Source organism: Dipodomys spectabilis, unplaced genomic scaffold (genome assembly GCF_019054845.1).
Source record: "Dipodomys spectabilis isolate Male_0828 unplaced genomic scaffold, ASM1905484v1 ptg000115l, whole genome shotgun sequence".
NCBI classification, from domain to species: Eukaryota; Metazoa; Chordata; class Mammalia; order Rodentia; family Heteromyidae; genus Dipodomys; species Dipodomys spectabilis.
In genome coordinates, this window is record NW_024870792.1 from 12,210,801 (window position 1) to 12,354,979 (window position 144,179).

The window sequence follows — 144,179 nt, forward strand, 5'->3', positions numbered from 1 at the left end:
TGTCTGCAGAGCGAGCGGGCAGTTTTCAAGGTGGAGTTACCCTCCCCCCTCCACCACAGTTAAAATGCCCACTAGTGAGGCAATGAACTGCAGCTGGGATCATGTCCTCGTGAAGGACCAGGGAACTGTGCGAAATTAGGTAAACTATAGAAGGACGCTGGGAGACTGCAGGGCTTTAACTCCTGGCTACTTACTAAAAGCAAGCAGGCAGACTGCATAGGCCTACAACTTTGGGCAAAGCAAATTCTCCCAATTGGTCTAAATGCTTCATATGTTCAGAGTGATTGTAAGGATGAATTTGATTTTTGTATAGTAGGGCCAGGCATAGAGATACAGTCACTTCACAATCAGATTCTGTAATTGATGGAAGTCTTAACATTTGGGCTTATGTGCATCACTGTGGACAAGCAAAGGGCACCAGTGAGGAGCAGAGGCTCTGATGCTGGGGGCAGGCAATGGCAGAAGGCTCCGTGCTGACAGCATTACGTGTAATGAAGAGTGTGAGCTCTAGTTCGGGAATACAATTATCCTTGCTCCCAAAATGAACTGAATATGGACTGAGAAAGGAAAGCCCCACCTGTCACCTAAGTGTGGTCAGGCCTGCTTTGTGTGGCTGTGTTAAAACAGGGGAGGACATTGTTGTGCATTAAGTTGAGCTAGACTCCAATAGATTAGACTGAACCATAATAGACATTAGACATTCACATAATACAATTGAACCTTTAGAATGCAGATCAGATTTTCCTGAGAACAGGTCTAATCCATTTAAGTCAGCTTAAAATAAGCGTCCTAGTGTATATTAGGAAAAAGAAGATTGCCGCATGGATGAATGAGAAAGCATGTACAAATTTCAAATTAGTGCACTGGGGCCTAAAACTCAAGCCTTCTGTCTCTATGGCTCTTCACTGACTCAACAATGAAGCTGGATATGAGGCTAAGATACAAGATGGAAGTTGTAAGGTCCTATGGTCCTGCTAGAGACTGACCACAAATTTGCCTCTAAGATTTTGGCAAACAAAACTGAGGAGGAAAAGTGATCAGTGACATGATTCATAGTGTTTAGGAGATAAAAAAACAAACTATTTGCTCCAGAGGAGCATAATTATTTGTGGTTGGGAGGCCAGGAAGAAATTTCTCTTGTAAATTCTCATAAAGAAGTCATTATGTGATAAAGAAGACTCTATTCTCCAGTAAGGTTTTCATAAGACCATTTCTTATGACATCCCACACTGTGTCATGATGCATAATGAACCTCAAAGCCAAAGTCAGTAAAAAAGTGACTCAGTAAGGATGGAGATTTCAGAAGACGTGGCCAGGTCTGTGGATCTTTGCAGGGCTAGCTTAATTTAAGAAAAGATTTCAGGTTATTTAGAAGAAACAATGAACTGTAGATCTAAAAGGCACAATCTATAAATTTCCCTCTTAAGTGTGTTATTGTAAAAATAGAAATTCCGGTAAATCTGAGGTTGCTTGCAGAGATTATTTGGAGGAAGGCTCCCCTATGTTAAGAATGAAGCTTTAGGTTTAATAGTGGTAACATTGAGATGGAAAAATGGCTAATTTCCTTCTTTCCTTTTTTAAAAAATTTTTATTTTGTACCTGTCCTGGGGCTTGAACTCAGGGCCTAGGCACTGTCCTTGAGCTTCTTCTTCTGCTCAAGGACAGAGCTCTAACACAAGCCACAGTTCCACTTCTGGCTTTTTTGGTAGTTTATTGGAGATTAAGTCTCATAGACTTTCCTGCCTGGGCTGGCTTCAAGCAGTGGTCCTCAGATATGTTTCCTGAGTAGTAAGGATTACAGTCATAAACCACCAGCTCTTAGATTCATTTATTTTGTAATTGAGAAATATTATTTGTATATCTGTAGAGAGTATTTTTTCTGTGCAGTCCTGGGGCTTCCACTCAGGGCCTGGATACTGTCCCTGAGCTTGTTTGCTCGAGGCTAGTGCTCTTCTGGCTTTTTGCTGGTTAAATGGAGGTAAGAGTCTCACAGGCTTTCATGCCTGGGCTGGCTTTGAACAACGATCCTCAGAACTCATCCTCCCGAGTTGTTTGGATTACAGGCATGAACCACTGGTGTCCAGCTCTTTAAGGAGTATTTTATGATAATTTAACGCATATATACAATGGATATTAATCAAAGCAGAGTAAAAATATTCCCATCTTGTTAAAGATGAATCTTTATGTGTTGTGAATCATACTCTCAAAATGAATGTATTCATTTTGAAAGATAGTATAGATTATTTTAACCTTACTGTGCTTTACAAAACCAACTACATGCACACACACACAAACACACACACACACACACATACACACACACACACACACACCCTCCTTAGAATTTTTCAGGATGTTCTTTCTATATCTGATTTATTAAGAGCTTTTAATCATGAAAGTATTAAGTCTTATCAAACAATTTTTCAGCATCTATTGAGATGATTGAGATGATTATAAAGTTTTTGCCCTTCATTATTTTGAAATTTTGTGTCACTCTTATTTTGATTTATTTATTTCCAGTACCAGGCCTAGAACAGTACTAGGCTAGAACTCAGGGCCTCAAGATCTGCTTTCTTGCTCATGGCTGGCACTCTACCATTTGAGCTATGCCTCCAGTCTGGCATTTTTTCTAGTTAATTTGAATTAGAGTTTCATAGACTTTTCTGTCTGGGCTATTTTCAAGCCAAGATCATTCAGCCACCTGAATAGCTAGGATTTTGGGTATGAGCCACCAGCTCCTGGCCTGTGTCACACTTACTGGTTGCATGTGTAAATTGTATTTGCATGCATGGGTTCAATCCCACTTGATCATGGTGTTTGATCATTTTGAAATGCTGTTGAATTTGGTTTGCTAGTATTTTATTGAGAATTGTTACATCTATATTCATCAGAGTTACAGTTCTATACTTTTCATTTTTGTTGTATCTTTTGTTCTTGACTTGTAATTCTATTTCTTTTTTTTTGCTGGGGCTTGAACTTAGGGCCTTGGAGCTGTCCTTGACCTTTTTGCTCAAGTCTAGTTCTCTTGGTTTTTTGGTGCATAATTGGAGATAAGTCTCTGGACTTTGTACCTGTGTCTGGCATCCCCAGTTTGTGGGAAGGTAGATGTGTTCCAAGGATGGTAGTAAGCATCTAGAACATTCACATGCTTGTAAGAGAAGGGTAAGCTGGTGTTTTTGCACCAGGAGCAACAGTCTCAAGGCTCTGGGCTTGGGAGGAAATGTTCTCTTTCTTCTACAAGGCATGACTTCTTTTTCTTTCTTCTCCAAGGACTTTAACTTGCTATGACCATAGCAACTGCTGGTCCTGAAGCTGTAGAATGTAAAGAGAGTAGTTCTCCACCCTTGTGAATTGTGCCTTGACCCAAGGCTTCTGGCAGCATCAGGAAGCTAGCTTCTAGTCCTTAAGTTAGATGACGTCTAGCAGAGAAGATTGTAGCAGCAGAGTTCCAGAGGCCACTCAAATATGAGTTCCTTCCTTGAAGCAAAGCAGTAGCCTGTTCTCAAATTGTATTTAAAGCATTTGAGGACTGTGGAATTCTCCTGCAGTTAGGAATGCGGGTCTGTTGTTACAATGAGGGTTGCTGGCACTTTCCTGTTTACATTTCTTCCCCAGAGTTTGGGTAGAACACCACCCCATGCCCCCATACTCAGGGAGTCTGGGCTTAGTGGAAGATCCAGTACAGGATCTTTCAAATAGGACATTTAATTGTTACTTTTTAAAATTTCCTTTGTTCTGGATAACTTTCTAGCCTTTTATCTTTCACAATGCTAGTACTTTTTTTTTTTCATTTAGCATTATGGGGAATGAATTCAGGCCTTGTGCCTGCTAGGCACTATTTGACCTATGACCCATGCTTTATTTTTCCCTTTAAAATCAAGGCTAATATTTACTATTGCGCCACATCTCTGGCTTTTTGTGGTTAATTGGAGATAAGAGTCTCACGAGTTTGATTCCCAGGCTTGCTTTGAACCCTAATCCTCAGATCTTAGACTCCTAAATAGCTAGAATTACAGGTGTGAGCCATTGGCACCTGGTAAAATCAAGATTTATTGAGATAAAATTTCCATATAATAATCTATATATAATTGTATCATTTTATAAGTTTTAAATGTGTTTAAATCTGTGACACAATCAGCAAAATTAAGACAGTGAATCTGTTCTTCATCACCAAATGCTTCCCGGTAAATATTTTCATCTTACTGTTGAGATGATAGGTTTCTTAGGTCTGACTGTGTAAAAGGCCTAGGAGCTTGGAATGCAGTTCATCTCAGTAGTAATAAGCACCTTAATGTCCAGGTTTTAACTTTTAATTTCCATTCTCTACCTGGAAAAATGACTACTTTCAGTGCAGCTGCAGGAAAGGTAGCACAGTTTGTAATAAAAAGTAAAAATGTGCTTTAAAAATGTTAAAGGCATGTCCTAAAGATATGCAAGACAAACTTCAAGGAATATCTTCAATCCAAACCCAGTATGACAATGAAAGGGGAAAGTACTAAATAGTAAAGACTACCCTGATCGCTCCATTTCTCTCTCTTTCTCTGTCTCTGTCTTTCTGCTCTCTCTCTTACACACACACAGAATTACATTTCACTTCTAATTTTCTAAAAAAAAGTCACAACACACTTCAAATCCTATCAACAGCAAATAATTTTATTCTTCTATAGGTTTAATGCTATGGTTACTCAAAGAACAGAATCCAAACAGATTCTTCATTACTGTATACTCCCAGTTGTTTCATCGTCAAATTTTCTCTAAGTCACAGATACAGATCTCACCTACCACTTCTTTCTTCCTTATCAGGTACTTAGTAGTTTCTCACCTGTCTGCTCTCTGGCTCGAGTCATCTTTAGACCTACTGGTCTATTGCCTGGTGACTTGTCTTCTTGGTTGGAACCATCGTTTCTTGGATCCCAGGCAGTTTTGTTTATGACTTCATTTAGCAGAGGCATTTCATCAACTAAGCACTGAAGAAGAGTATGTTATTTGCCTGATGCTTGTCAGCCTGGAAATGTAGAGCTGTAGAAGGCTTTCCTCCATAGTCTTCTGATAGATTTAAAATTCTAATTATGATTTGATTCGTACTCCTTTGTAGGCAACATGTGGATGTGGGTATGAGTTTCTCTGGAAAGTTTTAGGATTGCTAAATTCAGTAATCAGGTCATTGGCCTGAGATTGACTCTGGATCTTGAGTTCCTATGTAACAAACTGCCTCCGAACTTAGTACATAAACAAGCTAACTTAGTATGTTTTTGTAAGGGATAGCTTGATTTCAGCCATCACAAACAGATTATATCCAAGAAAGACAATGTCTGGTTGTAATCAATGAAGCTATCTGTTTTTGGCTCTCTGTCTGTAAATTTTGCCTGACTTCATTGCAAAGTGGGGCTCTCTGAATTTCTCTGGTTCCCACTGATGCCTGATTTATGAATTGTTGTTTGTTAAATAAACTGTGTTAAATTTGTTTTGTCTATTAGGGTCTGGAATCCTGGAATTTCACTTTGAATAAAAGTTAAAGTCCATAAAGTGATCCCCAAAGCCCTAACTGTCTGCCTACCAATTTCTCTCTGTATATTGCTTTCACCTCTTTGACTTTCACTTAGTGGTCCAGTCATATAAGACAACCTAGCTTGGAGCCTGTCCACCCATGAGTTCTACCTTACAATAACCCTATGGCCATGATTTCCACCTCTAATGACTTTCTCCAGTGGCCCTCCTCTGTTCACACTATTTGATATTACTGCACTCACATTCACAATCCCACTCATCCTGTTTTACTTTTTCCTTCATTACTTAGTGTTCCTTTTAACATGTTATAACATTTGCTGATGCTAATTATTTATTGTCTCTCTCTTCCCTGGCTGGACTCAAATGCTGATGAGGTCAAGAAATGTGTGGAATTTATTATCTTAAATGCTTAAAATGAAGCCTAATGCGTTGTAATGCTCAACAAATATTTACTCAATGATGTGATGTTTGAGTTGAGCTCATGCAGCCAGGTCATAAATTATTTCTATTTGGGAAGCCAAAGGAAAAATTAGAAAGAAGATAAACATTTTCCACTAATGGAAAGGTTGAGTCCAACCTATCTATCTATTTCTCTTGTAGGTGAACTAGACATTACAGCCTTAAAATTGATTAAGCAGCTAGCATATATTTTAGGCCATTAGGTTTGTAATTTGTGAATAGAAAACAATAAATCTATCAACAGTAATTAGTTTTTGGACATTAACATAAGATACAAAGGAGGAAATTGAAAATGAAATGAATCAGTACTCCTAAAATAATGTAGAGCTTCATTTAAATACATCTTTTACATTGTTCTTGGAATTCAAAATATCTTCCTATTCTACATACTCCAGAATTCCTCAGAGTGATAATCTTAATTAATTAAATAAAGCATACGTCAGTGAACACATTTAATTCAAAAAATAAAGTAATAACACTTAATAACCTATAGGTAAAAAAGCAATTGTTCATTGATAGTTTACTTGCATTTCTGGAGATTAATAACGAGTTGACTTGTGTACTTTAAAAAAAAATTGTGATGGGACTAAGGCTTGAACTCAGGACTTTATGATCTCATTTGAATCCTTTTAGTCTAGAATGATGATCCACCACTTGAGCCACATTTCTGCTTCCAGCTTTTTGGTGGTTAATTGGAGATGGCCTTTTCTGTCCAAACTGGCTTTGAACCAAAATCCTCAGAGTTTAGCCTCCTGACTATTTAGGGTTACAGGTACGAGCCAACAGTGCCTGCCTTTGTACCTGGCATATATTTGAAGCACTGGGACCATAGTCTAATCAGTGACCCAAGGGGAGTATCCCAGCTCTCAAAGTTTATGCAGCCTAGGACAGAAAAACAGATGAGTAAATAGGCCTGAACTTAGAAGGTAAGTTTTAGAATCTAATTTTCTGATTCTCTCAAATGTTAACATTTTAGAGTTCAAGTTAAAATTTTTATCTTTAACACTTTTTAAAATATAAAACATAGTGAGTGCTGGTGGCTCATGTCTGTAATACTTCCTACTCAGAAGGCTAAGATCTGAGGATTGAAGTTTGTAGCCAGCCCAGGCAAGAAAGTTCATGACCTGGGGCTTAAACTCAGGGCCTGAGTTTCTTTTGCTCAAGGCTAGCACTCTACCACTTGAGCCACAATGCCACTTCTGGTTTTTCCTGTTTATATGGTACTGAGGAATTGAACTCAGGGCTTCATACATGCTAGGCAAGACTCAACCAATGAGCCATATCCCAGCCCCAGTCCATGACTTTTATCTGCAATTAACTATAGAAAAGCTGGAAGTGGAGCTGTGGCTCAAGTGGCAGAGTGCTAGCTTTGAATATAAAAGCTCAGGGACAGTGCTCAGGCCCTGAGTTCAAGCCCTAGAACTAATTCTCTCTCTCTCTCTCTCTAAAACATAATTTACAAACATTTTAAACATCCATTGTTGACATGCAGTTTTCACTTATGCAATTTGAAGATAAAGTTGATGCTCTTTTTTAAAAAAACATAACTACTAATTTTAACAAGAAATCTTTTTATTTTATTTTTATTGTAAAGATTATGTACAGAGGGGTTACAGGTACATGTGTCCAGTAGTGAATACAGTTCTTTTTCAACGGTGTCACCTCTTCCCTCATTTTCTCCCAGTTTTGTCCCTCCCACTTCTCTCCCCCACAAGTTGTATAGTTCATCAACAGTGTCTAGTGAGTATCACTGCTGTATTTGTTCACGCTGCTCCACCATTTCTGTACTTCCTCTTCCCTTCCCTAAATCAGATAAACTTACGTACAAGACAGAAGGTACAGAAATAAACAACCTCAAAAGAGGAAAATACAGTAAAAAAAAATCCCCACAAAAAGTAAAATATAAAACCTATTGTTTCCATTTCTTGGAGTTCATTCCAATAAACATTATTTTATATGATCATATGCACATAGCTATTGAGCCTTTGTGATCCTCTCCTAAGAATATCTTCCTTTGGTCTTACTGTGTGAATGTTGAGAGTCCTGTTTAGTTTATCATGTTCAAGTGTAATTTTCTGTCTTTTACTATCCATTGGGTTTACTTAGAGATTTATAGGCACATTCTAATTATTACAAAGGAGGGAAACCATGCAACCTATGTTTCTTTGGATTTGGCTTAATATAATTTTTCCCATGTTTTCTATTTCCTTATGAATGAGACAATGTCATTTTTTTCTGATAGAAGAATAGAATTCCATAGTATATATACAACATTTTCTTGAGTAATTCAGCCACTGAGGGGCATCTGGGTTGACTCTATATCTTGGCTATGGTAAGCAATGCTGCAAATGAACACGGTTGTGCTAGTTGTTTTAGTGTGGCCTGTTAACAAGAAATCTTAATGCATGTTAGAGATCACTAAACTCTCATTTTTAAATTTATATTTAAAAATTATCTTTAATTAGTTGTCTAAAGAGGTTTCAACTCAACATACGACTTTATAAGTACATCTTAAAAATTTAAATTTTTATTATAAAGGTGATGTACAGAGGGGTTACATTACATAAGTCAGGTAAAGAGAATATTTCTTTTTGGACAATACCGCCCCTTCCCTTTCACTCTCCTAGTTTTCCCTCCCATCCCACTCACAGTTGTATAGTTCATTTTAACATAGGGTACAGTGAGCACCATTGCCTCATGTGTTCACCCTTTGTCCCCCTATTAGTACAATGCATCTTGATCAATTTCATTATCTCCCACCTAGTTTCACCTCACCTATTCCAGCTCCACCCATTCCCTCCTTTCCTAGTTCAATTTTCACATTGGGTGTTATGACTATTTTTACCAGCAATTCATCACTCCATTCATTTGGGCCCCCTCTTGACTTAAACCTCTCCTCAGATAAGACATGTTTCAACATACTGATATTCATTTTTAAACTCTTGCTTTTGAGATGTCTCATATGCATTACTTTTTAGTGTATTGAAAAGATTGTTTGTTAAATTGTATGCCTGAACGCTAGATTGTTTCAAACATGTGAGAGGCAGAATAGACATTGCTGGAATTGTTTTTCACTGGTCAAAAATGTGCATAGAGAAGACCAGCTGGAAGAATATCTTGAAATGAAATCTCAGAGGGTTTAGCCAGTGTTTCTCTAACAGCAGTGTAACCATCGTGGATGCATCTAATCTCCCCAGCCTAGAGTCAGATCACACAGTGACTGCAGGCTGAACTGAGTTGTTAATGTTCAAGATGTTTATGTGTTTTTTTTCTTCCAAATTTCACTTTACAGTAACTCATTTGATACTAATTTGGCCAAAATGGTATGAAAAAAATTCTGTGTATAAATGACTACCTGAATACATTTCTCTTTTAGTTTCTAACTCTTGAGACCAAGTGAGGAATTTTTATGTTAAGGCTTATTCACACCATGGCAGGATAGCTTTTGTTGCCAAGTAGTTATGATTCAGGAGAACTGAAAAACTAGACTCTAGAATTTCTTTACTTGGAGACTTACTGCTTGGATCCAAATTTTATGGCTCAACCCCATAGTAGATGAATTGCTCTACTTCTTAGGGAATATATTTCAGGTAGGATAGATCTGTGTGGGGCATTTATCCACTGAGTTTATGTAGAGTATGTTTTATCCCAAATGAAGACTTCTTAAAATATTTACTTGAGAGTTTAAATATTAGACTAGTGAACAAGAGAGAAAGATTAGAAATAGTTGAACAGGAAGGGAGTGTGGTCACTTAGAAAAAATAAGGAAGGATAAAGCAAAAGAAATGTCAGAAAACAAGTCAGCTTAGCAGGTAGCATAACTGAGAAGTAGTCATTCAAGTCATTTGATTTGGTATTAGAAGACTTGGTGTAATGCTAGCATATTTTTTAAGAAAAGAGACAAGATGCTTTATTAGATCATAGCTTTTAATTCTGACATTGTATATAGAAGTTTCAACAATATCTAAGTATTATTCAAGTCATAAGACTGAAGTGAAAGACTCGAAAAATGCAAAAAACAAGATATTTCTTCACACTCAGAGGATAACTACTACCAAAAACCTCAAACTCACAAATGTGAGAATGTAAAAAAATTGGAAAAAAAAATTTTCAGTCATGGGGATTGAACTCTGGGACTGTGGGATGTCTCTGAGCTCTTCAACTCAAAGCTAGTACTCCACCACCTAAGCCACAGCACCACTTCTGGTTTTCTGGTGGTTAATTGGAGATAAGTCTTATGGACTTTTCTGCCTGGGCTGGCTTTGAACCATGATCCTCAGATCTTAGCCTCCTGAGTAGCTAAGATTACAGGTGTGAGCCACCAGTGCCTGGCTTTGGAAAAATTTGAACACTGTTATTGGGAATCTGAAATAATGCAGTTACTGTGGAAAACAGCAATAAAAAGAGCATTATAGCTGGCCACTGGTAGCTCATGCTTGTAATCCTAGCTACTTAGGAGGCTGAGATTTGAGGATCTCAGTTTAAATCTAGCCCAGGCAGAAAAATCCCTGTGAGACTTTTAACTCCAATTAACTAATCAAAAATCAGAAGTGGGAGCTGAGGCTCAAAGTGGTAGGAAGCTATTTTTCAGCAAAAAGAGCTCAGTGACAGCAACCAGGCCCAGAATTCAAGCCCCAAGACCAACAAAAAAAATCATTACACTATGATATAACTATTCTACTTCCCGATATCTAGCTAAAAGAGTTGTAAGCAGGGCCTCATCTAATGGCCAAAAGATGAAAGCCATCTAGGTACCCACATTACCCATCAACAGATGAATCAATAAACCAAATGTGGAAGAAAGGAAACTCAGATATAAGCTACAGTGTGGATGAGCCTTAGAGATAATATACTGAGAAATAAGCCAGGGACAAAGAGACAAATCCTTTATGATTTCATTTCTATGACATCTCTAGAGTAATCAAAATCTTAGAAAATAGGACGCTGCTTGCTAGGGGCTGGAGGCAAAGAGAAGGCAGTTGTTTAATGGATACACATTTTATTTTGCAAAATGAGACAGCTCTGGGGATTGGAGGCAGACAGACAGATTCGAAGTCTCAAATGTTTGATAGTAGTCAAGTCTGCGTTCAATGGGAAGAATAATTAAGTGTTAAGTGGTCTCAACGTCTTAGAAATTGTCCATTTTCAAAGATGTCAAAATATTCTGTCTTTCCATTGTCTTATGAAGAAACTTGAAGGCTACCAGGTCCTTGGAATTTTCTGACTTTCCTCTGAAATAAACAGAAGCTGCATGTGATGTGGGAAAAGCCCCTTTCCTTTGTTTTCTGGAACTAAGAACACAAACATGACCACCAGATACTGAAGGACTTATTACCCAGTGCTGACGTGGGTCTCTCCTTTGGAGAGATGTATTTCAATTCTTTATCCTTCCTTCCTAGACATCTTCAAATTTTATTACTTTTTATTGCTACTTTTGGTATTCTTTGACTTTATGTGTTCATTTAGCATACAGTGCTAGAGTCATAGACTTTCACTCTCAAATCTATACCAAGAAGTTCATAAGTTCATAATCTTTAAAATGGATTGTTTTCCATGGGAGACTTAAGTATAGCATTAACAATAATGATAATTATTATTGTTATTATTGATACTATTATCGGAGTCAAGGGAGTCAAGATTTTTCATCTGAATAGTAAAATAATGGCCTAATCATGAGAGGAAAGAATTTCAAGAGCAGTTTTTTCTTCTGTCAATTTTTTTTTTCAGGAAAGACTTTTCACATTAGTCCTTTGATTATAACAGAATGAGTAGAGAAACTCCTCAGGAATACCACAGGAGTTGCCATCAGAGATAATGTCCAAATATACAAATTTCTCCTGTAGGTTTCCATTCAGGTATCTCTGATGTGGTCAGAGATGGCTTTTAGTTCAGATGTTGCACAGGATATAGCTTCTGATACATGATGACAGCAGAGCACTCAAAGTAAAGGCAATTTGAGATGTAGCTCCATTGTGATCCGTGAGAGTCAAGCTACTGAAGTTCTTGAGGTGGATGGAGCTGACCTGGAGGTTGACAGGTGGTTGGTATTTGCTGACTCACCCAGAATGATGGTCTTATTTGATTTCTTGGCATCTTCCTTTTCATATTTTTTTTTCAGCATTCTTCTGCCATATGCCCTTAGTGATTTTTTTTTAAAAATAGCAAATAAGACATTCTGGTATTTCTTTATCTGCTTTGTGTGAAACCATGGTGTAAAACATATCTGGCTGTTTTTTATTGCTGTATAGTCTTGAGAGTTGATTGTAATCCAATTCCAAAAAAACAATAAAGAAAACAGTCATTGCAATAAAAAAACCTCTCTCATATTTGCTTTCAGTAAATGTTCCCCCTCCCTCGCCCCCATAATTCTCTTCTTAACATGGACCCAAGACAATAACATTGTGTCTTCAATGGTAACTCTTTTATCCACCGTGAGGATATCTTTCTGGAGGGGACAGGCATGGTCTTGCAATTCTGTTAGGATAATATTGAGGAACTCTTATCTTGGGAGTGATAGTCAATGACACAGAATGATAGGCTGGTCTTTACCAAAGATGGATCCCTTTCTGATACTGCGCAGCAGTGAATATGCAGGTTGACTTGCTGCTGTAGTCACAGACGCTGCCTCAGGCGTGATGGAGAACCACAAAAACATCTTCACCTAGGAAACAAGTGCAGAGGAGGCAGGCCACCGTGATTAAATCATTGGCTCTTACGCTGTTTGGATTTGAATTTTCTTACTTTAAATAACATTTCTTCAAATTTAGTTATACCTATCACTGAGATCAGAGTAAAAGAGAAGGTTTTAAATTTTATTTTATTTTTAAAAACAGCCTCTTTCTCAGTAGCACAAGCTAACCTCAACCTTGTAATCCTCTTGTTTCAACTCTCCCAGTACAGGGATTTCAGATAGGTACCACCATGCTCATTTTGGTCTTTGTTTGCTTGTTTTTTAAATTTTTAATATGCTTTTTATTGTAAAAAATACTGTACAGAGGGGTTACAGTCATATGAATAAGGTAATGAGTAGATTTCCTATCGAGCATTGTTACCTCCTCCTTTGTTTGTTTTCTTGTTCTTTTTCCCCCCTAAAATGATCACTTCAATATAGAGGCACTTAACTCAAATATGTCTTCATTCCTATTCCTCTTTTGACTAATAGATCTCTTTGATCCACTCAGTTGCTTTGAAGTTGAGACCACAGACCATGGGAGCTGTCAGTAGTGGTGTGGCACAAAAAGACCTAAACCTAGAGTCAGTGCTTTGGCAGGCACATTTTCAGTCTAGATAGGTAGGAGACTAGAGGCTATGCTTCTTGAAGAGCACACCTTTCGAACTCTTTAGGATCAAACCACCAGGTAAATAGAGAAAGAAATTAGGCCTGCACTTGTTCTTCTACAATTTCCAGGATGTTAAGAATTGTGTAGCTGGGTACTAGTGGTTCATGCCTCACTGAGGTTCAAAGGCAGCCTAGGCAAGAAAGTCCATGAGACTCTTATCTCCAATTAACCACTAGAAAACTGGAAGTGGTGCTATGGCTCAAAATGGTAGAGTACTAGCCTTGAGTGGAAAAAGCTTAGAGATAGCACCCAGGCCCTGAGTTCAAGCCCCATGATTAAAAAAAAATGTGAAGCATGTGAACCTAACTTGAGCCTGATGGAATGCAAAGAGCTTGTCCAGCCAGAGTAGTATCTAAAAGAAGGGTGTCTGTGGGTCATCTCTTGACTTCACATGACCAGCAAGGCAGCTGCTACTGGTCTGGATGTAAGACTTGGAAAGAAACACTGGGGGTTGGGTGAGGATTGGGGCTTAGGTGAATCTGGTTCTTAGCCAATTCAAGAGAGTATTTCTTTCAGTAGATGAAAGGTTTTTCAGGATACTTTTGTTTGTACCATATGTGTAAAATTCAATTTACATGTATCACATGCATACATATGTTGGGTGAAAGCTGTATCTGTGCAATATCAATATTTGTCAATAAAATGACAGTGATTGCAAATTGTGACATGGTCTTTACCAAATATTCCATAAGAATATATGTGAACATGTAAGTCCTTCTGTCTAGAGAAATGGGAATGGAGGGGAGATAGCTGTTTCCTGGTTAAGGAGATACCATATGTGTTTCTCTGGTCAGTCTTCCCCTGCACATGAGACTGTGGTTTGGCTTAATAGCATCCTAATGACATGTGACATATATGACATATGACATCCTAATGACACAGTAGACATGTAGTGTGAACCAAAAACAAAGTTTTATTTTGTTAAGCTATTAGGATTTTAGGATTAATTTGCTCTGGTAACATATATAATCCACTGTGCCTAATATTTCAGGGAAATGGATATAGGGGAGGGGAGAGAAGGAGAGAGGAGGGAAGAAGAGGATGGTGTTAAGTGAGATAAGTCAGGCTAAGAGGGGCAAAGGATGCATGGTTTCTCTTATATGTGAAAATTAGATCTAAATTATATATATGTAAACCCATATAGGGTCATATGCATATGTACATAACCATAGTACCTGAAGTATGGCACATGGGGGGAGGATTCTAATGGTATAGCTCCTTTGAACAACGATCTTACAGTTTAACAAAATGAATACAAACAAGCTGGAAGTTGGGGTGTCAAGGGGGTGATGAGAGGGGTAAATGAGTGGAGAGAGGAAGGGTGAGAAAATACAGCCATAAGAATCAATGTTTAAATGTGAAAATGAAACTAGGAAAATTGAGGGGATAGGTAGAGTTTAACAAGATGGGGAGAATGATACAAGGGGTGACACTGATCAAGATGCACATACTCATAAACTGACATGCTGAAATGAAACCCCTCTGTGTACCTACGTAAAGGTAATCCAAAATGGGGGAAGGATGTAAGTATGTTCCTCACAGTGAAAGGAGTAGAAAAGATCAATAAAAAAAAAAACAGATGGGCAAATTAAAGAACAATGAGATGTTCTCTGAGCAGTATATTGGCATACATGACCACATGGACATGGTGTACAACACCAACTGAAGAAATAGGTGTGGCTCACACATGGTAGTTCAAGGCTAGTGCTCTATCACTTGAGCCATAGCTCCACTTCAAGCTTGTTGGTAGTTAATCAGACATAGCATCTCATGGACTTTTCTGCCTAGGCTGGCTTGGAACCATGACCCTCAAGTCTTAAGGTCCTGTGTAGCTAGGATTTCAGGCATGAGTCATCAGCCCCTGGCTTAGATTCTACTTTTATGTAATTAGCTACTATATGCATTTGAGAAATGTGTGTTTACCAGATATTCATAAAAACTCTGTAATGGAAAATAAAAGAGAAGGTAAATGTCCAGTAATACATATTTTGACAAATCATAGTAGCCTCATATTATAAAATATTACTAGAATATTACAAAGCAGTTAAAATCTATTTGTACAGTTGTTTCTAAGCCACTAATCTCTAAAATCTCTAAGCTATCTTGTTAGATTAAATTGAATTTACAAAATAATATATTTATGTAGTATGATTTCGAGGCTATTAATATTGATAGTTGCATATGTAAGGATTCATTTCTATATTTGTAGTGAGAATCGAGAGAGATTCTCAGGTTTTACTTTGGAGCTTCTGTCTGAATTTTACAAGTAGTCTGTGTTCATGTGTGGACTTAGAAACTTAAAAACTGGGGAAGAGGAATGTGTGAGACCAGAAAAATTCAATTTTTTAAAACATAAACCTGCCCTCACCAATAATTGGACCGTACCATGTATACCAACTACACTCCAGTTCTGTGTTTTGTACCTCTAACTTGGGGCATTAATGGCTTATCTAAGGATTTTTCTATATAATGTTTATAAATCTTTATATAACTCTTTCTACATCTTTTTTCTAAATCTTTATACCTTATATCTGGGGCATGACAAGAATTTTGAGTTATTTCTAGCTTCCCTACATACATAACCCCCAAGAGAAAACATTAAGAGGAGTGATGGAAGCCAGGAATGATGGACCTATAATCTCAGCTACAAGGAAGGTGATACAAAAGGAACTCAAGTTCCAGGCCAGACTGGGCCACACAGAGACCCCACTGCAAAAAGCAAACACAAATAAACAAACAAAAGCAATACTGGATTCTACCACATAATACAGCGTCAGAGTAAAAAAAGACTACACAATAAAGAATATGGAAGTTAAGTGAAATTCTGGGCAGTAGCTTAGGACTCAAAAGAATATGTGTTCCAGGCACTGGTGGCTCACGCCTTGAGGCTGAGATTTGAGGATAGCGATTCAAAGCTAGCCTGGGTAGGAAAATCCGTGAGACTCTTCAATAAACCACCAGAAAACCAGAAGTGGTGCAGTGGCTCAAGCGGTAGAGAACTGGCCTTGAGTTGAAGAGCTGAGGGACAGTGCCCAGGCCCAGAGTTCAAGTCCCACGACTGACAAAAAATAAAAGTGTGTGTGTGTGTGTGTGTGTGTGTGTGCACACGCGCACATGGGGGTGCAGACTAGAATCCATGTGGATCAATCATATTAATTATATGATTATTTACTGTTGTGTCTACAGTGACATTCATGCTATGTAGACCATGAATGCTTGCTCAATAAGCAGTATTCAAAATTCTAAAAATTACCTTACATGTTGAATAATGTACAAAATACCCTTAAAGAGCTTTTGTGGGAGGATACTGTCTAGTTTCTATAAGTACAAGTTTTTATGCAGAAATACTACTAAGTGAACAACACTGAGATCTTGAGCCAGAGAGGGAGAGCGTGTGTTTAGTACAGAAAAGATTTCTCTCACATCCTCCTCACAAAGCTGGGACAACTGGTCATTTAAGGCCACTTTCTTGGGAACAGCAGAGGTGGCATTAGGAAGGTGCTGTGCCCTGATCTTCAGGCAGATTCAGTTGATCTCCCCTGCTGAAGACAGTGGAACAGTTTAGTTTGACTTTGATGGTCTGTAGTCAACTCTTTCTGCTTGAGAATTCAGTTATTATTTCCTGCAGGAATAAGACACTAATTTACATCACTTTCCAGGCTTGAGAAGTGACTTGGCTCTTAGATTCCAAGGTTAGTGGAAGCAATGACAGGAAAATGAATTATTCCTGCTTTCTTCCTAGTGCCAGACAGCTCCATCTCCATCCTGTAACGTTCCTACCTCTCAGTAACCTAGTTTATGGAAAAACAGATGATAATCAGCTTTTCACTTGGGATTGTGTATAAATGTTAATATTATCTTATTAGAAAGTTATTTTGATTTTTTAAACTAAGGGTTACTAGAACAACTTTATTATGCAACACTCCAAACAGAGAACAGTGTTGTGAATCCCCAGGCCGGTGTTTCTCAGCTTCAGTAGTTGGTCTGCCAGAGCTTTACTCACAACACTGCCTGCTCCTGGACTTGCTCCACCCTGCCCTCTTCCCTTTCTCCATATTCTGGTCACTGGATTATTTAGAAGCAAATCCCAGATATTGTTAATATTAAAACACTTTCATTGGCACATTTAAAAACAGATTCTCCCCTCCCCCCCAATACTTGGTTAATATCCAGTGCTAGTTTCTAATTCTTTTGTTTGACCAAATCAAAATCCAGAGACCACATTTGGCTGATAGGACACAGTATTATTTTTCATTAATTTCTTTTCTAATCTATAGGTTACCTTTTTTCCTCTTGGTGTTCTGTAACATTCCCCCAATTATTTATGTAATGAATCTACATGACTATCTGGAAAAGTAGGTAGAAAAGACATTCCCCCTCCTCCTCTCCCCCCCCCCCACCCCCTCCTTAACACATTAATCAACATAGAGCACAGAGCAAGGAAGTAAGGATTTTTTCCCCTGAATTCAGGAAGTAGTTGGGTCATGGGACTAGAACAGAAAATCTAATTTTTTATACTTTTTGTTTTTACACAAAGACCGGAGTCTTATCTTATAAATTAATGCAATACTAAATGTAACAGACAATTCTGAGAATAAGCAATTTAACAGTACTATTTTTATAAAAAATTTTTTTTGTCAGTCCTAGGGCTTGAACTCTGGGCCTGAGCACTGTCTCTGAGCTCTTCAGCTCAAGGTCAGTGCTCTGCCACTTGAGCCACAGCACCACTTCCCATTCTCTGGTGAGTAATTGGAAATAAAAGTCTCATGGACTTTCCTTCCCCGGGCTGGTTTTGAACTGTAATCCTCAGATCTCACCTTCCTGAGTAGCTAGAATTACAGGTGTGAGCCACCGGTGCCCGGCTAAATGTTTAATTTCTTAATCCACAAAAACAATTTATGAAGGCACAGTTCCTCATGAACAGAAACTCTACTGAGCCCCAATGTACCCATCAGGCTTCTTTCTTCTTTTTTCTTTTTATTGTGAAGGTGATATACAGAAGGATTACAGATACATAAGTTAATGCAATGTTTCTTTTTGAACAGTGTCACCTCTACTCTCATTTTCTCCATTTTCCCCTCCTGGGCCTTCCTCCCACAAGTTGTGTAGTTCATTTTCAACGTGGTGTCTAGTGAGTATCACTACTGCAGTGTTCACCCTTTGTCCCACCATTTCTGTGCTCCCTCTTACTCTCTCAAATCAGATAAATTCATATGTAAGACAAAAGGTATAGAAATAAAAAACTGGGACAAGCTGGGCGCTGGTGGCTCATGCCTGTAATCCTAGCTACTCAGGAGGCTGAGATCTGAGGATCACGGTTCAAAGCCAGCCCGGGCAGGAAAGACTGTGAAACTCCTATCTCCAATAAACCACTAGAAAACCGGAAGTGGCGCTGTGGCTCAAGTGGTAGAGTGCTCGCCTTGAGCTGAAGAGCTGAGGGACAGCGCCCAGGCCCAGAGTTCAAGCCCCACAACTGACAAAAAAAAAAAAAAAAAAAACTGGGACAAAGGAGAGAAAGAAAAAAAAAGGAAAAAAACTCATTTCCATTTCTTGGAGTTCCTTTGATAAAAATGATTTTTTATGATCATGTGCATATAGCTATTGAGTCTTTGTGATCCTCTCCTAAGAACATCCTTCTTTGATCTCACTGTGTGAATGTTCAGAGTCTTGTATAATTTATTATGTCCAAGCATAACTTTTGTCTTTTACCATCCAGTGTGTTTATCTGTAGATTTATAGGGAAATCAAGTTTGAACAAATGATGGAAGTCATGTAACCTATTATGTTTCTTTGGGTCTGGCTTACTTCACTAGTTACAAATTTTCCCAGTCTTTTATTTCCTTATGAATTGTGCAATGTCATTCTTTCTGATGGAACTGTAGCATTCCACCATGTATATATACCACATCTTCTTGATCCATTTGTCCACTGAGGGGCTTCTTGCTTGATTTCATATCTTGGCTACGGTAAACAATGTTGCAATGAACACGGTTGTGCTGGTGGCTTTAGTGTGGCCTTGTTCTTGGTCTATTGGATAAATGCCTGAGAATGGAATTATTGAGTCATAGGGAAGCTCTGTGCTTAGTCTTTTGAGGAACCTCCATACTGCTTTCCAGAGTGGTTGAACAAGTTTACATTCCCAACAACCATGTAGTAGTATCCCCTTTTGGCCACGTTCCTGCCAGCATCTGCTATTATTAGTTTTCTTGATAATGGACATTCTAACTGGGATGAGGTAGAATCTCAATGTTGTTTTGATTTGCATTTCTTTTCTTTTTATTTTTGGGGGTCCAGTCGTGGGGCCTGATCTCTGGGCCTGGGTGCTGTCCCTCAGCTCTTCAGCTCAAGGCTAGCACTCTACCACTTGAGCCACAGCACCACTTCTGGCTTTTTTCTTTTGCTTATATGGTGCTGAGGAATCGAACCCAGGGCCTCAGGCATGCAAGGTAAGCGCTCTACCACCTTCCCAGCCCTTGATTTGCATTTCTTTTATGGCCAGAGATTGACCATTATTTCCTGTGTCTAGTGGCCATTCTTACTTCTTCAGAGAAGTCTCTTTTTAAGTCTTTAGACCATTTATTAATTGAGTTGTTTTTTCTTTGAGGCTTTATTTTTGGGGGATTTCATTTTTTTGAGCTCTAAGAGTTTTTTGTTTTAATTAATATTATTATTATTACTTTTTTTTAGATATAAGGCCCTTGTCTGATGCATAGTTAGTAAAGATCTCTCATTTGGTGTGTTTTCTATTTATCTTTTTAGCTATGTCCTCTGCCATGCAGCAACTCTTCAGTTTGATGCAATCCCATTTAGCCAGTCTTTTTTGATTTGCTGTGATTCTGGATCTTTACTTAGGAAGTTTTGACCCCTGCCTAGGAGCCCTAGTATTTCCCCTCCCTTCCTGTAATATTTTTCATGATATCTGATCAGACTGCTTTCTTTACAAGTCTAAAGAACTCTATGTGCCTCTGTGGTTTTCTTTTTTTAAAAATATATATTTTTTATTGTAAAGATACTGAACAGAGGGGTTACAGTTACATGAGCAAGGTAATGAGTCCATTTCCTATTGAGTATTGTTACTCCCTCCTTTGATTTTCCCCTACCATCCCTTTCCTCCCCACCTCCCCAACTCCTCCCTCTCCCTTCCCCCTGCAAAGTTGTAAAGTTCGTTTTCAACATAGTGTCTTGAACATCTCATTGTTACAATGGGTCATCCTGTATCCTTATTTCAGCAATTTTGTTATTTCCCTTCCTCTTATTCTTTTTTTAATTTATTTTTTGTTGTCAAGGTGATGTACCAAGGGAGGGTTTACAGTTACATAAGTAAGGTAATAAGTACATTTCTTGTCAAGCCCCTTCCCTCATTTTTCTTCTACGCCCCCCATACCCCCCACACGTTGTACAGATCATTTCCAATATATTGTCTTTGTGAATATCTCTGTTACATTGGTTCCCTCTTGTCCTTTGTCTCACCATTCTGTTGTTCACCTTTCCTTCCCTAATTCAGATAAACGCATATCCAATACCAGGGTACCAAATTTTGCATGGTAGGGCTGGGAAGTTGGCTCAGTGGTAGAGCACTTGCCTCTCATGCATGAAGCCCTGGGTTCAATTCTTCAGCACCATATAAGCAAAAAAAAAAAAAAAAAAAAAATCACGCAACCCCAAGTTCTGCATGTCAAAGGACATAGCTAGCAAGATCAATAGAAAGCCCCCACAGATTGGGAGAAGATTTTTCACTAACCATACAATAGACAAGGGCCTCATATCTAAAATATACTTAGAACTCAAAAAATTAATTCCTCAAAAACAAATCCTCAAAGAAACAACTGCCCCACTAATAAGTGGACTAAAGACTTAAAGGGAAATTTCTCTGAAGAGGAAATAAGAGTGGCCAATAGACACATGAAGAAATGCTCAACGTCTCTGGCCATAAAAGAAATACAAATCAAAACAATATTGAGATTCCACCTCACCCCAGTTAGAATGGCTATAATCAAGAAATCTAATAATGTTGGGCACTGGTGGCTCACACCTGTAATCCTAGCTATTCAGGAGCCTGAGATCTGAGGATCAAGGTCCACAGCCAGCCGGGGCAGGAAGGTCTGTGAGACTCTCATCTCCATTAAACCACCAGAAAACCGAAAGTGGCACAATGGCTCAATTGGTAGAGCGCTAGCCTTTAGCTGAAGAGCTGAGGGACAGTGCCTAGGCGCAGAGTTCAAACCCCACCACCGACAAAAAAAAAAATCTATTAACAACAGATACTGGAGGGGATGTGGCCAAAAGGGAACGCTACTACACTGTTGGTGGGAGGATAAACTTGTTCAAATACTCTGGAAAGCAGTATGGAGATTCCTCAAAAGACTCTATGACCCAGCAATCCCATTTCTGAGCATTTATCCAAATGACCATACTAACAGTTACCAGCCATAAAAAGGCCATACTAAAGTTACCAGCACTACTATGTCTATCACAACATTATTCACAATAGCTAAGATATGGAATCAATCCAGATTCGCTTGAGTAGATGAATGGATCAAGAAAATGTGGTATATACACACACACAATTTGTAATTCTATGTTTCCATCAGAAAGAATGATACTGCCCCATTTGTAAGGATATGGAAAGACTTGGACAAAAATCATATTAAGTGAAGTAAGCCAGACCCAAAGAATCATAGTATATGTCTAGGATAGTCCTAGCAGATGAGCAGAGTAGCTCAATAGCTATGTACATATGATCATATAAGATGATGTTAAGCGAAATGAACTCCAAGATATGGACACAAGAAGTTCTTCTTCATTGTTTTTAATGTACCATGTGATTTCTTATTTCGTGTGCTTTTCCCCCTATGGCATATACCCTGTTGTCACTGTATTTAATTTCAGTACCCTAGTATTGTTATTCTTTAATATTATTTATGCATCTGAGCATTTCTTATCCCATTAAATTGCAAATTTTAGAGACAAAGTAGCTATAATTTCTTTATAATATCTCAGTGATTACTATTCAGGATTATTTTAGTGCAAAAACAAAGGCAAACCAGGCCCGCTGATTCTTGGGCAGTAAGTAGTGAGGTAGAAGGGGCAATTTCCAGTGGAAATGAAATGTCTGCTTATTTTTCACTGCCACCTACTGGTGACTAATATTTCGAATTAAAATCCGAGACAAGCTTTTCAGAAAAAAAAACTAATAGAAGGGAAAAAAGTCTGAAGCTATGGAAGCTCCAAGTAAGTCCCTTTTGAAAAATGTGGTTGTTATCTTGGAAGGCAGAAAGATTGAATTTTACAATAGAAATAACATCCTGAAATGTTAACTATAATATCCATTACAATACATGAACATTTCAAAGGCTGCTAATTAAACTCACAGATCATCAGCTGATATTTTTGTTACTAGTTTTATGGGCCACATTATGGTAATTCAATGTTTAATGTGCAATAATTATAGAAATAAGCAAACCTCACTAGATACTATATTTTATGTGTTGGGTATTTTCTGCTCTTTCAGTTATTTTCAAATATTTAGTAGACTGTTGTTACCCTACTGTACTAAGGAAAAGCCCAAATTGACCCCTCACCGAGCTCTTTTTTGCTACCTCTTATCTTTCTTTCCGTCTTTCTTCTTCCTTGCTCTGGTGATCATACTTCGCTCCCTTCTGTGGGACTGCCTTACTAAGTTTCTACAAATGAGTGAAAAGATGTGTTATTTGTGTTTCTGTGTCTGGCCTATCTCAACACAATGAACTCCAATTCCAAGCATGTTGCTATAAATGACGATTCCATTCCTTTCTACAGTCAAAAAATATTCCCTTGTGTATGTACACACCAAATTTTCTTTATCCATTTATTCATTGATTGACAACTGGGTTAATGGTTAGCTGTTGTGAAGTATGTTACAATATGGGAATACAAATACCCATTATGATTTCATCATCCTTGAATGAAATTTTCCACTAGTGGAATTGCAGGTAAATTTTTTTAGATTTTTTTTTGAGCAATCTCTCATTTCCCAACATGCCTGCTCTAATTTAATTCCAAGTGGAAATACTTGCCAGTATTTGTTACTTCCTGTCTTTGAGATGATATTCTAACTGGGATGTATATTACATTGTAGCTTTGATTTACATGTCCTTATTAGTGAGATGGAAGATCTTAAATTTTTTGTACACTAGTTGGCAATCTATATGATTTAAGGAGGGTCTATTGTGATCTCTAACCCATTGTTTAATAGAATTTTGGTTCTTTATATTCTGGCTATGGAGGTCTACAAAGTGAAGCTTGCAAATATTACTCCTGTATGTTTTCTCCTTTGCTGTGAAAGCTTCTTTAATATAGTACTATGTGCCTATATTATTATTATTATTATTACATGTATCTTTCAGGTTTTGAAGTCGTTGCCTTTATCAGTATCTTGAATTATTTTGCTTTTGGCAATGTCATAGTCAAGTTTTGCATGTAGGTTTTAATGCATTTTTAGATAACTTTTGTGTATGGTGAGAGGAAGTGACTGATGTCTTTTGCATGTGCCTACATAATCTTGCTAGCACTGCTTATTAATGAGACTGTTTTCTATGTTCATGGCACCTTTCAAGTGGCTATGTGGGTATGGATTGATTGCAGTGTTTTTTCTTCTATTCTTTCAATCTATGCGTTGGGTTTAGTACTATAGTATTTAAATTATTAAATCTTATAGTTTATTTCTTTTTAAATATATATTTTATATTGTAAAGATACTGTACAGAGGGGTTACAGTTACATGAGCAAGGTAATGAGTCCATTTCCTATTGAGTATTGTTACCTCTTCCTTTGTTTTCCCCTACCATCCCTTTCCTCCCCAACTCCTTCTTTTCCTCTCTCCCCCCAAAGTTGTAAAGTTCATTTTCAACACAGTGTCTTGTATATCTCATTATTACAATGGGTCATCCTGTATCCTTATTTCAGCATTTTGTTATTTGCAGTTTATTTCAAAGTCAAGTATTGTGATTCTTCTAGCTCCCCTCCCATCCTCATCTCATGTCACTCGGGGTATTCTGGACTGGCTTTTTTTTCCTATTTGTGTGAAAAATGTATTGGTACTTTGATAAGACAGCTACACAATTTTAAGGCATAAAATAAGGAAGTTAGAATTGCCATAGATACATAGATACATTACCATAGATACATTAAAAGCAAATTATTTGAATAATCTAAAATTTAAATGTTCTTCTAGGTAATTACAAGACACATTGTTCACATGCTCTTAACCATGTGCTAAGTTTTGAACACAGTGGGCCTCTTGCTTCAAAGATAAGTTCAAATATTACATTTCTAATTTATGTAGAACTTACCAATACTATGAATTCTGACATTTACTTAATCTTTCTAGTAAAATAGTATTTCTTTCTTATATGTTGTATTTAAGTTGAGACAGACTAAATTAACTTTACAAAGTCCTAATATGGTGTCTTATATGATAGGTCTGTTGCTATACCAAGTTACTGAGTTTTGAGTTCTTTGATGAGTTGATAGAATGATTTATGAAGATATTAAAAAAATCACACCAGAACTCATCAAATACTGTTCTCAGTTTCTACAGTAAACAAAATAATACATTGATGTAAAACAAATATCACCTTTATAAATTATTAAAAACAACTTCCACTCCCATAAGAAAATACAGAGGAAAAGTTAAACAATAGGAAGCTGGGTCCTCAAAAGAAGAAAATGGCATCAACTTTACTTTACCCTCATAATTTTCACAACTAAAGGAGGGAAGATTTATAAATTAACTTTCTTCCTAAACACTTTAAATAATCAGTGAGTTGTTTTACCACTGTCTATTTTCAGTGGCTCCTGGAGTAGATGTACCTATGCATCAATGTATACACGATTATTTATTGCCTTGGCATGGTATGGTTTTTCTAATAATTTGAAACAGACACTGAGATAGATAGGGATCTTTGCTGGCCAATTGGCTTTAGTATTTTATTTATTTATTTATTTTACTTATTTATTGGGTCAGGTCATGGGGCCTGAACTCTGGGCCTGGGCGCTGTCCCTCAGCTCTTCAGCTCAAGGCTAGCGCTCTACCACTTGAGCCACAGTGCCACTTCCAGCTTTTTTCTTTTTGCTTATGTGGTGCTGAGGAATCAAACCCAGGGCTTCGTGCATACAAGGCAAGCGCTCTACCACTGAGCCACCTTCCCAGCCCCCGGCTTTAGTATTTTAATCATTTGGTAATGCAGCACTAAATTTAAATTTTGTAAGTTTTTTATTTCCTCTTTTTACTTTCCTTTTTTTATTATACAAATGTTTTTTTTAAAATAGATGTTTTCTAAGTTCATCCCTCCCTCAAATCAACACCTGCAATTCTTTAAAAAAGTTATTTTAACCTCCCAATGAAATATTCAGAATAGCTGCTGTTTAATGAAGAGTTCTGTATTAATGGTTAATTAACTAGTTGTTGACTTTCAGGATCATGGGCTACTTGGCAACGCATGACTAGTTCATGCAATGAAGGGGCTGCAACACAGATTTCCTGAATTCAGCACTGATGTGGGGCAGCTCACCATCAGCATTTGGACACAGTTCTGGTAAGTTGTGTTTCACAAAATATAACAAGCTATACAAAAGGGGACTGATAATACAAAAGAATCTAAGGGCAAATACAGTCCTAAGTACAAATAAGTTTTATGATCAACAACATGTTTATACACAGTATCCTAAGTTTTTGTTCCAATTTTTAGTATATGTGCTGCTGAAGCAAGCACCAGTAGCCTAAATTTTACTATGCTTACTAAACCTAAGCGTATTTACTTGGCTGTGTTTAAGAATTTTCAGTTTAGGTGTACAGAATGTCCATTAGACAGTCTATTTATCTTCAGAATTTTAACATTTATAGGTGTCATTTTAGATTCATTTAATCGTATTGTCATTTAATTGTATTGTCATGATGGAATGAGTACCCTTATTTGTTTGGTTTTGTTGGCAGATTTAAAAGATTAAACTAAATGTTATACAAAAATTTGTTAAAACATTTGGTTTAAAACTGCTATCTTCTCAGTGTGAAACAACATAGGGCATTTTTGGAAACTACTTCTAAGAAAGTTCTCACTTTGAGCAATAAGAACTATTTAGAATATGAACATTATTACTATTATTATTTTTGTCAGTCATGGAGCTTGAACTCCGGGCTTGGGTGCTGTCCCTGCACTCTTCAGCTCAAGGTGAGCGCTCTACCCCTTGAGCCACAGGGCACTTTTGGTTTTCTAGTGGTTTACTGGTGACAAGAGTCTCACGAACTTTCCTGCCTGGGCTGGCTTTGAACCGTGATCCTCAGGTCTCAGCCTCCTGAGTAGCTATGATTAGAGGTGTGAGCTACTGTGCCCGGCGAAAATTATTTTTAATTAATTTACTTTATTATAAAGGTGATGCACAGAGGTATTACAATTACATGAGTCAGGTAATGAGTACATTTCCTTTTGTACAGTGTCTTCCCTTCCCTCACTCTCTCCTAGTCCCTCCCTCCCATCTCCACCCATGAGTTGCATAGTTCACTTGCTTCTGTGTCCAGTGAGTTCCACTGTTACCTTTTCACCCTTCTTCCCTTGAGGGTTTTTTTTTTTTTTTTTTGGGTCCAGTCGTGGGGCTTGAACTCTGGGCCTGGGCGCTGTCCCTCAGCTCTTCAGCTCAAGGCTAGCGCTCTACCACTTGAGCCACAGCGCCACTTTGGCTTTTTTCTTTTTGCTTATGTGGTGCTGAGCAATCGAACCCAGGGCCTTATGCATGCAAGGCAAGCACTCTACCACTGAACCACCTTCCCAGCCCTTCCCCTTGAGTTCCGTACCTCTCCCATCTTCCTGTACACACTTGAATACACCATAAATTAAGAAGACAGAATCATCCTTTTAAGGAGTTTCCATATCTTGGAGTTTGTTTCCATTTACACATGTATATATAATTTAAATATGAAGAGGCACATACACACTGCACAATTGTGTCTCTCCTGAGTATGCTCTTTTGATTTCACTGTATATATCTAGAATCCTGTATAAATATCCCAGTGTCTTTTAGATCTAATTTCCATGTATCAGAGAGAACATGTGCCGTTTGTCTTTGAGCTTGGTGTAAGTCACTCATGATTTGTTTTAGTTTCACCCATCTCCCTGCAAATGACACTATTTTATTCTTTTTAATGGCTGTGTAAAATTCTACTCTGTACAGGTATGACTTTTTGGATCCACTCATCTACTGTGGGGCATCTGGGTTGTTTCTGTATCTTGGCTATTGGGAATAGTGCGGCAATGAACATGGATTTGCAGGTGACTTTATCATATCCTCATAATATTCAGGGTAGATGCTCAGGAATGGTATGGCTGGGTCATAGGGAAGGCCTATGCTTATTTTTCTGAGGAACCTCCAGACTGCTGTCCAGGGTAGTTGTACTAGTTTACTTTCCCACCAACAGTGCAGTGGGGTTCCTTTCCCATGTCCCCACCGACATTTGTTGTTTGAGTTCACAATGTTGACCAATCGAAATGGGGTGAAATGGAATCTCAGGGTTATTTTGATTTGCATTTCCTCATGTTTGTCATTTTTACCTCTTCTTAAGAGACCTCTCTCCTTAGCTCTTTTGCCCATTTAGTAATTGGTTAGCTTTGAGAAGGGTTAGTTTCTTGAGCTTCTTGTATATACTGGATATTAGGCCTTTGTCTGATGAATTACTTCTCCCACTCTGTTGTCTTTCTAGTTTAATAACAGAAACTTATTTTGATATAGTTCCTCTTGTCAAACCTCTCTCCTAACTGGTGTGCCTCTGGGACTTTTTTCAAGAAGTTTCTACCTATCAGTTCTAATGTTTCTCAAGTCTGAGGTTGAAGTCTTTGATCCACTTTGAATTAATGTTAGTGCCTGCTGACAAGTGGAAATTCACTTTCAGTTGTCTGCATATGGATGCTGTTTTTCCACCACCAACTACTGAAGAAGCTAATCCTCTCCCCACCTCCCCCCGCCGTATGTCTTTGGCTCCCTTGTCAAATGTCAGTTATCTGTAAATGTATGGTTTTATTTCTAGGTTTTCTAACTGTTCCATGGATCTTTGGGTCTATTTTTGTGCCAATACCAAGCTGTTTGTGTTATTTACATATAGCTCTGTAGTAGAGTTTGAGATCTGGTATTATTTTTTTGTTGCCTAGAATTGCTTTGGCAATTCTAGGTCTTTTGTTGTTCTACATGGATTTTTTGATCCTGTATCTTGGTAAAGAGTATCACTGGGGTTTTGATAGGGATTGCACTGAAGTTGTCTATTCATTTAAAAAAAAAAAATCAGTATGGTCATTTTCACATTCTATATACCCATGAACATGAAAGGCCTATTTCCTGGTGTCCTTTTTCTTTCTTCAGATTTTTATAGTTTTCACTATAAAGGTCTTCCTATGTTTTTGGGTAGGATTATTCTATTTTTTTTTCCCTGAGGCTATTGCATGATTTCCCTTTCTGCTTGCTTGTTGCTGGAGTACAGAAAGGCTACTGATTTTTGTGGGTTAATTTTGTATCCTGCTACTTTGCCAAAGTGGTCGATCAGCTCTAGGAGCTTCGGCCTGGAGGCTTTCGGGCCCGTTAGGTATAAGATGTCATCTGCACATAGGAATAGCATTACTTCTTCCCCTATGTGAACCCCTTTTATGTCCTTTACTTGCCTTTTCTTCTGGCTAGTAATTCCAGAACTACAGAATGTGAAAATTATTACATGACAATAATTTCATTTTTTTTAACCTCATACTTAAAGCTTTTTTTTTTTTTTTTTGGTGTGGGTACTAAGGCCTGAACTCAGGTCAGGGCCTGGGCACTGTTCTTGACCGTTTCTTTTGCTCAAGGCTAGCACTGTACCACTTGAGTGGTTAGGAGATGAGAATCTCATGGACTTTCCTATCTAGACCAACTTCAAACTGTAACCCTCAGATCTCAGCCTCTTGAGAAGCTAGGATTACAAGTATGAGCTACCCTGATATTTTTCAACCAATAAAAAGATATGAAAAGTTAAAAGATATGGGAAGTTAAACATCATTACTCAAAACACAAGCTCCAAATGGTTTTGTATAACTATACACTTTAAATCTACCAATATTTCAAGGTTGATGGCCTCATAGACTTTGGTTATTAGGACTGGTGCCATGTTAGATCAGCTTGTGTAACATGGTATTAGTGAACCAGACTTTAACCCTGGTGCTTCTTAGAGGAGCTAAACTGAACCAACACAGCCAGTAAAAGTCTCAAGCTGCTAGCCACTTTAGAAAGACCTTGATGTATGTAATTTTACGATACAGTCACCGAACCTGATTCCAAGGTGGCTTCATGGTTGATTCTGAGGATGCCTAAGTCAAGCTGTTTAAGATGCTACTTACTGCCTAAAATGTTTCTCAGCTAGCATAGGAAGAAACATTATAGGTAGTACAAGTACCTGTACTTTTGAGTTCAGTGATAGAGCCATGAATGACAGGTATTTGAGCAATGGAGGCCATGCCTTAGATTCCTGTGCACATGTCTCAGTGTACAGTACTGTGGTGTGTATGTTATCAGTATATTAACTCAGAGCACGCTTACTCAACAAGACTTCTTTAGGCATTCCATTTGGGGTTTTTTGTACACACAAGCCAATTATAAAGGAATTCTAGGCTTATTCTTAGACTTTAAAATTTTAATAAATAAAAAGTTCTTGTCATTATGAATCATAATTCAAGCAATTGGTTACATTAAGGTTAGAAGATGTGACTACTCCATATATATATATATATATAAAGTAGATAAGGGAGTTAAAGATTTAGAGAAAAATATGGGAAAGAATTTCTACAGCTAGAGCTGAAAATGAGAAGTCTATTATTTTTTGTATAGCTTATAGCTATAAATACTTTGTGAGGAAATATGAGGGAGCAGGTTAAGTGATAAGCAAAACTCTTCCAGAAACAATAAACCATGATCTTAGATTTTTGAAAAATTGAGTTTTTTTTATTCTTTTAACTCATTTGATCAACTGCAATTTTATCACTCTGAATTATAACTGAACTCCAAGCTACTCAGTTTTCTTAAAATGAAAGGAAAAATTTATGATTTGAGTCAGAAATCAGAAACTAAAAGATCCCATTCTAGATTTATATACTTAATTTTCTTATAAAAATAACTTTAATTATGTGTCAACATTTATCTGAAAAAGGCAGTCTTTGACAGTAAACGAATAACTGGAATAATTAACAGTATCATTTTCAGCAACATTAAAATGAATCTAAAATATTTTTCCTACTTGAATAATGAATAGATTGCACAGGATTGATAAACCATACAATTCAATGTAAATAAATGATTCAAATCAAAGAGAAAACTCAGAAGACAATTATGTAAGTAACAGAAAGGAAATCAACCATCACTGCAAAAAGAAAAGAACACATTTTTTTAACATACTTAACAGAAGAGGGATACTACTCAATGCTAACTTAACTGCTTTAAAGGCTTTCCCTGGATGATATAGTAGTCTATAGAAATTTTACACTTACTGTTAAAAAAAATTCTAGAAAAATTAAGGTTATCTCTTCAACTTTTAAAAGAAAATGAAGGTCAGGCACTGGTGGCTCATGCCTGTAAGCCTAGTTACTCAGGAAGCTGAGATCTGAGGATTGTGGTTCAAAGGTTGCCAGGGTAGACAAATTGGAGACCCCAGCAAAAAGCTGGAAGTGGAACTGTGGCTCAAATGCTCACGTGGTAGAGCACTGGGTCTTGAGCAAAAAGCTAAGTGATAGTGTCCAAGCCTCAGTACTGCAAACACACACACACACAACACACACACACACACACCAACAATAATAATGAAGAATCTCTTTACTATATTATAGTATGAAAACAGAGTTTTGCCACATTGTGAGTGTATTTCAATAAGGTAGATGGTCAAAGATAGAATTCTTATGCCAATAGGTGGCTGAACCAGGTCAGTCACAAAACTAGAAGTTAAAAAAAAAAAAAAAAGAAGAGCAGAGCAGACCACATTTTTTTTGTAGGGCTAGAAGACACACAGACACTCATTCCAGGGCTCAGCAATGTAGGCCCATCTACTGAATCTGGCCTGTGTGGAACACTTTTGATGGCCCTGAGCTAAGAATGCCTGTAATGATTTTATTAACGTTAAAAAAAAACTAAAGCCTAAAATATTCGGGATCTTGTCTTCACACAATACATTTGCTGATTCTTCATTTATACCAATATTGTATGGAGTAGTTTGAACAGTGCAATTACAATCCAAAATATGTTCATTTATTTTCACCACAAATGTACTTAGCATTCTCAAAAGGTATCTTTTCTGGTGTTACTGTTTGGATTTTTTTCTTTCCAACTTTCTTCTTCAATGCCATCAAAGTTCATCCTATATTTGTAATGTAAAGGTAATTGAAAGAAAAAAGAAAGATGACTTTACATTGATTAAAAATGGAATAAAACATAAACTAGACAATGTTTTATCATTTCAAAATACTCAATGTTCTTATTTAATGGACTAGGACATAAAACACACCTTGGCTCATTGTAACAATGGGAAAGAATGAAAAACCTCTGCCCACAGAAGATATTATGAATTATAGGTTTACATGTTTTCTAAATCACATTTGTACATACTTAATTCAATATGATATTCTGGGCTATGCCTATTTAAAAATTATATATATGTCTATATATCTGTGGTCATGAGGCTTGAAGTCAGGGCCAGGGCATTGTCCCTGAGCTTTATTTGCTCAAGGCTAGCACTCTACTACTCTGAGCCACAGCCCCACATCTGGTTTTCTGATGGTTAATTGGAGGTAAGAGTCTCATGGACTTTCCTGCCCCGGCTGGCTTTTGAACCATGATCTCAGCCTCCTGAGTAGCCAGGATTACAGGCATGAGCCATGGTGGGCACCTGGTTAATTTCAAATATATATATCTCTATATATCTATCTATAAATATATGTATACTATATATACACACAAATAAATACATATACATATTTATTTATTTTGTCAGTTGTGGGGCTTGAACTCAGGGTCTAGGTGCTGTCCCTGAGTTATTTTTTCTCAAGACTAGTGCTCTACCCCTTTTGAGCCACAGCACCAGAATCTCACAGATGTTCCTGCCCAGGGTGGCTTTGAACCACAATCTTCAGATCTCATCCTCCTAAGTAACTAGGATTACAGGTGTGAACCACGAGCAATCAGCTCAAATATTTATCTTGAGAGAAATATCATATATTTAATATTAGAAAAACATGTTTGTTTAGTAAATCAAGATATACAACTCATAGTATTTCTTATCTTTTAGATTTAGTTAAAATATTCAAGAAGCAGTCTGTAGGGCTTTCTCTATTGGGATCTGCAGTTCTGAGCTGGATTATAGCAGAACTTGTATTCTGAAGTGATTCTATCAAGTCAGATTTCTCCAGCTAACTCCCCATAGGTTGTCATGTTCTTTTCTTCCTTTGCCTTAGCAGGAAAGAAGCCAAGACTGCATCAAATTCCACTCAAAAAGCACTCCAACTTTCATGGACTTTTTTTTTTTTTTTTTGGTCTGGTCATGGGGCCTGAACTCTGAGTTTGGGCGCTGCCCCTCAGCTCTTCAGCTCAAGGCTAGTGCTCTACCACTTGAGCCACAGCGCCACTTCCAGCTTTTCCTTTTTGCTTATGTGGTACTGAGGAATCAAACCCAGGGTCTCATGCATGCAAGGCGAGTGCTCTACCACTGAGCCACCTTCCCAGCCCTCATGGACTCTTTTGACTTTTTTTTTTGTTGGTCGTGGGGCTTGAACTCTGGGCTTCAGCTGCTCAAAGCGAGCGCTCTACTGCTTGAGCTACAGTGTCACTTCTGGTTTTCTAGTGGTTTGCTGGAGATAAGAGTCTCCCGGACTTTCCTGCCTGGACAGGCTTTTAACCGTGATCCTCAGATCTCAGCCTCCTTAGTAGCTAGGATTACAGGCGTGAGCCACCAGTGCCCAGCTTCTTTTGACTATTTTTAAGTATGTCCTAGAGTGACACTGATTTAATAGAGAAAAAAAAAGAATTGCTTGTTGAAGAGTAACAAGAGGCTGAATTGTTGCTTAATAGATGTAAAATTTCAAGGAGGCTCCAAATGATTATGGATTTAATTATGGGTTCTGACTATATCAAGAACAAAAGAAAGATTTTCTGTCTGCACAGGCTTAAGTTCTAGAATAGCTATTTGTATTAATTCAATGTTCTTTCTATACACATCTGAACATTTTAATAGTTAATGGCCATAAATCATCACTTTAAATAGCTTTATTATACATTTCACATGCTACAAAAAATCTCCATAATATAGTGGGGTTTGGTAGAGTTGTATAGCTATCATCAAAACTTTTTTCCCCCATGTTCCAAAGAATTCTTTTTTTTCCTAACAGCAAAACATTCATATTTCTCCTCTTTTCCACCTTACCCAAGGGAACCACTCTAAATTTTCTGTCTCTATGGATTAGTCTATTCAGAATATTCCACACAAATAAACCCTCAAATATGTGGCAATTTGTGAGTGGCTTCATTTACTCCAAGGCTCATCACGACCTAGCATATTCATCCTCTTTGGGGGGCTGGAAAATATGCCAGTGTATAGCTGTATCACATTTTGTTTATTCATCTAGTGATTGGAGGACATTGCGTTTTGACTTTTTGCTATTAAATTAAACCATTATGGACATTTGTATATCAGTTTGTTTTTTGTTTTTGTTTTTTTTTGGGTCTGGTCGTGGGGCCTGAACTCTGGGCCTGGGCGCTGTCCCTCAGCTCTTCAGCTCAAGGATAGAGCTCTACCACTTGAGCCACAGTGTCACTTCCGGCTTTTTTCTTTTTGCTTATGTGGTGCTAAGGAATTGAACCCAGGGCCTCAGGCATGCAAGGCAAGCGCTCTACCACTGAGCCACCTTCCCAGCCCCTTGTATATAATTTTTTGTAGGTACCTTATCATTACTATTTGCTAAATGATTTTACTTGTACAAATTTCTCAGCATTTTATTGTCTAGAGGCCAGTATCTTGTCAAATTTCCCATAAGAGAAATTTCTCTATTTTCTGAATCTTCATTTTACATGCATGGAACACACGCTATAAGAATTTTGTTAACTTTTGACAAAAGTATTTCTAGGTTTAACTCTCACCTTATTTCTCTTTCCTTGACTCTGGAGAGATTCCAATTTTCCATCAATGAAGGAAGCAATTGTTTTTGCATCTCTGGCATTTATCTGCTCTTCTCTAATACTTTTCTAGATGGAAACAATGTTGTTTTTAAAGTACTCATTAGGACATGACACTTCCATAAAACTGGTTAAACTTCTGTTTCAAAATTCTAAGTATTTGAAATCCACTTTTTTTTTTCAAGGAAAAAATTCTACAGAAGCACCGTTAACCAGTATCTGAAGCAAATACTCTTTAAGAGTGTTATGAGAACATAAAATAATTTTTGAGAAAAATTTATAAATTGTACATGAAGAGATGTCTGAAATAATCATTCTAATCTAATACAACCATAAGCACTGACAGAATCTCACTCAGCCAGATGGAAAGCAATGCAATCTTCCAGTGTTCATCTGCTCACAGCAGAAGGTAAAAAAGCAGAAGCAGGTCAATGTGTCTAGTTTTGCTGATCTTCTAAATGGAGCTACTGGTTCCCTTTCCTTTTATGAACCCCAAAGTTTAGATTGTGTGCAAAGATTTTGTTCTTGTGTGCAATAACCCACTTTATTTGCACTTCTGTTTATTCTAACCTTTATTTTGCTTTGGCCAGCCTGTCTGGCATGGTCTTCTGGATCACTTGTCTTCCAACTGGGGCAGACACTTAACTCTGTCTGTCCTATGGACCCCTCTGGAAACAATAACGTAATCTTTTTAAAAGGTTCCATGTATGGACTGATGAACTTTGTGAAGGCTCATTATATTAATACTTTCAGATTTTCATTTCACATGAATGTTAGCCATTTCTCAGTTATTTTGAAAACTGAAAACAGCCCCCCTCCTTTTTTTTGTTAAACACAGGATCTTTGCTGTGTATCTGACAATCAATGGCTGCCTCAGCCTCCCAAGTGCAGGGATTACAGACATGTGTCATTTTGACCAGTAAAATAGAGCTGTAGTAATCAAAGGGACTGAAGATGAACTTCACACTGTTCTGTAAGCTTCAGACTGTTAAGATAGAGATAACTTATTGACAAATCAGAAACCTTCACTGAAAAACCTAGAAAAATTCTAGAGTTTTGAAATTCATCACTTAATTTCTTTAGCTATATCAAAATGTATTAGAGCTACCAATAAATATCAGGTTAAGGCCTGATACTCTCCCTCAAGAAGGAAAAAAGTTCAGAATTACTTTCAATATTTAACCATAAAGTGTGAACATATGACAATTACTTGTTAGCTTATCACAGGTGTTCCCTTAAAGAAACAAGCTCATCTTTTTCAGTAGCAGAGTTCTGAATAAAAATGCTCAAAGGCAATATTACTCTAGATTCTAGCATATTATTAGAAGGCATTCTTAGTATCCTAACAATTTTCTATCGTTCCTACTCTGTGTGTGTGTGTGTGTGTGTGTGTGTGTGGGTGTGTGTGTGTGTGTGTGGGTGGGTGTGTGGGTGTGTTGGTACTATGGCTTGAACTCAAGGCCTTGTGTCTTACTTGGCTTTTCCACTCAAGGCTGGTGCTCTTCCACTTGAGCTATACTTTCATTTCTGGCTTTCTGCAGGTTAACTGGAGGTAAGAGTGTTTTGGATTATATTATCTGCCTGGGCAGGCTTTGAACTAAGATCCTCAGAGCTCAGCCTCCTGAATAGCTAGGATTTCAGGTATAAGCTACAGGTACCTGGTGTTCTGTTCATATACATAGTTCAACTGGCAATATTAAGATTTAAGAGGTAAATATGTCATTAGCCTCAGTCCAGGAAGAATAATACCATTTATTTAAGAAGACTATTGAATTATGCCTTCTTGGCTAGACAAGTATTCTACCACTGAGCTATATCCTCATTCATTTATTTCTTACAAACAAATTTTAAGAAATTGAGTCTTTGATCCTGTCTCAAAATTCTTGTTGAACTGATGCTATATTTTGTTAAAACATTTTAATTCTTTTGCTTGAGAAGCCAGCAAAAGTCATGAGTTTTTTTCAGGTACTAATTATATATGCTAAGAGATAGCTTTTGTATCAAATATCTGAGGTTGCTACTTGCATTTTTTGAAGACGATTGGTAGATTTTCCCTTTGGTAAAGTCTCCATTACATCAAGTGACTTTTAACTTTTATTTTGTAACCTTAAACCCCTGGTAAACATTCTTTAAGATAAATGCTAAGTTACTGAGACTATTTTAAAAGCATTATAAAAATATTTTCTTAAAATTTTCCTTTATGGGAAGGGGTATTTAAAACATAATATATATTCATTCTATAAAAAGTAGGAAATATAAACTAAACAGAATACTATTATCTTGGATTCTACTACACGATAATTGCCTGCCTACAAATATTTTGTTATGCCTCTTTCTATTCAAGAGTCCAAACACGAAAGCAACTGAAATCTCAACCATGAGACACAAAACTTTTTTTTGGCACAACTGGAGCCTGTGTTTGCCAGGTGGGTGGTTCTACCAGTGAGCCATGCCTCTAACCAGAAAACCTTTTGAAGATCACTTAGTATATACACAAATAGTTTGCTTTAATAATGTTCAGCAATACAAGAAAAGAACAAAAAGAGATGAAACTAGCAAAAGAGACTGGAAACAAATTTCCTGGGTTTGACTGGCTAAAGGAAAGAATGGAGAGAAAACACGTACATACCTTTGTTCTGTCATACTGATAAAGCTTAACCGTTGGATAAGCTCTGATGCCAGCTTTCTGGCATGTTTGGGCATAAGCCTGACAGTCTACTTTCCCAGCTTTCACTTTTCCTTTAGTCATCTGAAAAAAGAAAAATGTTTTGCCATTTTCTTTTTGTATAAATTTGACAACTGTAAAAAATTAATACAAAATACTTCAAAATTTTTGTTTCAGGACTTGTATTTTTGCAGTTTTAATACTTCCCATTCAAGAAAAGTAACTGCAAATCTGTGCCTACCTTCATGATCCTTGAAGATTCCCACTACCACTTTTCTAACAGCAAACAAAATTTCCTTTTCCTTATCAAGAAAACTAAGAAACCTGCCTGACCCAGAACTATCTTGCCTTCTCCCTTCAGTTCCCATCTGTTTCTGCCTTTATTCCTTTTCCTTCCTTCCCTCCCTCGCCCTTTTCCTGTCCAGTCTCATGTACTGAGGCAGTATTCTTTGTCTAGTGCCAGGCTGATCACTCTCTCAATGACTCCTTTAGCTACCAGTATGCACACAATGCAGTCTCATCCCTCATGTTGTTCTTTTTTTTTTTTTAAGATTTTTTTTTCTTTTTTTTTATTGTGAAAATACTGTACAGAGGGGTTACAATTACATGGGCAAGATAATGAGTACATTTCTTATCAAGCATTATAGCCTTCTCCTTTGTTTCCCCTTCCCATGTTGTTTTAAGACAGTCTTAGAAGATTTTGTCATCATCTACCTATGTGACATTTTTGTCTGGTTTCTGTTCTAACTGTTTTAAGTTCATTAGTGATCTCTAGTTGACAAAAGTGAATGGACATATTTTGGTTTTCTTGGCACCTGATACTGCTGCTGTCCATGCTTGTCTCTCTCTTCATTATTCCCTCTTACTGTTTTCTAGCATGGAGATGCAACATGGGGACCTACTTTCTTTTCCTTTCTCTTCTTCCTCCTCCTCCCCCTCCTCTTCCTTCTTCTTGTCAGTTGTGGGGCTTGAACTCTGGGCCTGGGCACTGTCCCTCAGCTCTTCAGCTCAAGGTTAACACTCTACCATTTGAGCTGCAACACCACTTCCAGTTTTCTGAGTGGTTTATTGGAGATAAGAGTGTCACGGATTTGCCTGCCTGGGCTGGCTGTGGAACTCAATCCTCAGATCTCAACCTCTTGAGTAGCTAGAATTACACCAGCACCTGGCAGGGGACCCCGTTCTTTACTTCCAAGTTACAATATCCAGTCAGAGTCCCATCTTTGGGCAATAATCTTCTCAACGTGAACAGTCTATCAGTAACATTATATTTACCATTCAATTTCTCCCCTTGATTTCATACTATGCATTGGCTTGTCTTTTGTGAATCCTTCATAAGCATCTAACACATAACCTGTCTAAAACTAACCCTGGCCCCTTAACACACTGTTCTTACTATGCCAGCAGCTCAAGCCAGCAAGTAGGGTTATTTTAGTTTTAATCTGTTGCTCATCATAGACAAACATCAAATCCCATTTATTCTTTTATCTCTCTTGTATTTATCCCTTTATTTCTACATGCACTGCCTAATCCTGGTTCAAGTTATCCTCCCTAATGTCAGGACAATTAAAATGACTCCAGTTGGATTCATGTGGCTATTATGGTATATAGCAAGCTGATTAATCTATCATAGGGCACTCTCAAAGCCACAGGAATAAGCATAGATGCAGAATAGATGAAGGTTAGAGAAATCAAGAAATGTGATTTTAAGTAAGTTTCTGTGTCATTTACAAAATGTTGATAAAGTTCATTCATGATTTTAATTATAAATTGCTTTTGGGACTATGTTCTTGTTGCCTCTGGTCAGTCTATTATTGTGATCTTTCAAAAAATGCAAAGGAGCCTTGCCATATAAACAGTTCTTCTCTAATGCCTATAGACTACATTCTGAAGAGTACTCCTAACTATGTTGTAATTACAGACTCAAGTTTTTTGTGGAACTTTTTGTTTCCTCTTACTATGAGTCTTCCATTCCTCTCCTTATGTTCTGGCTTTGTTCTGATTTAATTCTAGCAACTATCTTGTTATATTGTGTTTTTATTTGCAATATATCTTTTTACTAGTTTTAAAAACTCAAATATTCTGCCTTTAAACTTTGTAGTCCCAGTTTCTAGAATAATACCTTTTGCTTGGATTAACAGAATGAATGGTTCTTCTCATATTTAATATTTTTCTGCTATATTCCAGACATAGCTGCATTATAAAGTTTATAACTTAGTTTACAGTATGTGATGGATAAGGGAGTAAAATATTTTTTTTTAGATTTGATAAAAAGGAAGCATAAGAAAAGATCAAACAATAAAAAAGAATAACCTCCTATTTGAAGGACCAGTCAGTAACTAAAAATAATCTTTTATAGCTTATACAGCTTAAAAAAATCCTGCTGAAAAATATTTCTCTGGCTTAGGATACTAAGTTTTTATTTGGACTGGTACTTACATTCGTATTCTATGTGTTGCATATACCAATGGCAAGAGTCCCTGAGGTCCACAGAAAAGAAAGCTATAAACGTGGGTTAGATTATTAGGATTGTTCCACAGAAGGAAACTATGAAACTCATGGAGTGAGGATATTTAGTCCAACTATGTAAACATTTGCTGATTTAGGAACTAGGAATACTAGGAATAGGAAGGCATGGACTTTAGCCCTCAAGAATCTGTCTTATGGAAAAGACATATGTATAAGAATAAGGTACATTTCATAGAATATCAAGGTGACACTGACTAAATGACTAAATGAGAAGGGCACAGGGCAAAGAAGCAGTGTTCGATAAGGAGAAAAAAAATCCAGATGACAAAGCCAGGCACTGGTGGCTCACGCCTGTAATCCTAGCTACTCAGGAGGCTGAGATCTGAGGATCACAGTTCAAAGCCAGCCTGAGCAGGAAAAGTAATGAGAATCTTATCTCCAATAAACTACCAGAAAACTGGAAGTGGTGCTATGGCTCAAGTGTTAGAGCTCTTGCCTTGAGCTGAATAGTCAGGGACAGTGCCCAGGCCCAGAGATAAAGCCTCATGACTGACAAAAAAAAAAAAAAAATCTAAATGACAAAGGTTAAGGCAGAATATTTTAGAGACAGGAAGCAGCACATATATAAGGATACATGTTCAGAGAATCTGGATTATTTTGTTGTCACTAAAGGGTAAGGTGTGAGGTGAGAAAAAGATAAAAAGGAAGAAGAGTCAGATCAGAGATCTGAAGTTAATAAACTCACATGAAGAAATCTGGTTAGTAACAAAGGAAAGAAGTATTTTAGAAAGATCACTAGGGCAGCATTGAAGACAGGAGACTGACAATAGGGAAACTGTAGAGAGATATCATGAAGCCTATAATAAAGAGATAGCAGTGATATGAAAAGATACTAGATATCACTGACAGGATCGATTTATTGGTTGGCTGACAGACACCAGAGTATCACTAGTGGGAAAATAAAACAGAAGACAAGAGGGAGATGAAATGTTTATCATTTTTAGGGCTAGGGAGATAAGATTGTTAACCAAGATAGAAATAATGTTAGCTAAACACTTAAATTAAGAAGGAAATTACTAATAGTCATTGCAATGAAATACAGCTTTTTAGCCAGGCGCTGGTGGCTCACGCCTGTAATCCTAGCTACTCAGGAGGCTGAGATCTGAGGATCGTGGTTCAAAGCCAGCCTGGGCAGGAAAGTCCGTGAGACTCTTATCTCCAATAAACCACTAGAAAACCGGAAGTGGGGCTGTGGCTCAAGCGGTAGAGTGCTTGTCTTGAGCTGAAGAGTGCAGGGACAGCGCACAAGCCTAGAGTTCAAGCCCCACGATCGACCAAAAAAAAAAAAAAAAGGAAAAGAAATACGGCTTTTAAAAAAATTATCAGAAAATTTGCATAATTGAGTATTCTTAAAATGTTTTATCCAAATCTTAAAAACACCTCATTTACACCTCATTACACCTTATTTAAGTGGGAATACAACTTACCCTAGCTAAGAGCTCAAATTCTGGAGCAAAATTTTGGCAAGGTCCACACCAAGGAGCATAGAAATCAATCACCCAATGATTCTTCCCATGTAAAACTTTTTCAGTAAAAGTCTGAGGTGTTAAATCTATGGACACTTGAGGTAAAAATCTGTGGCAAAGGAATAAAGTAAAATTAAAACAAAGCAAAAAGTAATAATATTGCGATATTTTCCAAGTTAAAAATTATTTCAAAGAATAGCAATGTAAGCCGAGCCCCTGAGGCTCATGCCTGTAATCCTAGCTACTCAGGAGGGCTGAGATCTGAGGACTGGTTCAAAACCAGCCAGGGCAGGAAAGTCTATGAGACTCTTAGCTCCAATAAACTACTCAGAAAACAGGAAGTGATATAGTGGCTCAAGTGGTAGAGTGCCTGCCTTGAGCTGAAGAGCTGAGGGGCAGTGTTTAGGCCCAGAGTTCAAGCCCCAGGACCGACAAAAAAAAAAATGAAAAAAAAGAATAGCAATGTAATAATTCTGAAGCTCAGCTCTTTTTATTTACTTATTTATTTTTATTTTTTGTCCCTCATGGGGTTTGAACTCTGGGCCTGGGCGCTTCCCCTCAGCTCGTCAGCTCAAAGCGAGGGCTCTACCACTTGAGCCACAACACCAATTCCAGTTTTCTGGTGGTTTATTGGAGATAAGAGTCTCACAGACTTTCCTGTCTAGGCTGGCTCTGAACCGTGATCCACAGATCTCAGACTCCTCAGTAGCTAGGATTACAGGCGTGAGGCACTGGTGCCCGGCTTCCGCTCTATCTTTACAAATACTCTTCACTAAATAATTGAAAATGTTAGTAGCTTAACTCACAGAAAATTTATAGACAAAAAAATTAAATAGCTTCAAATCTATTTCATAGAGTGTATGTATTTTACTTACCCTAGACCCCAGATTCTTAGGGAGTATGCATCTCTATTCCAACCACTGTAACTACTGAAGAAGAAAAAAAACAATAGTAGTAATTAAAAAAATAAATTTAGTTCATTAACTTATATGACTCTCCCAAATTTTTCTCTTTGGAATCTTTTTTTTTTTAGGAGGTGCTGGGACTGAACCCACAATTGTGGGTAGGTAAGCTAAGCATGCTAAGCATGCATTCTACAACTGAGTTATCTCCCACTAGCCCTAGCTTTGTTATCTTTTTGTCAAGATAATCCAGAATAGAATATCTACCTATCTTTTGGACATCTATAGACCTATAGAAATATAAAAATTCAAAATGTCTAGAACTTTAATATCTGAATCTTCAGTGTTAAACTTTCATCTTTAAAACTTCTTGCTGGAAAGTTTTCTCCATAGTCCCTTGACTTCCTCCCACAACTGTGATCCTTTTTTCTTTCGAAACGATTGTTGAGTTTTACTTCTTTACGTGACATTCACCATATTATTTTTTTGAGTCTCTTATTTTTTTTAATATACTTTTTATTGTAAAAATACTGTACAGAGGAGTTACAGTTACACGACTAAGGTAATGAGTACATTTCCTATGGAGCATTGTTACCTCCTCCTTTGTTTTTCCTCTACTATCCCTTCCCTCCCCATTTCTTCCCTACCCCCACCCCTGAAGTTATAAAGTTCATTTTCAACATAGTATCTTGTACATCTCATTGTTACAATGGGTCAACCTGTATCCTTATTTCAGCACATTCATCATATTACACCTTACATTTGAATGTTTGACCTAAAATACTTTGTGGTGTGTGACTACTAGAACAATCCTGGGTTCAAACCCCAGTTTCAAACCATGGCAGGTATGTAGCTTGAAAAGTTTTCTAAATGCTGAGAATCACAGCTTTTCAGAAACAACAGGAAGAATAGTTAATTCCTTTCACAAGGTATATATGAGAGTTAGGACGAAATGATGTTACTCATGGAAATAATGTTAGCCCTTCCATTCCTCATTTTTCTTGACTTGTATATTTAAAGTTCATGAACAGTCCTGTTTAGTATTTTCTTAATCTTCAGAAGTGCACATTAACATACTTTCTTAAAATATCTTCTCACATGTATTTATTATACTAACTTAAATTTTAACTGTAATTGGTTATAATACATGTCTTTAAATTTGAAAAATACTTACTGATACTGATAAGCTTTATTTGATTTTTGGGGAAAAAATCTTATCTCAGGGTATCTTTGAACATTTTCTTGGGCACAAAAAGATTGATACTGTTGGCAGTCCATACTGCCCACATTGATCAGTCCAGTTAATGTCTATGGAAGAAAAAAGGTGGTAAACATGTATCAGTAACTAAAATTATCCATATACCATTACACACACACACACACGTTAAATAGTCACAGTGAAATGGCTGATATATTATTTATCAGTGATTGTCACCAAATAACAACATAACAATCCATATAATAAACAGAGATTGGTCTGATCAGGGCTATTAATTATAGAGTCATCGATCTCAGTTTCAAAATAACATTCTAAGTAGCAATAGTTAAAATAAATGATTTTAGTATACCCGGGCCATTCTTTTCCACTCTGGCATTAAGACTTGACAGGGATGACACCATGGAGAATAGAAATCAACCATCCAGACTTCATCATGCTTTCTGTGTTTAACTAGTTCATTGAAAGTAGTGGGTGTAAGAGAGATCACTGAAGGGTTTCTAAGATCCTAAAGAAAACACAGATTATTAGAATAGTTGCTCATGTATTCTTGGCAAATTATCGGTATGTGTAATTTTTTTGTCAGTTGTGGGGCTTGAACTCTGGGCCTGGGCACTGTCCCTCAGCTCTTCAGCTCAAGGCAAGTGCTCTACCACTTAAGCTGTAGCGCCACTTCCAGTTTTCTGGTGGTTTATTGGAGATAAAGAATTTCATGGACTTTCCTGCCTGGGCTGGCGTTGAACCATGATCCTCTGATCTCAGCCTCCTGAGTAGCTAGGATTACAGGCATGTGTCACCGACACCTGACTGGCATATGTCATTTAAAAGGTTCTTGTTTCAGAGAAACTTTAAAGATGTTTAAGAATGTATAAAGGAAATCTACAGTACATTGCCCTAAAAATGAAAATGTTAATAAATTTATTTCAAATTTGGTATTTATCCATTAGTTTTCTTGGATCAAGGTATATCCCACTCCCCCCTTATCTATCTCTAAAACCACAGTAGACTAGGAATGGATAATAATGTTACAAAAGCTGCCCTGATAGCAACAGACTATATACATCTGTTCTAGAACCAAGAATGATTGGTTTGGAAATAACTTTTATGTCAACTATTTACTGGAATACTGCATGATTTCCTTCTAGAGATCACATATCCCAAATGCTGTTTTTTAATTTGTGTGCGTTTGTGTGTGTGTGTATGCATACATGTGCCAGTCCTGGAGCTTGAGCTCAGGGCCTGGACACTGTCCCTGAGCTTTTGTACTCAAGGCTAGTGCTCTACCACTTGAGTTACAGCTCCACTTCAGGCTATTTGAAGGTTAATTGGAGGTAAGAGTCTCATAGACTTTCTTGCACTGGCTAGTTTCAAACTATGATCCTCAAACCTCAGTCTCCTGAGAAGTTAGGATTATAGGCCCCAGCCAACTGCACCTGGCGCCAAATGCTGTTTTAACTAGGTCTCAGCTTAAATTAATCAGAGAGGCTATCTTCATCCAAAACAAAATAACGTAACACATTATCCTGAAGGAAGAGAAGAGATGAGCAAAGCAGAATGGTTATTAAATAGGCAATTTTTATAAACTAGAATTGTTCCATTTTAGGATCCCCTATAATTGTTATGGTAAGAATAACTGCTGAGAGCAAAGGTGGTGTTACAGATGCAGGGCCTTTTATGTTGATAATGTAGCAGCATGGCATAGCTACCCATGCTTCATGCACAGCATTTCTGCATTCACAGAAAATATGGGCTCAATGCTACAATATAATCTTATATATTCAATAAATAGTTGGATCTGATATAAGACACTGTATATAAGTAATAAAACAAATTATAAATTATAAGACAAATTCTAAATAATAAAACAATATATTATATATAAATACAAATAAAACAAACTACAAATAATAAAAACAAGTAAGTAATAAAACAAAATTAAAATAATGTCTTGTCAGCCTATAATGTTTTGGCACGAAACAAATTAAGTCTCTTTATTAAGCATTCAGAGTATACCTATGAACAGTAGTATTTCTAGCCCTGGGTTGGAATTTAACATACCTCTATGAATTCCAATATTTGTTCGGCAGAGTGATGTCCTTCATACTCATGAATACTGGACTGGTTGAATACTACTGTTGTTGGATAAGCTTGGATGTTATACTATGAGGAAGGACAATATAAACTAAGTGAGAAGGTTACACATTTTACCATTTGTTTCAACTTTTTAACCAGCTTGCCTTTAACTAATAACTAAATTTCTGGTTATTAAATTTAGCTTACCCTAACTTAGTAAAGGAAATGGATCTAAGTTTCTATAATAAATCTCTGATCCTAACTTATTATTCTATTAGCCACAAAAACTGTAGTGGGCAAGCATTATTATGTACTTGGCTTCTTTTTACTTTCCCAAAACAAGATAGGAAGAAGCTCATAAGAGTAGTTGTAATCTATTATCTCCAGATATTTTTTGGAATAATAAGTATTCTATTTTTATAGAAGTAGATGACCAAGTAAAAAAATGCATAATTAGTGTCTACAATAATAGAGATAAGGTTAAAAAATTTTGAGTCAGCTTCAAAAAATACAGCCATTTTCAGGGGCTGGGAAGGTGGCTCAGTGGTAGAGCGCTTGCCTTGCATGCATGAGGCCCTGGGTTCGATTCCTCAGCACCACATAAGCAGAAAAGAAAAGCTGGAAGTGGGGCTGTGGCTCAAGAGGTAGAGCGCTAGCCTTGAGCTGAAGAGCTGAGGGACAGAGCTCAGGCCCAGAGTTCAGGCCCCACGACTGGACCCCCCCCCCCAAAAAAAAATACAGCCATTTTTATTCTTTATTCAAAATAGTCTTTCTGATACAAAATGCTTAATTTTCTTCTCAGAATGAATAGAGGTACAAGCCCAAGAAGCATCTCTCAATATTGCCATTTTCACTTTTTAAAGTTACACAAATATCCCTGTGTATCCACAGCCCTTACTAGCAAAATGAGTAAGATTCACAAATAGTTTTAGAAAAACTACATTATTTGAAAAAACTGTATGTAAATTTAAATAATAACAAAATAAAGCTAAAATTTACCACATCCTTTCCAATTCAAAAGACTAGATCAAACTTTAATGAAAGGTGACCTTAGAGACTCAAGTGACAGGAGGCATAGTCGGGGGCAAGGGTGAGGGACTTTAAGTAGCATCATGGGTGGTAGGTAACTGGAGAGTTCAGAGTTTTGTAAATTTATCTCATTTATTCTTCACAATTCTATTCAGAAGTCAGAATTACACAGCTTCCTATAGATGAAGCTAGGTGGCCTGGTTAAGGTGAACTAATTAGAAGGTGAATAGTGAATTCTGGACTCTATTTCAAGTTAATCTGATACCATATTATAAACCCTTATAATTTAATCAATCATACACTATTTAACGGCTTAAGATTACAAAGTAGAAAAACAGGAGGAGTTCAAATAATATGATAAAAATTATTGTATTTGTAGGATTGGGATTTGAATTTGGTCCTCTTGGTAGGCAAGGTTCTACCACTTGAGCCATACTTTTAGACCTTTTAGTGTTAGATAAGTAGTATTTTTTTTTTTTTGGGTCCAGTCATGGGGCCTGAACTCTGGGCCTGGGCGCTGTCCCTCAGCTCTTCAGCTCAAGGCTAGCTCTCTACCACTTGAGCCACAGTGCCACTTCTGGCTTTTTCCTTTTTGCTTATGTGGGGCTGAGGAACCGAACCCAGGGCCTCATGCATGCAAGGCAAGCGCTCTACTACTGAGCCACCTTCCCAGCCCCAGATAAGTAGTATTTTTTTAGATAGGGTCTTGCTTTCTTGTCCAGGGCTGTCAGGGACCAGTATCCTGGTACTTATGGTCTCTTAAGCAGTTGAGATGACAAGCATGCATCACCACACATCCAGGACACCACATATAGAACATTAGAAAACAAAGGCCTTATTTATTTCATTAAAAAAACCCAACAAAATCTCAAACATACTGAAAATAAAAGAATAATCTAACAAATACCTTCAGATCTACCCCTGTAATTAATAAGATTAACCTGACCAACTACTGACATTCTCTTCCTTGATCCCTTCATTTCCTCACACAAGGATATACTAATCCTAAAATTAGTGTATAGCTAGTTCACTAATGTTTTTGTGCTTTTGTTACATGTACACCTTAAGCAATATATTACAATGTTTTAAACATTTAAAAACTTTCTATAATTTTATTTAACTTTATGGCATGCTGTTATCTGCTTTTCTCATTTTATTATGTCATGTTGATAAAAATTTCTTGTTTCAGTGCTGGGGACTGAACTGAGCATGTAGGCAAGTGCTCTACCGCTGAACTATATTTGCAGCTTGGCACTCTGTAACTATTTGTTCATGTACTTGCTATGGTCAGATTTTTGTCTATTTGACTGGTAGTGAGGGTATCTGACTTTTGTTGTAAATGGTGTTGTCTTCATGACTAGTAAAGTCCAACATTTTCACTTATTTATTAGATGTTTCAATTATACAAGTATCCGTAATGTCTCACTTTTTCAGTCTTTTTTTCAGGGTTGTCTTAGTATTAAAGTGTCTCTCTGATGGTAGTTTGAACATTTAATGTAGTCATACTCATTTTACCCTGACAATTTTATCCTTATACTTCATATTTTTATGAGTGTGAAATAAGAAATTATTCTTTACACAGAGACCAATGGCTGTCTCCTACTATGATTAAAAACAGCCTTTCTTTTGTTTCCATTTCTCTCTTCTCCAATCTTTCCTTTCCCAACATTTTAGTTTTTGAGTTACAACATCTCCCAAAACAGATATGAAATAAGCTTTCATGTTTCATAAAGCTATGATAATCACTTATAGCAACTCTTATTTTATCTAATCCCGTCACTGTAGTCTACTGCTATACCAAGATTATTTTAAAGCACATTCCAGATGAACTTTCATCATTTCATCTTAGAAATACTTCAGTGTTTAAACTGTCTGAACATCTAAAAATGGTAATTTAAATCATCATCTTCTCAGTTATCAAATTTTCCCAATGACCTCTTTCACTGCAGTTCATTTAATTCAAGCAAGACTTAAACACTGCCATCAGACTTAAATATCCTTTTTTCTTCCATTTTTCCATCTCCAATGCCTTCAATATATCTGATGAGCAATATGTGTATCTTATATAAGGTTCTCCACATGCTGAGAATTGTACATTGAATGCCTACAGTGTCATTTAACTTGTACCCACTTAGTATGTCCTATACAGTGATAAATCTGAATGTTTGGTCAGCTTGAGGATTATTTTGTTTTTCTGCTGAGACTACTTTACAGATGGCACTCTGTATTATGATCAGGAGGTATGAGATAGTTCCTTCCTTGAACTGAGAACTGGGAAGTAAATATTAATTTACCTAGTATCTTTTTGTTGTTGTTGGGTTTTTTTTGGGTCGGGTTGTAGGGCCTGAACTCTGGGCCTGGGCGCTGTCCCTCAACTCTTCAGCTCAAGGTTAGTGGTACCACTTGAGCCACAATGCCACTTCTGGCTTTTTTTTCTTTTTGCTTATGTGGTGCTGGGGAATCGAATCCAGGGCCTCAGGCATGCAAGGCAAGCGCTCTACCACTGAGCCACCTTCCCAGCCCTACCTAATATCTTTATGTAAGTAAAGACTAAAAAAAGTTTATTCACTGTTTTTATTCACTTTTGTTAACTAAATTAAGAAAAAAAAAAGCCAGGAAAAATTAAGTTAAATAAATAAATGAGAAATCGTGGCAACATTTTATCAAGTAAAGTATTATCCTGAGTTTGTAAGTCCAACCATAATTTAAAATTTTACTTAAATTAACTAACTTGTTACTATTTTAGATAGCTGTGAACTTGGAAAAATTAATGTTTTTATTAGACTGTCAAAGTATTTCACAAAACACATTAATAAGAAAAAATGTCTTATACTTTTGTCTTACCATGTTACAGAGTCCTTCATGAATGGTACAGTCAAGCGTACCAAATTTAAGCTGACCATAAAGAAGTGTTGATGCTTTTCGTAACTCTGGTAGCAAAGCTCGACATGGTGGACACCACTGGGCAAGAGAAAAGTATTCACAAGTGCTAAGCCAATTGAAACAAACAAAATACCATCATGGTTGCAATAAGCAATATACCTATTAAGGTAAACTAAACATAGTGGACTATTTTCTGTTTATGTACTTAAGTCTTAGACGGGTAATTACATTAGTACTCATTTAGAAGTAACATATACCAACAGTAGCCAAACTGAACCATACAGTTCTAGTACCTAAGGTTCTAGTCAGCCAGAAAATGTCTTATAGTCAGAACAAGACAAAATATGACAATAATCATATGTGACAGGTAAAAGTAACTTACAGGGGCAAAAAAATCAACAAGCCATGGCTCTTTGTCACTAGCAGGAAAATTCTGAGGTCCAAGTGTAGTAACATGAGAATTCACACTTTCTTTGGCAAAAGCAAGTATATCATATAGAATCTTCTTTCCTTTGAAATTAAGATAAAAATTAATCTGTATTCTTTTACAGCCATAGAGACATTACAAAGTTTTATTTTCAAAATATTAACTGGAAATCTTATGAACAGGTCAATTTGGTGATGTTTATTATTAGAATTCTGTATATTATGCATGGCTTTGTCTATGGGGAGTACCCTTTTTGTTTTATTAAGTTTTTTATTGTGAAAATACTGTAAGAGGGGTTATAGTTACATGAGCAAGGTAATGAGTACATTTCTTTTTTTTTTTTGGGTCCGGTCGTGGGGCCTGAACTCTGGGCCTGGGGACTGTCCCTCAGTTCTTCAGCTCAAGGCTAGCACTCTACCACTTGAGCCACAGCGCCACTTCCGTTTTTTTTCTTTTTGCTTATGTGATGCTGAGGAATCGAACCCAGGGCCTCATGCATGCAAGGCAAGCCCTCTACCACTGAGCCACCTTCCCAGCCCTGAGTACATTTCTTATCAAGCATTGTTACCTCCTCCTTTGTTTTTCCCCTACCATCCCCTCCCTTCACTATCCTTTCTATGCACACTTGACCTAGTTAAAATACAAAGAACTCTCTGAAATGCCAGAGATAAAAATAATTACTTCTTTATAGTATTTTTAATTCTTTGTGTTATTACTATGACCTAACTTACATAATATAGTCAAATTGAAAAAATTACTTCTCCCCAAATTTGCTCCTTTTCTCACATTCTAGTCTCGATCATGGCAATTAGGCACATGACTAAAGAATATCTTGCAGAGAGATCCTTGCCTTTTCTCTGTGCTGGTATCATAATTCTATCCATTCTATGTTTTACCCTATCTCCCACTTCACTGCTACTACTTGAATTCAATATGGCTAACTGGAATAGTCACACTGGTATTTCTGCCTGCAGCCCTCCTCAGTAATCCATTTTCTACACTACTCCCATAGTCAACCTAAAAGAAAAAAACATCATATTGTCTCCCCTTGCTTAAATTCCTCTAATGACTTACCACTGCCTAAAGAATATACTCCTTAGCTTGGCAAGTCAGATTTTCCTCAAGCAGAACAGAGTTTATTTTCCCTAGTACCCCTTTACTTATTCACTCCACTGTCCAAACTAAGAATTTGTTATATGTCAACTCCATTTGAAATGTTAAGATACTTTTACTCTCCTTAAGGAACTAAAAATGCAACAATAGACAGGTATTTCCACAACTGTTTAAATATGGGGTGATAAATGCTATAGAATTCTCCATTCTCTATTTTCTTTTTCCTTTTTTGCTGATCTTGGAGCTTAAATTCTGGGCCTGAGTGCTGTCTCTGAGCTTTTCTTTTCCTTAAGATTAGGATTCTACCACTTGAGCTATAGCTCCACTTCTAGCTTTTTAGTAGTTAATTGGAAGTAAGAGTTTCAGTGACTTTCCTGCCTGGTCTGGCTTCAAATTGTTATCCTCAGATCTTAGCCTCCTGGGAAGCTAGGATCACAGGCATGACTACTGGTACTTGCCTAGCTGTAGTTTCTTGAACAGCTTAAAAAATTTCACTATCTCTAACCATCCCTTACAGGTCACTCTGATTTCTAATTCATTTTTTTTTTTCTGTTTCCTCTTAGACAAGCTTATCCTTAATTCTAAGTACTGTATTAATTACTATCAACAATTTTAAGCCTACAGAGTGTAGTACAAATTAATTTCTTGGCACTCAAGCCTAAACTCAACTGTGAACTGGACATGTCTACTGTCAATTCCTCACTGAGTATTCTCTTCCTCATTGAATGGCTGAATCATTCAAAAGCAATTAAACAAGACAGAACTAAGTCAGAAACATGGGTATTATCTTTGACTCTCAATCCCCCTGTCCCCAACAATCACCAAGTTAAATCGAGATTGTACTTTGGAATTAAATTATCTATCTACTTCATCATTTTCTTCCTTATCATTGCTGTAAGACAGTCATGTTCTTACATATGTGGTTACATAACCTCTTTCTGCTTAATCTCATTCACTCCAAACCTTCTCTCATGTTCTCTAGGCTGCTAGTCACTTTACTAAAATGTAAGCCCACTCATGTCACCTTTCTGCTTTCCCTCAGGACAGTCCCAATTCCTTTACCTGCAGATTAGATATATAATGTGGACTCTTGTTGCTTTTATGACTTAACTCTTTTCCCAATACTAAACTTCTAGTTATTCTGAAGTTCATTTAAATTTTCTTCTAAAAGAAATCAAGAGAGTCAAAGTCAGAAAGGTGACATGAAAAAAATATTTTGGATACTAACTGTAAATGAAACAAGGAACCAAGAGGAGATGAGCAGTGCTATAAGAGATGTATTACAATAAAATGGTGATGAAACTAGCAAAATGAACAACACAAAGACGCAAGTGTGGATATACTTCAAAGGTTAAAAAAATTAATAAAACTCTATTACTAAAATGTAGTCATTTCTAGTAATTTCAGGGTCTAACTAGTAGCTAAACTTAGGTTTTGGAGTCACAAATTTAGATTTTAAGAAAAATCTACCTTTCATTATGTGTTGTGAGGCTATTTCTGAATCTTATTTTTCACCAATGGCTGTTATGAATATGAAAAGGGATCATCCAGGCGAGATCTTAAGCAAAATGTAGTACGTGAAGAAAGTGCTGAGTCAACAGCAGTTACTGTTATTTGCAAAGCTTTTGTTCACACAGTCCCTTCAACCTACAGGGATTCGCTTCTTGTACCTTTGTATTTACTTGGAAAACAGCATTTTTTACTCAATTCAATGGTTACCCCCTGGCTGATGCTATGAAGAAATATATTTGATTATTTTATGCATAATGGCCACTATTATTTCATGATTTTGAATAGATTTCCCTTCTGTTCCTGCTAAATTGTATTCTGAAATTCCTGAGAGCAGAGCTAGGATTTTAAACTTTATAGCTAATCCTCTTGCCTAACATGCATTTCATTAGTATCTGATTCACTTAACTGCAATATAATTGGAAATATGTGAGTCTCCTTTGTAACATTTGTTCTCTTTTAGGACAAGCGCTTTGTCTTGTTCATAAATCACAAGGTAGATTTTGAATTCAATGCGTCTGACTCCAATGTCTACCAACTCTCAGAAATGAGATTCTACATGAATGTAAAACCATTCTTCAATAAAACCAAAGCTTCAAATAAACTGTAATGTAGAGTCATAATTATAAAAGTTAACAAAGCAGTTAATGGAGAAGCTTGAAGTCTAATAGAAGAAAAGCTCAAAACAATGTCTAGAATCTACCTATTGTGATGCTATGTAGCACCTAAGAATGGAGGCTTCATATGCTCCTCACTGTATGAGCATGCAAACCCCTCATTTTATTGATACTTCCCATCAGATATGGCTGAAAGTGATCAATATTGTTAAGGGATTTAAAGGGCACAAACAGAATTAAATGATTATATATAATTCAAAATGAGAGCAAAAGTTAATTACAATAAACATGTTCACAGAAAGTACATAAAAGTATAATTAGAAAATTAATATTTGAAAGATGAAATTTATAATTTTTCCTATGCTCACCATGATGAATTTCATATTCTTTGGTTCCTTGTCCTTTAAATACTGCTAGACATGGCTGAAAAACATAGAGATTACTGCAGATGTCTGGTGTAGAGGAACAGTCAAACCTTCCAACCTAGAAAGCAGAAAATTAACTATAACAAAAATATAAATTGTACTAATTTTTTAAGTATTTATAATCCCCAATGAATGATAATCTGGAAGTTATTAATATAAATGGATAAAATTCTACAAGAAACATATGTGTATTTCTTTTTCAAAAATATGTTCCAATTAAATATTGCTTATAAAAAATTTATTTCATTGTTCAAGACACACATAAACTAAAATTTAAGAATTTGAAAAAGTTATTCCATATAAGCAGAAAGAAACAGAAGGAAACAAACAGATCAAAGAAAGGCAACAACATATTGCATAAAACAGACCAAGTCAAAAACTAAAGCGAGGTCTTAAGTTCAAACCACAATTACAGCTAAGAAAAATAAAACAAGTAAACAAATAAAAAGAAAGATCATTATATTAATGAAAAGATCAGTTTAGCAAAAGGACATAATTGTAAATATATATGTACCCAATAATAGACCACCCAAATATATTAAGCAACTATATATACATTATCTAAATCTATCTAGATAATATGTAAGCTGCAAAATAACTCAAAAAATTAAAAAAGTAAAATCATATGATATTTTCAGACCACAAACAAATAAAAAATAGATAAGAAAAATGGAAAATATACAAAATACACATACACTGAAAAAAAGACCAGATAAAAAGCAAACTACCCTACGTCCTAGGTATATATCCAAAAGAACCAAGTCATTGTATCACACAGACATTTGCAACTCCCAAGTTTACTGCAACACTATTCATTAAAATATAGCTAAAAGTAGGAAACGTAATCTAGTATTCATTAACAAATGAATGGTAAATTAGATGTAGTATACAAACACAATTCAGTTACAAAAAGAATAAAATCCTTTCACTTGTAGTAACATGGAAAGAACTAGAAGACATCAGGTTAAGTAAAATAAAACAGGCACAGAAAGACAAAGAGTGAATGTTTCCCACTCATTTGTGGAAGCTAAAATAGTTGGTTTCACAGAAGAGGGTGGGATAGTGGTCACTAGACGCTCCAAGGAGAAAGGAGAGGCAGGCAACTGTATTATATAGTACAGCAATATATTACTTAGTACAGCAATATACTATGTGTCTAACTATGGTCTATAGCAATTGATATATTTCAAAATGAATAGTAACAGAAGAGGCAGGGGTTTCAACACAGAGAAATGGTAAATACTTGAGATAGCAGAAATGCTAATAGCTCTAATTCATATATATATACACATATATATTTTATATATGTGTGTGTGCATGGAACTATTGTATCTTGTATTTACAAACATTATATATCAAGTTAGAAACATGAAACCATATTGAAGTGACCTTTTGGATATACTGGGTTAAACAAAACTACTACTTTAGAAAGAGGATAATCTTCTAGATATTTTTTGGTTGGACATGGGACTTGAACTCTGGGCCTGGGTGCTGTCCCTGATCTCTTCAGCTCAAGGCTAGCCCTCTATCACTTGAGCCACAGCGTCACTTCTGGTTTTCTGGTGGTTCATTGGAGACTAAGAGTTTCAAGGCTTTTCCTGCATGGGCTGGCTTTGAACTGCAATCCTCAGATCTCAGCCTCCTGAGTAGTTAGGATTACAGGTATGAGCCACAGGCGACCAACTAGAGTTTATATTCCAGAAAAATTGTTTAAGTTTCTTAGTGCTAAAGAAATAAAAACTTGCCACTTCCAGATATGGTAAGTTTTTGTATGTGTATGAATGTATGCTGGTACTGGGGCCTGAATTCAAAAGCACTGTTACATTCTTTAGCTTTTTTGCTCATGGCTGTGGCGCTTTAACACTGGAACCAGACAGCTCCACTTCTGGCTTTTATTTTTTGTGGTTAATTGGAGATAAGAGTTGCTAAGTCTTCTCTGACCAGGCTGGTTTTGAACCTTAATTGCTAGACTTCAGCCTCCTGAGAAACTAGGATTACAAGCATGAGCCACCAGTGCCTAGAAGATGTCAACTTTTAAAACAAAAAAGGAAAGACAAAAGAAGAAATCACAACCCCAAACCAAAAGTATATTTAACTTAGGACGTCAATAAACCCTGTTAGGTTAATTAAAATATAATAAATGAAATATTTTTTTTCTTACTTGAATGTGATCATTTTTCAGCAGTGTTTTCAGTTTTTTCAACTCGGGATCATTTGAATTTTCATTTTTTCCAAAATCAAAAAATAAGAGCCAGCGATGATGTGCTAAACGATTCTTGCAATAAAAAAAGAACAATGTGAAAGTCAGCAAATTATAAGAGTTCTAATCTTTTTTCTTTTACTTGGAGTTGGTTTTAGCTACTCTATTCTTTATTTCAAAATATTATCTAAAATTTAAACTTATCTTTACACTTATCTTGTTGTTTATTAGGAGAAATGGCATATAAATCAATTATAGATGAGCATGCCACAGAACTACAAATTGTTAGATAACTGCTAGGAAAAAAAGTATTTTAATAATACATAGGTATAAATTTGGGGTAGTTTGAAAAGGTAATCTTTTCAAGTTTAACAAAGGATTTAGTAGGGACACAAGCTTAGAATGGTCTAGGATCCATAAGGAAAGTAAGATCCTTCAGTAAAATAAAACTCTGGGTTTTCCAAAACCACAGAATCGTTTGAAATTTAGCCTGAATTTCAGTAACAGCAATTTAACATAGACTTTATTACTATATAATCCATTGAATTCTCTCTAGCAATTCAATTTCTCTAGCAATGAATAAAACAAATGTTCAGTTTAAAATGTTAGACTTATTACTATTATAAAAACATTACCTCTAGTGTGTTTGCTGAGAGTTGCTCAAAATCTGGAAGACTGTGTATTATTTCCATATATATTTCCTTAGCATCCAATGAATTAAGAAACTAGAATAAAAGAATATTATAATTTTTTGTGGAAATATTAATTTCTTACCATTTCTTGTGTTTCTAAAGAGGAACTTTTAAGAAAACAATTGCAGAAGTTTTTAGAACTATTACACATACTTTTCTGTTTTAAAAGTAACATTTTACAATTAGTTCAAATACTATGTAACTGGGTTTTTAAAGAAATAATTATATAAAATCAATTAAGCAGACTATTCCCTTAACTGGATTTTTTTGTTGTTGTAATTCTCTTAATTCAGAGTGACCTCTAAGTCATTATGAAAATACACTAGGTTCACTTCTGCTTCCTACGTAGCTAGGATTGTAGACTTCAGACACAGCACCCAGAAATGACATGTTATATTTACTCAGTGAGGTAATTACTAAACAATCATATATACACCCTTGGGTAGAAAAAAATAGACAAATTTATTTGTTGAAAAGATCATAAATAGAATCTACTATAAGATCCTGCATATATCCATCTATTTAATGTGTACAGGTGTGTATATGTAGTACAAATATATGTATATGTAGAGTATATACACAGTTGGTAAGACACACACACATTCATCCACACCAGAATCCTTGTAGGCATTTGGCATATATCAGTGAACAACTTAAAATTTAATAAGCAAATCAGAGAGACTACAAATATTTACCCTGAAAAATAGAAGGCAGTACAAGGTAGTACTGTGATCAAGTGAGATATTGAAACTGGGCAAAGCAGTTATGTGGGAACATTAGCAATACAGTTAATAGACATTTAGATTTGAGACACTACTATCCCAGAGAGGTTGAACAGAAAGTAGTGTGTGTGTATGTATTTGGGTATATATAATACTTCTGGAGTAGAGGATATAGGTGTGAGCTGTGTCTACCTACGTAATATGAAGTTAAAACTGAAAGTCATATATACTAGTCTCTGAAAAAGTATTTAATAACTATTTAATAATGGCTGTTTATAGTAATTTAGATTTAGGAAAATTCTTTTTACTATATTACCATACTGTACACTGAATTTCTTAAATGAGCATGCATTACAGCTAAAAAATTAAAGTACAGGAAACAAAGAGTTTTTTCCCCCAGTCCCTGACATTCTTTTGAGATTCCCAAAGGGTCTGTCCAAGCATATTATTATTCATCTCAGCATGTTGCCAATTACCTTTAATCTCAGTTTGTTCATTCATAAATATAGATCTACAAGAGAATCTTATCATATTTCCAAACTGAGTTTATATCAGAAATTTACAGAGAGCTGAAAAATTTTACATGCTTGAGACCCTATTACTGTACTTATTAATCTACTTAATATCTTTATTTTATTATTTTTTTGGTTGATCAGGGGCCTGAACTTTGTGCCTGGGTACTGTCCCTCAGCTCTTCAGCTCAAGGCTGGCACTCTACTACTTGAGCCAGAGTGCTACTTCAGCTTTTTTTGCTTATGTGGTACTGAAGAATCGAACCCAGGGCCTCATGCATGCAAGACAAGCACTCTACCACTGAGCCACCTTTCCAGCCCCTTATTATCTTTTTAATATTGGAAAATAACCAATTTATTGGAAACCAATGAAAACTCATGATATAACAACATCTAAGATTATATACTTGTGATAAGTAATGAAATGTTTTGTAACCAAATGATATAAATGGATTCTTTTCCTACTGAGTACAAAATATTACTTTTGAAAGTATGAGCATGTACATATTTGTAATGTAAAGAAATTTCCTTAAAGTTATTCATACCAAAACGCTATTTTTTTCTTTGTTATTTAAAGTGGCTCCAGGAGGAAAATATGCAGTAGTACTTGCTGTAATATCTAAACTTTTACAAAGGTTATCCTGGGTTACACAGTCCATCCATCCTACATTAACAAGACCATCCTAAAATAGAAACAAAAACATGTTGTAAATGGAAAAGTCAAACAGATTCAGCTGAACATAGCTGAAAACCCAAACTCCTTAAAAATACTCAATAATTATTTGAAATGTAGTATTCTCTCAACAATACACATCTATTTAAAAACATTTTTCTACCAGTCTACTGAAACTATACAATCTTAGGTTAAAAAAATCTAAAAAAATCAACTTGTGTATGATTTATTACTATTACTGTACTTTCAATATGTATCATTTAGTTTATCAGACATTTTGTGTGTCTACAATGTACACTTAAAATTAGTACCTGTTTAAAAAAAGAAAAAGAATGAAGAAAAAGTTATATCATGCCAACATTAACTGAAGAAAAGTTGGAGTTGTCATAATTCATATTAAGGAAGACTTGAGAAGATAATTTTAAACTAGTCTCCATATAGTGACAAAGGCTCAAAATATATAGAGAAAAAGTTGACAGAACTAAAGGTAGGAACAGAAACATTCACAATAACAGTGGGAAAAAGATACTTCTCTAAGTTATTGATTAAAGGCAGACAATAACATTAAGATCTAGATTTGAACAGAATGGTTAATCCACTTAGCCCCATTGGTTTTTAAAGAACTATGAACTACAGAAATTTAAAAATACACACTAACATTTATAAAAAATATACCATGGTGGGCCATAAGGCAAGGCTCAATAATCTTAAAAACCTGAAACTATTAAAACGGAAACTCTCTTAATGATAAAATTAAGATAATTGTTAGTATTTAATAAAAGAAAACAAAACAACAAAATCTTTAGAAAAATTCAGTTTAGGGGTAAACTTGTTCAAAGTTAGTTGTAGTAATCTATGGAATTATTACAACAAAACCCCTGTGCCATTAACTTATGTTAGTTATGTTAGTTACCCTTTATGTTTGGTAATCAGTAATAAATAAAATAATTTAATTAAAAAAAGAAAATAAAAAAAGAATCATTAGAGAAATTCCAAACTGATAATTTAAATTCTACCTATCAAAATATGTGCTATATTGTAATCAATAACTTGTAGTCTAAATTCTTATCTTAAAAAGGAACTATTAATGGCCTAAATATCCACGTCAACAATTTTAAAAGAGCAAATTAAACTCTAAAGAAAACAGAAGGAAGAAAATAAAATGTATAAATCAATGAAACAGAAAATGTCAAATAGAAAAGACGGTGATTTAGTTTTTAACAATAATATTTACAAGTTGTAGTAAACTAAGGTCAATTTATCAATGAAGAAAGAACTTTTGTTTTTATAAACTTGGTATAGCCTACTTGTATTTATAAGTCTACAGTAGTGTTCAGTAATATCCTAGACTTTGAAATTCACTTATCATTTTGATACACTAAGAGTGACTTCTAGTTCTCTAAGTTCTATTCACAGCAAATGCTCTATATAGGTGTACATTTTTATTTTTATATTTATATTCACTACATTTTTTTCCTCTGATTAGTACACAGATAGCTCTGTATTACAACTGTCTACAATTGTCAGCATAGTAATACACTGTACCCTAGGAGCATTACTATGCCATGTAAGGTATGTGTAGAGCAGATCATATCTACCAATTTTGTCTTTATATATTCTATGATACTAATAAAAAAATGGATTGCCTCTTACGTGATATGTGATTATATATACAAATAAATAATAGGAATAAAAGCAACAATTGCAGTTGGAGATTTTTATATGACTTAGAAATTATAGATCAATAAAAATAAATGATTTAGACTGCTAACTTAATAGAGATAAAATTATACTTAACATACACAGAAACTTACTAGTTTTGAGGTTCATGTAGTACTTTCCCAATTTATGACAAACTTGGATCACACAAGGGAAATTTCAATAACACCAAAGAATCAACATCACATAGACCATATTCACTAACTATAATATGATATGACCAAAGTAAATAAGAAATACAAAAACAGAACAAAAATAAAGTTTAGAAATGTCAAAAATACTAGCAAATTCATAATAAACAGTAGAACACTTATTAAAGACAATGAAAGAACTATGTCAGAAATTACTGAACAAAGGTATTTAGAAATAAACTTTTAGCTATAAACATGTGTATCAGAAAATAAGAAGACAGTAAATTAAATGTTTAAGGAACCATAAAAAAATCTGGAGCCATTTTCTAAATGTGCTTCTTTAAATGGTGCTACAGTTTTGTAAAAATGATAGTTGCTTACCAACATGCCGCTAAGCCTGAGTCGTGTTTGTGAAGTCAAACAATCTGAGGGAGAAAGAGAATTTTATGAGGTTATTTTAGATTTGTTAAGCTTATATTCTCATGCCTTTCCCCCAAATTACCATGTGGATTTTAAGGCAATTAACTGAGTTATATACTGGTAAATATGGAAACCTTTAGTAGATAGATACAGAGGCTAATGTCTCATTTATATTTTCATATTCTCTTTCTCTCTCTCTTTTTGTCTTTTATTGTTGTCCCTTAATTTCACAAGATTTCTAGCTACATAAAAAAGAAGCCACACAGTAGGATGATTTCTAGCTATAAGAAAAGAGATCTTGGGCTGGGAAGGTAGTTCAGTGGCAGAGCGTTTGGCTTGCATGCCTGAGGCCCTGGGTTGGATTCCTCAGCACCACATAAGCAAAAAGAAAAAAGCCGGAAGTGGTGTTGTGGCTCAAGTGGTAGAGTGCTAGCCTTGAGCTGAAGAGCTGAGGGACAGCACCCAGGCCCAGAGTTCAGGCCCCACGACCGGACCCAAAAAAAAAAAAAAAAAAACAAGAAAAGAAATCTTGATGGATTGCCAGTGACTCACATCTGTAATACTTGCTATTCATGAGGCTAAGATCTGAGGATCATGGTTCTAAGACAGCCTGGGCAGGAAAGTGCATGGAACTCTGATCTCCAATTAACCACCAGAAATAAACCAGAAGTGGAGCCCAGGCCTTGAGTTCAAGCCTCACAACAGACCAAAAATAAATAAATTAAAAAAAAAATCCAACCAACCAAACAAAAAACCCACAATGGAATGAAAGAAAGTTTTGCTCATGTGTGGGTGGATTGAAATCTGGTTATTAGGCCAGAATAAGACAAAACTCCTTGGTGAAAGAATTCAGTTAAGGCTGATTTTACTCAAAAGATTAACAAAGGTCTTATGAGATGAGTGACTAGTTAACAACTAGTGATAACACAGTCTTAATAAAGTAGTGCAGAGTAGAAGTCAAATTTGTGGGATTACAGGAGAAAGTATTAAGAAATTAGGGTAATTTTTCATATTGGGCTAAATTTTAATTCATGTGATTAAATACAGTTTTCATTTTACAGTTTAATACTGAATTTTCAACTTAGTTTATGACAGATCCTAGAAGCAAGAATTTTCATTTTCACATACACAATTTTAGAAGGCTAAGTTTTAATATGTGTAAGCCTATTACTTCAAAACGTATTGTTTGGGGAAGACTATTTGTTAACTAATTACTTCTGCAAGTTGCCACATATGTCTGTGGCTAACTCAGGCACAAATTATCATGAGTACAATGAAGCTCAACTACTTATAAACCAAATATAACATATGATTAATAAATGACATTTATAAAGTAGTAATTTTGATAACCTCCAAAGTATAAAATGACAGTAGGGTATATAATAACTCATAAAAAATGTAAATCTGAGTATAAACAGTAGTTTCAATTAATGATTTACTGAAAACCTCTAATAATAATAGTACATTTAAAATTGGAACCTAAAATTAAAATGTTATATTCTTTTATTCTAAAAGAATGATAACTTTACCTCCTCCTTTGGAACAAAAAGTGATCAGCCAGCCAATACCAGCAGCAAAAGCAGTTTGTATGGAGTTAACAAAATTTCCTTAAAACAAAGGAAACCGAATGATTATCATTATTCAATGATAGGAAGCAGTTTTCCAAACACTATTTTTTCTTTTTAATCTTACCTTTTTCTTTTCTAATAAGTTTTTTTATTGTGAAAATACTTTACAGAGGGCTTACAATTACATGAGCAAGGTAATGAGTACATTTCTTATCAAACATTTTTGCCTCCTTTGTTTTTCACCTACCCTCCCATCTCTACAACATCTCTCCTTGTTCCCCCCCTCCTCACCCTCCTACCCCTACCTCAATTGTAAAGTTCGACATAGCATCTTGTACATCTCATTGTTGTAATGGGTCAACCTGTATCACTATTTAAACAATTTGTTTTTTTCCCTTCCTCTCCACAAATTATACCAACATCAAATACAGTGAAAACAGGGGTTATACCTTGGGGGAGGGACATACAAAGCAACAAAAAAATCACGTGGTACCTTATAAATATGTTAGAAACAATAACAAGAAAAAAAAAACCACTTGTGTCCTTATCTTGGGGTTCATTTCACCTAACATCATCTTATCTGACCTTTTCTGCTTGTCTCAGACATATACTAGTCATTGCAAATAAGGGAAACCATGGGACCTATGTTTCTTTGGGCCTGGCTTACTTCACTTAATATAATTTTTCCAAGTCTTCCATTTCCTAACAAATGGACCCATGTCATTCTTTCTGATGGAGACAAAGAATTCCATTGAGTAGCTATACCACATTTTCTTGATCCATTCATCTACTGAGGGGTATCTGGGTTGGTTCCATATCTTAGCTATGGTAAATAATGCTGCAATAAACATACTTGTGCTTGTACCTTTAGTATGGTCTTGTTTGTGATCAAATCTACCATCTATGTTATGTTACCTTTCTAAATAAATTGCTTGAACACAAGTAGGATTATACTTTCTTATCCTTTATGCTTCTCTAAGCTTACCTTTATGGTAACAGCTACTACATTGCATTTTAATGGGTTGCTGGTATCTTCCTCACTGAAATAGTGAATTGGTGATAGCAAGGACTGACTGAACACCTTATTGCTCCTGAAGTTCTAGTAGTTAACACAGTTCTCATACATAAACAGTGCTCAATGAATGAAATAAGCATTCCATTAGCTAGGAATATTAACTATGTCAGAGATTGTTGAAAATAAATAGTCAGCGTAAAATCTCTGAACGAGCTAAAAGCCTAAGTTTAGAAATGTGTTTGAACTTTAGCATGTATTTGTTATGAAAGCAATAAATAAAAGGCCCGAACATTAGGTGCATTTTTACCTAGTCCAATTTCATATCCATTTGTACCATCTTAATTGCTTTAGGCTCTATACAAATACAGAAGAAATTGGTTATGATATAATTCTCTTCTAAAATGTAGCAGGAAAAAAATACATTCAAATTTCAATATTATGATCCAATTCTTAATGCTGCCATTGTAAAATTCAAAATACTGATCCAAAGTACTCCTGAAGGTCAAAGCAAATTAAGAAAATAAAATTACCTGTTGATAGTTCTGTCACTGTGCTTCTAACATGCTTCATTGCAAAGCTTATTAAACTTTCCTTTGATCTGTCTCCATGGTATTTCTCTGCGGCCTATTGATTTTTTTAAGAAAAAGCACTTTTTATTTTTCATTTAAAAGTTCATTAAACAATACCAAATATGTTGTTTTTACATTATCCTGAAAAATACAGAAAGCTGCCTCTCAACAGTATGTTAAATTTCCAAACAGAATCAGGAAAGTACAGATGCTATGGAAGATATTGTTATTTAATATTTTAGTTCTACTTTTTTCATTGGAAATTGGGGAAAAAAAGGCTAGTAGAGCTTTATATTCACTGAGATAACATATACCAAATTTATATAAAGTACAAAACTAAATATGCATTCTGAATAATATATAATCTATCATAAATAATCCAAAATGATTATTAGATTACCTAAAATTAAATTTAAAATTCAATACATCCTAAAAATTCATACATTTGTGTTTTCTCTAGTATTTCACTTGTTCGCATAAAGTTCCACAAATGTGCAAAATGTTAACTTATCTCTTACCATTCCAGACCTAAAAATGAAGAGGCTAGGATAACTGTTGACTCCTTTCATTCGGCAAAGCATTCTATCATCTCCACAGTTAACAGCTCCAATTCGAAGTAATCCATCCACTTCTTTAGCAAAGTCTCTCCACTATAAGAGAAAAAGATAACAAGTACTTCTCTGATAAGGTCATTTTACTTCCCTTGAAAACACTTTAATATATTTTTTTAAATTTTATTGTATTGTAAAGATGCTGGAAGGAGAAAATTTTATCAAATGAAAACATATATATGTGAAAACACTGAATAATTACTTGATAGAATTTTAAAACAATGCCAACTTTTTTTTTTTTGTCATGGGGCCTGAACTCTGGGCCTGGGCACTGTCCCTCAGCTCTTCAGCTCAAGGATAGCACTCTACCACTAGAGCCACAGCACCACTTCTGTTTTTTTTCTGCTTATGTGGTGCTGAGGAATCAAACACCAGGCCTCACACATGCGAGGCAAGCACTCTACCACTGAGCCACCTTCCCAGCCCAGCCAACATTTTTTTTAAAGGAAAAAAATGAACATATAACAGTTCAGCTCAGTTAGAAACAAAACTTTAATAACCAGGATGTTAAAAAAAATACGTACAGTGGGAGCTAAATCATGGCAATGTGAACATCCTGGGGAGTAAAAGTTTACAAACCACAGTTCTCCAGAATTAACAGCAGCATCTAAAATTACAAAAATCAGATTTACTAAACAGTGTACATTTTAGTTAAAAAACTTTTTGGAGAAATCAGAATAAAAATAGTTGTAAAAATCTTTATCACTGTCAAATTGTTTTCTTTTAAAATGAAAGCATTTCAAATATCAAGCCAACATTAATTTTTAAAAAACTCTCTTAAACCCATACTTGAATAAGAAGTAGCCTTGAACTACAAGATAAATATGGTAAGGAGCACAAAGAACTAAAACCAATATTCATATAAGACTTGTGTGGCTGGGAGGAACAAGGAAGAGTATGAGTAACTAGGAATGATGCTTTTTGGGCTGTGGACACATAGGGTAAGCCTGGTCAATTGTCATAGCTACTTCAAATCCACAACGATCTAAAAAAAGAATATGAGGGATGTCCTAAATAAGACACTTACTTGGAAAATCATGTTGCTTAACAAATACCAAAGATTTTATCATTTTAGTACATTGATACATTTGCTAAAATAGCACATATGAAAACAACATATGTCTGACCAGCAGTATATTGTATTTTAATCTGTAAAATGGCTTGATACAGTTAAACAAATCTGATTAACTTTAAAATTTTAAGTAAGGATGAGCTCTGATACTCTTGATAACAAGGTGCAGGCAATTTGCTTTTGGTTAAGTTTTTATATAATTATATATCAATCAGTTACTATGATTTAAAAACAAAAATTTCATACATTATAATAATCATGAAGACATACACTACGCTAAATGTGTGTAACTGTTCAGGTTAATTGGAAACATGCAGGAATGAATGGCTGCCTAATGTTCAATGCCAAAACATATATAAAGAAAACAATCTGGCAAAATCAAAATAAATAATTTATCAATTTTATCAATTGTTCTTTAGCAGGTATTTGAAGTCTGACAAATAGAATACTCAATGTACAAAATAAGGGCCATTTAGATTAGACCACCAAGTGGTAATAGTTTAGGTAAAAATCTTAAAAGAATGAAAATTTCATTAGAAAAGAGGTTATCTTATGAACAAGTAATGAATTTTTACCTATAAAAAAGCATACAAAGTATTTTTTGTTCATAAGTCTTAAATAAAAATGAGATTATTATGAAAATGTATAAACTTGCTATTTCTAACAAAGCTGCTAATCTTGGCACTTCTAACAGAGCTCTTCTAATGTAATTGCTCAGTTCTTATTGTTGAGTAAGGTTACAAGTATTTTAATTTTATTTATTTAATTTAGGGACAGCATTTGGTTGTGCTAAGCAGATTGGGCTCAAATTCACAATCCTTTAGCTTCAGCCTCCTAAGTGCTGACAGCCACAATGTTGGGCTAAAAGGTGGTTTTGGGGAAAGGGAGGGGATTGAATTCAGGACCATAGGTTTGCTAAGCAGGAGCTTGACCACCTGAGCTTCATGTACAGCTTCTTTTTTACATTGGTTATTTTTTATGGTGGGGTCTAGGTAAATGTCTGGGCTATGATCCTCTTATTGTGCTTTCCTGTGTTTTTTTTTTTTTTTTTTGGGAGGGCGCTGTCCCTGCTTTCCTGTGTTATGTTACTGAGGATGACAGGTACATGCCACTGCACCTACCCATGGAGTGATATGGACTGTAGTAAACTTTTATGTCCAGGCTGGCCTCAAACCATGATCCCTTGATTTCCATCTCTCAAGTAGCTAAGAATATAGGTTTGGGACACTGTGCCTGGCTATAGATGTTTCACAATAGCACAATATAATGCTTTTACAACTATTTGGTGACCAAGAGTAGATGAGAATACTTTAAAATATGCTTTTGCCTTTACTATATACAATTAAAACTACCTATTAATTCTATACAAATAATTTCTTCTAGCAAAAAAAGTGGTGAGAAAAAGCAGAAGTGCTCTGAATTCCTGTTTTTAGACAGACTTCTCATCCAAAAAAGTTTGTCTTATGTGGTATTGTTCAGAATAATGAGTATACATGTGAGATGTTCTCTGCTTTTGCAAATAGTATATAGAACTTGATTATAATGCCTGACACAGTACTATATTAACATAAAAAGATAATATGCTCATGTCTGATGCAAAGGATCAGAACATTTTTAAAGCTTTGAAAGTGAAGTATATTAACCACATTTTTCTTTTGGCACTAAAGAATATTCTGAGGTTCCTTTACTTATAAAACTGAATTATGCAGTTTGGATTATTTCTCTCACTATAAACAACTGGAAAAGTAGACAATATGAATCTTTATTGAAAAAACAACATAGAAGTTACCAGTAAAGTATTGTGGAGGAAAAGGTAGAAGTTAAAGAGCCAATGTTTGCACTTTTGAGGAGAGATAGCTGACAAGCAAATAGCTGAGTAGAGATTTTGAGTGACTTATTGCACTAAAAGGACATAAACATCTAAGGAAGGATTCTGCAAAAAAAAAAAAAAATGAATTTATATGTGACCAGTCTTCTTAAAAGTCCAAGGCACAACCTCGGAACTGGTTTTATATGCCCATAATCCCAATGAATTAAATGTTATCATTTCCTTAGTAGAGAATGAATGTATTTTTTATTCATTTATAATTTATTATTAGCAATAATATATGGAATAAATACTCTTTATGAACAAGCTCACAAATGAAAATAATTAGAAAAGGCAACTTCTGTTTAGAAGAAATAAACTATACAGTCAAGTGACTGTAATACATGTTTTATGATGAAAACAAAAAATGTTATATGTTTTGCAACTTTAATGTTACTTTAGTTTGTTAAATAAATGTGATTATAATACAGCAAAATAATATTTGAATCTTATGTAAGGTACAAATCTACTGCTTTGAAGTAAAAAAGGAAGTATTAAGTTTTAATAATGTAAGGCTTTAACTAATATTAAAATTTTCTAAAATGTAAGAGAGAAAGAGAGAGAGATAATACAGTAGAACTGAACTGAATTCTTTAAAAAAAATTTTGGTGCTAGTACTAGGGCTTTGAATTCCGAGCCTGGTTGCTGTCCCTGAGCTTTTGTTTCTAAGGGATAGCACTCTACCCCAGGTGCCATACCTCTGCCTTTGGCTTTTTTAATTAATTGGAGGTAAGAGTATTACATGCTTTCCTGGCCTTGGCTGGCTTCAAACTGCCATTTTCAGACATGAGTTAACAGCTCCTGGCGGAACTGTATTCTTTTTTTTTTTTTGGGTCCGGTTGTGGGGCCTGAACTCTGGGCCTGGGCGCTGTCCCTCAGCTCTTCAGCTCAAGGCTAGCGCTCTACCACTTGAGCCACAGTGCCACTTCCGGCTTTTTTTTTCTTTTTGCTTATGTGGTGCTGAGGAATCGAACCCAGGGCCTCAGGCATGCAAGGCAAGCGCTCTACCACTGAGCCAACTTCCCAGCCCCGGAACTGTATTCTTATATGCATTTCTCACAAATTATATACAATTAAAACTATATATTTGTCAAAAGCATTGGAATAAAGAAGTTCTGAAACTAGAAGTCTTTTTGCAAGTCTGCAATAAGTTGATTTGACACCAAAACTTGATCTGAATTATATGAAGCTATATATTTATGCGTGTGTTTGCCTACACTGGAACTTGAACTCAGAGCCCAGTACCTTTGCTTTTTTTTTTTTTTTTTTTTGCCTAGGACTGGAACTTTGACTTGAATCATACCTCAGTTCTGTTTTTATTCATTTGGTGTATATATACCTATGCATTTTGCTGCAGAAATACTAGTGTTTTTATTATAATGCTTGGCTATTCCACATTCTTCTAGAAACACTGCTTAAAATACAGTTCTATACTGCATTAACTTTCAAAAATCTAAATAACTTCTAACGTGTGAATATCTACAGACCTAAGAGCTTTTTTTAGGTAAAGGAAGACCTCTATTTGTTTTAGAAAATCATATACCTACAAACTTACCAAATTCTCTTCTTTCCAGTGTTATGATTTCAGGATCATCATCATAAATACCTAATTTAAAAAGTATATAAGAATAAATTCCCACACAAAAACAAATGACCACATAATGATTATAATCAGATTATACTACATCTCATTTCCAATATACAACAAATTAAAAGTAAAATATAAAGTAAATAAAACCATTCGTGACATATTTAAAGAACAATTCAAAGACACTAGTTTCTTGACATGACCTATAATAGAAGTCTGCGTTGGAGGGGTAGGTTTCTAATGATTACAGAAAATGTTTTGTTTTAAAATAATTTTTCATTTTTATTAAAAAAGTTATAAAGAGAAAGAATTTAAAAAATAATAGCCTTTTTGTAACCCTTCACTTAACTTCTGATGATGACATGGTAAAGTACCAACACTTGGAAACTGAGTAGTACATTACTGTTAATTAGACTATGGAACTCATTTAATTTTCAGATTATAGGAGGCTTAATTAGTATTAGCATTTTAACATACTTTCTTTTGCTAAGACACCTTACAACTACAAAATTTGCGGAGGCAGAGACAAACATTTAGTCATAAATACAAATGTTAGCTGGGCGCTGGTGGCTCATGCCTGTAATCTTAGCTACTCAGAAGGCTGAGATCTGAGGGATCACAGTTTGAAGCCAGCCCGGGGCAGAAAAGTCCCCATGAGACTCTTATCTCTAATTAACAACTCAAAAACTGGAAGTGGTGCTTTGGCACAGCTCTAGCCTTGAGCATAGAGAGGCTCAGGGACAGCACCTACACCCTCAGTTCAAGACCCATGACTGACAAAAAAAAAAAAGTATCTACCATAATTTAAAATCAATGTAAGAAAATTTCTCAATAATAAAGAAAATATCCAAATAATATTTATAATGAATACAGACCAAGGGACAGCCAATATTTTCTGTAGAAGCCACAAAAAAATACCTTGGAATTTGTACAAAGTGTATTTTTGTCATAAATGCTCAATTTTTGCCTTCAATAAGTCATCAGTAATATATAACAAATGAGAAAAACAAGTGGTAAGTCAGATTTGGCCACTGAAATTCAGTTTGCCGATACCTGATACAGGCTAGTAAGATGTGGGAATGTATTTGAAATCACTATTTTGCAAAGAAAATCAGTTTCAAGAAGCAAACTTCAGAAGTAAGTGAAAATAGTTAGATTCATATAAAAGCATTCTTTCATTCATGGACTGTATTTGAGGTCAAGTAATGATAATCAGAAACTGGTTACCTGAACACACCCTGCTGCTTTGATACCTTTATTTACTTTTCCTCTCCCTTGGTTCCAGTAACTTACTTTTTTTGCTCCTGGCCTTCTTTTCTATTCCTCTCAACACCTTAAATCATCAATAAGGCTCTACATGACAAGGGAGGCATTTCTGCTGAAGAAACCACTGTTGTTGTTTAGTCTTTGTCATAAATTATATGGCTTAAAAATTTATAAAGGTTTCAATGTTTAATATTTTCTAATGAAAACATACATATTCCTTATTAAATATACAGGAATCCTTATAAGCATTAGATACTATGTGATGAATATATTTTCCTATCTGTATAGATAATTTCTATATGCTGACTTTCCTTTTTCAATCCCATTAGAATGAATTAAAAGGAGCTAATCAAACTGACAAATAAAATACCAAAAATGAATAGTGAGATAAAATGAACTTTCAATTCAGATTTTAAAAAAATCGAATCTCTTAAGTAGTATCATCACAACTTACCAAAATCATAACGATAATAGTTCCAGCTTTCATACTGGCCTCCCTGATTATCTTCGAGTCCTTTCTCTCCATATTTATCATACTTTTTCCGTAGATCTTCATCTTTAAGTACTTCATATGCTCTATTTATTTTTAAAAAATCACCATGTGCATTTGGGTTATTCTGTTAAAAGTATCAGACATAGATTTTATTTCAGATATACCATCTGTTTTTCTTTAGAATAAATAGATATAATTAACCCAGAGATTTCTAAGAAACTAGACACCAACATAAAAGGGTGGGACAATGTGAGTTATCACAGGATGGGATAAGGAAGTATTATCTAAGGAGCTGCCATCTTCAAAAAGAGGAAGTAATGGAAATAAAAACTATTCAAATAATACACTTTCTCATTATTACATAAAATAGGCCAAAAATGTTAATCATGTATATATATGGACTAATAAAATCTGTTTAAGAAATGTAGCTGAGAAAACTGCATAATCAACACTTCAAAACCCTTAATTTAAATAGAATAGTACTGATATTCCCAGCTACTTAGAAGGCTAAGATCTGTGAATATAGTTTGAAGTTAGCCCAGGCAGAAAAGCCCATGAAACTCTTACCTCCAACTAACCAGCAAAAATACTTCTCTCCTAGCCACCAAAACAGAAGTGGAGGTGTGGCTAAAATAGCAGAGCACAAGCCTTGAACACAAATGCTAAGAGTGCTGGAGCAAAAAAAACTTACAAATAAAATATGTGCTCCAATTGATCAGATAAGGAATAATACTAAGGAAGCTGTTTAAAACTGAACTGGAAATACTTTTTCTTTTGTTTTGCAGAAATTTTCTGAAGGATGCTTTCATTTAAATTAAGATGGTCTCCCAGCTTTTATATGGAAAGTTGTAAGTTGTGTTCTCAAATTTTAAAACAAAACTTTGAACACATTAAAAAAAAATAGATCTCTGGGAAAGATAATCAACTAAGACACTATCAAACCTAGAAATCCTGACTAGAAATAAAATCACATGTCCTTGTCCTCACTAATGACTAGAGTTTAAATGTCATTTTAATAAATTATAAAATTAATTTAAATTTTAAAGATTACAATTAGATATAAATGAATTATTTATAACTGAAGGTATACTCAGCTGCTCTCAATTCTATTAATTGTTATCATTTGCTTTTAATTTTTTATCTATTCTCATGTTTTGATTTGTAAAATTTGCTAACTGGTCTGTGACATGTGCATAGAAAAATAGTAAAACTTAAAGCATGCTACTAAAATACACCTTATGAGTTCTAAAGCAAACTATTTTCTGACAATGCTTTAAAACACTGGATCTTAACCTTCTTTACTATGAGTAATGCTTCATTTACTTAATAGACAATATGACATGAGGATTAATCTTTAACACGTCTGCTGGAAATTAGTTTACAAGTTAAGAGGCTCTGACCAAATTTATGCACTATTACAGACTAGATCATTCTGCTGAATCTAGTTTTAGCATACAAATTTAATTTAAAGTATTTTTTTTGTTGTTGTTGTTGTGTTAGAGATGGAAGCCAGGTCCTTGAATATTCTAGGCAAGATTTCTACCATTGATATACTTCTCTGGTCCCTGAATTATAATTTTTACAAGTAACTGTTCTTAAGCATTTTGAACATACATAAAAATAATTTAAAATACACATTAAAACATACTAAAAGACAGTCATTGGATGTTTCACAAAATTTCACCCACCGGGTTTTTATCAGGATGTAACTTCAATGCTAATTTCTTAAAAGCTTGTCTTATTTCTCTACTGCTTGCAGTTTTGGATACTCCAAGTAAACTGTAAAAATCCTGATTAGTACCTACTAAAACAGCCATATACACTATTAGAAGGCAGAAACTGATCCCTTTTAAGTTTCTGGTGTAGTCATCTTTATTTAACCAGACTCCCATTCTCTTTTCTTTTACAAGTTCCAATTTAAGTGAACTTTAATATACACTGTTGGGTCCAGCTGATATAATTTGAAAATTGAGCACTTCTGTCCGCATAACTTCAAGGGCGAATCAAGCATCCCAAAATGATTTCCAGAAATGTTTATCTAAATAGAGAGCAAACCAGGCAGTTAAAATACATTGCAAGTTGAACAGCTATAACAAAATCAGATTTGTGAAATCACTCGAGAAAAGGTAATGTGAAAGTGGTAGCCGCTTGCAAACATACATACATAACTTATCAGAACACAAGTAAACTGTATTTTTTCTTGCTTTTTAGAAACTTCTTTACCACATATTGTTGTTCGCTTTTTTTTTTTTTGGGTCCGGTCGTGGGGGCTGAACTGTGGGGTCTGGGCGCTATCCCTCAGCTCTTCAGCTCAAGGATAGGACTCTAACACTTGAGCCACAGCGCCACTTCCGGTTTTTTTCTTTTTGCTTATGTGGTGCTGTGGAATCGAACCCAGGGCCTCATGCATGCAAGGCAAGCACTCTATCACTGAGCCACCTTCCCAGCCCCTGTTGTTCGCTTTTTTAAAGATTAGATAGCATCTGCAGGAAACATGTTCTTTCAAGGAGTTTGTACTTTTCCTGTCACCTTTAAATTGTCTGCAATTATATGATACAATAGATGGCTTACATGGATTGTTAGGCTCCCACACTAAGATTTCTAAGGTATTTGCACTGAATTTTAGTAGATTACTTTATAAATCAAAAAAGAACAATCGCAAATTAGTTTAAGTTTGCGGCCAAAGTGTACGTTTGGTATAAATAAAAATATGACAACAGAAAAGGACAAGGGAAACAGACATGCTCATCTCTGAAAGGCAGTCATTTCACAGATGGTATATTTTAATTCTCTAATGGTCCTATAATATTTGGAAGCAAAGTTAACTTTCCTATCATCTTCGGTTTTGTTTCATAAACCCAAATAATTTGTAATTAGTATTTTCTCTTTACCTGTGAATGATCCTCATCCCACAAAAATAGACCTTTAAAATACCCTGATGAAGAATATCCACGTTGAGGTTGAGAACCACCGAGAGAGGGAGGGGGCAAAGGGAGTGGGAAGAGAGAGGAGAGAGGCAGGAGGAGAGAGGAGGGGGGGGAGAGGAAGAGGGAGCAGGGGAAGGAGGGAAGGAAAGGAAGAATGGATGGAAAGAAAAAGGAACAAATCTCAATCACCACCACGAGATAAATTGCTCCTCCCTTAAGGGTGGTTCTCAGGCTGGGGGGGGGGGGGGAGGACTGGACGGTTAAGTGTGAGCCCCAAGTGCCAGCTTGGACGGATGGAGACGAGAGCCTGAAAAACTCAAGCAGCCGAGCCCGGTGGGCAGAGCGGTGTCTTGGGAGGGGAGGGTGTGGAGGAAGTGGGAGGATGCCGCGTCCAAGGCGGGGTCCCTGGACCGAAGGTGAGTGAGGAGGGAATGGGGGCTCGGCTCGGGGCGCAGCCCGGCCGAGGGGGCGCAGGCCCGGTGTGGCCCGGGGTTCCCGCCCCGCCCGGAGGGCCCAGGCCGCCCCAGCCCCCGCCCCAGCCCACCTCAGTGCGGGGTCCTGCGGCTACTTCCCCATCCTCAGTCCCCGGCGGCGGACCCTGCCCTGCCAAGCCCAGCCTGTGTGCGCGGAAGGAAGGCCGTCAGCCGCTGTCTGCAGCCGCCGGGCGGCCGAGCTCGGGTCGGGGAGGACGGCCGTACCCGGCAGTGAGGACCGCGGCCGGCTCCGGTACCGCTCGCGCCGGTCTCCCCGAAGAGCCGGGCGGGGCGGGGCCTGGCGCGGGGCATTGTGGGAAAGGCGTGGAGGCTGCGGCCTGGGACGCGCGCCCCGCTGTAGCGGGGTGGGGTCCCTGGCGTGGTTAGGAGGACGTGGCTTTGTGTGCAGGCTCCAGCTCCGGATCTAGATCCGGCTCCAGGTCCGGCTCCAACCTGTAGGTGAGGAAGGCGCCAGCGCAGCCCGTGCGGTTCCGGCCATAAAAGTAGCCGGCTCCGCGGGAGGGCGGAAGCCTGGAGGGAGAAGCCCCGCCCCTTCCTGGCCCCGTTGCCTGGGTGACGGGGAAATCCTGGCTGGACGCCCAGGGCGCCTCGCTTAGAAGCCTTCGGGACGCTGAGACCCTCTGGTGGTCCAGACGCGTGGAAGGCGAGCTCTTCTTCCAGACTTAGTGTGACCATTTTAGACTTACTCTGCACAACGCCAAGTGCCTCAAGGACTTTTCCTGCTTCAGTCCCGGTATCAGAAGAAAGGAAAAAACCCTTTTCTTCCTCCTGCTTCCTCCTCCTCTCCCCCGTGCCCCGGCCGTCCTTCTCCCCTTACTCCTCTTTCCCTCTCTTCCCCTCTTTCTCCTTCTCCTTCTCCCCCTCCCCGCCCCCCCCCCCTTCTCCCTGCGTGTCCCAGGCTGACCTCAGATTTACCATCTTCCAGCCCCCATTCCCGGAGTGCTGGGATTGTCACAGCTTCTTTTAAAGAATGGTATTTTGGTGGCAGAATGTACTGAGTGTGATCTATGCTGTTGGGAGGCTGTTGCTTCTCTGTAGACAAAGGTGGGAACATGTTCATATAGCATACATAACGTACATAGCCTAAACTCATGCCCATATATACATATATAAGACTGTTTATACCAATATTTCGAATTGCAGTGCAATGCAACAGACACCAACATTTATTGTCTTGTTTTCTTCCTTTCTACGTATTAAGCTCTTTTCCCTGATGAAAAAAATCCTAGTATCCTTCATATCTTCATATTACCAGTGTCTCATTGCTGAAGCTAGCCTATCCCCTATGCAGTTGCTTTTAGTTTCCCACACCTTCTGCTGAACTATTCTTTCCATTCAGACTCCAGTCTGTGCCAAGCTGCCCTCTCATACCTTCTTGCCTCACTGAAAGGTGTTCAGAGCAACTTATTCTTTGCCCCTTAAATTGACTGTCTTCATATTGGTCATTCTCTGACACTGCACTAGTCCATCTAATGATTTTTTTTTTGGTATAAAAGGAAGGGCCATGACTATTATTAAATCTCCATTTTAACTACATTTTAAGAATATATTGGAAAAGATCAACAGTAGATATAAGAGAAAACTGAAATGACCCAGCTGGTAGACAGTGGCTTGAGTGGCATTAGTTCAGGTGAAGAGAAATAAAGGAATATTTATTCATAAGAGCTCATTTAAGAATCCAAAAAGAAAATGGAGTATATATATATATATATATATGTATATATATACATATATATGTGTATGGGAATATTACATAACCATAGAAAAGAAGGAAACTGCTATTTGAAACAATATAGATAAATCTGGAGGACCTTATTCTTAGTAAAATAATCCAGACAACAAAAGGCCAACACTGTATGATCTCACCTGTTTAATCTTAAAATATTGAAATAATAGAGGTAAAGAGTACAACAGTGATTTCCAGGAGCATGGGTAAAGGGGATTCAGGAAATACTTGGGTATAAGGAATAGAAGAAAATAGACTTTCATTTATAAGATCAATATATTCTGGGATTTTAATGTGCAGCATGATGGCTGTCATCACTGTTTTTTCTCTTTGAAATTTGATAAAAAAAATACCCTGTATTCTTACCTCTCCTATGACAGTAATTTGAGTGGTGATAGACATGTAAATTAATTTAATTATAATAATGTACATTTTGCATGCGTACAACAAAAGGATGGCGTATCTAGAGTATATACAGTTGCTAATTCTTTAAATGTAAGAAAAAAGTAGGAAGTATAGATGATTTCATAATAAATTTTTCACAGTAAGGAAGAGAAAGAAGTATCTAGTCTCAAGGATGTCCTCTCAGGAGGACTAACTCAGGGCTAGCCTTAGTACAATAAACCAAAAGTCCTAAGCTTTATCATGTATACATGAGATATAGTGTAATAAAGGGATCATTTCAGTTTTTAGTTATATCTGGGGAACCACTTATCTTTCAAAATCAGTTTCCTTTGAAAATACTTTCTGTAAGCCTACTAAGCATAATTGATCACTCTATTCTTTATTATTGCATTTATCACAACATCTTATAATTGCATTTCGTTGGTTGGTCTATTATACTGAGTTCTTTGAGCTCAAGAATCCAGTTTTATCTCTTTCTTCAATGCCTGGCTAGAACATACTTGGCATCTACACAATAAATTCACTAGGTTGGAATGGAAAATCAATATTTATTAAATACAAAGAGGAAAGAGTGGCCCTTTGTTCCTAAAGTTGTTGTCTGGCATGGTGGAGATGAGTGAAGAACACATTCACAGAAAGTAAATATCAAATGATAATGTAAACCCTATACAGGGACTTGATTTTAGGGGGAAGCACTCAGAGAAGAACTAGGGAAAAGTATGGATGCCCCTAAAAAAATCCTCAAAGTATTTGGAAATTTAGAGCCAGAGAAAACAAAAGGCCCAGGAAGATTCATTAGTAACTTTCCCAAAGATACTGTAATCCAAATGTTAAAGTAATGTAAGGCATGTTTCCTGTTCCTTGATGCCTGGAATCTAAAGGCTGAACTCAGTGCCTTGCACTTGTGATACAGGAACTCTGCTATCTGTAGAAAGTGTGGACAATAATGTGCTAGAATAATTTCTGAAAAAGTAAAATTAAGCCAATCTGTAGGTAGACATCCATCAGTAGACCATCTGCATTTCCTACCTCTTGCTGTACTTGCTTTAACTGCATCTCTGTAGGGATCTGTTCTTAGCCATCTTTTAGCAACTCAAGAAATTGGGAGCATGGAAGTGTGCAGAACAGATCAGGTACAGGACAGGACTCTGCCTATGTTGGGTAGGAATGATTTATTTATTTTTTTACTTCTTAAAATAAAAATTTGTTATTGATTTGATGTATTTCTTTCTTTTTTTTCTCTAGCACATACATATAAAACTATAACTTTTCAACAGGCATTGGAGGCTCATGCCTGTAATCCCAGCAATTTAGGAGACAGAGAGCAGAGGATCATTGTTCCAAACCAGCCTAGGCAAGAAAGTCCATAAAATTTTTTAAAAAACTTTCTTCCCTAAAGGCTTTTTAAAAACTTACTATTTAATTAATTAATTAACTTATTTATTTATTTATTATTGTGAGAATACCGTACAGAGGAGTTACAATTACATGGGCAAGATAACGAGAACATTTCTTATAAAGCATTGTTGCCTCCTCTTTGTTTCCCCTTCCCATCCCTTCCCATACTCCCCCACAATGTGATCCTTCCCCCCAACAAAGTTGTAATGTTCATTTTTCGACATAACGACTTGTACATCTCATTGTTGCAATGTGTCCACCTGTATCCCTAGTTAAACTATTTGTTTTTTCCCTTCCCCTCCACAAATTTTATACATCAAATACAGTGAAAGCATGGGTTATATTGTGGGGGGAGGGACATACAAAGCAACATAGAAATAATCTTGTAAATATGTTAGAAACAATTGCAAGAAAGGAAAAAAAAACATTTGAATACTTATCTTGGGGTTCATTCCTCTAACATCAACTTAACTGGCCTGTTCTGGTTGACTCAGACATATACTAGTTATTGTGAATAAGGGAAACCATAGGACCTATGTTTCTTTGGGCCTGGCTTACTTCACTTAATATAATTTTTTCCAAGTCTGTCCATTTCCTAACAAATGGGGCAATGTCATTCTTTATGATGAAGGCATAGAATTTCATTGTGTATATATACCACATTTTCTTGATCCATTCATCTACTGAGGGGCATCTGGGTTGGTTCCATATCTTAGCTATGGTAAATAATGCTGCAATAAACAGAGTTGTGCTGGTAGCTTTAGTATGGTCTTGTTTGCGATCATTTGGGTAAATGCCCAAAAGAGGGATTGCTGGGTCATAGGGGAGCTCTATGTGGAGTCTTTTGAGGAACCTCCATACTGCTTTCCAAAATGGTTGAACAAGTTTACAGTCCCACCAACAATGAAGTAAGGTTCCCTTCTGTCCACATTCCCTCCAGCATCTATTGTTATTAGAGTTCTTGATTATAGCATTCTAACTGGGGTGAAGTGGAATCTCAATGTTGTTTTGATTTGCATTTCTTTTATGGCTAGAGAGGTTGAGCATTTCTTCATGTGTCTATTGGCCATCCTTCTTTCCTCTTCAGAGAAGTTTCTCTTTAAGTCTTTAGCCCACTTACTTATTGGGCAGTTGTTTCTTTGAAGATTTGTTTTTTGGGGAATTTAATTTTTTAAGTTCCAGGTATATTTTAGATATGAGACCCTTGTCTGTTGTATGGCTAGTGAAGATCTTCTCCCAATCTGTGGGCTTTCTATTGATCTTGCTAGCTATGTCCTTTGCCATGCAGAAGCTCTGCAATTTCATGTAATCCCATTTGTCCAACCTTTCTTTGATTTGTTGTGTTTCTGGGTCTCTATTAAGAAAATTTCGGCCTGTGCCAAGGAGACCTAGGGTTTCTCCTATTCCATCCTGTAATGTTTTCAGAGTGTCTGCTTTGACTCCGAGGTCTTTGATCCATTTGGAGTTGTTTTGATAGAAATACTACTATTTTTAAATTTTTTAAATAAGTTTTTTTAAAATAAGTTTTTTATTGTGAAAGTATGGTGCATAGGGGTTACAATTACATGAGTAAGGTAATGAGTGTATTTCTTATCAAGCTTCCTCCTTTGTTTTTCCCTTACCGTTCCTGCCCTCCCATCTCCACGACTACACTCCCCCCCATAGAACTCTTATTTTCAATAAACTACCCTCCCCTCAAAGTCAAGTGGAGCTATAGTTCAAGTGGTAGAGAGCTAGCCTTCAGCAAAAGATGTTCAAGGACCACACCCAGGCCCTGAGTTCAAATCCCAAGATGGATATAAAATAACAAAACAAAACAAAAGTTACAAATTTCCATGTACTGTTTTAACAGTGTCCTATACATTCTGATACTCGATGGTTTTGTCTTTATTCAAGAAATGTCTTTTCTCATTTTTCTTGTAATTCTTTTTTTGGCCCATGGATGCTTCTTTGGATGTGATAAAGAAAACACCAGCACCTCCCTCTAAGAATGTTATAACAAAAGACACTGGAGTATTGTAGAAATGAAATGCTTTAGAATAGTGCCTGCCATAGTAATTGCTATGCTTCCAGCAGTTATTTTCATTGTCTGATTTACCTTTGGTTTTCTCCCTTCTGATATAAAGAGAAACCCCAATTTTCTATTGACTGCCGTGACTGTAAACATTGGAACATATTTAAATCATCAGTTATTCTGTCTTGTTCCTTTGTTACTATCTGTGTGAAATCTGAATAGTCTGAGGGCCCAGATATTCTCATATTGCTAATTTGTTTCTTGGCTTCAACAGAGTTTAGATGAGAAACAACCATTGTTTGTCTTTTGAAACTTCTGATTGCCTTAGCAGCCCTGTGCCTTTGATTGTTGTGTATCCAAAACACAAAAATAAAAACAAAAAGCATGCAGGTAGGATATTAAAACCAAACCAAAACATATTTGTTGCATCTATGATTGTCTTCTTTTTAATCAACAGAGTTTACTTTAGCTACCTTGGAATAACATTATTTTTTCATGTATTATATAACCACTCTTGAGTTTAACATACTTCTTAATGAATCTATTTTATCCCTAAAGGCATTTTTTAAAAACAAATTCATTTTTCAGGAGAAGTTTTTTTTCTCTTCAACATTTTAAAATGTCAAACAGAACAGAATGTGCTATTGCTGTAATTAATATGATCAAAGGTAAGATTACACAAAAAGCTTCCTATTTCAAGGTAGACTATTATGTTGGGAGTCCTACTCAATGTTAATGAAGCTGCTTGATAAAGAAGATAAGCAGTCTCTGTTCCTGATGGAGGGAACAGGATTTCAGGTAGGGAGTACACATTGAAAACTCTTTCAGCCTGTAAACACTGAACCACAGCTCCTGTCTAGATACAAGGCTGACCTGATAATGGCATCTGTTGTATTTGTCTTACCTAGCAGTCAGGTTCTCACATTGCTTCTGTAGGCATTAAGTGGCCACAAAATCTGTTGTTTCTTTTCACTATCAGGGGGCTCTTTAAAGCAATTAATCCATTCATAAAAAAGTTTTACAGCGTAATAACATAATCAATACTATTCTGCAGTTAAATATCACTGTTTAATTCTACTCTAATGCATTTTTCCTTTAAAGATAACCATTATAAAGATGAATTCCTACTTCAAAGAATTAATATATTCCTTGTAAAAGTATTTCTCATAAAAATGCCACCCTCAATTTGTTCTCCTTTATTAATTAGCAATGTTAGTGAAGGATTTTTTTAAATTACTGAACATTAAAAGTGCCGATTGCTTTCACATTGATGGTAGAAAATACATTGTCACTCTGCTCCTCTCTTTATGGTGCTACTGTAATTGCGTTTGTTCACTTTTTAAAAATGCCTCTGAGCCAGCAAAAGGTGCTTCCCACTTTAATTAAGCAACAAGAGCTGCCAAAAATCTATTGAGAAAACAGGACTTCCTAGTGAGAAAAGCTTCATATCACATAGAAATGTTGTTGAAAAAAATGATCATATGCAATAGTTGGACTTCTAATATACTTGAAGATTTTCCCATCTTGTGTATTATTAAAGTTCAGCGCTAAGACTTCCAGAGGATTTCTCTATCAATTTTATATTTGCAAATGCAAACCTCCCCCTATGGGTTGTACTTTGCCATTGCCTCCAAGAAAAATCTAAGAATTAAAAATGTCATTTTCTTTGAAGACTTGAAATAATCATTAAAACAAAAGAGTGTATACATGACCAGTGTCTCATAAAGTATGGCCCAATGCTCTTGAGGATTTCCAGTCTCTTTCCAAGACTTGGAAGGACAAAACTATTTTTGAGATAATAATGAGATGCTCATTTTTATTCATGTCTTTAAAGAATCAGATTTTTTTCCTTAAATATCTATTTTTCTCTTGCCAAGGATTTAAGTCAGAGCTGTACACATGCTAAGCTCCACCACTGAGCTGTATCCCCAGCCCACCCTTGTTCTTAAACAATTGTCTAAGGAAGTTTTCCAGAGACTACCTGTTGTGTAGACTGCATACAGAAACATTTATGAAGATCTTAACTTCATCTATAGAGCCACACATGAACAAGATTTAAAGAAATGTAAAAAGTTATTACCAATATTACCATACTTCTTAATTTTGGAGAACTTTATTTTCTTTTGGTTCTGGGGCTTGCCTTTAGGGCCCAGGCACTATCTCTGAGCCTTTTTGCCCAAGGCTAGTGCTCTGCCTCCTGAGCCACAGCTTTACTTCCAGCTTTTTGGTGGTAAATTGGAAAGAAGAGTTTCACTCTCTTTCTTACCCAGGCTGGTTTTGAATTGCACTCTTCAGATCTAACTTAGCTCCTAAGAAGCTAGGATTATAGGTCTGAGCCACCAATGCCTGGCTAAAGAAACTTTTTCATTAAAATATAGGCTAATATGTAATGAGGTTTTACTTTTTAGTGAGTTAACATTTTAGTTTCCCTGTTTAAATTTCTTATATAGTAAATATGAGGCGACACAAGTACAAAGTACACATGTACAAAGGTTACCAAGAAACTAGTAAGTCTACTCAGCAAGAATTATGGTGAGCATCCTTATAATTCTAATTGCTTCATTCCATTTTCAATTCATGGATCCTATGACTTCTTCCATCTTCTCTCCCTGGGCCTTAAAATCACTGCCAGATGAATTACTTGAATTCTGAGTTTGAATCCTGAATAAGTTATTAATTTGGTGATGAGAAAAATTCTCAGAAAGTAAGATAAGCAATAAACTTTCAAGAACTGAATTTATAAGTACTAGATCAATCACTATCACTATCTAAGTTTGATATCTGTTTTATGCTTTCTGTCTTTTATTTTTAATCCTGAGCTGCTCAAGTGTGTAATTGACCTATTGTTAATGGAGAGGTAGTGGAGGATGAGAGAAGTGAATTTGCTCAAGACAGCTAGTCTATGGTTTTGAGATTCCTAGAATGGTTTGCTTTGTTTCTGGGCTATGTGAATAGGAGATGTCTTTGAGTTTCTTTTGTAGCAAATTTTATTCTTTAGATTTTGTGTTAAGAGGGTTAGATTATAACATACACTTCAGAAATTCATTTTTTTAAAAATTTTTATTTTTTGTGAACATACTGTACAGAGGGGTTACAATTACATGGGCAAGATAATGAGTACATTTCTTATCAAGCATTGCAGCCTCCTCCTTTGTTTACCCTTTACATCCCTTCCCAGCCACCCCCCCATCCTTCCTTACCCCCCCCTCCACCACCAAAGTTGTAAAGTTCGTTTTCTATATGACGACTTGTACTTCTCATTGTTGCCACAGGTCTACCTGTATCCTTAAACGACTTGTTTTTCCCCATCTCCTCCACAAATTATATCGACATCAAATATAGTGAAAGCAGGGGTTATACTGTGGGGGAGGGACATACAAAGCAACAAAGAAATAATCTTATAAATGCGTTAGAAACAAATGCATGAAAGAAAAAAACATTTAAATACATATCTAAGGGTTCATTTTCCTAACATCACATTATCTGACCTTTTCTGCTTGACTCATACATATACTAGATATTGCAAATAAGGGAAACCATGGGACCTATGTTTCTTTGGGCCTGGCTTACTTCGCTTAATATAATTTTTTCCAAGCCTTTCCATTTCCTAACAAATGGGGCAATGTCATTCCTTCTGATGGAGGCATAGAATTCCATTGTGTATATATACCACATTTTCTTGATCCAGTCATCTACTGAGGGGCATCTGGGTTGATTCCATATCTTAGCTATGGCAAATAATGCTGCAATAAACAGAGTTGTGCTGATAGCTTTAGTGTGGTCTTGTTTGTAAACATTTGGATAAATGCCCAAAAGTGGGATTGCTGGGTCATAGGGGAAGTCTTTTGAGGAACCTCCATACTGCTTTCCAAAGTGGTTGAACAAGTTTACACTCCCACCAACAATGAAGTAAGGTTCCCTTCTGTCCACATCCCCTCCAGCATCTGTTGTTGTTAGAGTTCTTGATTTTTGCCATCCTAACTGGGGTGAGGTGGAATCTCAATGTTGTTTTGATTTGCACAGAAATTCATTTTTTAAAGAATGGGAACATAAATTTGACCCATCCAGAGCTGGGTTCTGTTTAGCTGTTTTAGGATATTTCCTCTTTTCTCTCACCATTATTCAACTCACAGATCAGAATCAGGATTTCTAATCACTTCTACACACCCATAAGTAAATGCCATATATTATCATCAGGGATCTTTATTTCAAACATAATCACTACTTATTCAAGAGGTGAGAAAATTAATGAGAAAGATAGGCCTATTTCTTCTACAATGTAAACTGAAATTAGTCTAACAGGAACTTTAAACATTGTCAGTAGGTAATGATGTGTTATTAAGAATAACTCCATTTTATGTAACATAAAATGTACATCTTGATGTAATTTTCTCTCCTCCCTAGATAAAAGAAATTCTTCTGGCTTTTAGACTATCTAGACTAATTTGGATGGTTCAGTTTCACTTTACTAATCAGTTTAAGTACATGAACAAATTCACATCATTAACTTTCATCTCTATTTGCCTTAAAATTAATATTTATTCTTTCAGAATGTATTCTCTGTATGCTTTATCTATCTGAAAGATCACAGGGAAGATAGTGAATAATCTTCACAAATTCAAAGTAATATATTTAAACTGTCACCAATTTATTAACTTTATTTATAGTAGGGAAGGACTTAAGTTTAACTCAATTACATCAAGGGGGTGGGAGAACAATATCAGCCATTTTCCTAATAAAGAGTTTAAATTGACTCAGAGCAAAACTTATTAAGATAGCATATGATAGTAAGTTAAAAGAATTCTAAGAAACTAGAAAACTAGCTTTAAAAGCATCCATTTGAGCTGGACCACTGGCTCATACCTCTATAGCTACTCAGGAGGCTAAGAAAGATCTGCAGATCATGGTTCAGAGCCAGCTGGGGCAGGAAAGTCCATGAGATGGGTATCTCCAATTAACCAGTAACAAGACAGAAGTGGAGTGAGGCTCAAGTGGTAGAGCTCTAGCATTGAACAAGTAAAGATCAGAGACAGACCCCAATCCCTGAGATCAAGTCCCAGGTCTAGCATGCTTACACACACACACAAAATATCGTCATAATAGTAATTGTTTATATACTACCTTACACAGAAGTATTTTTTTCTGATTGCTTTTATAATTATGAAAAATAAGACAGTGCCCTTGTTTTCTCTGACCCCTGATATTCACTCATTACCATATTTTATGTACATCACATATCATCTATTTTTTTCTGTATTGGTCATTGAACCTACCTATGCTTCACATATAATAGACAAAGATCTACCACTGAGTTATGTCCCCAGCACATACCACCTTGTGTTACACACACATTACTTTTTCCCTCATTGGTATGGAACCTGTCATTTATCTTTGTCTTGTCACTGAAAACAACACAATGCTTTTTATGTGGGTCAAATAGCTATGTATACAAATGAATTGTTCATTATGTATGCTGATCTTTTAAAATCATAACAAGTTTTTAATTCTATGCTGGTTTCATTAAGAGGAATTTAGAACCTACCAAAATTTAGATTTTATTTATTTATTTGTCTTCTTTAGATGATTGTTAACAGAAAATTCAAGAAACAGATAATTTTCTGTAGCTTTGTCTGTGTCAATTAATTTTGCTGGAATGAAAGCTCTGTTGTTGGGTCATAAACTCTGAAGATCACACTTACTCTATCGTGTCTTGGAAGACTACTCAGAATCACAAGGGAGATTTGTCTAGGAAAAACCCAGTACTCTAGATATTTGGACACAGGTATAAAAGACAGACCTTAACATTTAGGATGAAATAATAAAATTTAAACAGAAGACCACTACATCTTCTTTACTAAAAACAAACCAAGGTATACAGCTTCATGGATTAATTCTTTAAAAAAATGTTTTTATTTCTTTAAGTAGTTGTACAGAGGAGTTGCCATTCAACAGAGGTGTTTGTGAATACGGTGCCTCAAGATCAATGTTATCCCTTTTAACATTGTCAACTATTCCTCCCACTCTACCCCTTCCCTCACTTTTCTTAATTTTTAGGTTGGATTTTTTGATGTGAAAATTTCCCAAAAGTAATTTGCTATATGTTTTAGTTTGGGGACATGAGGTACTTTAAAAAATATAGCTTTATTGTTATTATAAGGTATTGTACAGAGGGGTTACTATTTCATAAATCAGATAGTGAGTGCAATTCTTTTATTTTTATTTATTTATTTATTAGCCAGTCCTGGGGCTTGAACTCAGAGCCTGACACTGTCCTTGAGTTCCCTTTGTTCAAGGCTAACACTACACCACTTGAGCCACAGCACCGCTTCTGGCTTTTTCTGTTTATCTGGTACTGAGGAATCAAACCCAGGGTTACATGCATGCTGGCAAACACTCTACCACTACCACATTCCCAACCCTGTGGGTGCAATTCTTTTTGGACAAAAATGTTACCCCTTCTTTTACTTCCTCCAGCTTGCTCCTCCGGACATCCCAGCTCAAATGTTGCATAGTTCATTTTCCACATGGTGTATATTGAATACCATGACTGCATATGTTCATCCTCCCTCCCTCCAATTCCCTCCAGCAAAATCAAACACTATCACTACCACCACCACCACCACCAACAACAAAATCCCTGTTTCCATTTCCTGGAATTTGTTTCAAATAAATAGTATTTTAAATGTTCAGAGGCATTAAATGGTTGGGTTCTTTTCCTAAGAATATCCTCCTTTAGTTTGATTGTGTGTGAATGTCTAGAGTCCTGTATAAGTTATCATGTCGAATTTTGATTTAGATTTAGCTTCCATATTTGAAATAAAAGGTGCCATTTGTCTCTCTGAGCTAGGCTTACCTCACTTAACATGATTTGTTCAAGGTCCATCCATTTCCCTGCAAATAACATAATGTTAATCTTTCTAATGGATGAAAAATTCCATTGTGTGTATATTCCACATTTTTTTTTGGGGGGGGGAATCAGGTATCTATTGTAGGGCATATGGGCTATTTCTGTAACTTGGCTATTGTGACTAGTACAACCATAACATTGAGGCCCGAGTGTCTTTTACTGTATTCTGACTTTTAACGTTCTGGGTAAATGCCCAAGAGAGGTATGGCTGGTTACAGGAAAGTTCTATGTTTAGGTTTTTGAGGAATCTACAAATTGCCATCCAGAGTATTACTAGTTTACATTCCCACCAATAGAGCAATAACATTCCTTTTGTTTTGTTTTGCTGGTCATGGGACTTGAACTTTGGGCCTGGGCACTCTACCCGAGCTCTTTTACTCGAGGCTAATGTTCTACAACTTTGAGCCACATGCTGCTTCCTAGCATTTCTTTTTGCCCACATCCCCACCAACATATGCTGTTGTTCATATTCTTGTTGGCCAATCTAACCAGGATAAATGGAAGTCTCAAAATGGTTTTCATTGCATTTCTGTTATGGCCCGGGATGTTGAGCATTTTTTTGGGTGTTTTTACAACTCGGTCAAACAGTGAGTAAGACACTAGTTTTTATTTTGGGGAAATGTAGCTTACTATAGAATTAATTCTGTTAACCTAAGAAGAGTGACACAATGAGAAAGTGGTTTGCCTTATGAGACAGTTATTCATAGATAGGGGAGATCTGGAGAATATGATTTTGTAGGCAGCAGGTTGACTCTTAAGTATAAGAGTATGGAATATAGAAAAATGGGGCAGATATGGGTTTGAATTCCAAGTATACCATCTTAACTTAGGCCTTTATCTGTAAAATAGATATAGTTTTATGTTACAGGATTCCTTTGAAAATTATGAACGACTACCCCCCAAACAGCATGGAATGTAAGAAGCATTTATCGAATAGCAGAAAAGAAAAAGAAACTTGTTGTTTGTACAAAAACATTCTTGCAGCAGAGAATGTTACTTCATCATGCTATTTTAGGTTGGGAAAATACTTCTTATGTTTGCAGTTGTCATCTAAAATTCTACATACTTAACGTAATCTCCTAGACTCTTGATTTTTTTTATTTGAAAACTGGTTAACTCAATTCAGATGACAAATATCTTACAGTAGAAAATAATGCATTAACATACTTGATTTTTATTGTGAAGTAAATTATTTGTATCAAAAATTTTCAGTACTCTATTATCCATTCAGTGAATTGTTAGAATCATTTTTTAGAAACCAAATAGTAAGAAAAACTTACTTCTGTAATTTGTTCCACTTATCAAAATGTGACACTTTGTGATCCTGAAAGCAATCACATGATCAGACCCATTTCTTTGCTGGGTAAAGGATTGGAGTGGACTTCCACCTAACTGTGGATGATCAAGCTATTAGTGTGGTATTTTCTTTATAGGTCTTGCTTGTCTTGATGAGCACAATTGCTTTATGGACTTTTATGGGAGGACTGGGACCTGAATATTGCTACTTATGCCTTTCTCCCTGAAGTTATAATCAGAAGAGATTTGAATCAAAGGGATGGATCAATACATTATTTATTATTAGTAATAAAGAATTGTGCCAGGGAAAGGCATGCAACCATGAATACTGAAGAATAATAAATATGTTATTGCCTGAGATTCCTCTTGTTTGCCAAGTATTATCAAGTGTCTATATTCCTTGGGAACTAGAGATGTCTCAGAATGAAATACACTGTGTTCTCATGTTCACACATGAGTATATTTAGAGATGAAATCAACTGGAAATGAATATCAAGGACAGCCTTCAAGGGAGAATAAAGTCATGGCCAGTCAGTTTTATTCCTCTGTCTTAGTGATAGGAAAATTATATGCTAACTGTATGCTAATATTTTCTTCAAAGAAAATCTTTCCCCATGATAGGAATAGATAATAGAAAAAAATAAAAAAGGAAATACATTTACATTCACCACATTGAATAACTGGTATTAGCATGTTTCTATGCACCATTTAGTTCTTACAATCTGTAAAAATATTGAAACATTTTTGTTTTGTTTTATTTAAAATTATGTTTCTTATATTGAGAAGTGTCTGTTTAGCTCATTTGCCTATTTGTTAATTGATTTATTGATTTTTTGAGGTTTTAATTTCTTGAGCTCCTTGTATCTTCATTAGACATGTAACTGGTAATGATCTTCCTATTTGTAGTTTTTTTTTTTTAGTTTAGTAACTGTGTTCTTTGCTGTGAAGAAACTTTTTAGCTTGATGCATTCTCATTCACCAATTCTTTCTTCAATTTGCTGAGCCCTTGGAACTCTACTCAGAAAGTTCCTGCCTATATCAATAAGCTATAATGCTTTCCCTTTTTGTAGTAGTTTTAAGGTTTCAGGCCTTACATTGAGTTCTTTGATAGGTATTAATCATCCTAACATCACAACTAGTAGAGAAACTGCTACTATTCGATGTTGCTCTTCTGATACTTGAGGGAAGTTGAACAGAAAACAGAAGAGATTTCAGCTTGATGGAGTCCTCAAAGTGAAGGAGATCAGCTGGCATTTGGCTCCAGGCACAGTGATCATTATTTTACATTTTTAAGCATTGGAGCTGTGTAATGAGGTTTGTTACCTGAGTTATGCTGACTGCCTCTTCAGTCTAGTAAAGGAAGGAGCAAGATCAGAGTCAACTGGGGTTAAGATCTTGAATGACTTATAATTTCATCCAAGTCTAGTGTGTGTGTGTGTGTGTGTGTGTGTGTGTGTGTGTTGATACTGGGGCTTGAAATCAGGACCTGAGTGCTGTCCCTTAGTTTTTTTTTTTTTTTGCTAAAGGCTAGTGTTCTACCACTTGAACTGCTACTCCACTTCTGGCTTTTTGGTGGTTAACTGAAGAAAAGAGTCTCATGGACTTTTCTGCTTGGGCTGGTTTTGAACCATGATCCTCAGATCTTAGCCTCCTGAGTAGCTAGGATTACAGACATGAGCCACTGATCCCCAGCTCCAAGCCTAAACTTCCATCCTCATGTTTCTGATTTATCTACCTTCTGACAGATTTATAAAAGTGCCCGTCTCAGTCAGCCTATTGTATAAAAATTAAAAACCTAAGTGCCTACTATATAAGGGAACAGCCAAAGAGGGCAAGAGATAGAAATAAATCTCCTTTTTGCCTAGTAGTGTACCATCTTGCCTTTCTAGTGAACGTGGCCTGAAGGACAGCTACCTCTCTGTCCATCCCATTGCTCATTTGTCACTATTCTTCCTCTAGGGGAAAAAGGAATTGTCCTTAAGGAAACATGAGGAAGGGAACTAGTTCTCAGATCTCGTACTCCTCCAAATTACCACAAATAGTCTTTGAAAGAATATTATAACAATGGAATTACATTGGTAGGACAGAACCCAAGGCTCAGATATGTTAAGCAACTGTCTGCAATCACATAGCTAAGTGCAAGTGTCTGAGGCTACGTTTAAACATGGTTGTGTCAGACCCCAAGACCCAAGTTCTTTTCTCAATGCTGGGAGTGCTTCTACTCTCATGAGTTCTGTCTTCTTGTATGTTGGCATTTTAATGCAGACTTTTTGCAGACTTAAGGGACAGGTCTAGCTTTCATGGGGGAAAGAATGAGGGCCTATTTCAGATGTCTTGTTGACCAGAAGGGTCTGTTCGACAGTTTTTCAAATGATTAATCCATCTATAATATTTACAACATATAAGGATTCACTTAAGTTCAAAACAGATAAACATTAAGAGGGTAAAATTGGTTCCTAGAATCAAGATGAGAAATTTGCTATGCAGTTCCTTTATTTAAAGTTAAACATAACTTTATAGCATTGATGTATAATTGTCTTGTCCACATTTAACTCTGCTAAACAATTGGAAGTAAGGAGTATATTGCTGAGAGACTAAAGGAAACACCTGGAGATGGCTTAATTGTAAGACAAAAAGTTCGTTGTAACTTACTAACTGGGAAGCTACTGGGGAAAGGATGGAACAGTTCAAGTATCTTAGTTGATCCCACGTTTTGGGGAAAAGCAGAAGTGAGAATACCTACCTCAGAGAACATGGTTAGGACTGAATCAGTTCATACATGTAAAAGGTATATCTACTTTCAGACACTGAGCCTTTGCCCTTCATATAGAGCATATTTGAGAATTTATCAAACCTTCATCTTGAATCACAAAATGTAGTTTTGGAAGTTGAGCACAGATATTATTCTTTCTTTTCCTGCTATAACATTTTGAATAGTCCTTGTCATGGAATCTCCTCAAGTTCTAGTCTTTGCTTACAATGCCTAAAATACTTAAAATCTGAACAAAATCTGTTGGCTATAGAAGTAGAAGGAGGGATACGAAGTTCAGACATGGGACAGGAATGGTAGAGCAAATTTGTTCTGTTGATCCTGTATCTTCTGCTCTTAACTGAATCTTCTGGAAGAGGTAGAGGACTCTCTTTTACAAATCACTCCAATGATAAATACTTTAATGAGGGCTACACCCATTACTGCTTTTATGTGTGGTTTTTTTTTTTTTTTTTTTTTAACATTTTCTTTCTTTAGTATTGGAGATTGAACCCAGTGTCTCACACATGCTAGACAAATGCTCTACTACTTGGCTTTCCCCCCATGTCTACCCCCCTGAAAAATCACTGTAATGGCTCTCCTTTCCTAGGATTTATGATTTGAACAGGGACAACAGGATCATGGAAGAGTACAGACAAAGTGGTATTTAGCTGCCAAAGATGAAGTCATTTATGGTGACTGAGGTCATATCACATCATATAAAGTTATGTAATCAATCTTTTCCCCTCTTCTTCTTTGAAGCAATTTTGCTGTGTAGCCTAGGCTGATTTCAAACTTACCTTTCTCTCACCTCAGCGAAGTACTGGAATTACAGGCCTGTGTGAGCAAACATGTCTGTAGCTAAATCTTGGTTAAGTCTCCATAGCTTCCCCTCCCCCTATTCTATTTTTCATACTTTTTTTTTTAAAATAAAAATTTCAAAATAGTTTTAGCAGTTTATGACCTTCTGAATTTTCACACCAATTTTAGTATCTGTGTGTCAAAAATCATAGAATTGATTTGGCTGGAATTACATGTTTTATAAATTAATGGACAGACTGTTTAGTCTTCTTTGTGTATTTTTTATAGGCTTTTATAACATTTCATACATTTTTTGTTAAATTTATTTTAGGTGCTTTATATTTTTATTGCTGTTTTAAAAATCTTTTAAAATATATATTCTAATTATTCATTGTTAGTATATAATGTTAGCACATTATATCCACTTAATCATATTCATTTGTTTATTGTAGGATTTTAGAATAGACAGTCATATTATCTGTAAATAAGGTAAGTTTTTTAGTCTTCATTTCTAACATTAACTCTGTGAGTGGATGGCAGAATTCAATTCCCCGAGCTCTAGGGCCGAGGACTTAGTGTTTTTGTTAGCTGTTCTGATTACCACTTTAAGTTACTGAATCCTACCCTTCCCTGTAAAATCTATCATCTATAGGCAGACATTTCACAACATGACTATTTTCCTCTCTCGACTAAGCCTATCAGAGAAAATTCTTGCTTGCAAGGGTCACCCAATTAGGCCAGGCCACACAGATGCCTTCTTTTTGTTTAATTGATTTGGGACCTTAATTATATCTGAAAAAAATACTTTTTTTTACTATTTGATGCAAAAATCATTAGGACAAAAATCTCATATTCACTGGTTCTACCAAAGTACAAGGTGAGATTATAAAGGATGATGGTCAGCTCAGGACTTTTTAGGACTCTGGCTATCCTAACAATTTTGTAGAGGTGGAATGCTATTTCCCTACTCTCACAGGAACATTTTCTTTCTTGTTTCATAGCTACATTTTATGAAGATATTAATGAGCTTTTCTCTTTTTAAAAAATGCTATATGCCTTAAATTGCATGTTTGGCTCTAACTTCATTTCCTAGGTAATTGAGAGAACATCTTTACAAGTCAGAAATTTGGTAGTTTATGGGCTTTAATCCAGCAGTCCAATAGCTTTTGAGTTTTACTGTTTTATTTAAAACTTTAAATTCATGTAGTTCACAAGGGGGTTACAAGTTAACATTTCCATTTATATTTCCAGTGCTAGTGTGTGTGTGTGTGTGTGTGTGTGTGTGTGTGTGTGTGTGTGTGTGTTGGTTTTGTGGCTTGAACTTAGTGCCTGTTTCTGGGCTTTTGTGCTCAAGGCTAGTACTCTACCACCTGAGCCACAGGTCCACCTCTGGCTTTTTTTGATAACTATTATTTGTTTACTTATTTTTAATATAGGGGTTACAGTTACATGAATCGGGTAATAACATTTCCATATTTGTATTTCTTTTTCCTTTTTTCTGGTGCTAGGATTAGGGCTTGAACTCAGGGCTAGGGTGTTTTCTCAGTTTTGTTTTTTTGTTGTTGTTGTTCAAGGCTGGCACTCTATCACTTGAGCCACATCTCTACTTTTGGCATTTTGTTGGTCAATTGGAGATAAGAGTCTTACAGACTTTCCTGTATGGGCTTGCTTTGAACATAATCCTTAGGTCTCAGACTCCTGAGTATCTAGGATTACTGGTGTGAGTCACCAGCACCTGGCTTCCATCTTTATATTGCTTCTTATTTTTCTTCACGCTGAGGACTTCTTGCACCACATTAAATAATGAAATGAGATAATTGCAATCTTAATTGCAATCTTTCTACCAATCATCATGAGCCTTGATCTTTGCTTGTAATCAGTGATGGAAAAACGGTGTTTGCTCCCAACACTTTGCAAAATACCTTGTTCAGAGCAGGTGATTGATTAATAAATATTCGTTCTAGTACATGGACATATATCAGGTGAGAGCATTTCTTTCTTTTTTTTTTTTTTTTTTTTTGCTGGTCGTGGGGCCTGAACTCTGGGCCTGAGCATTGTCCCTCAGCTCTTCAGCTCAAGGCTAGCCATCTACCAATTGAGCCACAATGACACTTCCAGCTTTTTTGAACCATGTCTCCCCTTCCCTCACTCTCTCCCGGTTTTTCCCTCTCATCCCAACCCACGAGATATATAGTTCATTTTCCACATAGTATCTAATGATTTTTTTTTTTGGGTCCGTTCGTGGGGCCTGAACTCTGGGCCTGGGCGCTGTCCCTCAGCTCTTCAGCTCAAGGCTAGTGCTCTACCACTTGAGCCACAGCGCCACTTCCGGCTTTTTTCTTTTTGCTTATGTGGTGCTGAGGAATCGAACCCAGGGCCTCGAGCATGCAAGGCAAGTGCTCTACCACTGAGCCACCTTCCCAGCCCAGTATCTAATGATTATCCCTGTTGTGTTTGTTCATCTTTGTTCCACACTTTAAGTGCCCTTCTTTCCCCTCCCAAGCAAACTAACAAGCAAGGCAGAAGGAAAAGAAAACAGAGATAGCAACATTGGCAACAAAAAAAAATGTCTCTTGTTTCTTTTTCTTGGTGTTCATTTCATATTTTTTTATATGATCATCTGTGTATAACTATTCAGCCTTTATCTACCATAGGAATGGTGCACTTCTGGCTTTTTGGTGGTTAATTGGAGATAAGAGTATCACACACTTTCCTGCTTGGGCTGGCTTCAAACTGTGATCTTCTGATTTCAGCTTCCGATGTAGCTAGGATTACAGGTGCAAGCTAGGGGCACCTAGTAGGTGTCCAGTGCTTTTTGATTATACTCCCTCTTCTGTCATTCTCCCTCAGAGTTTGCTGTTTGTAAGCTGCTAAATTTTAACTATATTGAAAGCCACATGTTTACACCCACAGTGAGGTATTTATTGGTAACCTCCCCATGGCCTTTTGCTGTTCACAAGGTGTCATACCAGGCCAATATGTAATTATGCTTAGCAACATTATTTAGGCAAAATAAGGGTTCCTAGTTTGGTGACTGCACAAATTATACAAGTGGAATTGGGTGAGCTTGTTAATCAGCATAGGACTTCAAATCTAGAGCACTTTTATACAGGTGCTTCGCTATTATATGAGTACAAAGTGTTTATAAATATACATAATTTTGCATAAAATAATACAGATAACATTTTATAGAATTGGAGGCATCTGGTCTTACTTTGTATTACTCTGAAGTGGTTCCAAAAGATGCATCTATCTTTTTCTGTAGATTTATGCGCAGCTCTTTTTGAATTAGTATTTATTTTTCTGTTATCCTATCCCTTATAATTTGGCATATGTTTCTTGTCTGCTTCATGTTCTTCTTGTGTTTATATGAGCCTGTATATCTTCTTAGTTACAAGAAGGAAGAAATAGAAACCATGCCAGCTGAAAGATTTATTTAAGCCACCACATCATTCACTTTCATGCTTTTCCTTAATCACATTTCATTGTCTTCAGGCAAAGCTTCTCACACAAAAAAGAAACTATACTCCAGAATAGAAATATTCATGAGGTTGGGAGATTTATAAGGATAATCTGTCCTGCCAGCAGCTTTTGCTAAGTATTGAGCTTTTATGATAAAAGATGATGGAAATTGGTAGATACAGGATGACTTAAAATAAAATCATCTGAATAGATTGGTATGAATAGACCCAAAAGAATGTGTTATAAGAAATTTTTTTAATCTTCATCTTGTGTCCTGGTCTCTGGCACAATTTTGATGTCTTACACTGAGAATTTGGTGAGGCTTAGTGACTTCCCAAAATAACAAAGAAATTTTTCTAGGGCTTGGAAATATAATAGAATTTAAGCATGGTGGAAAATAAGAGTAAAACAGATTAATATGCACATGGAAGAAAGTTTTTGGGTTTTCCATTTCTAAAAGATGGTCATCCTTGAACTGACACAAGGTTGAATGACAGATGAAAAAGTACCACTATTTGTACATATTTGCTGTACTCAGCATAAAAGGTAAACCGTCATCACGTACTGAGCTGCTTCTACCCCATTATTGTTAAGTTTGCTAGTAGAGCAACATTTCTTCAGTGTAGTTACTTGGGCTGGTCTCACATTATGGTATGGAAGACACAAGTCACTACAGAATCAGGGGATATTGTGAGTTGAGTTGTATCCCTCAGAAACATATGATGAATTTTATATCTCCAATGCTTGTGAATGGAGCCTACCTAGGAAGTGGCACCTTCACAAATACAATCAAGTTAAGATGAGGTTATATGGCTTGGGGGAGGGAATCTCCATCTAATGACCTTTGACCTTATTAGAAAACCACATGCACATAGATACAGATAGAGGGTCATGTAGTGGCAGAGACAAAGATTCCAGTGATTCAGTGCAAAGCAAAGGGTGCCAAAATTACCAGTAGCCTCTAAAATTTAAGAGTGAAGTATTAGATAGGTTCTCCTGAAAAATCTCATAAGGAACCAACTTTATTGACACCTTGTGTTTGGACTTTGAGCCTCCAACAAATGAGAGATTTTCTGTTATTTAAAGTCATCCAGGTATCATGGCAGTCCTCAGAAACTAAGAGAAAAGGCAGAAGGAAAACTTTTTCATCCCTGAGATGTTACTGGTTTCTTAGGCCCTGTGAAATATAGGCAAGTTCTCATTATTGCTCTCACAACAACCTTGCAGGGTAGATATTGTCCCCATTTTACAGATGCCAGAAGTCAGCCATAGAAGTTGTAAAACAGCTTTTATAAAATCATATTAGAAGATTTCTATTTGATAAGGAAGCCAATGGACCACTGTATTACTAGTATCCCTTCAGAAGGGACAGTTAAAGTTAGAAATGGCTTAGCCATCTAAGGCTGTCCATACAATTGATTTCAGGATCCTTATGAAGAAAAAAAATTACATTTTCTACCAATTGTTTTCATCACTAGTATTTACTGTTACAATAAAAATATTTCCAAACCCACGTGCCAGTGGCTCATGCCTGTAATCCTAGCTACTAAGGAGGCTGAGATTTGAGGACCATGTTCATAGTTAGCCCAGGCAGGAAAGTCCGAGAGACTCTTGACTCTTATCTCCAATTAACCACCAGAAAACTGGAAGTGGCACTGTTGCTCAAGTGGTAGAGCACTTGTCATGAGCTGAAGAGCTCAGGGACAGTGTCCATGCCCAGAGTTTAAGCCCTACGACTGACCTATATATATATATATATATATATATATATATATATATGTATATGTATATATGAAGATATATATATATATATACTTATATATATGAAGAAATAACATATTCCTATGAAACTATATGATAATATCAGGGAAGTTTTTATGATATAGAGGCTATAGAGTTAAGAACATTGGTACATGGATAAAGATGGAATGGAGTAGGAGAGTAAAATGGAATAAAAACAAATAACCTGGCAGAACTTTTCTTTTCTTTACTTTTATTTCCTAGTACTGAGATGTGAACTCAAGGCCTCATGCTTTTTCTGCTAATGCTCTACCACTTGAACCATACCTTCAGACCAGCTTTTTGCTGATTATTTTGAGGATGGAGTCTCATGGATTTTTCTGCCCGGGTTGGCTTTGAGCCTAGATGTTCTAAGTTTCAGTCTCCTGAGTAGCTAGACTTACAGGTGTAAGTCACTGCTGCCTGGCTGAAGATATTTCTTCTGCGTTTTTAGCCCTTAATCATTTTTTGTTGTTAGGTTTCATTAGATGTTAGTATTAATGTTAAATATGAGGTCTAGGTTGAAATATTTAGTAATATTGGACAATATCATGCATGTATTGCACATCACTTGGCTCAAGCAACTATTTCACATTCTAAATGTAGTTGCAGAGTTTTATTATACTTAACTTTTAAAAATTCAGGTCATGTAATTTTGTTTTGTTTTTTATTGTAAAGGTGATGTATGGAGGTAAGTCAGGTATTGAGAACCTTCCTTCCTTCCCTGTAGTGGACTGGACATGCACCAGGTAGAAGGTGAAATACTGTCTAGCTCTATCTAGTAATTGAATAATGTAGAGAAATAGTGACTGCATAATTGCTTGGCCTTTGTTAATAGTTACTGAAACTCTGAAGAAAGAAGAGCCACAGGCTCAGATCAGCCAACCATCAACTCAGGACACTATGCAAACCAGAAGACATTCCAGGAGTACTGAAGGAAATGCTTAGCTCCTTCAGCCAGAGACTGGAACTGGAACTTAGTTGTGAGGGTGATCAAAGAGCAAAGGAAGAGTGAGCACTTCCTTGTTCAGTCCTAATTAAAGTCAGGAACCTGGGTGTGGAAACCTTAGATTAGGAATGAGGATACTGGATGGATGGGACAGAGAATTTTGAATCTATCGTTGCCTTGTGTTAGCAGAAGTAACCACTGCCTAGTGACTAGAAGAGAGAAACCTCTCTTTTCCAGGAAATGAATGAAAATCTTCAATATGGAGAATGCCTTGCTTTTGATGTATGTTGCCTTTGCAATGTACCTCTTCATTCTGTCATTGCCATGGGTTAGAAATAAGCATTGAGTTTAAGCACAGCTAGAGGGGTTAGAGTCTGGGGGTTTTCAGAGAATTGCAAAATCTGGATACGATGTGCCCATAAGGGCTGAGGAGAGGGACATGTGTGGATGAAGATTTTGAGGGGATTAGCCTAAGGCTTGGTACAGAAGATAGGCTGGTAAGTAGAAAGTTACTGACCTGGGCTCATAGCTCCACGATTCAGGATTTCATGTTGTAGGTGGACACTTAGAGCTTATACCAATATTACACTGGCCTGGGCCCTTAAGGCTTGGTGGAAGCCAGAATGTTTTGGCAGAGTATCAAGGAATGGAGTCAGGAGCTCTGGGAGATAGATCTGTTGAAACTGGAAAACTCACCCTTGCCTCTGCTTCCTAGGAAAACCCTGATGACCCTTGATTCACAGAAGCAATAGGAATGCACGTTTGATGCAGACATGATTGTCTTGAGAAGTCCTGTGGCAGCTATTCTCTGGAGGCTGCAGTTGACACCTGAAGATTGCTACTTGCAATTACCTAGAGGACATGGGAATGATACGATTCCAGCCTATCTTAGGCCAAATTGGACACAACTAAAGGGCAACAAGGCCAAATTGGCAAGGAGCAGGCACTGACTCACTGGGATGTGAGGTAAGGGCTCATACGCCATGCTGCTAGAGAGATGCCAGCAAGCTATTGCTTGTTAACATCAATTCATGGGAAAACTAAGCTGTGTACTGAACACTGATGACAAATGGACAAAAGTAATGGAAAACCGAGTTCACAGAACCAGAGCCCCCTTATTGAAGGGAAGGATGGGTTCACTTGAGTAAAGGACCCTGACAGGATTCTTCATGAGTATTTTATATGCCATAGATTCTCTCAGTTTTTTCTCTCTCCCTCCCTCCCTCCGTCCCTCCCTCTCTCCCTCCTTCTCTTCCTTCCTTCCCTCCTTTTGTTCCTTCCTTCTTTCTCCCTCCCTCTCTCTCTACCTCCCTCTCTTCCTTCTCTCTCTTTTCTCCCTGCCTTCCTAACTTCCTTCCTTCCTTCTCTCTTCCTTCTCCCTCTCTGCTTCCCTCCCTCCCTCTCTTCCTCCCTCCCTCACTCTGTTTTCTCTCTGTCTTTGTCTCTGTCTCTCTCTCTCTTTGTTATACTGTTGTATTGTCATCTGTTAGGTAGTCATTCTGTTCACCTAGTTATTTAGTTCCTCTGTGTTAAATGCATTATAGTAGACAATAACATAATATACATAGAGTCACATACTTTTCTAGATGCCAGGCTCTTCTTCAGACATTCTGATTGAGTAATTATCTAATGTTGCCCATTCCAGTCCTCTGACCAAGCTAAGCAATTCATCACTCTTCTGGGAGACATATCCTTACCTCATCCCCATTCCTCATACAAAATGAATGATCACATCTGCTGTACGCATCTCTTCTCACTGAGACTCTTTCTCCTTTCTGTTGTGTGATAGCAATCCACATTTGGTTCCACAAATGAAATGAAGCAATCTGTGAAAGGATCTCATAGATCCCTTAGAATAGAAACGTTAGAGCTTCAAAGGCAGGTGACACAAATCTGTTGACAGAATTTAGTTTTGCCTCTTAAACTGCCAAATGGATCATCTTTATCTTACCGACAATCACCACTGGGTTCATCAAAACTTTACAACCTAAAATAGACTCCCAGATGTAGTGAGCCACAGATAGGCAGGTGTTGAGTCTTCACTAGGTTTCAGCAGTACACTGTGAATGCTGTTATATCTTTCCTGTGAAAAACAGAATCTTACTTCTAAACCTGTGTTACAATTTTGCTGCTGGAGACCCCAGATACTCCATGTGAAGTCCCCACCTACCTCTTGCATAACTGGATATGCAAAGAGACAGAAAGACTTATACAATATTCTGGACCAATATACAGTCCCCTCTTGGTGTGTCCTTCTCAAAACCTAAATGGGTCAAAGAAGGTTTGTTAAAGTATGCTATCTTAAAAATCAAGACACCCCTTGACCCCGCAACACTGTGTTTAATTTTACATGTAGTGACTGCAAAGTCTATATCCTGGTATAGTGAAGATAATAAATCCCTACAAACCTTCACAACAAAGCAGTCCCCTGAAACTGTGTAAGGTTTTTCTCACACCTTTTAAGATCTGTACATCAGATCCAGTTAGCACAAGAACATCACTGTCATGGATCAGGGTAATAACTTGTGCAATTCTAAGATAATTAAGTTTCCTGCCGGCTGTATTTTGGTAGAGAGCAAGAGTGTTAATGCCCTTGGGTGATGGTAAATGCACACATTCGCCATTCTAATGTGAAAGTTAATTTGTTTTGAAACTCTTGAATAATGAGGATTGAAAAGAGTGCATTTGCTAAACTGATACCAAGTACATAAACTACAATGATTGATTCTAGAAGAGATCAATTGCCTGGTGTAGCTACTGTTGGGCTCACCACTTGATTAAGTTCACAGTGATGGTAGTCTACCAAAATACATATGACATGGGTGAATTCCAGGCAATGTGTTGGATATAACCCTGCATTCTTTAGTAGCACAGATCCCTGTAATCTCTCCTAGTTTGCAAGTTCACTTAATATTTAGATCAGGATTCCCTTTAATACTTCTTATAAAATTTCACTGTAACTAGGGCTCATGATAGAATTTCTGGCCCCCTATTTTAAGTACCAGCTGATATCATTTATGCAAAACCTCTTGAAGAGAGTTTATCCAACGTAAAGTATGGTAAGTCCTTTTGAAGAATATTTAGAGAAATATTGATAGCATACTCTGGGTGCCAGTGGCTCACATCTGATCATCTTAGTTCTCAGGAGGCTGAGATCTGCAGGATCTCAGTTCCAGGCCAGCTCAGGCAGAAAATTACACTAGACTCCATCTCTAAAATAACCAGTAATAAGCAGAGCTATTGTTCTGTCTCAAGTAGTAGAGTGTGCCAGCCAAATGTCTCAAACTACTCAGAGCCAAGTGCAGCTCATGTCTGTAATCTTATCTACTCAGGGGATTGAGATCTGAGAGTGAAGATTTGAAGACAGCCTAGACAGAAAAATCATAAGACTCTTATTAACCACCAAAAAGCAGGCAGGTGAGTTGTGGCTCAAGTGGTAGAGTACCAGCCTTGAGCAACAAGCTCAAGGATAGTGCCTAGGTCCTGAGTTTAAGCCCCAATATTAGCACACAAGTAACAAAAAGCTACTCAATATTTACACAGGCCAATAAACAGACTAGTCATGGTAATGGAGATGGAGACAATATAAGAGCTCAACAACATGAAGTCACGCATACCATGGCTGATGTAGACACTGTTGTAACTGCATGAGGGGCCTATCAAAAGTAGAGGTAAATGATGAGCTTCAAGAAAACCAGTTAGTCACTTGGTGACAGCTGATTATATCAACCCCTACCTATATGCTGAAGGCAACAGTGATTCTTCTTACGTGAACTGATACCTTCTTTAGATATGTTTTCTTCCATGGTGACAGTGCTTCTGTAACACTAACATTTAAACACCCACAGAGTACATTATTCTTGAAAGCAATGCCACATGCATGGTTTCAGATTGAACAACCCATTTCATAAAGTGTGCACAAGTGAGTATGTGGCTTAGGTCCTCTGGATCTTCCATGTGCCATACACCCTGGAAACATTATGGATACATAATGAGATGTCTGCCATACCTAACATAGAGGGACTAAGATACAGGAACTAGGACATGACACCGGATTGGTCCTTCTCACCATCACTCCCTGAAGTCCACCTGTAGAGTTCCCTTGTCTTATTGTTGCCATATTGAGGGAATACTTTTACTTAGCAATACACAACTTCACTGAAACTGAAGTTGTGGTTATTTTAAGAGTCAAAAGTGATTCTTACAGGAATATTGGCTCTTCATGGCAAAAGACTAGCAGCCAAAGAAAATAGTTATTAAACTCATACAGGCCATGGAGAACCTGATGGTCTTGAAGATCCACAATTGTTAGTAGATAGTGGAACTCAAGAGTTGCCCCTGTGTTGTCATGTTTAAGGATACACAGTCCGTACAACAACGAAAGAGCTATAAGTGCAGATTCAGGTTGCTTGCCTGAGCAACTTGGATCAGCTGAGGGACTGAACAACCTGGTAGAGAGAAGAAAAAGAGAGAGAGGTGGTGGTCAAGGTGGTAAATGTGAAGTATGGAATATGGTGTAGGTAGTAGTTGCACATATGTAGGTTATGCTTCTAACTTGTGAAGCAAGCATTGGAAGAGGCCACTATGTGGATACTCAGCGATGGAGTAATTAGATTTGAGTGGTACATATCAGAGATGCACTATATCAAGATGAGTTTGCTGCTCAACTTCACACCCTCCCAGCCATACCTACATGGAAGCTTTGGCTAACAAGGAAGGAGCAATCCCATGTGTGTTTGGATTCACTTTGTACTAGTATCTTGCTTCAAATCTGTGTTGTAGCTTTTAGCTGCAGAGCCCTTATGATGCTATGGCATATAGATTTTAGGAGGTAGATTTTGAGAGATTACATTTAAGTATTTTCAGACTTCAGAGGTATTGAGGACATAGGAAGGAGTTACCTTAAGTAGAAGTTTGGGGGAAGTTGAATCACAAGGAAGATTTCTAAAGACTAATTAAACATTTTTGTTTGAGGATTAGATATAAGGAGAAAATTTTGGCCAAGAAGCTTTAAAAGTAGTCAATAGGAATTCCAGAGGAATGCCTAGAGCTTTTATTCACGAATGACCAAACTTAGCCAGCTTAACAACCCTTTCAATTTTGCACGGGAAAGAGAAATACTGTCTTAAATGTTTGTAGTTTTACAAACTTCAAATTTTTCACACACATACTTTTATAAGTTCATCTATGACTATTATCCCTATTTTTGAGATCAGGAAGTTGGATCCCTAGCTTTTTCTGATATGTACTACACAGTTTGATTTTTTTTTGGTCAGTTTTTTTTTTTTTTTTTTGTCAGGGCTTGAACTCAGGTCCGGGGCACTGTCTCTGAGCTCTTTTGCTGAAGACTAGTGCTGAGCCATAGTGCCACTTACAGTTTTCTGGTGGTTAATTGGAGATAAGAGTCTCATAGACTTTCCTGCCTGGGCTAGTTTTGAACTGTGGTTCTTAGCTCTTAGCCTCCCGAGTAGCTAGGATTACAGGAGTGAGCCACCAATGCCTGACAGTTTGACATTTTATTGTTTTCTAATTAAGTTTATTTTAAACTGGAACATAAAAACCTAAGAATGATTCCTAGCATACATAACTATGTGTTAAATTGCTAAAAGTAACTTACTTCATCTTTTGGCTTTGATTTTAGTTTTTGATTCCAGATTGTAGTTCTATGTCTTACATATTATTTATTATTATATTTACCTGTTGTTTTTAATGTCTATCATTATAGCCTTGTGTTGATGTATGGGTTTTATCTACAGTGTAGCACCTTTTCTTGCTAAGCCTTTAATTGGTTTATATTAATTTACCTATTTGTAAAAGCATTTTTTTTGGGGTCTGGTTGTGGGGCCTGAACTCTGGGCCTGGGTGCTGTCCCTTATCTCTTCAGCTCAAGGCTAGCACTCTACCATTTGAGCCACAGCGCCATTTCTGGCTTTTCTCTTTTTGCTTATGTGGTGCTGAGGAATCAAACCCAGGGCCTCATGCATGCAAGGCAAGCGCTCTACCACTGAGCCACCTTCCCAGCCCCAGTAAAAGCATTTGTTACCACCCTCATGCACTAAGTGTTAGAGAGAGGGCCTCAGGTATTACATTATCAAATATGGTTCCCCTTTTTGGAATTTACAAACTGAAATGAATGCATCATGTAAAAACATTCACACAAATTCATACTATATTTGTTTTGGTTAAGTTTGTAGGGCAGAAAAAGAGACTAGGATGAAAACACATCTTAAGCTTTAAAAAAAATTCTGATTATGTAAATAAGACTCATTTAAAGATGTTTCTCTCAAGGAAAAATCTATACTAAATTTTGTGGAGACACACATGTTTGTTGCAACAATAGTTAAGTTTACCACACTTCTAAATTTCAGTAGTAGTCAGAAATGTCCAAAATGGCATTTCCCTCTAACCTGACTTAAAATTACAAATAAGACTCTAGAGGGCACTCTACTCCCGTTGTGTTTTAAGAGAGAGGGAATTCTTCACTGTAGGCCAAATGCAGATACTCAAATATCATGGCCAATATGTTTAAGAAGTTTGGAATTCTTTTTTTTTAATATGTTTTTTATTGTAAAAATACTGTACAGAGGGGTTACCATTACATGACCAAAGTAATGAGTACATTTCCTATCAAGCATTGTTGCCTCCTCCTTTGTTTTTCCTCTACCATCCCATCCCTCCCACCTCCACAACTATACTCCCCCTACCTAAATTGTAAAGTTCGTTTTTCAACATAATGTCTTGTGCTTCTCATTGTTACAATGGGTTAACATGTGTCCCTATTTAAGCATTTTGTTTTTTCCCTTCCCCTTCCCAAATTAGAGACCTGTATATAGAAGATGCAGGGCACCGACATCAAATACAGTGAAAAGAGGGGTTATACCGTGGGGGAGGAACATACAAAGAAACAAAAAAAATCACATGGTACATTATAAATACGTTAGGAACAATAGCAAGAAAGAAAAAAACCATTTGTTTACCTATCTTAGGGTTCATTTCCCTTAACATGATCTTATATGGTCATATGTACATAGCTTTTGACCTTTTCTACTTGTCCCAGACATATACTAGTTATTGTAAATAAGGGAAACCATGGGACCTATGTTTCTTTGGGCCTGGCTTACATCACTTAATACAATTTTTTCAAGAGGAGCTCTATGTGGAGTCTTTTGAGGAACCTCCATACTGCTTTCCAAGTGGTTGAACAAGTTCATACTCCCACCAACAATGCAGTAGGGCTCCCTTCTCTCCACATCCCCTCCAGCATCTGTTGTTAGAGTTCTTGATTATATCCATTCTCACTAGAGTGAGGTGGTATCTCAGTGTTGTTTTGATTTGCATTTCTTTCATGGCTAGGTAGGTTGAGCATTTCTTCATGTGTTTATTGGCCATTCTTATTTCCTCTTCAGAGAAGTTTCTCTTTAAGTCTTTAGCTCATTTATTTATCAGGCAGTTGTTTCTTTGAGGATTTGTTGTTGGGGGATTTAATTTTTTGAGTTCCAAGTATATTTTAGATATGAGACCCTTGTCATTGATCTTGCTAGCTATGTCCTTTCCCATGCAGAAGCTCTGCAATTTCATGCAATCCCATTTGTCCAATCTTTCTTTGATTTGTTGTGTTTCTGGATCTCCTTTAAGAAAATTTCAGCCTGTGCCAAGGAGACCTAGGGTTTCTCCCATTCTGTCCTGTAATGTTTTCAGGGTATCTGCTTTGAGTCCAAGGTCTTCCATCTATTTGGAATTGATTTTGGTGCAAGGTGATATATAAGGATCTAGCTTTAGTTTTCTACAGGTATTTAACCAATTTTGCCAGCACCATTTACTGAAGAAGCTGTCTTTCTTCCATTCTATTTTTTTTTAGTTCCCTTATTGAAGATTAAGTGGCTAAAGATCCTGAGGTCTGCTCTTGTGCCAGTACCAAGCTGTTTTGATTACTATGGCTTTGTAGTAGAGTTTGAAATTTGGTATTGTTATTCCTCCAGCCATATTCTTTCTGTTAAGGATCGTTTTTGCTATTCAGGGTCTTTTATTGTTCCATATGAATTTTTGGATTGGCTCTTCTATTTCCTTGAAGAATGAGGTTGGAATATTGATAGGGATCACATTGAATTTGTAGATAGCCTTGGGAAGTATTGCCATTTTCATGATGTTGATCCTTCTAATCCCAGAGCATGGGAGAATTTTCCTCTTTCTAAGTTCTGCTTTGATTTTCTTTTTCAGGTTTTTTTTTTTTTAAAGTTTTCATTGTAGAGGTTTTTCACTTCTTTGGTTAACTTAATTCCTAGGTATTTTATTTTTTTGTGGGGCTATTACAAATGAAGTTGCTTTCCTGATTTCAGCTGTCCTCTTCTCATTGTTGGCGTACAGAAAAACCATTGATTTTTGAGGGTTAGTTTTATACCCTGCTACTTTGCCAAAGTTTTGAATCAGCTCAAGTAATTTGGGAGTGGAGTCTGTGAGATTGTTTAAATACAAGATCATATCATCTGCAAATAGGGAGAGTTTTACTTCAGCTTTCCCTGTTTGGATCCCCTTTATGTTTGCATCTTGTCTTATTGCTGTAGCTAGGCATTCTAATACTAAATTGAAGAGAAATGGAAGGAATGGACATCCTTGTCTCGTTCCTGAGTTTAGAGGAAATGGCTTAGTTTTTTGCCATTAAGTATAATGCTGGCTGTGGGTTTGTCATAAACAGCCTTTATTATATTGAGGAATGTTCCATGGATTCCTAGTTTTTCCAGAGCAGAAGGTTGAATTCTTATGGAAGACCTAAAAATCAATATGGACCACTACGATTTTTTTTGATTCTACATTAAATGTTTCCAGTTGGATGGTTTAAGTCTGATGCCCAGGTTAAAATTCACAAGAAAATATTTGTACATTTCAAAAGGTGTAATTCTTTTTTTTTTTTTTTGTCCGTTGTGGGGCTGGAACAACAAGCCCCGTTGTGGGGCTTGAACGCTGTCCCTCAACTCTTCAGCTCAAGGCCAGCACTCTACCACTTGAGCCACAGCGATACTTCTGGTTTTCTGATGGTTTATTGGAGGTAAGAGTTTCACTGCTTTTTCTGCCCAGGCTGGATTTGAACCACGATCCTCAGATCTCAGCCTACTGAGTAGCTAGGATTAGAGGCATAAGCCACCAGTGCCCAGCAAAGGTGTAATTCCTAATAGGTAGATTTGTAATTGTTTCCCATACCTTATTTAATATCATTTTACTTCATTATTCTGTCTGATTTCTATGACTAATTCTGCCATCATTATTAGCCTTGAATGAGAGCTTTGTTTTTTGGAATGGAAGGGCATATCTGATTGGCAGTCTTGTTCGAAGTAGTCAGGTTCTTCCTCATGTCTATGCATATTAAATCTACATAGCAGGCCCAAAACGTTCCTGGGTCACATTGTGTGCTCAATGAATGTCTTATAGGGCTGTCCAACATAGTGTCAAGTGAGTATCAATGTTGCTGTGGTTCATCTGTTGCTCTGCTGTAAAAGAATTAAATGTTAACACACATATCACAATATTTGCCCATGTATCTTCCCTCAAGTGGAGGGAGGTGAGACTCTGTTTACCTGGGCCTTGATTTAGTTCAGAGCCCAGTTTTGCTTGTGAGAATAAAAATCTGAATTTGATGGCATTTCAGTTACTGAACTTTAAACTCTATAGAGTATTCACATTTCTCTCATTTTATACCTAGTTGCTTTATATATTTGTTTATCTGCCTTATAAGTGTTTAAAAACTTTACATAAAACTAGGATCTTCTCTCTTCACTAGCCATGCAATGGACAAGGGTCTCATATCTAAAATATACCTGGAACTCAAAAAATTAAATCCCTCAACAACAAATCCTCAAAGAAACAACTGCCTAATAAATAAGTGGGCTAAAGACTTAAAGAGAAACTTCTCTGAAGAGGAAAGAAGGATGGCCAATAGACACATGAAGAAATGCTCAACCTCCCTAGCCATAAAAGAAATGCAAATCAAAACAACATTGAGATACCATCTCACCCCAGTTAGAATGGCTAGAATCAAGAACTTTAATAACAACAGATGCTGGAGGGGATGTTGACAGAAGGGAACCCTACTGCATTGTTGGTGGGAGTATAAACTTGTTCAACCACTTTGGAAAGTAGTATGGAGGTTCCTCAATAGACTCCACATAGAGCTCCCCTATGATCCAGCAATCCCACTTTTGGGCACTTACCTGAATGATTACAAACAAGACAATACTAAAGCTACCAGCACAACTCTGTTTATTGGAGCATTATTTACCATAGCTAAGATATGGAACCAACCCAGATGCCCCTCAGTAGATGAAAGGATCAAGAAACTGTGGTATTTCTATACAATGGAATTCTATGCCTCCATCAGAAAGAATGACATTGCCCCATTTGTTAGGAAATGGACAGACTTGGAAAAAATTATATTAAGTGAAGTAAGCCAGGCCCAAAGAAACATAGGTCCCATGGTTTCCCTTATTTGCAATGACTAGTATATGTCTGAGACAAGCAGAAACGGTCAGATAAGTTGATGTTAGGCGAAATGAACCCCAAGATAAGGATTCTAATGGTTTTTATTTCTTGCGATTGTTTCTAACATATTTATAAGATATTTCTTTGTTGCTTTGTATGTCCCTCCCTCACAATATAACCCCTGTTTTCACTGTATTTGATGTTGATATAATTTGTGGAGGGGAAGGGAAAAAACAAATTGCTTAACTAAGGATACAGGTGGACCCTTTGCAACAATGAGATGTACAAGACGTTATGTCAAAAAATGAACTTTACAACTTTGGTGCTGGAGGAGGGAGAGTGGGGGGGGGGGAGAAGGAGGTACGGAAGTGGGAGATGGGAAGGGATGGGAAGGGGAAACAAAGGAAGAGGCAACAATGCTTGATAAGAAATGTACTCATTACCTTGCTCATGTAATTGTAACCCCTCTGTATGGTATTTTCATAGTAAAAATAAATTTAAAAAATAAAAAAAAGAACTAGGATCTTCTCTTGGTAGCAGATGCCTTTCTTGAACATGTTTCAAAGCAATAAATATTGTCTCATTACTTTGGTTTATTGCGCCCCTGCCATGTAGAAACCTCTTTAACTTCCTGCCTCAATTTCCTCTTTTCATCTGAGGTTTTATCCTTGTTTGTAGGTTCAACTTTCTCAGACTCTTAGACCTGACTAAGGAGAGTTGAAGTCTTAAGAATAATTTGTTTCTGCTTTTCCTGCTCTGACTTTGCTTTCACTGTAATAACTCGTGTTTCCCAAACCACCAGTCATATACTCCATCACCAGAAAGTAGGTACCTTTTTTTGGGCCGGGGTGGGGTGGGGTTTCTGGGTCTTGTGGTAAGAATCCTTCAACTACCCACATCCTCAAGTGACTGCAAGTCTAATGTAGTCAGTTTAACTCCAGGCCAGCAGAGGGTGCAGTGCTACCTGCTGCCACATGCACACCTTAAAAGTCTTCAGTTATAATCATATAAAATGATGTTTATTGAAATGAACTCCAAGAAATGGAAATAAGAGGCTTCATTTTTTTGCTATTTTACTTTTTGTGTTTTTCCCCTTTGTTGCTGTTTTTGACTTTTGTACTTTTTGACTTGTATGTAAGTTTATCTGTTTTAGGGAGCATAATGGGGAGCACAGACGTGGTAGAATAAGGTAGGACAAAGGAAAAGCAGCAACAAATACAGCAGCGAGACTAGACATGGTGTTGAAAATGAGCATATAACTCATGGGTAAGGGGGGCGGTCAGGAGGGAAAAAACTGGGAGAAAAGGTCAGAAGAGGTGATACTTCAAAAAAATGTGCTCATTGCCCAACTTAAGTGACTGTAAGCCCTCTGTACATCACGTGTACAACAGATAGATAGATAGATAGATAGGTAGATAGATAGATAGATAGATAGATAGACTTCAACTTGTTCAGTTACACTGTCCTTTAGCAGTGTTTTCTCATCCACATGTTAGGGCACTCCTTGTTGACTCCTGCTGTGAATGCTTACATCATACTGTGTGTACATCATAGTGATAATCATTTATGTTTATGTAGCACTGAAAACTTGTTATTTGATCTACTTATGTCAGTGCTGAAAAAACCCATTTATAAGAGTTGAGTAAATCACTTCATTTGTGGTAGGAGAAAAACATATGTTCCTGAAAAAAGGATTTGTATTCTCCTGATTTGTATTCAAGACTTCATATTATTGACATCAGGATGCTTTTTCCCCTGCTTAATTGCAATTAGTAATAAGCTTTTACTGCCTTGTCTGAACTTGCTATTTCTGCATCTGCTTAAGCTCTTGCCCCACTTTGTGTGGCCCTAATGTTTTTGTTTTGTTCCTTTGAGTCAGAACTGCTAATCTAACTCTAATAACTGGACTACTTTATTAGGAATGAGACCTACTTTCTACAGGGCTCAGAATGTCACAACATGTACACAACAGCATCTTAATACTTCTTTTAGAACAGCACATCCCAAACTTTCCTGACCATGATCATCTAGGGTACTTGCTATATGCACAGATTGTCCAGAGTTCTTCCGTAGATCCACTGTGGTTGAGGGGGTCTGGGTTGAAGCCTGGGTTATTTTAAACTCCTCCTGCAGACAGTTCCTCATGCAAATTCAGAAATCAATTCTTAGAGTAGCATCCCTCATAAAGGGTATGAAATTAACCTGCCCATGCTTCTTTCATTTCCTGTGCTTGTTTTCTCAGTTGATGAATTTGGGCATCTTTCTTGTTTTTCTTCCTCCTCGTCCTCCTCCTCATCCTCCTCCTCCCTCTTCCTCCTCCCCCTCCTCCTCCTCCTCCTCCTCCCCCTCCTCCTCCTCCCCCCTCCTCCTCCTCCCTCCCCTCCTCCTCTCCCCCCCCCCTCCTCCTCCTCCTCTTCTTCTTCTTCTTCTTCTTCCCAGTTTCTATTGTAAATGACAGAATAATGTAATAGGTCATCATAATTTAATAGTTCACTGTGTAATTTAAACATTTTATATTATTATCTTTGAGTAGTTGTAAAAAGTGGTTTCAATTCAACATGTCAGTTTGTGAGTACAATGCATCTTGATCAATGTCATCATTTTCATTGTTCTCTCCATTTGTCCCAACCCTACTCATCCCCTCAATTTACCTTGTTCTACTTTCACATCGGGACATTGAATACTATGACTGTATTTACCCAATCTTCCTTTATTTATTTGCTCTCTCCCCACAGATGTCCTTTTCTCCTATATTCATTTTGTTAAGCTGTATGGTCAAAGAAATTCTACCATTGGATATAATTTAGATTTTGAAGGCTAGTTGATCTACAGATACTTTTAAAATTTTATTTTAGTGTAAAGATGCTTACTGTTACACGAGTAAGGTAATGAGTCCATTTCTTGTCCAGCATTGTTACCTCCTCCTTTGTTTTTCTCCTACCATCCTTTCTCGCCTTCAACTCTGCCCACTCACTCCCCCCCAAAAAGTTGTAAAGTTCATTTCCAACACAGTGTCTTGTGAGTGTCATTGTTGCAACGGGTCATCCAATTACAGATATTTTTGTCCTTCAATGAACTGGAATAAATGATTCTGAAATTCTTCCCATCTAAGATGGGAAGATCTAGGCTTTGCTGTAGATACTTCTAAGAGTTGCACAACAGTGAAAAGGTTTTGGAATCAGATGCTGTTGGAGTTCAATCATTTTCTAATCTCAGAAGAAGGCGACATGTCTTTCTCTAAGCAATTCAGTTTTAACCATGCAAAAGAAACCACCTATCTCAGTAACTCAAGTTCAATTCCACAAGGCCCTTGGCATATTAGAGAAACAAAGCACATAAAGATCCATGGGAAAAAATAAAAAATAGCATGTTTATTTGTGTCAATAAAGAAGATATTTTGTAAAGAAACAATATGCTATTTTATCATGTTCTACTGGAAAGAGATTAGAAATAAATTCTGACCTGAGAAGTTGCTGATCCATTCATCAAGGATTCTGCCCCATCCTGTTTCCTGTCTATGGGTACATCTTCCTCAGAGAGCCATGAGAGCAGAGCTGAGGGCATAGCTGCTGCATCCTCAGAAGAGAGACCTTGTGGCGTGCTACCACACCGGGGGCTTTGCCATACACGATGGGCTGATCTTCCATGCACGGGCTTAAAAGCCTAAATCCTAATTCAGTCATTTCCAGAGGTGGGCTCAATTTAGAAAACAAAACAAAATGAAACCTGAAAACAGTGTGTATAACATCAGAGTGCTTATCTTTTTCTCTACTATTAATCTGTGACCAGAACTGGAATCCTATCATCATGGCCAAAATTTGCTTTTTTCCTATGTAGACCTAGTTGGGAAATAATGTTATTACCAGAAAACCTGATGACTAAATTTTTTCTTTCTTTTTTTTAATTATCTTTAAGTAGTTGTACAAAGAAGTTCCCATTCTACAAAACAGTATATGAGTACAAAGTGTCTGATAACATTGTCACCCATCTCTCTTAACCCATCTCTTCTTTTACTTTTTTTTCTTTAATTGAGATTAGGTGATTACATAAAATTTCACATATTTCACAGTATTGTGGAATAGTGATACTTAGAGTCACAAACACATTTTAATTTTCACAAGGCAAATTGTCATTATCATGGTCTACATAGTTTGTGAATTCTATGAGCTTTGCATTACAAGTTATTTTTTCCACATCAGGTGATGTTTACATTTCTTTCCTTTTGCTTAGTGTGAGCTGTTCCCACTTACTCTGTTCCTCTGTTGCTTGCATATATCTACCATATATATGGTCCGGAACATGGAGTCATTTAGCAATGATATGACAAAATGGGTGGCTGTCCTTTGTTTCTTGAGTCCTGTTTGCCATATCTTCTTATATTTTGGCTTTAGCATCCACATATCAGGGAGACCATGTCCCATTTGTCTCTTTGTTCTTGGTTTACTCACTCAAAATAATCTGCTATAGTTCCATCCATTTCCCTACAAATGCCATTATTTTGTCCTTTCAAATGGCTGCATAATATTTCATTATGTAAAGGTAGCACAATTTTTGGATCCACTCATCAGTAGTGGCGCATCTGGATTGTTTCCAAATCTTGGCTATTGTGAACAGTGATGCAATAAACATGGAGGTGCATATGTCTTTGTATACTGGTTCCTGTTGCTCAGAGTGGTATGGCTGGATCATAGGGGAGGTCTATATTTACCTTTCTGAGGTATCTCTAGACTTTTTTCCAAAGTGATTGTATTAGTATACATTCCCACCAGCATCCCCTCCAGCATTTGCCATTGGCTGACTTTAGGATGTGGGCCATTCTGACTAGGGTAAGGTGGTATCTCAGTGTTGTTTTTATTTGCATTTCCTTTACAGCCAAGGATGATGAACATTTCCTCATGTGTTTCTTTGACATTTTTATCTCTTCTTCTGAGAAGTCTCTCTTCAGTTCCCTTGCTTATTTCATGATTGGTTTGTTAGATTTGTGAGGGGTTAGTTTCTTGAGTCCCCTGTATATAATGGATATTAAATCCTTGTCTGTTATTTTGCTGGTAAATATTTTTCCCAATTAATTGGCTGTCTTTCTAGTTTGGTTGCTATTTCTTTGTCAGTGCAGAAACTTTTTATTTTAAGGTAGTCCCATTTGTCCAGTCTCTCTCCAATTTGTTGTGACCCTGGGACTCTGTTCAGGAAGTTCCTGCCTGTGCCTATAAGTACAAGTGTTTCTCCTACTCTGTCCTGCAGTAGTTTCAGAGTATCAGGTTTGATGTTAAGGTATTTTTTTTCTTTTAAAAATAATTAATAAGTTTTTTTATTGTGAAAATACCGCACAGAGGGGCTACAATTACATGAGCAAGGTAATGAGTACATTTCTTTCTTTCTTTTTTGGGGGGGGAGTCCAGTCATGGGGGCCTGAACTCTGGGCCTGGGCGCTATCCCTCAGCTCTTCGGCTCAAGGCTAATGCTCTACCCCTTGAGCCACAGCGCCACTTCCAGCTTTTTTCTTTTTTGCTTTTGTGGTGCTGAGGAATCGAACCCAGAGCCTCATGCATGCAAGGCAAGCGCTCTACCACGGATCCACCTTCCCAGCCCCATGAGTACATTTCTTATCAAGCATTGTTGCCTCCTCCCTTGTTTCCCCTTACCATCCCTGCCCTCCCATCTCCCCGCCTCCCTGCCCACCAAACTTATAAAGTTTGTTTTTTGACATAACATCTTGTACATCTCATTGTTGCAATGGGTCCACCTGTATTCCTATTTTTAAATTGTTTTTTCCCTTTCCCTCCACAAATTATATCAACATCAAATACAGTGAAAACAGGGGTTATACCGTGGGGGAGGGACATACAAAGCAACAAAAAAAATCATCTTATAAATATGTTAGAAACAATTGCAAGAAAGAAAAAAAAATTTGAGTCCTTATCTTGGGGTTCATTTCACCTAACATAACTTATTTGACCGTTTCTGTTTGTCTCAGACATTTACTAGTTATTGCAAATAAGGAAAAGCATGGGACCTATGTTTCTTTGGCCCTGGCTTACTTCACTTAATATATATTTTTTCCAAGTCTTGACATTTCCTAACAAATGGGGCATTCTGATGGAGGCATAGAATTCTATTGTGTAGACATACTACATTTTCTTGATTCATTCATCTACTAAGGGGCATCTGGGTTGTTTTCATATCTTAGTTATGGTAAATAATGCTGCAATAAAAATGCTGGTAGCTTTAGTATGGTCTGTTTGTGATCATTAGGTTAAATGCCCAAAAGTGGGAATGCTGGGTAATAGGGGAACTCTATGTGGAGTCTTTTGAGGAACCTCCATATTACTTTCCAAAGTGGTTGAACAACTTTACACTCCCACCAACAAAGCAGTAGGGTTCCCTTCTGTCCACATCCCCTCCAGCATCTGTTGTTATTAGAGTTCCTGATTATAGTCATTCTCACTGGAGTGAGGTGGTATTTCAGTGTTGTTTTGATTTGCATTTCTTTTATGGCTAGGGAGGTTGAGCATTTATTCATGTGTCTATTCTATTGGTCATCCTTCTTTCCTCTTCAGAGAAGTTTCTCTCTACTCGAGCTCATTCAAAACTTTGGCAAAGTAGCAGGGTATAAAATTAACCCTCAAAAATCAATGGTTTTTCTGTATGCCAACAATGAGAAGAGCGCAGCTGAAATCAGGAAAGCAACTCCATTCGTAATAGCCCCACAAAAAATAAAATACCTAGGAATTAACTTAACCAAAGAAATGAAGGACCTCTATGATGAAAATTTTAAAAGCATGAAAAAAGAAATCAAAACAGAACTTAGAAAGAGGAAAAACCTTCCATGCTCCTGGATTGGAAGGATCAACATCATGAAAATGGCAATACTTCCCAAGGCTATCTACAATTCAGTGCAACACCTATCAATATTCCAACCTCATTCTTCAAAGAAATAGAAGAAGCAATTCAAAAATTCATATGGAATAATAAAAGACCCCGAATAGCAAAAACGATCCTTAACAGAAAGGACAGTGCTGGAGGAATATCAATACCAAATTTCAAACTCTACTACAAAGCCATAGTAATCAAAGCAGCTTGGTACTGGCACAAGAACAGACCTCAGGACCAATGGAATAGAATTGAAAACCCAGAAATGAACCCACAGACCTATAGTCACCTAATCTTCGATAAGGGAGCTAAAAAAATAGAACGGAAGAAAGACAGACTCTTCAGTAAATGGTGCTGGCAAAATTGGTTAATCACTTGTAGAAAACTAAAGCTAGATCCTTATTTATCATCCTGCACCAGAATCAACTCCAAATGGATTAAAGACCTCGGAGTCAAAGTAAACACCCTGAAAACATTACAGGATGAAATAGGAGAAACCCTAGATCTCCTTGGCACAGGCCGAAATTTTCTTAAAAGAGATCCAGAAACACAACAAATCAAAGAAAAGTTGGACAAGTGGGATTGCATGAATTGCAGAGCTTTTGCATGGCAAAGGACATAGCTAGCAAGATCAATAGAAATCCCATGGATTGGGAGAAGATCTTCACTAGCCATACAACAGACAAGGGTCTCATATGTAAAATATACCTGGAACTCAAAAAATTAAATCCCCCAACAACAAATCCTCAATGAAACAACTGCCCAGTAAATAAGTGGGCTAAAGACTTACAGAGAAACTTCTCTGAAGTTAAGTTCTTTAATCCATTTTCAGTTGATGTTAGTGCATGGTGATAGGCAAGGGTCCACTTTCATTTTTCTGCATGTGGCCACCGAGTTTTCCCAGCACCAGTATTGAAGAGGTTATGATTCTTCCACTGTATGTCTTTGGCTCCTTTGTCAAATATCAACTGACTGTCCATGTGCGGCTTTATTTCTGGGTCCTCTAGTCTGTTCCATTGGTCTTTGGGTCTCTCTCTCTCTTTTTTTTTTTAGCAAAGCAATTTATTTATTTATTATTGATAAGTTTGTGTGTGTGTGTGAAAATACCGTACAGAGGGGTTACAATTACATGGGCAATGTAATGAGTACATTTCTTATCATTGTTGCCTCCTCCTTTGTTTCCCCTTAACATCCCTCTCTCCCATCTTGATCCCCGCCCTCACCAAAGTTGTAAAGTTCTTTTTCCTCATAATGTCTTGTACATTTCATTGTTGCAATGGGTCCACCTGTATTCCTATTTAAACAATTGTTTTTTTTCCTTCCCATCCACAAATTATACCAACATCAAATGCAGTGAAAACAGGGGTTATACCGTGCGGGAGGGACATACAAAGCAACAAAAAAATCATCTTATAAATATGTTAGAAACAATTGCAAGAAAGAAAAACCATTTGAGTCCTTATCTTGCCTAAATCAACTTATTTGACTGTTTCTGCTTGTCTCAGACATACACTAGTTATTGCAAATAAGGGAAACCATGGGACCTATGTTTCTTTGGGCCTGGCTTACTTCACTTAATATTATTTTTTCCAAGTCTTGCCATTTCCTAACAAATGGGGCAATGTCATTCTTTCTGATGGAGGCATAGAATTCCATTGTATAGAAATACCACAGTTTCTTGATCCATTCATCTACTGAGGGGCATCTGGGTTGGTTCCATATCCTAGCTATGGTAAATAATGCTGCAGTAAACAGAGTTGTGCTGGTAGCTTTAGTATGGTCTTGTTTGTGATCATTCGGGTAAATGCCCAAAAGTGAGACTGCTGGGTCAGGTCTCTTTTTGTACCAGTACCAAGCTGTCTTTGTTATTAAGGCTGTATAGTAGAACTTGAAATTTGTTATTGTGATCCCTCCTGCATTATTTCTTTTGTCTAGAATTTCTTTGGCTATTCTAGGTCTTTTGTTGTTCCATATGAACGTTTGGACTGTTTTCTATTTCAGTAAAGTACATCTTTGGGATTTTAATGGGGAATTGCATTGAATGTGTATATCAATTTTGGCAGTATAGCAGTTTTCACTATGTTAATTCTGCCTATCCAGGAACATGGAGATCTTTCCATTTCATGGTATCCTCTATGATTCCTTTTTTAAGGATTTTATAGTTTTCATGAAATAGATTCTTTACATCTTTGGTAAGGTTAATTCCTAGATACTTTATTTTTTTTGAGGTTATTATGAATGGGGTTATTTCCTTGATTTCCCCTTTTGCTTGTACATTGTTGGTGTACAGAAAGGCAACTGATTTTTGTGGGCTAATTTTGTATCCTGCTACTTTGCTGAAGTGGCTTATGAGCTCTAATTTTTTGGGGATGGAGACTATGGGAGCGGTAAGTTATAAAGTCATGTCATCTGCAAAAAGAGATAGTTTAACTTCTTCCTCCCCTATGCACATTCCTTTAATGTCTTTTTCCTGCCTTATTGTTCTGGCTAAGTTTCCAGAACTGTATTGAATAGGAGCAGGGAGAGTGGGCATCCTTGCCTCATTTCTATTTTTAGGGGAATTGGTTGTAGATTTTCCCCATTTAAGTATGATATTGGCCATTGGCCTTTCATATAAGGCTTATATTGTTTTAAGGAATGTTCCTTCTATTCCAATTTTTCCAGAGCTTTTAACATGAATGAATGTTGTATTTTATCAAAAGCCTTTTCTGCATCAATGGAGATAATCATGTGATTCTTGACCTTGGATCTGTTGATGTGATGGATTACATTTATTGACTTACATATATTAAACCATCCCTGTATCTTTGGGATGAAGCCTACTTGGTCATAATGTATGATTTTTTAAAATATATTTTTGTATTCTGTTGGTTATAATTTTATTGAGGAACTTTGCATCTGTGTTCATCAAAGAGATTGATCTGTAGTTTTCTTTTTTTTTGTTGGGTCTTTGCCTGGTTTGGGGATGAGTGTGATGTTGGCTTCATAGAATGAGTTTGGGATTACTCCCTCTGCTTCTAATTCTCTGAAGAGCTTGAGGAGTATGGGTATTAGCTCCCCTTTAAAGGTCTTATAGAATTCCATAGTGAATCCATCTGGTCCTGGGCTTTTCCCAGGTCTTATAGAATTCCGTAGTGAATCCATATGGTCCTGGGCTTTTTCTTGTTGGAAGATTTCTGATTGCTTCCTCTATCTCATTGTAGGTTATTGGTGTATTTAATTGATTTATTTCTTCTTGATTCAGTTTGGGCAATTTGTAGTTCTTTAGGAATTCATCCATTTCTGCTAGGTTTTCCTTTGTGAGTTTAGAGTATGGAAATATTTCTTTATAATTGTTTGGATGTCTTGGATATTTGTTGTGATTTTTCCTGTGGCATCTTTCAGCTTATTGATTTGGGTCTCCTCTCTTCTTTTTTAGTTAATCTTACCAGTGGTCCATCAATTTTATTGATTTTTTTAAAAAAAACAGCTTTTTGTTTTATTAATTTTATTTATAGTTTTCTTATTCTCTATTTCATTAATTTTAAGCTCTTATTTTGGTTATCTTGCTCCGTCTAGTGACTTTAAGTTTAACTTTTTCTTGTGTCTCTAGAAGTTTTAATTGCATCATGAAGTTGTTTATTTGGTCTGTTTCTGTTTTCTTGATATCCGCACTGAGCGCAATAAACTTGCCCCTTAGGAATGCTTTCACTGTGTCCCATAGATTTCTTTGTGATGGTCTTCATTTTCATTGAATCGTAAGAACTTTTTAATTTCTTCTTTAATTTTTCCTGTGACCCATGTGTTGCTCAGCAGTGTGCTGTTTAATTTCCATGTGTTTGAGTTTTTTCTACTGTATGCCTTGTTATTGAGAACTAGTTAGATTCCCCCATAGTCAGATAAAATGCAGGGGATTATGCTGTATTTGTATTTGCTTAAATTCTTTGTATGAACTAAGATATGATCTATTTTAGAAAAATAGCTGCTGAGAAGAATGTGTACTGGGTTGTTGTTGGGTGGAAAACTTGGTATATGTCAGTTAAGTCTGTTTGAGATATGAGATTATTTAATTCAGAGACTGCCAATTCTTTGGTTGGTGGCCTGTTATTTGGTGAGAGTGGAGTATTAAAGTCTCCTAGTATTGTTGTATTTGGATTCATCATTTCCTGTAAATCTGAGAGTATTTGCTTAACATATTTGGGTGCACCAATATTTGGGGTATATAGATTGGCAATAGTGATGTGCTCTTCTTGGATTGTCCCCTGTATTATTATATAGTGACCTTCTTTGACTTTTTGTAGTGATTTTAGTGTAAAGTTTATTTTATCAGATATCATAATGGCAACTACTGCCTTCTTGCTAGGGGCATTTGCATGGTAGATCTTTCTCCATCCCTTCACTTGGAGTTTGCTTTTATCTTTGGCTGTGAAGTGGGTCTCTTGAAGACAGAAAATTGATGGATCTTGTGTTCTGATCCAATCTATAAGTTTTTTCTTTTGACTGGTGAATTGAGTCCATTAATGTTTATGGTTATTATAGATAGGTATTTTGTATTTCCTGTCATTTTATACTTTCCTAAATTTTTCTTCTTTCCTTTCCTCCTGTGTTTACTAAGTTGATCTCCTAACAATATCTATCTGATCTGGATCCCTGTTCTTGAATGCTTTCTTTGGATTGTATTCCCACTCTTAATAGTCTTTGTAATGCTGGCTCATTGTTAATGAATTCATTTAATTTCTTTTACTATTAAAAAATTTAGTTTCTCCCTCGAATGTGAATGCTAGCTTTGCTGGATATACCAGTTTGGGCTGACAGTTGTTGGTTCTCAGGGCTCAGATGGTACTTTCCCAGGCTTTCCTTGCATCCAGAGACTATGTGGAGAGATTTGCAGTGATTCTAATTTTTTTCCCATTGTATAGCTCCTTTGCTTTTGCTGCATGCAAGATTGCTTCTTTATTGCTAAAATCTAGCATTTTTACTATAATGTGCCTTGCAGTGTTCCTCCTGGGATCTTGTTTGTTAGGTGTTCTGTAGGCCTTTGTTATGAAGGTAAGATTTTCTCTTTTAAGACTGGGGAAGTTTTCAGTGATGATCTTATTGAATACAAGTTGCATTCCTTTATTTTGGTATTCCTCCCAGTTGTCCACCCCAATTATACGAAGGTAAAATTTCTTGGCATTGTTTGCTTGCTCTTGGGCTTCCCTTTGACATATTTTGAGTGTTTTTTCCATATTATACCTTTTTTTTCACTCAGTGCCTGCATTTTGTCTTCAGTATCTGCTACTCTATTTCCCATTTCATTTATTCTATTAACTGTGGCTTCCATTGTGGCTTGCATGGAGGAAACTGAATTTTGCATGGAAGAGATTGAGCCATTTATAATTTCTATGTCATTACTTAAGAGTACTATTCTCATCATTTAGTGAGGTGTGTACTGTATCTATTTTTGTGTGTATTTCTTATTTGATGGTCTGGATCTCTTTTGATAGCTCATTCGTTTGTTCTTTAAATTCCTGATCTATTTCGCGTTTAAATTATTGAGTCATTGCCTCTATCATCTCTTCGATGTAGTGTTTGTCTTCCATTTCTTTTCACTTCCACTGGTGTTCTCCCCTGTGTGGTTGCTGGCCTTTGAGTCTGGTTTACTATCTTGGCTGTTGATGAATTTTGTAATTTTTCACTGTGATTTTTGCATGTGGATTCAGGGCCTGTTGGAGACCAATTCCAGGCCCTGATTTTTTTGGTCACTAGGTGGCTACCTTTGCTTGGTTCTGGATTTGTTCCTGGATCAATTGATGTAGCTTGCTCTTGGCGCTGGGCTGGTTGAGAGTATTTTACCTGGTCCAAGGTTCTGTTGTGAGAGGGGCTGCTTTCCAGCTGCTGGTCTGACTCATGTAGGGTTACTCCTGTTAGTTTGTGGTGGGCAGACACACTCTGCCCTGTGCTGGGATGTGTACTCAAATCCTGACCAGTCAGGGGCAGGCAGTTAAGATGGCTAGGGTTCCTGCTTTTCCTGGTACTGGTTGGGAGCTGCCCAGCGGTTCTATAGAAGTTGGCTGGTTTTGTGCACTGTAGGTTTCTGTTCAATACTGTGTTCCGAGTTAGTTGAGAAGACTGTGGGCTATGCTGGATGGGGGTGCAGGCTGGGTCTGTGTTTCACAGTCTTTACCACTGTTTATGCTGTCCCATTTGGTGTCGTGGGTCTGGGGTTCCTCTCTGCTGCCACCTCGCTCTAGGCTGGACTGCTTCTGTGGGCCAGTACAGGGAGGTACAGGGTCGCTGCGAGTCTGGTCCTCTGTTTCCGCTGCCACCACCTCAGCCACCACGGCTGTTCCGGGCTAGGTTGCTTACACGGGTCTGTGTAGAGACGCACCGCAGGGCACTGCACGTCTGGGTTTGTTCGCTTCCTCCACCGCAGTCACCACCATCCCAAGCTGGGTTGGGTTGCCAAGAACTGGGGGGTGGGGGGAAGGCACTGGGAGCCTAGGGTCGTTTGCCACTGCCGCCCCTGCCCCACCACAGCTGCTGCGCCCACTCCAGGCTGGGCTGGGCCGCTTATGCAGGCCGGTGCAGGGAGGCGCTGTGCCCCGCAGTGAGTCTGGGGTCGCCCGGGGCTGGGCCCAGGCGCTTACAAGAGCCTGTGCAGAAAGGTGCTGTGCTGCCCTGCAAGTCAGGGGTCATTTGCTACCACCACCCCCAGGCTGGGCTGGGCTGTTTATGCAGCCCCCCCGCCCGCAGGCTGGGCTGGGCTGTTTATGAAGGCCCTGATGAGTAAATTTTCTGTTTTATTTTTATTCTTTCTTCAAAGAAAATCTGTATAGTTCTTGACGCAGTTTAGGAGACTATTATAGTCAGCAACTGGTGGCTCATGCCTATAATCCTAGCTACTCAGGAGAATAAGATTGGAAGCCAGCCCAGAGAGGAAAGGCCATGAAGATCTTACCTCCAAATAACCACCCAAAAGCCAGAGTGGAGCTGTGGCTTAGGTGGTAAAGTGCCAGCCTTGAGCAAAAAAACGCTCAAGGACAGGTCCTATACCCTGAATTCAAGGCCCAGGATGTGTGTGTGTGTGTGTTTGCACATATGCGTGTGCAACACACACAGAGTCTATCATAAAAGGCTAGAATTATGGCTCAGAGGTAGAATGCCTGCCTAGCAAGTGGGAAGTCCAGAGTTCACACACCAGTATTGCAAAAAATAAAAGTCTATCATAATAGCTGAACATTCTTTTCTTTTTGCTTAAGACATAATTATTTTTAGTTTTTTTAGCTATACTATGACCTTCACTTGTATCCCATTTAGCCTTTCATTGACTTGGGACTTATTCTTTGTAAATGATTTTGCGTATTTCTTATTGTAATTATCCATGACCAACCTAAACTATATTCCTATCAACTCCCAAGAAGAGTGGCTGATAGTTGGTTACCTTTTCTTTTATTCCACTATATTCTCTTCCTATTTTATATCTCTACAGCGCCTATCAGAAGTTATTTTCGACCGAGTCATGATATTTTAGTTCCAAAGAGGAAAAATATGAATCACTTCTGGCAAGTTTTTTATTTTTTTTACTTCAGTTGACATTTAACATGCATAGTAATTTACCTTGTCAGAGAGCAAATACTTAAAACAAGGATTTCTTGTAACTATAAAACAAGAAGCTGCCATAAACTTCATTAATTTTCTCCTAGTAACAATGATGATTGTGCTATTCTTGGATACTTGCCATAATTAATTATTTTTTCTTTTTAGAAATTGAAGATTTTAAGTAATCTAAAAAATTTCTATTATTTCAGATATCTCTGACATATGCATGGATTTTTTTTCCTGTACGTTTTGATTTTGATAAATATTGTTCCACTATTATTTGTATATATGAAAAGTTCTTTATTAATATTTTAAATAGTACAACAATTGACTTCTATTTGGCAGGACAAAAGACAAATGTCCTCTGGTCTCGAACATTATTGATGTGTTTTAAATAAGAAATGCCAACTACACTGATGTGGCTTTCTATAGCTAAAGAAAACCTGAAGAGAAATAAATTGTTATGGATGATTCTCTGCTAAGTGCCAATTTTATTAAAAACACATCAAAGAAATATTTCATCAGGCCAAAAGGAATATAACATATATTCTTTTTTTTCTTCTGGCAGAGGCACTTTATTCATTACTCTTCAGAATAGCCTGTGAAGGTGGTGATACCATTCCCACTTCAGATATGTTGAGAAGTAACTGGAGGCCATCTACTCTTGAACTCAATTCTCTGCCCTCCAGGGTGCTTTCCTTCAGTGTCATGGCAGTGTCATGATCCCAGCTCACAGGACAGTACTGGTCATCTGTCTCTCCCGTGAAGATGCCACTACCTCTGCCCAGGCAGTGACTCTGAGGACCCTGGTATAACATATATTCTTGTTATTGTGTTACATACATTTCTGTTATGTTTCCATAGCAGAAAGCAGTTGTAAAAAAAAGAAGTTGGAGATAGAGAAGGGTGGGGTAAAAATGATTAAAAACAAATGTACTTATTGCCTTGTGTAACTGTAACCCCCTCCTCCCTGCTGCCCCCTGCCCCCGCTGCTATCACCTTTTCAACAAAAATTTTTAAAAAAAGAAGAATGAGAGCATGCTTGAGAAAGCAGGAAATAATTTATGCCATTCCAAATGACTATACCTTTCAAAATCGTGATCATTTAATACTGCCTTTCATCTTTTGATTACCCAAGGCCTAGAATCTACTTAGGATTAGATATATTGGTGATATTTTACTTAAATTACTTAGATATATTACTTAAAACATGTCTGTTTTAAGTAGACTGAGAAAGAAGAGAGACTCATTGGTCACTGTGACTCTGATGCTGACTCCACATCACAGCTCATCACCACAGTGCTCATAAGCAGAGTGGAGCCTTCCCACTGGAAGATGGGAAAATGAGGCCCAGAGAGATGAAGTTATTGCTGAAGGTCATGGCCTATGAAGTATATTTTGTAAACCATGAAATAAATATTTGGAAGAGTTTTTGCTTGAATCTTCCATCCTGTAGAAGAGTGTCAAAAGGAAAATTCTTCAGACCAATTAAATGGAGTAGTATTTGATCAAACCAAAACAGAGCTCATGATGCAGGTAGCTAATCCCAACCAATAATGGGATCTTGTGGCTTTTACATAGAAAGAGAAGTGAGGCATAGAAAACATCTGATAAGGCTGGTGATATAGCTCATGTGGAACAGCATTGTTTAGCATGTCTGAATCACTAAGTGCAACTCTCAGTTCTACCAATTAAATAAATAAAACCAGCCTGAGTGACTATGTCTTAATCAACTAGTTACTTAGTGACGCCTTAGCTAGTTGTTTAAAGCTTAATCAACAGAACGTGTTACCATGTTAAATTAAATTAATTTGATCTATTGGGGGCCCAGTCCATGGCTTCCCACAAAATTTTATTTAATAATCTCCCCACTGGGTCATACTCCCAAGTGTCACTCTGTTACTATGATTTTAGATTTGATCTTAATGTATCTTTTATAGTTTATACATAATCACACACTCCTTTACATGTTTGTTATTCCAGCCAAAGATAGCCCACTTAGTTTAGTTAGCAGATGGATCCATATATACATTTAAAATTTTGAGAATACAATGTACCAGGAAGATGCTGATAGGTTATTAAGAAAATAATACGGGGCTGGGAAGGTGGCTCAGTGGTAGAGCGCTTGCCTTGCATGCTCGAGGTCCTGGGTTCGATTCCTCAGCACCACATAAGCAAAAAGAAAAAAAACCGGAAGTGGTGCTGTGGCTCAAGTGGTAGAGCGCTAGCCTTGAGCTGAAGAGCTGAGGGACAGCGCCCAGGCCTGGAGTTCAGGCCCCACGACCGGACCCAAAAAAAAAAAAAGAAAAGAATAACAAGAGTTAGGAACATGCTTCTTAGCCAAGGTCTTCATAAATTAGGCTGACCAAAACCTAATTATCAACCAGTGAGCAAAAGTAGTATTATCTATCTTTGCTAGTCTGTTTGCTAACTTTCTTGTAATAAGGTATTTGTGATGTGTATTTATCAGTATGTAACACAAAAGTGTTATTCAATGCATAAATTCCCCCTGTTCAGATAGTAATTGAATAACTTATAACTCCTTATAAAATTGAGTGACAAGTGTTTAGAAGTCTGGTAACAGCATTATCCCAATGAGTGAAACAGGAATGAAAAAGAAAAACCAAGAGGTTAAGAGTCTCATTATGAACCGGGTGCTGGTGGCTCATACCTGTAATCCTAGCTACTCAGGAGGCTGAGAGCTGAGGATCATGGTTCAAAGCTAGCCCAGGCAGGAAAGTCTGTGAGACTCTTATCTCCAATAAAGCACCAGAAAACTGGATGTGGCGCTGTGGCTCAAGTGGTAGAGTGCTCACTTTGAGCTGAAGAGCTCAGGACAGGCCCAGGCCCAGAGTTCAAGGCGCAGGACCCACCAAAAAAAAAAAAAAAGAGTCTCATTATGATGGGGAATCATCATGCCTTGGAGAAAGTCACCCATATATAAGGTGTCATATTTCAAAGGAAGCTTTTCTTTAGGTTTATGTTTGGATGTCTAGCAGGTGTACAATTTTAGGAGCCCAGAGTTCCTTCCATTTAACAAAACGATGCCTTTAAAAGGATTCAGCTATTGCAAATCCTCAGAAGACTATCCTCACAGGGGATATTTTACCACACCTATATAGGCTTGTACAAACAACCTTCTTTGTTTCTAAGGGTTCTTCCAACTTCCTCATAAACATTTTCTTCACCCTGACTTTTTGACTTATTTCTGCAAAGAGATTGAATCAAACACCACTAGTTCTTTTCTTGGTTGAACTCCCTGATACTTGCTCTGAAAAACTGTTATATGTATTTTCCTTAAAATCATATTTCAGGCCCCAAGTACAGCACCTGCTAAGTAGAAACAAAGCATAAATAGGAACCTTACACAAGATAAAATGGAAAAAAATGGCTAAGTTCTTGTATCCTCCATTGAAAAAGGTAGTATTTAATTTTTTTTGTCTCTTCCAGATCCATACTGAGAGATACTCACAAATGAAGACTTTCTTCCCAAAGATGGAATATCTTCTCTAAAGATAGGTCTCGATAGGCATAGACTGCTTCTCAGTTTAGGTTGTGATCTTTTAACTAAATAGGCTTGGCCTATTAGGTAGAGTGGGTAAAGCATATGCCAAACAAATGGACCCCCTCCCCTCCCCTCCCTTCCCCTCCTCTTCCTTCAAAAGTTTATTCAGAAGCATTAAAGAAAAATGGTAAGCATTTAGACAAAGGAGTATAGTGCTGCAGATGCTGCTCTACGGATATGGGGTTCAGGACAGGCTTTTTGGAGTTACTGAGTTTTTTTTTTTCTGATTGGCTGTTGAGCCTTGTTGGATTATTTGTTTTTTCTTTGGATTATGATTTGGATTAGATGCACATAGGAATATCTCATCAGTGTAGCTTTTACTTCTACATTTAATCTGGTCTATGTTTTTCAGGCTTGGCTTGTATCCACATTCTACTTGGCCTTAGATATTTTCCTTTCCATTCTGCCTCCTTAAATGGAGAACTTTTCCTTCTTTGAGAGATTACAATAAAACCAGTCTTGGTTGTAGTGGGGGTGAATGTAACTGGCTTGAGAAGGGTAAGATTGTAGAGATGTACCTACCTATGTATTTGTTGTTCTGGCAGAAGATTATGAAGCAGACTGTGAAGACATGGCGGGATTAAGTTGAATATTGGAAAAGATTTCAGTGGAAGCCTGGTCCAGATAACTGAGAAGCTCAGGAGAGTCAGATGGCAGGGGACAGCTTTAAGTTCATTGGTGCTAAAACTTCCCATAGGACAGAGAATGATCTCCTTGAGTCAGTAGGGAATTTGGAAGTAAAATACTAAGAAAGAGGTAGAATCCCCATGTCTTTTGAAAGCTGAACTTGAAATGGTGAAGACAAACAGGATCTTTGCCCTTGTAGACTGACTGCAGGTGAGTTAGACAAATCCTCTTTCCTCCCAATTGTTTAAGTTTTACCAGAGAGTTTCCCCAGTACCGACAAACAAGTTTCAGAGGAAGTAAGTTGCTTATTGAAAAGCTTGTGTAAGTCTCAAGTTCTTCACTCCTGAAGGGGATGGGTTTCAGATTCGCTATAGAAGACCTTGTGTGTTACCAGAGAATGTTAGCCCAGTTGTCTCCAAGTGCAGTGCTAATAAAGGTCCCAATGTGAAAAGGAAGGCTTTCCTCCTTCAAACTTGGAATTTACAGAGACAGGAAAATAAGAGAAAAACAAGTTTATTGGGATATATTAAAAATGATGGATTGCTGGGAAGGTGGCTCAGTGATAGAGTACTTGCCTTGCATGCATGAGGCCCTGGGTTCAATTCCTCAGCACCACATAAGCAGAAAAAGCCAAAGTGGCGCTGTCGCTCAAGTGGTAGAGTGCTAGCCTTGAGCTGAAGAGCTGAGGAACAGTGCCCAGGCCCAGAGTTCAGGCCCCATGACCGACAAAAAAAAAAGGGTGGGTAACTAGATAAAGGAGTCTAGCTTTGCTGTTGTTACCTTTTATTATTTAACATCTAAAATTTTAACCAAGTCTTGGAGTTAGCTGAAGGTGCAGACTTCATTGATATAAGGGCTCAACTTCTTTTTTCTTTTTGTTTTTTTAGGGCTCAACTTCTATAAACAGCCTGCTACCTCAACTAATCTTTTAAAGTCCTCTAATTAAAAAACACATCTCATTATTTTTTGGGGGGTCTCCAAGGCCTCTTTTCTAGAATACCCCACAAATAAACAATTTAAATTAAATAAAAGCTTCTTCTTTGTGGTCAGTATAACTCCAATCTCCAAAACTCCAACTTCTGGCAAGTTTAATTGTTTTTTTTTTCTCAAAGTCCAGGTTCTGGGAATTATTATACATAAAATTAGCTGGTGAAGTTCCAGGCCCTGGACCTGCTCCTGTTCTGTCTGAGGAAGGCAACTACCATAAACCCCAGAAATGTCTTACAGCTTCTCAAAGCACCAGCCAATCCAAGGTTATGTCATCTCTCACAGCACAAAGTAATCCTGGATGGAGTTGTGGAAAGTGGAGTTCTATACTCCTGGTTTACGGCCATGATGTGTTCTAACCACTGCACTTACCTGCTGAGTCTAGTTCAGTTTTTCTTTCATAGGTTAGATACCTGAGACATCTTTGTAGGATCTAAGGCCATTCTTTCCTCAATTGCCAAACCCCATCAGGACCATAAAGTTTACTCAGCTTCATTGTTCAAAAAATACAAACCTGTGGAGCTTTGGGATCTGAGTGAGACCTTACCAATCAATTTCAACTACAAGAATTTGACCACAATGAGATCAGCAGTACCTACGCCTGGTTATTTTACACTGTCCCCCCTGCCAGAGGCTACTGTTGCTCTGCTTCTGGTCCTGTCCTACTATACTAAAAATGAGAAAAGAAACATTTCTTGGACTAAAAAAATGAGTAGTTATTTGTGTAAAATGAGACACAATTCCAGAATCAGGTAGCTCCCAGAAGCAAATAGGCTCTGAAAACTCTAGCCAACAACATGATTTGACAGTAGATAGGGAAAGCAGAAGAGGTATAAAAGACTTAAGAGACTATAGCATAATCAGTTGATTATCTACAGCTAGTCAAGTAGTTACAACTTAGCTGGTTATTTACAGCTTAGTTATGAACATAGGTCTCTTGAAATCAATGAAGGCTTGATTGCTGTGGTGAAACTCCATAGTGACTTGATCATTTTTATAGGCCTAATAAAAATGTCCAATCCAAATTCATGGTTTCCCACCAAACTTAATTTAACAAGAGCATTTCATTTAGCTTTAAGTCAGATGGATGTTTGAATTCAATTAGTTTTTTGATGTATTACTTGTAGAAACTTCCCCTCCCAACTCTCTGTATGGTTCTAATAATAACTGCATTTTGTCACGAATACATAAATAACACACTTATTCTGTTCTTGAAATATCAGTAATAGAAGCTCACATTTAAGGGTGGGTGTTTGCTGACTGGTGATACTTCAGGTGTATAAGCCCTTTATGGCTTTGGAATTTCCTTGCACGTAATTATTGATCAGAGAAAGTATCTCTGACTTAAAAGTATTTTGATTCTGAAGGGCATCATTTACTTTTGACAAACTAGCTTTGGAGGAGAAAATTGTAACAAATTAGTCATAAGCAGTTATTTATCAATTACCATAAACAAAATGGAAGATTTTTGGTTTTATAAGCTAATGGAGCTGGTTGAATTCCAGTTTGACTTGATATGCAATCAATATAAGCACCCTAGATATATTGCAAACAAGTTACAATACCTGTGCTTTTTCCCCCTATACTTTTCCAGGTTTGGCAAAGCAAAGTGCACTTCATGTTATTTCTTTTATTTAATAATTGTATACAGTTTTTCATTTCATTTTATTGGAATGTCCCCTTGAAAGGTAGCATTTTTTTTCTGCATTGTCATTTTAAGCCCTTTTCTTCCTCCATGAGAGTGAGAGGTAGAAACATGAATGTTTCTAGTATTAGAACCGTCTCACATCTACATGCCTTTATTTACTTATTAAGAGAAAAAACCAAACAACAATAACAAACCCCCAAATACCCAAACCAGTAAAACTCACTCAAAAACTAGTTGTTTGTTTTAGAGGAAAAATATTGGGAAGAAAGTTTAGCACAGTAATAAGGTTGGAGAGGAAATTGAGTTCCCTTTTAGTGGTTTCCTGAATTCGCTTGGGTCATGATTAGTCATTTGATTTATTATGTGTGTGTAGGTATATGTATGTCTCTCTCTCTCTCTCTCTTTCTCTGTGTGTGTGTGTGAGCTTTATTTAGTGATAAGATTAACTGGGATAAAAATGTGAATTTTTTTCAAGTTTGCAATTTGTTCTTTGAGTGTTTTTTTTAATTGTGAAAATACCGTACAGAGGGGTTACAATTACATGGGCAAGGTAATGAATACATTTCTTTTTTTTTTTTTTTTGGTCCGGTCGTGGGCTACTTCCAGCTTTTTTTTTCTTTTTGCTTATGTGGTGCTGAGGAATCGAACCCAGGGCCTCATGCATGCAAGGCAAGTGCTCTACCACAGAGCCACCTTCCCAGCCCCATGAGTACATTTCTTATCAAGCATTGCAGCCTCCTCCTTTGTTTCCCCTTACCATGCCTTCTCATCTTCCCCCTTTCTATGCCCCCACCCCAGCCAAATTTGTAAAGTTCCTTTTTCCACATAAAGTCTTGTACATCTCATTGTTGCAATGGGTCCATCTGTAACCCTATTTAAACAATTTGTTTTTTCCCTTCCCCTCCACAAATTATACCAACATCAAATACAGTGAAAACTGGGGTTATACCAGGGGGGAGGGACATACAAAGCAACAAAGAAATATCTTATAAATATGTTAAAAACAATAGCAAGAAAGAAAAACCATTTGAGGATGTGAAGGGTAAACAAAGGAGGAGGCTGCAATGCTTGAAAGAAATGTACGCATTATCCTGCCCATGTAATTGTAACCCCTCTGTACAGTATGTTAACAAAAATAAAATTAAATTAAATTAAAAAAAAAAGAAAAACCATTTGAGTCCTTATCTTGGGATTCATTTTGCCTAACATCAATTTATCTGACCGTTTCTGATTGTCTCAGACATACACTAGTTATTGCAAATAAGGGAAACCATGGGACCTATGTTTCTTTGGCTTGGCTTACTTCACTTAACATAATTTTTTCCAAGTCTTTACATTTCCTAACAAATGGGGCAATGTCATTCTTTCTGATGGAGGCATAGAATTCCATTGTGTATATATACCACTTTTTCTTGATCCATTCATCTACTGAGGGGCATCTGGGTTGGTTCCATATCTTAGCTATGGTAAATAATGCTGCAATAAACAGAGTTGTGCTGGTAGCTTTAGTATGGTCTTGTTTGTAAACATTTAGGTAAATGCCCAAAAGTGGGATTGCTGGGTCATAGGGGAGCTCTATGTGGAGTCTTTTGAGGAACCTCCATACTGCTTTCCAAAGTGGTTGAACAAGTTTACACTCCCACCAACAATACAGTAAAGTTCCCTTCTGTCCACATCCCTTCCAGCATCTGTTGTTATTAGAGTTCTTGATTATAGCCATTCTCACGGGAGTGAGGTGGTATCTCAATGTTATTTTGATTTGCATTTCTTTTATGGCTAGGGAGGTTGAACATTTCTTTTTTTTTAAATTTAATTTAATTTTATTTGTGAACATACTGTACAGAGGGGTTACAATTACATGGGCAGGATAATGCGTACATTTACGAAGCATTGCAGCCTCCTCCTTTGGTTTACCCTTAACATCCCTTCCCAGCCTCCCCCCTCCCCCCCAATCCCAATCCTTCTCCTTACCCTCCTCTTACCCCCCCCCTCCCCCGCACCGACGTTGTAAAGCTCGTTTTGGACATATCAACTTGTACTTCTCATTGTTGCAACAGGTCCACCTGTATCCTTAAACAACTGGTTTTTCCCCATCTCCTCCACAAGTTATACTGACATCAAATATAGTGAAAGCAGGTGTTATACTGTGGGGGAGGGACATACAAAGCAACAAAGAGATAATCTTATAAATGCGTTAGAAACACATGCATGAAAGAAAAAAACATTAAAATACATATCTAAGGGTTCATTTTCCTGACATCACATTATCTGACCTTTTCCGCTTGACTCATACATATACTAGATATTGCAAATAAGGGAAACCATGGGACCTATGTTTCTTTGGGCCTGGCTTACTTCACTTAATATAATTTTTTCCAAGTTTTTCCATTTCCTAACAAATGGGGCAATGTTATTCTTTCTGATGGAGGCATAGAATTCCATTGTGTATATATACCACATTTTCTTGATCCATTCATCTACTGAGGGGCACCTGGGTTGGTTCCATATCTTAGCTATGGTAAATAATGCTGCAATAAACATTGTTGTGCTGGTAGCTTTAGTGTGGTCTTGTTTGTAAACATTTGGGTAAATGCCCAAAAGTGGGATTGCTAGGTCATAAGGGAGCTCTATGTGAAGTCTTTTGAGGAACCTCCATACTGCTTTCCAAAGTGGTTGAACAAGTTTACATTCCCACCAACAATGAAGTAAGGTTCCTTTCTGTCCACATCCCCTCCAGCATCTGTTGTTATTAGAGTTCTTGATTTTTGCCGTTCTAACTGGGGTGAGGTGATATCTCAATGTTGTTTTGATTTGCATTTCTTTTATGGCTAGGGATGTTGAACATTTCTTCATGTGTCTATTGGCCATCCTTCTTTCTTCTTCAGAGAAGTTTCTCTTTAAGTCTTTCGCCCACTTATTTATTGGGCAGTTGTTTCTTTGAGGATTTGTTGTTGGGGGGTTTAATTTTTTGAGTTCCAAGTATATTTTAGATATGAGACCCTTGTCCGTTGTATGGCTAGTAAAGATCTTCTCCCAATCCGTGGGCTTTCTATTGATCTTGCTAGCTATGTCCTTTGCCATGCAGAAGCTCTGCAACTTTATGCAATCCCATTTGTCCAACCTTTGTTTGATTTGTTGTGTTTCCGGGTCTCTATTCAAAAAATTTCAGCCTGAGCCAAGGAGACCTAGGGTTTCTCCTATTCCATCCTGTAATGTTTTCAGAGTGTCTGCTTTAACTTCAAGGTCTTTGATCCATTTGGAGTTGATTCTGGTGCAGGGTGATATATAAAGATCTAGCTTTAGTTTTCTACATATAGTTAACCAATTTTGCCAGCACCATTTACTGAAGAGGTTGTCTGTCTTCCATTCTATTGTTTTAGCTCCCTTATCGAAGATTAGATGGCTATAGGTCTGTAGGTTCATTTCTGGGTTTTCAATTCTATTCCATTGGTCCTGAGGTCTGTTCTTGTGCCAATACCAAGCTGTTTTGATTACTATGGCTTTATAGTAGAGTTTGAAATTTGGTATTGATATTCCTCCAGCAGTGTTCTTTCCGTTGAGAAGTGTTTTTGCTATTCGGGGTCTTTTATTGTTCCATATGAATTTTTGGATTGCCTCTTCTATTTCCTTGAAGAATGAGGTTGGAATTTTGATAGGTATTGCGTTGAATTTGTAGATAGCCTTCGGAAGTATTGCCATTTTCACGATGTTAATCTTTCCAATCCAGGAGCATGGGAGGCTTTGCCATTTTTTTATTTCTGTGTTGATTTCCTTTTTCAAGATTTTAAAGTTTTCATCATAGAGGTCCTTCACTTCTTCAGTTAAGTTAATTCCTAGGTATTTTATTTTTTGTGGGGCTATTACAAATGGAGTTGCTTTCCTAATTTCAGCCACACTTTTCTCATTGTTGGCATACAGAAAAGCCATTGATTTTTGGGGGTTAATTTTATAACCTGCTACTTTGCCAAAGTTTTGAATCAGCTTGAGTAATTTGGGAGTGGAGTCTATGGGATTCTTTAAATACAAGATCATGTCATCTGCAAAGAGGGAGAGTTTTATTTCTTCTTTCCCTATTTGGATCCCCTTTATGTCTGCATCTTGTCTTATTGCTGTAGCTAGGCATTCTAATACTACATTGAAGAGAAGTGGAGAGAGTTAAGAGGAAATGGCTTTAGTTTTTCACCATTGAGTATAATGCTGGCTGTAGGTTTGTCATATACAGCCTTTATTGTATTGAGGATTGTTCCATGGATTCCTAATTTTTCCAAAACTTTCATCATGAAGGGGAGTTGGATCTTGTTGAATGCTTTTTCTGCATGTATTGAGATAACCATGTGGTTCTTATTCTTGCTCCTGTTGATGTGATGAATAATATTAATTGATTTGCGTATATTGAACCAGCTTTGCATCCCTGAAATGAATCCTGTTTGATCGTGGTGTATGATTTTTTGGATGAATTGTTGAAGTCGATTGGCCAAAATTTTGTTGAGAAGTTTTGCATTAATATTCATCAAAGAAATGGGTCTATAGTTCTCTTTCTTTGATAAGTCCCTGCCTGGTTTTGTGATGAGGGTTATGATAGCTTCATAGAATGTGTTCGGTAGTGAGCTTTCTCTTTCAATTTCATTGAAGAGTTGGAGGAGAATTGGTGTGAGCTCTGCTTTGAAGGCCTTGTAAAATTCCGCTGTAAAACCATCTGGTCCTGGACTTTTCTTAGCTGGGAGGTCTCTTATTGCTGTTTCTATTTCAATGCTTGATATGGGCTTGTTAAGATAGTTTAACTCATCTTGGTTTAGTTTTGGCATGTCAATATTTGCTAGGAAAAGGTCCATTTCTGTCAAGTTCTCAAACTTATTAGCATAAAGTTTTGAGAAGTATTCCCTTATAATGTTCTGAATCTTGGTTGTTTCCGTGGTGATGTTTCCATTCTCATCTCTGAGTTTATTAATTTGGGTGTGTTCTCTTCTTTTTCTGATAAGATTTGCTAAGGGTCTGTCAATTTTGTTAAGTTTTTCGAAGAACCAACTCTTTGTTTTGTTGATTCTTTCTATAGTTTTTTTGGATTCTAATTCATTTAATTCTGATTTAATTTTGATTATTTCTTTCTGTCTACTGGATTGGGGTTTATCTTGCTGCTATTTTTCAAGGAGGTTTGGATGTGTCATTAAATTGTTAGTTTCAGATCTCTCCAATTTGTTGATGTAGGAGCTCAGAGCTATAAACTTGCCTCTGAGTACTGCCTTTGCTGTGTCCCAGAGGAGCTGGTAATTTGTGTGTTCATTTTTGTTGAATAGCATGAACATTTTAATTTCCTTTCTAATCTCTTCCATGACCCACTCATGATTCAGCAGTGTGTTGTTCAGCCTCCATGTGATGCCGGACTTTCTTTGATGGCTTTTGGTGTTGAGTTCTAATTTTATTCCCTTGTGGTCAGAGAGGATGCAAGGTATAACTTCAACGTTTCTGAATTTAGACAAGTTTGCTTTGTGGTCTAAAATGTGATCTATTTTAGAAAACGTTCCATGTGCTGCTGAGAAAAACGTGTATTCTGATGCTGCTGGGTGAAATGTTCGGTAGATGTCTGTTAAGTCTAGTTGATCTATGCAGGTGTTTAGATCTGCGGTTTCTCTGTTGAGTTTTTGCCTAGTTGATCTATCTAGTGGGGAGAGTGGTGTGTTAAAATCCCCAACAATTAATGTCTTTGGATCTATATGGGATTTGAGGGAAAGTAGTGTTTCTTTGATAAATTTGGGTGCTCCATTGTCTGGCGAATAGATATTTAGAATTGTAATATGGGAGGTTGAACATTTCTTCATGTGTCTCTTGGCCATCCTTCTTTCCTCTTCAGAGAAGTTTCTCTTTAAGTCTTTAACCCACTTATTTATTGGGCAGTTGTTTCTTTGAGGATTTGTTGTTGGGGGATTTAATTTTTTGAGTTCCAGGTATATTTTACATATGAGACCCTTGTCTGTTGTATGGCTAGTGAAGATCTTCTCCCAATCAATGGGCTTTCTATTGATCTTGCTAGCTATGTCCTTTGCCATGCAGAAGCTCTGCAATTTCATGTAATCCCACTTTTCCAACCTTTCTTTGAGTTGTTGTATTTCTGGGTCTCTTTTAAGAAAATTTCGGCCTGTGCCAAAGAGACCTAGGGTTTCTCCTATTCCATCTTGTAATGTTTTCAGAGTGTCTGCGTTGACTCTGAGGTCTTTGATCCATTTGGAGTTGATTCTGGTGCAGGGTGATGTATAAGGATCTAGATTTAGTTTTCTACAAGTGATTAACCAATTTTGCCAGCACCATTTACTGAGGAGCCTGTCTTTCTTCCATTCTATTTTTTAGCTCCCTTATCAAAGATTAGATGGCTATAGGTCTGTGGGTTCATTTCTGAGTTTTCACTTCCATTCCATTGGTCCTGAGGTCTGTTCTTGTGCCAGTACCAAGCTGTTTTGATTATTACGGCTTTGTAGTAGAGCTTGAAATTTGGTATTGATATTCCTCCAGCACTGTTCTTTCTGTTAAGGATCGTTTTTGCTATTCAGGGTCTTTTATTATTCCATATGAATTTTTGGATTGCTTCTTCTATTTCTTTGAAGAATGATGTTGGAATATTGATAGGTGTTGCACTGAATTTGTAGATAGCCTTGGGAAGTATTGCCATTTTCATGATGCTGACCCTTCTTATCTGGGAGCATGGGAGTTTTTGCCACTTTCTAAGTTCTATTTTGATTTCCTTTTTCAGGTTTTTAAAGTTTTCATCATAGAGCTCCTTCACTTCTTTGGTTAACTTATTCCTAGGTATTTTATTTTTTTGTGGGGCAATTACGAATGGAGTTACTTTCCTGATTTCAGTCATGCTTTTCTCATTGTTGGCATACAGAAAAGCCATTGATTTTGAGGGTTAATTTTATACGCTGCTAGTTTGCCAAAGTTTTGAATCAGCCTAAGTTATTTGAGAGTGGAGTCCATGGGATTGTTTAAATATAAGATCATGTCATCTGCAAAGAGGGAGAGTTTTACTTCATCTTTCCTTATTTGGATCCCCTTTATGTTTGCATCTTGTCTTATTGCTGTAGCTAGGCATTCTAATACTAAATTGAAGAGAAGTGGAGAGAGTGGACATCCTTGTTTCATGCCTGAGTTAAGAGGAAATGGCTTTAGTTTTTCACCATTAAGTATAATACTGGCTGTAGGTTTGTCATATAAAGCCTTTTTTGAATTGAGGAATGTTCCATGGATTGCTATTTTTTCCTGACCCTTCATCATAAAGGGGTGTTGTATCTTGTCAAATGTTTTTCCTGCATCTATTGAGATAAGCATGTGGTTCTTATCCTTGCTTTTGTTTATGTGGTGAATTATATTAATTGATTTTTGTATATTGAACCAGCTATGCATCCCTGAAATGAATCTTGCTTGATTGTGGTGTATGATTTTTGGATGACTTGTTGATGTCGATTGACCAAAATTTTGTTGAGAAGTTTTGTGTCAATGTTCATCAAAGAAATGGGTCTATAGTTCTCTTTCTTTGATGAGTCCCTGCCTGGTTTTGGGATGAGGTTATGATGGCTTCATAGAATGAGTTCGGTAGTGAACTTTCTCTTTCAATTTCGTTGAAGAGTTGGAGGAATATTGAGGTGAGCTCTGCTTTGAAGACCTTGTAGAATTAGCTGTAAATCTATCTGGTTCTGGGCTTTTCTTAGATGGTAGGTCTCTTATTGCTGTTTCTATTTCAGTGCTTGATATGGGCCTGTTAAGATGGTTTAACTCATGTTGGCTTAGTTTCGGCATATCGATATTTGCTAGGAAAGGGTCCATTTCTGCCAAATTCTCAAACTTATTAGCATAAAGTTTTGAGAAGTATTCCCTTATAATGTTCTGAATCTTGGTTGTTTCTGTGGTGATGTTTCTATTCTCATCTCTGAGTTTATTAATTTGGGTGTGTTCTCTTCTTTTTCTGATAAGATTTGCCAAGGGTCTGTCAATTTTGTTAATTTTTTCGAAGAACCAACTCTTTGTTTTGTTGATTCTTTCTATAGATTTTTTGGATTCGAATTCATTTATTTCTGATTTAATTTTAATTATTTATTTCCTGCACTGGATTCGGGTTTATCTTGCTGCTCTTTTTCAAGGAGGTTCAGATGTCTCTTTAAATTCTTGGTTTCATATCTCTCCAATTTGTTGATGTAGGAACTGAGAGCTATAAAGTTGTCTCTGAGTACTGGCTTTGCTGTGTCCCAGATGAGCTGGTAACTCGTGTGTTCATTTTTGTTGAATATCATGAACATTTGAATTTCCTTTCTAATCTCTTCCATGACCCACTGGTGATTCAACAGTGTGTTTTTCAGCCTCCATGTTTTACAGGAGTTTCTTTGGTGGCTTTTGGTGTTGAGTTCTAATTTTATTTCCTTGTGGTCTGAGAGAATGCAGGGCATAACTTCAATGTTTCTGAATTTGGACACGTTTGCTTTGTGACTTAAAATGTGGTCTATTGTGGCAAATGTTCTGTGTGCTGCTGAGAAAAACGTGTATTCTGATGCTGCTGGGTTAAATATTTGGTAGATGTCTGTTAATTCTAGTTGATGTATGCAGTTGTTTAGATCTACAGTTTCTCTGTTGAGTTTTTGCCGAGTTGATCTATCTAGTGGGGATAATGGTGTGTTAAAGCCCCCAACAATTAATGTCTTTGGATCTATGTGATATTTGATGGAAAGTAGTGTTTCTTAGATAAATTTAGGTGCTCCATTGTTTGGCAAATAGATATTTAGAATTGTAATATCCTCCTGAAGGAGAGATCCTTTAATTAGTATTTAATGACCTTCTTTATCTCTTCTCACTAATTTTAATTTGAAGTCTATTTTAGCTGATATTAGGATTGCAACTCCCACCTGTTTATGGGGGCCATTTGCTTGGTAGATTTTGTTCCAGCCTTTCACTTTCAAAATGTGTCTGTTTTTATTTTATTTTATTTTTTATTGTGAAAATACTGTACAGAGGGGTTACAATTACATGGGCAAGATAATGAGTACACTTCTTATCAAGACAAAATGTGTTTGTTTTTATGGGCAAGGTGTGACTCCTGAAGGCAGCAGATAGAAGGATCCTGCTTTTTCATCCAACTAGACAGTCTATGTCATTTGATTGTGTTCTTTGAGTTATTATGCAGAAATTTTGCTAAGAAAAAATTTGAAACTTCTATATTGCCTTCCTGAGTGGCTAAACAAATTTACATTCCCACCAACAGCATAGTAGCTTCACTTTTGGCCACATCCCTGCCAGCATCTGTTACTATTAGTTTTCTTGATAATGGCCTAGATCTAACTGGGATGAGGTAGAATCTCAGTGTTTTAATTTGCATTTCTGTTAGGGCCAGAGATGTTGAACATTTCTTTTTTTTTTTTTTGTCGGTCGTGGGGCTTGAACTCTGGGCCTGGGCGCTGTCCCTCAGCTCTTCAGCTCAAGGCGAGTGCTCTACCACTTGAGCTACAGTGCCACTTCTGGTTTTCTGGTGGTTTATTGGAGATAGGAGTCTCATGGTCTCTCCTGCCCGGGCTGGCTTTGAACTGCGATCCTCAGATCTCAGCCTCCTGAGTAGCTAGGATTACAGGCGTGAGCCACCAGCGCCCGGTGATGTTGAACATTTCTTCATGTGTTTATTGGCTGTTCTTACTTCTTACTCTGAGAACTCTCTCTTTAAGTCTTTAGCCCATTTATTATTTGGGCTGTTGATTTTTTGAAGGTTTATTTTTGGAGGGTTTAATTTTTTTGAGTTCTAAGTATAATTTTGATTTGAGACCCTTGTCTGATGCCTAGCTGGTAAAAATTGTCTCCTATTTTGTGGGCTTTCTCTTTATCTTGATAGCTGCATCCTTTGATGTGCAGATGCTCTTTAGTTTGATGTAGTCCAGTTTATCCAGTCTTTGATTTGTTGTGATTTTGGATCTTAGGAAGTTTCAACCTGTGCCTAGGAGTCCTAGTTTTTTCCCTACCCCTTCCATAATATTTTCATGGTCTCTGGCATTACTTTGAGGTCTAATTTACTCATGTCTTTTATTGTGGCTCCTGGATTTTGGCTTATACTTAGAACATTCTTTCCCACTGGAAAAAAATGAGTTTTCAGCTAGTATTTAAAGAGCTTCCTTTTGTAAATCTTGCATGCATTTAGAGTTTAACATGATGTATAATATAAAATGTCAATCCAGTTTTAATTTTTTTCCAGAAAGCCACCCATAATCCCAGGAAATCTTATTAAATGATCCATTTTTACCCTTTCATTTTGAGAAAATACCTAGCTAAATTGTTAAAAAATAAAAAGGGAGCTTAAGAAAGGGTAATAGAGGGAGTGAATCTGATCACAATACATTATATTCATGCATGGAAACATTACAATGAAATTTTCTCACACAATACATATGCTAACAAATATTTGAAAAGAAGATACATTTTTAAAAACCCTCCATTTCTAGAGCACAGATATGTACTCTCTCTCTTTCTACCAGTATTTAATAATTTTAATATTAAATAAGTAATGATCCAATGCCACCATAAGATGAAGAATGGGTTAACCAATAGACAAGATTAAGCCTCAGGTGTCTTCCCCAGCTTTAGCTGTATAAATCTAAATTGAATGTACATGTTAAATAAAGGTTATTAAAGTAAAAAGTTCAAACTGGTCTGGGTTTAACTTAAGGGAAGTAAAGGAAAATAAACAAAAGGGCACATTCCAAGAGGTAGATAACAAAATCAGAAAGTTTTGAGTTAGGCAGGTTGGTAATAGAGCTAGGATGCCAGGAATCAGAAATACAGGAAATCCCTCTGTCTTTTGACAGGATGACTGCAGGTGTTCCTCCTGGCCCCCAAAATGGGTTTCCACTGGTAACACTGAAATCTCCTGCAGCCAGTCAGAGTTTCCACAGGACTCTAGGGTTCCCACATCTTTCTTTTGTTCTCTTTCTTTCCTTTCCCTTGCCCTCTCCATTCTTCTTTCTTTCTCCTCCTCTCCTTCCTTCTCTCTCTCTGTCTCCTTTTCTCTCTCATTCTTTCCTATATAAGCTGCTTTGCTCTCCCTCGGCCTCGCTGCCATGACAGTCTGAAGCCTCTGAAGCCATAGGTCAAAATAAATACTTCCTTACTTTATACAAAAGAAAACAACAAACCCCTAAGATTCTTGCAGCAGCAGAATCAGGAAAATCTAATTTATGATATATTGAAGGATCTGAATCTGACAGAATACTAATATAAAAATTCCATATCAGAAACAGAAAAAAAATGTATCAAATGAAGAATATGCATCATAACTAGATAAAATTTTTGATTAAATGGCTTGTCATGAATATTAAGGACTCAAAGCAATCACTTGTATGAATATAAAGCAAAAACCTAGAATACATGATTTCAAAGAAAAATTTGTGAGAAAACCTAAGCAAAGAATACCAAAACAGAAAATGTGTGTACTAATGTAGCAATTTTCTGTATTTTTTTATCAATGTAATATTATACTACTTAGATAATATTATTTCTATATCATAAATATATATGAGGTATGGGATCAATGTATGTATGTATGTGTGTATGTCTCTATCATCATATACCTACCTGTCTATCTGCCTATCTGTTGTTCTTGCTAAGGGAATGGTTTGGAATTATCCAGAAAGCAACTGTTATGGAACACGTATTCACTGCCTTTTTTGAACTTTATAATTTTGAATGGTGTCCATTATTTATTACATTTTGAACACAGTGATTTAAAAGTAACATGGAACTGAATGCCAACGGCTTATGTCTTCAATCCTAGCTACTCGGGAGGCTGAGTTCTGAGGATCACAGTTCGGAGCCAGCCTGGGTAGGAAAATATGTGAGATTCTAATCTCCAAGTAACCACAAAAATGTGGGAGTAGAGGGGTGGCTCAAGTGGTAGAGTGCTAGCCTTGAGCAAAAGAGCTCAGGGACAGTGTCCAGGCCCTGATTTCAAGTCTCATATTGGCACTCTTGTGTCCATACACACATGTGCAGACAGGCAGACAGACACACAATGACATTGGGTACTGGGCTGTAGCTCAGTGGTGCCACACTTGCTTGGTGTATCTGAGGCTCTAGGTTTAACCCTTGGCACTGCAAAAACAAAACAAATGGGCAAACCAAAATCCATAACATTAACAAAAAAATTCTAAGGAAAAAATTCGAGGAATCTAGTATTTATTCATTAAAAACATCAGCCTCTAAGGATTCACAATGTAGACTTGTACAAGTTTCCTTCCCACAATCAGAGTATGAGAACAAATTTTTATAATGGAGTCCAATCAATTTATTGTTCCATACATTAAAAATTCAGATTATACTATTAAGGTCCTATAAGAAGCATGGTATTACATATAATAATTGCAACTGAAGTTTAATTTCACAGGCGATGACATTTGATACTGTTATTTTGCACCTGTTTTCGTATTTCTGGAACAGGTTCCAATCATGAGGCTGAATGTAGTAATTAAGGTTTGACTACAGTTGAATCATCATTCCCTATATGCTGTGTGAATTTTGATTCACTCTAATATCTGCTACTGCTCTTAAAACAATCCATTTGCATTTCATCAGATATTCTTGGAGACTCTTTTCTTATTCTTTACGTTAGAATTTTGTTTTTCCTTCCCGAGTACCAGAAAATGTTTCTCATGTGAAATGAAGGTTTTGCATTTCAAGGCAAAGATGATATTACTCAGTGAATAATAGTGACACCTGCAATCTGTAGTGTCTCAGAAAAATGTTAATAGGATGAGCTTCAGGCTTCCAAAACATCTATTGAAAACCTCTTTTAGCAATGCAGGACTCTCCTAGAGTGCTTGCCTAGTTCATTTCAACTACTTATGCTCTTAAGTCTACCTTGTTCATATGGTGATTTGAACTTCTTCTAATACAATCTTCATATCATAAGCATCTTGGAGATGGTTACATGTATCCTTTTTTGATTTCTTCTGCAGAGAAAGATATGTGAGGTTGCTCCCCAGCTTATCTGAATTTTCTTGTGTCTGGTGCAGTTCTACTTGGAGTTATGCTGGTGTGTGAGGAATCATTGTACTTAGAAGAGCTCTTCAGTCAACCTCAGTTTGATTCAGCTTAGCAGCTAACATGATACTTCATATTCCCTTTGCAAAATTTCTCAGTGCAGATTGGACTGACTGTGGGCTGAAGGTTGCATTTATGTATTTTGCTTCTCCTGGAAGTTACATGCTTTGTCTCTACACTTTGTACTATGATAGGTTTTTAAAAAAATTATAAACATAATTTAATCAAATATTTCATACACTGACAAGAGTGAAAATAAAATGGTAGTGTCTATGGTAATTAAACTGAATGCTTTGGGAAATGAAAAATCATGTCATAGCTCGATATTGGTGGCTCAGGCCTGTAATTCTAGCTACTCAGGAAGCTGAGATCTGTAGGACCAAGGTTTGAAGCCAGCCTAGGAATAAAGGTCCAACAGATTTACCTCCATTAACTAGCACATGGTAGACAAGAGGTGTGGTTCAAATGGTAGAGCACCAGTTATGAGTGAAAGAGCCAAGCAAGAGTCCAGACCCTGGTATGAACACACACACACACACACACACACACACACACACACACACACACACACACACACACACACTCCTTTCAGAGTAGGTATAACAAATTAGGTGTAGCAAAATATAAAATTATTTCCTATTTAGAATGCTCTGAAAAACATTACGTCACTAAGATTTACCTTCCCATTAAGAAACAAGACATTGGAAGTACTACCCTGCAAAATAAACATCGTTCACCGTGAGACATTACACCAAACTTGTCAGCAGAGCCACAGATAGTGTACATAAATACTCACAAAAGTTTTGGAAAAACAAAATACAACAAAAACAACTACATGATGAATATACAGTTGTATATTTAAATTCAGATAGAATATTTAAGGTATATAAGTAATACTTCTAAATGTTTTATCTCTTCACAACTGCTTTCACTTAACTGACTAGCCAAAGCTTTTCTGTCATATAAGATTCCTACTGAACTTGAGTGGTTATTCTTTTAAACAATCCATTAGCATCTAAGGTAGTTTTCTTTTTTTCTGTGCTGATTTTGGGGCTTGAACTCTGGGTATGGGTGTTGTGCTGTCCCTGAGCTTTTCTTGCTCAAGCTAGTACTCTACCACCTGAGTCTGCTTCCAGCTTTTTGCTGGTTAATTGGAGATAAGAGTCTCACAAACTTTCTTGCCTGGGCTGGTTAGGATTAAAATGAGCCACCAGCGCCTGGCATCTAAGTTTTGGGAGACAGTTTGTTTTTGGAAGTGTTTCGAATTGTTATCTTAGATTGCAGGCAAAGTGATTAGAAATGTTTGAGAATATATGAACTGTAGGGGCTGGATAAGGTAAGGAATGGATCCAGAAGTAACTTCTCTTCTTAGTCAGGCTTGAAGAAATTAATGAATCAGGTCCCAAGTTTATACCTCTCCTTTCCCATGACTCCATTTGGTAAGAGACAAATCTTTTCACTTCCATATTAAGGATATTTCAAATGCTAATAACTAGACAGAACATCAACCATTTCTACTTTAGTGTGAGTGAGTTTTCAGGTTTAATGGAAACTGCTGAGACTGGGAGTCCCGGAGAAGGATGGCGGTAGAGAACAAGAAGGAGACACAAACAGCAGGCTTGCCATACTGAGATGGCATCCCTCTAGAACTGGATGATGGACAAGAAAATACATTTAGCTCCCAAGGAAAAACTATTAATGCAATCATTGTAGCATTGTTGACCTGAGCAAATGGAAATCTTATTCATGATGAGCTGTCTCTCCATTTCATGCCAACCTGCTGTCACTCTGATATCTCAGTCTTAAGTATATTTGAATAGGCCTACCATCATCCATTTTATTTGGTTTTATTGTGATGGGAGAAAAGGAAACCTATAAGAAATTCATCTTTATTTGTAGTATACAATCATTTGAAAGGAACTCTCTAAGATGTACACGAACACCACAACCTAAAAATGACCAAAATATATGTAACTTAATATCACAATGAAGTAGGTTATAAATTAGTTTTT

The 144,179-nt window shown here is 36.9% G+C and overlaps 1 protein-coding gene across 2 annotated transcripts; it reads right to left on the minus strand.

The window, feature by feature from the left end:
• Positions 1-30,266: 30,266 nt before the first annotated feature.
• On the minus strand, positions 30,267-74,161 carry Dnajc10 (DnaJ heat shock protein family (Hsp40) member C10). 2 transcript variants are annotated; one of them, XM_042688293.1, is made up of 23 exons: positions 73,946-74,161; positions 72,163-72,512; positions 70,436-70,598; positions 68,683-68,733; positions 64,713-64,795; positions 64,096-64,227; positions 63,539-63,632; positions 61,955-62,032; positions 60,387-60,430; positions 58,028-58,165; positions 56,192-56,281; positions 55,518-55,631; positions 53,300-53,414; positions 49,648-49,775; positions 49,227-49,343; positions 45,339-45,440; positions 43,633-43,788; positions 43,239-43,372; positions 42,038-42,091; positions 41,124-41,271; positions 37,132-37,251; positions 34,467-34,571; positions 30,267-31,695 (listed from the first exon to the last, which is right to left on the minus strand). In XM_042688293.1, exons 2-23 carry the CDS (start codon positions 72,364-72,366, stop codon positions 31,684-31,686), a joined length of 2,382 nt encoding a protein of 793 aa, XP_042544227.1. In that variant the 5' UTR covers positions 72,367-72,512; positions 73,946-74,161; the 3' UTR covers positions 30,267-31,683. The 2 variants fall into 2 exon arrangements, with proteins under 2 accessions (XP_042544227.1, XP_042544228.1); XM_042688294.1 differs by having other exon boundaries at positions 74,100-74,122.
• Between the last annotated feature and the right edge of the window lie 70,018 nt (positions 74,162-144,179).

What these genes read in the sequence shown, in the direction of transcription:
- Dnajc10 (XM_042688293.1), bottom strand. Translation starts at nt 72,366, where the DNA reads ATGGGAGTCTGGTTAAATAAAGATGACTACACCAGAAACTTAAAAGGG. An exon ending in ACTGGAAAGAAGAGAATTTG is followed by an intron (nt 64,796 to 68,682) that starts GTAAGTTTGTAG and finishes TTGTAATTTTAG; the next exon opens with ATGCTGCTGTTAATTCTGGA. An exon ending in TGAAAAATGATCACATTCAA is followed by an intron (nt 53,415 to 55,517) that starts GTAAGAAAAAAA and finishes TCTGCTTTCTAG; the next exon opens with GTTGGAAGGTTTGACTGTTC.